The following is a 143,848-nucleotide window of genomic DNA, read 5'->3' on the forward strand; positions in this document are numbered from 1 at the left end:
ATGTAATTTTGCAGCAGTACACAATCGTAAGGTGCAGAAATAGTGCAATAGAGCTTCATATCGTCGGCATACTAGGAGAGCGAACAGTGCTTAATAGCGGGGTGTATGTCATTAACAAAAAAGTTAAAAAGGAGAGGGCCTTGTGTCGAGCCTTGGGGTACCCCTGAGGTCATCGGGAAGGGCCGAGAAGTAGCGCCTTCGTAACTAACACAATTGGACCGGCCTCTTAAGTAGCTGCCGAACTACTGGCAGAACTCAAGGGAAAGACCGTATGCGGACAATTTGCGAAGTAGTAGATCGTGATTAACAATGTCGAAGGCCGTGCTACAGTGAAAATATACTGTATCTACCTGTTGGCGAGACAGTACTGGAGGGCCGATGTCGTTTAGAAAACAGGCAAGATTTGAATCTACCGACCTTCCGGGCATGAAGCCGTGTTGGTTGAAATGAATTAGTGGATGCATAGCTGATAAAAGGTATATCGATGCAAGACCTTTTCGAAGACTTTGGAAAATGAAGACAGAAGAGAGATTGGCCTGTAGTTTGCTGGGATTGTGGCGCTTCCGGATTTGTGCAAAGGGAAGATGGAACCAATTTTCCAGTCAGTTGGAAAATGTTGCTCAACCAGTAACATACGTATGATGTGACAGAGCAAAGGGGCAAAAACAGTGCAACAACCCTTCACGATGAAGCAAGGGATGCTGTCACAACCTGCCGACTTTTTCGATGGGAGTTTGCGGATGGCGGACACAACATCGTTTTCGGTTACGTTGGGGATTGGCAATACAGGACCGTGAGAATCGAAATCCAGTTCGCTGTCGTGAGAGGTCGAGTATGTCGAAGAAAAATGACGTGCGAAAAGTTCACACACGCCTTCAGGGTCAGACACAATCTTGTCATATACATATGCCACATCTGGCTATAAAAAATCGCGGTCATGAGAAGCGGCGAAAATTATAAAGTTAGTTTTGCGTTTTATTGATTTGTTTATTCCCGTCACTCTAACGTAATCAATTTGCATAATAGGGCAAACCTTCAAAAACTTAAGCAGTGCAAGGTCGTCTCTAGCCTAAATTTTCTTTACTACAGAACCTAAAATTGTCGCGGGAAAACTACCTCCAAGGGCCTTTCAGACGTTCAGCGAGAAGACATCATAGTAAGGCTATTAGGCAGCCAATCAGCTGAATTACTCTTCGAAAGTTTTCTTTGTTTCCTCGTGCAATTTCCTACTGGAATAAGTTAACTGAACGAACAGTGAACTCGGTATCATTAGAAGTATTTTCCCCACGTATTGTAAATACGTTTTCTGGTTGAATCGTCGTATTTTAAATTGGAATACATTACACTCTTAGTCGCGTCCCCGATAGCGTCCTATTTATATGCGGTTGGCAGCCTCAATACCGTGATATAAGAGGCCCTGACAGACTTCTTTTCCGTGACAAAACCTCAAGTGGTTACAGCATGCTTATATGCTGCGCCAACGACCCGTGTCACGGCTATATACTAGCGGACAGCCTGACGCCAGGAAATAAATAAAAAGAGGGGGGCAATCGTGACGCTCCGAGCGATATGTGTGGCTTGCGGCGCATGCGCGTATTCCCCCTCACACAATGGCCCGCAACCTTCCTTTGTGGCGGCCGACGACACGCGCCCGACGACACGGCGACAGCCGAAAAACATTAAAAAAAAAACTTGCGCGCACATGCGCAGTAGGAGTGGAAAAAAGATCGTGCGTGGCGAGTTGTGGTCCGGTGATTTGTCTTTAGCGCGCGTGCGCAGTATGGAGTAATTTCAGCGCGGAGCAAGTTGGGGTCCCGCGCTTTGACTCATGCTCTGTATAGTTCATATTCAGTTCCAAACGTTCACACTTGACAACGTTCACTTCCGCTGACATCAAATGTGTGCATCGAAATCAGTGTAACAAGAGAAGCAACTGCGAATGCAGTTGCTTCCCCTGTTACACCAACCCTGTTACAACGGCCACCGGGAACGCAAGCCAAGCAGCGGCGCCATGTCAAGCCGGCTGGTGTGTGTATTACGGGCATAGCCCGGTTGAACACGAGCGGATAGGTAAGTCCCTGGATTTCTTTTTTTTTTCGAGGGGTGGGGGAGCGCAGACTGTAAGAATTTGTGTTTGCAGACAATATAGCAAGGACCACGAAATTATGCCTTTTGCGTCATCGTAAGAAGCCCGCGCCAAAACCGTTCTCCGATACCCGTGATCGTACGGTAAATTTGACGTTCTTATAGAGAGGATTCGGGTTCCCAGTGCGGCGGCCGTTTTGGGATCCAGGAGGAAAACGAAAACGCTTGCACATGTGGGGTACTTCCGTTGCCGTAATGAGTATACCGCGGTGCCATAAAGAATTTGCATTTTTACACACGTCCCATTTTCAAGGTCAAACCACATAAAATCCAGTTTGAATTTTGTATTTTTCAATATTCTATGGCCACTGCTTGCCATTTTCGGTAAGAGTAGCAAAAAGTTAGTTATAACGTTTTTTCTTAACCAGATTTTCGCGTCGTCGTTTCGGCTAGTAAATTTTCTTGCCCGTTGAGTAGTCTGGATCCTGTGGCGATTTGGAAACTTTCTTACGGTGCGTTTAAGTGGTAAAGTTTTCACATGAAGCAACATTCATGAGTAACACCAGCCTCCATCTTGTTGTGTTCGGCACAGCTGTCGTCTGTCTGGATTGTCAACTCGCGGTTTGCAGAAACATGATGCAATGGCAGCGCAAACGCGGCGCGGCGCCGGCGTGGAGGTTGCTCAAAGCGGTGGCTTCTAATGTTGTTACTCAGCCTTCTGTAAAGGCGTTTAACAAGAGGCCATGGTTACAGATGCGTTATCTGTTGGTCGGTGCGCGCAGTTTACCTATGCTTTAGCAAAAGATATTGCTAGCAGTTTTATTCGATCTTTCATAAAATGTTTTGCCCCATACTATTGGTGGAAATTGTTTCATAAAAAGAAACTAGGGCACATTACCCTCCGCGTGTAACAGCGAAAAGGGTTTTTTTACGACGTCCAATTGACGTGCCAGCGTCAAATAAAATTATGCCAAAGTTTTCTCGCACGCCTTCGCACTGAAAAAGCGCTCGGCCTTCCTATGTGTTGTGTCGTGGGCGACGGCGAGCGGGCTCGGCAGCGACGGAGCGAGGGACGGCCGCCGGGCCCACCCACAAGCCCAAGAAGAAAGAGTGCGGCCTGCTCGTACCAAGACCAGAACCCAAAGAGAGCGTTTATTGTTCAACAAGACGGCACCGAGACGCATACGCACGTGACCCGTCACGTGCGTCCACAGCAACGACATCTAGTTACAATTCATACAACCAAGCGCACACAGTGAGCGGGCGCTCCACTAGAGGGCGCCACTACACCACATCATCTCCCCGTGCAAAAAGAAGTTCGCACACTCTGCGAAATACATACAGCATCTAAATGCACTACACCACATCATCTCCCCGTGCAAAAAGAAGTTCGCACACTCTGCGAAATACATACAGCATCTTAAATGCACACTCCACATCATTCTCCCGTGCTTTGAAGAATGTCTGCATCTTCCTTTCACTTGACTCACACAACAGGCACTTTCAATGATGATATACGATTCAACACAGACATGACACGTCCAACACGACGCAAAGCATGAACCGTACGTATACCCCCTACCGCACATAGTCGCGAAGCCACTGAGGCTGCTTAGTCTTACGGCGTGGACGCGTAGACGATGAACTTGAATTATCTGACGACCCAGACGCCCCCTCATTTTCCCAAAGATGTTGTGTCGTGGGCGACGGCGAGCGGCCTCGGCAGCGACGGAGCGAGGGACGGCCGCCGGGCCCACCCACAAGCCCAAGAAGAAAGAGTGCGGCCTGCTCGTACCAAGACCCTGTGAGTTTCGAAGCGTTCCAGATCTTTCCATCACTGAGCTTAAAGGTGAAAGGTGCAACCTGAGCTTGCACTGTCAACGGCTTACTATACTTCCGAAATCCTTGCTTACGGAATTTTACTTTCACGACATCTCCCACCTTTATGCGGGTCTGCTGCGCACCTTTCCTTCTGTCAAAGTACTGTTTAGCTTTATGCTGCTTCGTGAAGACCTGATTCCGAACATGAGGCAGGAAATGGTCCGATTCTGCTGCCTTTTTACGTATCCTGAAGTTGCTAATATCCACTTTGGAACGAGGCTGACGTCCATGCAGCAAAAAAGCTGGAGAAAGACCTGTCACTGAATGTGGTGTGACCCTATACGACCCAAGAAATTGTGTAATGCTTTTCGAAGCATCCTTGCCTTCAAGTCTGGCTACCTGTAAATGTTCTTTGAGAACTCTGTTAAACCGTTCAATCTGGCCGTTAGCCTGAGGGTAATAATTCGACGAGAACACGTGGCGGATACCTTTCTCCTTTAGATACTCTTGCATTTGTTTGGAGACAAACTGGGGTCCATTATCCGTCACTAAAACCTCAGGGAGCCCTTCCCGACTGAAAGACCAGTCCAACAACTTAATGACATCCTCAGTTGAAATGGAATTTGTGCCCAGAACCTCAGGCCACTTAGAGTAGTAATCGACTAGTGTAACAAGAAATCGGGGGTACGACACATCTAACGGACCGACGATGTCCATTCCCAACTTTTGCCAAGGCCCTTCAGGCCATTCCACTGGCTGCAACGGAGCTACATGAGGCTTAGCAGACTTGTCTGCCAGCTGACAAACGTGACAATGCTTTACATGTTCTTCAACATTGCGATCCATTTGAGGCCACCAGTAACGTTCCCGGAGAAGATGTTTCGTACGTACTATTCCTTGATGATTTTCATGTGCTAACTGGAGGAAGGTAGGCACAAGTACACAAGGGATAACTACACGGTCATCACGCATGAGTAATCCGTCCACAACAGAAAGTTCATCCCTTACATGAAAGTAAGCAGTTAAATCACTGTGTACCTTTTTCTTATCGGGCCAACCCTTGGACACATACTCTGCTACCTTCTGCAACGTCACATCTGCCTTCGTTGCCAGCTGCACGGTTTCTTTATCGACTACTGATGTTACTAGTGACACTATCTCTTCCTCCTTAACAAGTTCTTGACCGGTCTGAATGGGTAATCTCGATAGAGCGTCAGCCACCAGATTTTCTGACCCTTTGCAGTACTCGATGTCAAAATTGTAATACAGCAAACGAGCTGACCACCGTGAAATCCTCAAAGGTCTCCGACCTGAGTCTCCTGCGGCTAACAAAGCCACTATAGCCTGATGGTCAGTTCTAAGTGTGAACCGTTTGCCCCAAAGAAAAATGTGCCACTTTTCACACGCGAACAAACAAGCCAGCGCTTCGCGCTCTCCCACAGAGTATTTTCTCTCAGTCTCGGACAAAGTTCTAGAAGCAAAGGCTACTGTTTCAAGCCTACAACCATACCGCTGCTGTAGTACCGCGCCAATTCCTACATCAGATGCGTCGGTAGTAACTACTACAGGCAAGTCAGGATTAAAGACCTTCACAACCGGAGAACATGTGAGGCACGCTTTCAACTGATCGAAACTGCGCTGAGCATCATCAGACCAACAAAACGTCTGACCCTTCCTGAGCATGAGGCGAAGTGGTTCAACTATCTCTGCATAGTTCTTTATGAACTTAGCATAGTATCCTGCAAGACCTAAAAATGATTGCGGTGACTTTATGTCCGTAGGAGCGGGAGCATGAACTATAGCTTTTACTTTGCTCTCCAAAGGTGAGATGCCCTCAGCCGAAATCTTGTGACCCAAAAAATCAAGTTCCTTGACCGAAAAAAGACATTCGTCGTTCAACTTCATGCCACTGTTTGCTATACATGTTAAGACTTCAACCAGGCTCGCGTCATGCTTAGCTTGAGTCTTTCCCCACACAAGAATATCATCAAGATAGCAAACAACATTTTTGCAATTTTTTAAGATCTGAGACATCATTTTTTGAAAAACCGCAGGCGCCGACGCCAGACCAAAACACACCCGCTTAAACCTGAATAAACCTTCATGAGTCACGAAAGTAGTTAAGTCCCTACTGCCCTCTTCCAGCAACAACTGATAAGCCGACGCCAAGTCAAGCTTAGAAAAACAAACAGCACCATGAAACATCTGCAACAGCTCTTCAACATGCGGTAAAGGATACCCATCAATGATAATTGCCTTATTCGGTTCCCGGAGGTCTACACACAGCCGAATGTCCCCGTTCTTTTTCCGGACGACGACGAGTGGCGAAACCCACTCCGAGGCGTCGACACGCTCAATGACATCATTGTCCTCGAGGCGTCGCAGCTCGCTGGACACTGGATCACGGAGAGCAAGAGGCAATCTTCGTAGCTTAGATGCAACTGGAGTCACACCTGGCCGCCGTTGGATCTTATGCGAGACGTCCTTGACAAGACCCAACTCGCCGTTGAAGAGATGTTCGAAACCCGGGGGCACGTTCACGGGACACTGCACTGCACACACCGATGCTAGTCGACACGTAAGAGACGCACCGTCGATCTGAATGCCCAGTTGCTGGATGGCGTCGAGCCCCAAAAGAGATGTCCCTTTGTCGGTGACGTAGAATGTGACGGAGCAAGACCGTTGCAAGGCTTGAACAGGAGCTTGGAATGAGCCGCGGATGCCGATACGTTGTTTGGAAAAATTCCACAAGTTGACGGAAGCCTTGGACAGCGCATGCTGTTTACTGAAGTGACGCTTGAAATCTTCGACAGTCATCAACGACACGGATGCTCCGGTATCGACTAAGAGTTGCATGGTCACTCCGCTGACTTCGGCTTGAACGACTAAGTCCTTTCTTGGAGGATTGTTGACGCTGACTTCCGCTTGGACGACTAAGTCCTTTCTAAAAGAAGTGCTGACTGTTAAGACGGAAGATCTCGAAGATGAGTTGATCTCCGTGGATGTTGGATGCTCTACAGGTTCCGGTGTCGAAGCGGATCCCGTAGCCGGAGCGAAGCCCGTAGCTTCCTCCGAAGAAACTCGATGCACTGGTGCCGGCTTGCGACACATCGACGCGAAATGTCCCCACTTGTTACAAGAGTTGCAGCGCCGATTTCGGGCTGGACAATTTTGAAATGCTGAATTATGCGATTTGTTCCGCATCGCTCGCATAACTGAAGCTTGCCTGCAAACTTCTTCTGCTGAACTGTACCGCGGAACTCTACAGCTGACTGCGGATGGAAACGTCCATCTTGGGGGCCACCATCTTGCCTTCCCGAACCCGGTGGAATGACGTCACGGCCTCCCCGGCTGGCCAGGCCATCTTGAATTCCTGTGCCGCCATTTTGAGCGCGCCGGCCTCCCCGGCGGCCCACGCCAACTTGATCCTCCACGCCGCCATCTTGATCGCGGCGGCTTCCCCGACCGCCATCTTCCGCGACGCCACCTTCTCCTCGTCGGCTTACCGCTTGTACTTGATGATGCGAACCGAAGGCTTGGTTCGCCAACGACAACGATTCAAAACTCCGATCAATCTCTTCAGCTTTCTCCAAAGACAACTTTTCGCCATGTGCGAGCAGCTTTTCTCTAACCTGGGGGTTAGACGTTCCATGTATGATTTGATCTCGGACGCGCTCCGCGTACGTCAGCCCGAACTTGCAACGTACGGCTTTCTCCTTTAGAGCGGTCACGTATTCTAAAAAACTTTCCCCCCGAAATTGACGACGGCTTGTGAACTCATGTCGTTCAACAAGCGTATTTGTGGACGCAGCGAAGAGCCGGTCCAGTTGCTCCAAAAGTTGGTCGAATTTCGAAATGGCCGGAGCCGAGGATGCGGTCACACTACAGTCGGTCGCGGAGTCGGTCACGATAGGGCTGGTTACATTAGCGTCGGTCACGTTACTGGCGGCGTCCCTCCTTGCTTCGTCCTGCTCCGCCTCAGCAAAATACCTTCGTTGCCCCTCCCTACCCAAAACGCTGACGAGCGCCGACGCGCGTCGTCCGTCATTCCAGTCGCTGCCGCCAGCCGCCTCGAGATGGGCCTGAAACAATTTTTTTTTTCAGTTATGCCACGGAATCGGAGGCGGCCCCGGCAATTCGAGGAAAACGGGCAGGTTATCGAAGAGGCCCATGCTGCCAAGCAGGAAGGAGAGAGATGCAGGAGCAGAAGCAGAAGAACGAAGTAGGGCGAGGCCTAAACGACGGTTCGACAAGCGTCAGCACAAAGAACGCTAGGCCTCGCGACGCCAGACGCGCCGGACAGTCAGACTCGAGCGAGGTCAAACGCACTCACGTTTTCATTCTGCCGGACCCGTCGACGATGTCGTCGCAGCAGAAGAAAATGATCCCATCCTCGTCGCCAAAAAGATGTTGTGTCGTGGGCGACGGCGAGCGGCCTCGGCAACGACGGAGCGAGGGACGGCCGCCGGGCCCACCCACAAGCCCAAGAAGAAAGAGTGCGGCCTGCTCGTACCAAGACCAGAACCCAAAGAGAGCGTTTATTGTTCAACAAGGCGGCACCGAGACGCATACGCATGTGACCCGTCACGTGCGTCCACAGCAACGACATCTAGTTACAATTCATACAACCAAGCGCACACAGTGAGCGGGCGCTCCACTAGAGGGCGCCACTACACCACACTATGTATATGAAGAAAACGTCCGTTCGGAGAGCTTTTGAATATAAAGCAGAAAGAAATAAATAATTGCCTAAACTACAGCGATGCACTTGCCTGATTTATGATATTTTCACATATCTGCTAAGGTGTTGGTGATACTTCTGCTGCGCTCCTTCAGGCTATACTGTTTTACCGCCGATAAATAACGCCACAATTTTGTACCTGGTCACTTTTTCAACTACCTTTTCTTTTCTTCACGCAGTGCCAACACAACAGAATGCTACCCGTAACTCGAGGTTTTTGAGATGTTTACAACGCTGTTTCCATTACAGTGCGACGAAATCCCCGAAGCAGAGCTCCCGGGCCAAAGATTGCTGGGGGGGATTCTACAAAGGCCTTCTACATCATCAGAAGTGGTGTATTTCTACCCCCTCCTCTTCCCTTTCTCTCCCTGCGATACATATGTGGTGCAGGCTGGGAACCTCTTTCCCTCTCACAGTCACCTCACCTCACCTGGACCATAATTGAAGCCCGGAGAAAGTACTTTTTCTTTGTTTGGTAATATATTACATTACGACATGAGGTATACCCGTCAGCTTTAGGCCAAACATTGGGCTTTATACAGTCAGCAGCCTGCAAAAAAGATGAGTTTCCTCCCTGTTCAGCAAGCTGCTGAAAATTCCATAAATGAAAGAATAATTTTATCTTGACAGGTCCTTATTTGCTCTTGCACAAAAAATATTTTCATTTGTGTGTTCCATAAGCGCAATCTGCTAATATTTGTATTTGTTATTTCAGTATAAGTATTTCGTGTTCGTATTTGTATTTTTGATATCAAATAAAAAGAAAACATCGTTCCTTCGACATGGTGTCATTCATGCCATTTTAATCTCACACTTGTGCATGCTCATGAATTCGAAAATGACAAAATACTTAAAATTTACATACCCACCTCAGCTCTCTGCTCATGTCCCAAGCTTGTATGAGTAGACTATCACTTCAAGATCCGGGTAGGTTTAATGTATACAGATATTTGCTTTACAGCTTTGCTTGTAACATGGCATTATAAATATAGGGAGTTTTTTTTTTAATTCGTGGTATGTGCATTGAGGCCTGATAGATCAGGTGGCAAAACACTGAGATTATAAAGGTAAAACCTCATTGCATGATAACTGAAGTCATGAAGGTGTTCCAGAAGTGCGCAAGTGACAAATGTGTTAGTGCAATTGCAGCCATTGTAACATTTATTGGTGGCAATGTTTTATACGGTCTAAACTTCAGATGCACAAGTGTGCATTCATTACCAAGTGCTATGGTTTTGGTGAACGACCTTGAAAATGTTGAAAATGCTCAACCGCGACCTTGCGCTTCCGCGTACAATAATATAACTCGTTAATAACTGGAGCGCGAGTTAAATGAGGCCACTTAAAAAAATTGCAAAAATTAAGAGAATTGTCTACTAATGTTCAGCATTCTTATGGCGCTTCTCTTGAGTGTGAGTCTTTTAGAGCCAAATTTTTTGAATTTTCTAAGTCCTGTCCGTCAAATTATCTCCATTTACACTATTATAACGATCGCAGGTGTTACTGGCGCCAAATCTGCATTTTTTGGAAATGAAGGGCGTTACATGGCTTACCATTTTTCGTATTTTTTATATTTTTCTTGGTTTTTCGTTTTTCAAAGTTATGTTCGGCCAATTCTCTCGATCTACGCTATGATAACAATTCCAAGTTTCCGCAAAATAATCATTATTGTGGAAATGCAGGGTGTTATACTGTTTACCAGTTTGTCATTTTTTTATATTTTTTTTATTTTTTGGTTTCTGAAAATTTGGTTCGACAAATGATCTTTACACTCTTAGTCGATTCCTGGTTATACGACCCGCATGCAGGCGGGTCGCCGCGTCAATTTAAAGCCGCTTATAAAGCGGTGGTACAGGCGGCCTCGACCGCAAGCGGCCCGCCAAACACGCGGCCCACCGAACACTCGGCCCGGCGTTTAAGCGACCCTCTTGAGGGCCGCCTAACCAGAGGGCCACCTAAAACATGGGCCATATGTTCGGCGGGCCGCTGGCCGTACTTTTTCTACGCGGCCCGTTATGCTAGTCTATTTCCGCTTACGAAGCGGCCGCCAAATCATACGGCCCCTGAAATAAGCGGCCTTCTTGGTTTTCACAAAAAAAAAAAAAGAAAAAGAAAACCACTCGGCCACAATCGACCTGATCCGTTTTTTTTTCACTCGCGTTGATAAGTCCAACGCCAGCAACCCGTGACCAATGCTCTAACCCACGTTACATCATGCGAGACACATAAGCACATAAACGTAACCCTACGGGGAATCGAACCTGGGTCTACTACAATACATCAAGAAGCGGATACCATAACCACTGCGCCACGACCCACGCGCCGCTGGGGAGTGCAAACATGAGCTTATCAGTATTCTGCATGCTGTTGCGCGTCAAGCAGGAGTCTTTAATAACACATTCGGCGGCGAGTGGCTTTCTTTAGACCACCGTTTTTTAATCGCTCTACCAAAGAGGCATAATACTAGGTTTGCGGGAATTTAGGTACACTGGTACGAGCGGAAACCTTTTGTCATGCTGTGTGCCCGTTCCAACAGTATGATGCGCCGTGCGGGGATTTATTCCATCTATGCAAACGGAATTGATAACAGTTATTCTGCCTGGTTACCAAAAGTATTCTTGACCATTGGCGGAACGTGCCCGTATGACAATGCTCGCAAATAACTAACACGTAAGGCACACTGTTGTACTGAAAATAAGAGCTGTCTCGTCACAAATCACAAGTATACCAAGCATGAAATGGTGTACTGATTTTTTTCTGCTCGTCGTAGCTTTTCTGATAATGCGGTTACATGCCTTGACCTTTCTTTTTGTAGTAGGGGGCGGTAGTAAAATACGCATCTGGTAATGTAATAAACCAATATTAAATCACTCACTCTACCTAACATTGTGTCGCGGCGCCTGCAGAATTGCTGCGTTGATGCCCAGGTAAAGAGCTGTCGGAAGGCAGATACTGCGCTTTATTTTATAGATCGCGAGCACACAAAGAATATCTTAGGGTTTTCTCACGCAGACCGGATAAGCGCTCGGCCGTATAACTTGTAACACCCTGCATTTCCAGAAAAATGCAGGTTTCGCGAAAGTCCAACCTTTAATCGTTATAACATCGTAAATGAATATCATTGGTAAAACGAAATTTCGAGAAACTAAAAATTAAGAAACATAAAAAAAATGACGGAAAATGGCGAACCGCATAACGCCCTGCATTTCCACAATAATGCAGATTAAGCGGAAATTCAACTTGTGATCGTTATAGCGTAGATGGAGATAATTGGTCGAACAAAGTTTTGAAAAACTAAACAAGGAAAGTATAAAAAATACAGAAAATGCTGAGCCTCAACTGTAACGCCCTTCATTTACAAAAAAAATGCAGATATGGCGCAAGTAACACCTGTGATCGTTATAATAGGGTAAATGGAGATAATTGGACGGACAGGACTTGGAAAAAACAAGAAAACTGGCTCTGAAAGACTCACACTCAAGAGAAGCGCCATAAGAATGCTGCGCAATAGTAGACAATTTTCTGAATTTCTGCAATTTTTGAAGTGGCCTCATTTCATTCACGCTTCCGTTATTAAACAGTTATATTATTGTACGCGGAAGCGCAAGGTCGCGGGTCAGCATTTTCAACTTTTTCAAGGCCGTTCACTAGAACCATAGTACTTGGGCATGAACGCACTCTTGTGCATCTGAAGTTTAGACCGTATAAAACAATGCCACCATAAACACGTTGCAATGGCTGCAATTGCCCTAAAACAGTTTTAATTTGTGCCCTTCTGGGACATCTTCATGACCTCAGTTTTCATGCAATGAAGTTTTAGCTTCATAATCTGAGTGTTTTGCCACCTGATGTATCAGGCCTCAATGCACATACCACGAAATAAAGAAAACTCCCTATATTCATAATGCCATGTTACAAGCATAGCTGCAAACCAAGTATGTGTATACTTTAAACCTATCCGGATGTTGAAGTGATAGTCTACTCATACAAGCTTGGGACAACAGAGAAGTGAGTAGGGTATGTAAATGTTAAGTATTTTGTCATTCTCGAATTCATAAGCATGCACAAGTGTGAGATGAAAATTACATAAATGACACCATGTCGAAGGAACGCTGTTTTCTTTTTATTTGATATCCAAAACACAAATGTGAACACCAAAGACATACTGAAATAACAAATAGAAGTATTAGCAGATTGCCCTTATGGAACACACAAATGAAAATCTTGTTTGTGGAAGAGCAAATAACGGCCTGTCAAGATAAAAGTATTGTTTTCATTTATGGAATTTTCAGCACCTTGCTGCTTACAAAACAGAGAGGAAACTCGTCTTTTTTGCAGGCTACTGTCTGTATAACGCCCAATGTTTGGCCTAAAGCGGACGGGTATCTCATGTGCTTAATGTAATATATTACCAAACAAAGAAAAAGTACAATCTCCGGGCTTCAATTAGGGTCCAGGTACACCACTTCCGATGATGTAGATGGCCTTTGTAGAATCGCCCCAAGCAATCTTTGGACCGGGAGCTGCTGCTTCTGGAGTTTTCGTCGCACTGTAATGGAAACAGCGTTGTAAACATTTCAAAAACGTTGAGTCACGGGTAGCAATCTGTTGTGTTGGCACTGCGTGAAGAAAAACGGCCGGTGAAAAAGTGACCAGTTAATAGTGGTGGCGTTATTTATCGGTGGTATAGCCGTATAGCCTGAAGGGGCGCAGCAGAAGTATCACCAACGTGTTAGAAGATATGTGAAAATATCATAAATCAGGCAAGTGAATCGCTGTAGTTTAGGCAATTATTTCTTTCTTACTGCTTGTAGATGCAAACGCTCTCCAAAAGGACGTTTTCTTCATATACATAGCAAGGCCGAGCGCTTTTTCAGTGCAAAGGCGTGCGAGAAGACGTTGCCATAATTTTATTTGACGGCGTAAATAAACTCGGTTCGCTGTAACATGCGGAGGGTAATGTGCCATAGTTTCTTTTTATGAAACAATTTCCACCAATTGTATGGCGCAAAACATTTTATAAAGATGGAACAAAATTGCTAGCAATATCTTTAGCTAAAGCATAGGTAAACTGCGCGCACCGAGCAACAGCCAGCGCATCTGTAACAACATTAGAAGCCACCGCTTCGAGCGACCTCCACGCCGGCGCCGCGCCGCGTTTGCGCTGCCAATGCTATCGTGTTTCTGCAAACCGCGAGTTGACACTCCAGACAGACGACAGCTGTTGCGAACACAACCAGATGGGGGCTGGTGTTACTCATGAATGCTGCTTTATGTGAAAACTTTACTACTTAAACCCACCGTAATGACGTTTACTAATCGCCACATAATCCAGGCTACTCGACGCGCCAGAAAATTCACTAGCCGAAACGACGATGCGAAAACCTAGTTACGAAAAAACGTTACATAACTTTTTGCTACGCCTACCGAAAATGACAAGCAGTGGCCATGGAATATTAAAAAATACAAAATTCAAAATTGGGTTTTATGTGCCTTGACCTGGAGAATGAAACGCGTGGAAAAATGCAATTTCTTTATGACACCACGGTACTCATTGCGGCAACGGAAGTACCACACATGTGCAAGCGTTTTCATTTTTCGCCCGGATCCCAAAACGGCCTCGGCACAGGGAAACCGAATCCCCTCTGTAAAACACGTCAAATTTACCGTACGGCCCCGGGTATCGGAGAACGGTTTTGGCGCGGGCTTCTTACGACGACGCAAAAGGCATAATTTCATGACCTTTACTAATTGTCTGCAAACACCTATTTTTTACAGTCTGCGCCCACCCTCCTCGAAAAAAAAAACAAGAAATCCAGGGACTTACCTATCCTTTCGTGTTCAACCGGGCTATGCCCGCAATAGACACACCAGCCGGCTTGACATGGCGCCGCTGCTTGGCTTGCGTGACGGGTGGCCCTAATAAACCCATCGCATTTGCAGTTGTTTCCACTGCTACACCGACCTCGAAGCACACATTTGACGTCAGTTGCACCGAACGTGCTCAAGAAAGTGTGAATGCTCGGAACTAAGTAGGAACTACACAGAGAAAGAGTCAAAGCGCGGGACCCCAACTTGCTCCGTGGTGAAATTCCTCGCACGTGCGTGACAGAGACAAGTCACCGTACCACAAGTCGCCGCGCGCGAAATTTTTTTCCACTCATACTGCGCATGTGCGCGCGCGATATTTTTTAACTTTTTTCGGCTTTCGCCGCGTCGTCGGGCGCGCGTCGTCGGCCACCGCAAAAGAAGCTCGCGGGTGATTGTGTGAGGAGAAATGCGCGCATGCGCCGCAAGCCACACATATCGCTCCGAGCTTCACGATTGCCCCCCTTTTTTTATTTTATTCCTGTCGTCAGGCTGTCTGCTAGTTTATAGCCGTGACACGGGCCGTTGGCGCAGAATATAAGCGTGATGTAACAAACTGAGGTTTTGTCACGGAAAAGAAGTCTGTCAGGGCCTCTTATACCACGGTATTTAGACTGCCCACCGCATATAAATAGGACGCCATCCGGGACGCGACTAAGAGTGTACGATATTATAACGATTAAAGGTGGAACTTCCGCGAAAACTGCATTTTTCTGGAAATGCAGGGGGTTACAAGTTACACGGCCGAGCGCCTATCCGGTCTGCGCGAGAAAACGCTAAGATATTCTTTGTGTGCTCGTGATCACCAATTCTTCAGGCGACGCGGCAATTCTGCAGGCGTCGCGACACAATGTTATATAGAATGAGTAATTTATTATTGGTTCTTTACATTACCAGAGACGTAATTTACTACCGCCCCCTCTTACAAAAATAAAGGTTGAGGCATGTAACAGCACCATCAGAAGAGCTACGACAAGCAGAAAAAATTCAGTACACCATTTCATGCTTGGTATACTTGCCACTCGTGACCAGACAGCTCTTATGTTCAGCACGACAGTGTGCCTTACGTGCTAGTTATTTGCATGCATTGTCATAGGAGGCACTTTCCGCGAATGGCCAAGAATACTTTTGGTTACAAGGCACAAGAACTGTTATCAATTCCGTTTGCATCGATGGAATAAATCACCGCATGGCGCATCATACTGTTGAAATGGGCACACAGCATGACAAAAGGTTTCTGCTCGTAACAATGTACTTAAAGCCCTCCCAACCGTAGTATTATGCCTCTTTGGTAGAGTGATTCGAAAACGGTGGTCTAAAGAAAGTCACTCGCAGCGGTATGTGTTATTTAAGACTCCTGCTTGACGCGCAACAGCATGCAGAATACTTATAAGCCCATGTTTGCACTCCCAGCAACCCGTGGGTCGTTGAGCAGTGGTTATGATACCCGCCTCTTCGTGTGTTGTAGTAGACCTGGGTTCGAGTCTCCGTAGGGTTGTGTGTATGTGCCTATGTGCACTTTGTGTGTCTCGCATGATGTAACATGTGTTAGAGCGTTCGTCACTGGATGCTGACGTTGACCTGGCAATGCGAGCAAAAAAAAAAAACCGGATAAACTCAATTCTGGTTGATTGGCTGATTTTTTCTTCTTTTTTTGGCCGCTTCGTAAGCGGGAATAGATTAGCATAACGGGCCGCGTAAAAAAATTACGGCCAGTGGCCTGCCGAACACACGGCCCGGTGTTTAAGGTGGCCCGCTGGTTTGGCGGCCCCGTGGGCGGCCCTCAATACGGCCGCTTAAACGCCGGGCCGCGTTTTCGGTGGGCCGCATGTTTGGCGGGCCGCTTGCGCGCGAGGCAGCCTGAACCGCCGCTTTATAAACGGCTTTAAGATGACGCGGCGGCCCGCCTGCATGCGGGTCGTATAACCAGGAATTGACTAAGAGTGTACGAATGCATATCCTTGTTCGGACCCCGTTGCGTCTATTACATATTTATGTATTTTACTTATTTGTGTGGGGCGTTTTAAAACTACGCCAACCAATACTGATGTGTTTTTATGTTCACTCCTGCATAAGCCCGACCAGGCCGTAAAGTATCGGTAAATAAATAAAAATATCTGCCCATTACTCACGTAGGAAAGGCATTAGTAGCCAATTCTCAGATTTCAGCACATGTTTTTGCTTTTTTTAGAGCCTCTCCTACGGACATCTTTGATATATAGATCTCTCGAACCCGAAGACAAAGCTACGCTCCAAACAATGAGCATAAGAGCGGCTGATAAATAAATTTCAGCCGCACGTACGAACACCAACTGCAGAAAAATCCAATGCGTGCGTTACTCAAGATATTGGGTATTTTTATAGTACACTTTCGCCGCTACAAATTTTGTGTCAAGAGGGCAGTATTGACCTAAGGCATTCGGAAACTTTTATCGGCTGGAAATATCAGTCGATTCCGGAAAATTTGGTGCATACAAGTTTTTAGTGCATGACCCGTTGCTTGTAAGCACATTTTGGGGAAGAGTTTCAAAGACGGTAACGCATATTTTCAGAAATTCAAATGGGTTGCAACGATGCGGGTTCAAACGAGAAGGGCGCTTTGGGAGCGGGTTGTAACGGGAAGGGCGTTTTGGGAACGGGCTGAAACAGGAAGCGCCCAAACGGGAAGGTGGTTTCGGGAACGGGCGCACACGGGACGGGTCAAGCGGGAAGGGCGTTTCGGGAATGGGTTCAAACGGGAAGGGGTCAAACGGGAATGGGTTCTTTCAGGCTACACCCCATAACTCTACCGGAACGTGCCGACACGACTCGTTCAGAGCCATGCTCAGCACGATTCTGTAATCGAGCGAGCAGCCGCTGAACGTCGGTTCTTAGGAGAGCCGCTCTGCCAAAGAACCGCCGGGAGCCGAGAATCGCCGCGGAATTGAGCGGTTTAGAGGATCCGGCTCGTTCCTGCCTCGGACAACAGCTGCACGCACAAATGTAACTGTGGTGAATCATATGGTCACAGGAGTTTATTTTCCTGTTACTTTGGAAATACAGACGCAGTTCGTTCACTGCTGGCATTGCAACCTCCCGATCTGTCATTCACCTCCGCCACCGCCGCGGTTCTCAAATGGCGCCTCAGAAGATCCGCTTCGCGAAAAGCGGTACTCGAAAAGAGCGGGAGCCGTTCTTCGGCTTTTCGGTTCAGTAACTGAGCGGAAGAGCCGGAAGAGCCGAAGAACGGGTCAAACCTGCATCCGGTTCTTCTGACTCAAATTGTGTGCTCCCACGACAGGGGGCGCGCTGGAGGAATTTGAAAAATTAGCCACAGCTGGCCCGGCAGTATCACGGCCGGGCTGGAGGAGCGGCGGGCGCGCAGTTTCATGAAAGTGCGCGCTCGCCGCTGCTCCAGTCCGGCCGTGGCAGTATACAGTTGCTTTCTCGCGCCGACAATAGATGGCGCAGAGAGACGGCTCATTTGACCCGGATCTTCGGTTCTTCGGCTCAATAACTGATCGGAAGAGCCGGAAGAGCCGAAGAACGGGTCAAAACTGCATTCGGTTCTCCTGACTCGAATTGTCTGCTCCCACGACAGAAGGCGTGCTAGAGGAATTTGAAAAATTAGCCCCAGCCGGCCCGGCAGAACAGTTGCTTTTCCGCGCCGACAATAGATGGCGCAGAGAGACGGCTCATTTGACCCGGATCTTCGGTTCTTCGGCTCCATGGAGGAAAGAATACTCAGGAGAGGCTCCTAGCACGCCAATGCATTGCGAAAAGTGTGGAGGAAGTCACGTGAATTTTCTTGAGCCCATAGACAATGTTGCTTACTTGTTTACAACTGCGGCGGCCAAATTTGGGCGAATAGAACGGACAAATTTTTAAGGCGCTTGGTATGTGGCTGCCTCGCTACGCTTGCAAACCAACGCAGTCGCTACAACAAACGTGTTTAAATTAGGCCAGTTTGATAACTCTGCCGTCGGAGGCGTCTGCGTTCGCCATCCCGCGAGCATGTTGCTATGACGACGACAAACGCTACTTTGCCGGGCTTAAGAGCTGAAAAATCGTCCTTCTATCTCAAAAACGAAGGCCGTTTTTCGATTGAAACTTTAGGCGAGGGTTAGAATGGGTAAATTGAAAGCGAAATCAACAGCTTAGAAGATGACATCGCACCGAGGAATTAGCGACGAAACTGTTTTCGTTTCGAAGCGGGAGGGCAGGGCGACGCCATGTTAGTCAAATCAAACGGGAGACAGCAAAGGATGATGGGATAGAGTGCTGAGCTCCGTGGGCTCAAGTCATGGCGGGACTCGGCTTCACAAATGTGACGTCAAGGCCTCTCCTAACCTTTTCTTTCCTCCATGTTCGGCTCAGTAACTGAGCGGAAGAGCCGGAACAGCCCAATAACGGGTCAAAACTCCATCCGGTTCTCCTGGCCCGAGTTGTCTGCTCCCACGACAGAGGGCGCTAGAGGAATTTGGAAAATCAGCCCCAGACATCCGTATAGGGGGAGAAATGGCTGGAAACGCTGATTGGTCAATGTGTGTGACGTCATTAAAATATGCATGACGTCATTATTTTTTTTGGCGCTAGATTTGTTTGTTTAGTTGTTGTTTCTCCCCAGAAATTTTTCCCTAGTCTTTGGTAAAGCGCTAGAATGCCTCCCTAGTCTGCCTAGTCCCCGCGCTTGGCCAAAATGGCGGAAAGCTCTTGCTTTTCAAGCGGGCTTCTTTGTGTTGAGATTGCAGAAGTTAGCTACTGAAAGGAAAATGTGTTAAAGACATGCATATACCTTAAAATTCGACCGATGCAATCGTCGCTTTCACGCAAGAAGAATCTGGTTATTCATCATGGTGTGGTGTGTTGAGTTTCAGCACACTGTAGATGCCACTGCCCGCAGTAAAAAAGGTGAGGCATCCATGTGCTCTGTTATTAGTGCTCGGTTATTTTTATTTTGGCCTTCTTGTTTACTTTAAACATTCCTTTTACGTGAACTTTTGGGTCCGGTTGTTTTTCTTTTGCAGAAGGTGCACGCTCCACGTGCGTCTCATTCCATGAACTCAGTGTGTTCAGGGGAAAAAAAAGGGAGATAAAACAAGTTTTGACGACAGATTTGTTCGTGGAGCGATCGCATTGTATTCCATATTTTTCCTGCGTGGCGTGTGCAGGTATTGTTGCGCCTGTGCACTGAAATGACGACCGTCCCTGTGGAAATGACGATCACCCCCTTTGTCCACCCTGTTCAGAGCCTCAACCTTAGCAGCAAGGCGTACTTTCTAATAACATTTCGAGACCGCTTCCAACATTCCACAAATAATAAGCTTAAGCGCTTGCCTATCGTGAAATTCCTGATAGCAGATTGACATGTTGTGTTGACATGGACAGTGCATGCTTTAACGGCGGCGTGAATCACGAAAAATGGGTTTAGATTGCGATGTGGTGTGGCTACGCAGCGCAAGTGTGAAGGCCCGTTCGCACTTGCGACTGGAGCGATAGAAGCGACGCGATTGCTGTCCGCGGCGACAAAAATTGGTCGAGACCAAACGAACAAGGAAAGCGGCAGAAATCTCGTCGCTTCTAGCGCTCCAGTCGCAAGTGCACTTGCGACTGGAAAGAAACATATGTAGGTCATGTAATTGTCCTGTATTTCCCATGAAATACTCTGTGTTTGATGCCTAATAAAATAAGCTGTATCCAAAAGCTGAACCTAATCGGGGGGGGGCTTACAGCGAATGTATGACACGCTTCTATTTTTGTGCGCCTTCGGAAAACCCTGTTGCAGTAGACGATTACTTGTGGCTTCGCCGGAATGTTTTTTGTTGTTTTATTCACAGAGCCTGCCTGACAGTACATCTGCCAGGTGGTAAGTGCGAGGCTTCTACAAAATAAGGCAAGAGCAACTCGCAAGCCTTGCCTAATTACCTGGCATAGCGCAAAATCTGATATGGCTGCGGCTATTCTCATTGCATCCGTGATAATCCCTTGTATAAATTTTTCGCGGCAGTTGTTTCTCGTTAGCCGACTGGGGTCCGCATGACAACCTGCCAGTAAATTTCTTTTGAACCCACTGTTCCGGCATCCGTGAAAATTCCTTTTTAAAATTTCAGTCGGCTCCCGTTTGCTCTACAGAAATGTTTTTTCCACCAGCAAGACAGATAGATCTGCGCTGCTTTATGCACAAGCGATAAAACTATATGTTTCAATGGAGCCAGGCATACATCGCATTTTGTGATAATGTGCTCAGGCAGCCCGGACATGGGCCGCTTTAAATAAAGTTTGATCTCTCTCTCTCAGGCAAGCCGAACAACAAAGTGCATAGTGAAACTAGTAAGGCTTGAGCCTGGAGATTAGCTATGTTATGGCTAGCAAGAAATGAGCAACCGCGGGTAAATGTAACAAAAACGTTTTCAAGGAGGGACTTGCAATAATTTATGTGCACGCCGCCATTATTGCTGCTCACGAACTTCATGCCCCCATGGATGCAGCACTAACGTATCTGGTAATACTTCAGGGTCTTGGGCATCTTGCTATCAATCTTTACATCACGCTTTTTCACTCCTGTGATAGTTCTAGTGTCTCTCTACCAAAGCTGCACGTGGTTTGCAGCGCGGTATGCAGACATTTTTGCCATGAGCTCATCAAATGTGGCAACCAATGGAAAGTACCTCGTGGCCAGTTTCCTTCATTCCTTGCGATGGAGCACGTTGGTTGTGGCATCAGTCCTTAATTGAGGTGTTGTGGTGGAGCACTGAACGAGTGCAGGTGGATGCGCAGCTACTGCAGAGAAGGCCTCCCCCTTTGGCGCGCTGCAGCCAGTCGATGTGGCCCAGGGCCTGCTGCTCTACCGCCATCCCGATTGTCCACACCCCCGCCTTGGCCAGCGTCTTGTGGCACTGTGAGCTCCAAAGCAGGCACGGGCGCCTTTGCGGCAGTCACCCTCCAACTGCCACCAATTTGGTTTCGGCAAGGTGACCAGCGGCAGCGCGCACATCAGCAGCCCTACAGCCAAAGGCTGTCTGTTGGGAGCAGCCACAGTCTTGGGCGGCCACCTTACTCACAGCCGAGGTGGCCATCCGGTCCTGGCACGGAGCTGCTTGGCGGCCTGGCAGAAGCCATCTTGGTGGTCCAGCATGAGCACCAGGTAGCGCACCCTGGTCTTCCACCCGAGCTGCTCGCTTTCGATTTGCAGGCATGTGACCCTGCAGCAGGCCTGGGTGTCCCAGTGAACAAGCATCGCCTCCATCTCGGTGCCCGACAGCTGCAGGCTGACATTGGCGAGCTTGGCCCGCACTGCATCCGGGGGTGCCTGCAGCTGCAGAACGACGCCTCGGCAGCCCGCCATGGGGCCTAGTGCCTACAGGGCCGCGGCCGCGGCGTACACAGACAGGTACACCCTGTGCGCCCTTCTACTGTGCAGGCCGTCTGATAGTGCCACTGTGACCATGTTGAAGAGTAAGGGGCTGACGACTGTGCCCTACAGGGTGCCCACATCCACTGGTTGAGGCACCGACAGGGCGTTGCCTACCTGCCTTTGTGCCATGAGGCCCGTCACGAACGCCTCGACGGAGCCCCGCAGCTTGTCCGCAATGCCGGCCTCCTTTATGGCCAGGGAGATGACAGGGTGCTGGAGGTTGTTGAAGGCACCCTTTATTCCCCCCCCCCCCCTGATAGAAAAAAAAAAGCGCGGAAGTTTGCAAGCGCCCTTAACCCTTTGAGGGTTGAATTTTTTCTAAAAGAACTTTCCCTGGTGGTCAAATTAGTTTATTGCGGATTTGGAATGTACAAAATGTCTAAAGTCATGATTAAATGGTAAAAAATTATCAGGAACAGTATTTTGGGGTCAGCATCACTTAGAACTGAAAAATGTTCAATAGTATTTCAGAGTGTGGTATTCCTTGAAACACGGGTCTATGCACAGTGCCTTATTGAAGTCTGCACACATACAGCGCATGTCCGAAAATGAGCTGTCTTCTTCCGAAAAAAGGCTGTCTTCCGATTCAGATTCGGTGAAAGGAGTAAACTCAGAGTCAGAAGAGTCATCGCGGTCGGTGTCATCAGAGCGGGCAGTTCGTTGGGCCATATCGCTGCTTTGCCGTGCATCTGAAGAACTCGAAGGCAACCCAGTAAACGAGGAGAGCGAGAAAACGCCGGTGATAAACAAGCTAATAGCAGCGCCACTATAGATAGAAATCAACTTCCGCCGCCCCCACAATGGAGTCTCCAATTAGGTTACTTCAGTTCCAAGCAAGGAGGGCAAGAATACCTAGTGAGCGTGGGTAATAAACCAGATAAGAGCAGCGCCAATATAGATCGAAATCAACTTCCGCCACCCCTGATAGCGAGCGTCGATCAAGTTTCGCGCGCCTCCGATGCGATCACGTGGCGAAACTGAAACCACGAAACGCGTTAACACGTACAGACGCCGTAACGCGCTGAAGCCAGAGAGTTCTGTTTTTCACCGGAAGAAGGTAGCACAATCAAATTTCAAACACTTCTTGTAAGTCCCAGGAGGTGGCAGCACCTCCCAGGGAGCATGCATCGTTAATATGGCGCGAAATTTCAAACGGATGCTCGAAATCGTACCCGTACGGCAAAGACCTTGCGGGACGGAAAACCACCGCAGTACACGTACGGCAAAAACCCTCAAAGGGTTAAAGGCTATGAAGATAAAATACATGTTTGGTTCATTAAAAAGACTGCCTTGTCTCGATAACAATGATATCAGTCTTACAGCAAACTTCGAAGGAATTATCGATATATTAAATTAAACATTTGAAGCAATGGCGAATCCCCGCCCACTTTCCGGTGGCGATTTCACTATGACAGCACAGGATCTTGTTGGATGGTTGGTGCCCAACGACCTAAGTCATCGCCAAGGAACATGATTGGGTGATTTTTGAGGGGCCTTCATTGATCTTATCATTTGATCTTATCACGCGCAAGAACAGCACTGTTAAGGGCGAAAATTACATGAACCTGGCAATATTAGTCCACACGCAAAGCGGAATAATTCAGCCATCGGCATTTGTTAAATCATGCCAGTTTAAATTTGCGCTTCTGTTTTGAGTCTCATCGGGGCGGAGAAGCTTGTGCTTTTGTAACATAATGAATCTGGTTGACATTTCTGCACAACCCAAATTAGAGTCTGCTGTAATGAGCTTGGTGTTCTCAAGTAGTTGCATTCCTAGCGGTCACGTTTTCAATGCTTCGTGCATAAATGCCCTATAATCTGCCTGAAGGCGTGTACTATCAAGCTATACCTTTTCTGGAGCAGCCACCCCCTTTAGTTACCACTCCCAGATGAGGTAGAGCAAGTCACTACAAAGTTCGCCATTCAATGCTGTATCGAACTTTATATTTAGCAAGAAAAAATAACGCAAATACGGCGATGTCTGACCATACTCTTGCGGGCAGGCATGTTCTGTGCAAGCTGAGCAAAATATTGCTACGTTTTGAATTTTGTCGTGAGATCTGATGAAAGAGTTATAATGCGGTCCTACCATTTTGGTTTCAAACTTTAATGAAAGGACATACTTTTTTAGCTGACGCGTGCGCTGCCATTTTTCAGCCGAGTACACACTGCCGGTTTTAAAGCTAAACGATAAAAAAAGTATTTGCAGTTCATGAGCAGGGGCGGTTCTGGAATGTATAGGGCGCACAGAAGTTTTGTAGTTTTCGTTGCAGACGCGGGAAATGGAAATTATGTTTGAAATCTTCTTTGTCCACCAGAAAACGGAGGATTGGGCAGCTGTGCAGAGCCAGCATGACCTTCGGGCATGGTGCGATGCCCGAAACAAGTCAGCATTTTGTTTCCCGGAGTGCACCAAGAAAACATGCGTATTGGCATGGCCCCGCATACAGAAAGACCAAAGACTACCATGCTTTAGCATGAAGCGGACAGTAATGACGCAGTTAAACTATTTCCTTGGTTGACAGCGACCGTGATGTTCAAACTAAAGCATGGTTTCAGGCTACGACAGAATAGATTGGCTAAAAATTGCAAAGTTGTTTACCGTGATAATTCCTTGGTTATTTCGGTTACTTAAGAAATGCTGACGATTGCTCAAAATGTGCTTCATGCAACATTTTAGAATGTATCAGTTGTGGATCCGGGAAGAATCACATTGGCGCGCACCCGTATATGTGTGTGTGTGTGTGTGCGCGCGCGTCGAGGGGGGGGGGGGGTGAGGGGGGGGGAGGAGGCTGGCGGAGGTGTGCTGGTGCTCTTGAGAGGGCCTGTTGTATGTGGCCGTTTATTTAATCAGGAAATTCTGTTGTCATGCACGACCGATTGAGCCTTGAAAGAACGATAGTCCTGCGCCCACAGAACTTCAAAGAAGGCCAGGAAGCATTAAAGGAAAATTCTACCAGAAAGGCACCCCCCCTACCCAGCGATGGGAGATCTTGATGTCCAGCCCCGACCTGCGACGCAGCAAGAGCTCGCGTCCAGGGGCCAGGAGCTATTGGACTCATGTGGGACTCGTGAATAGGGTTCCACCCCGTCTGACGCCTGCGAGCGTCACCTGAAATGGGCTCAGCGAAAGTTGTTTCTCTCTCTCTCTCTAGAGCTCTTCTTTGCCACCAGTACGAAAGTCCTTCACTTGCGCTGCGCACACTGCTATGGTTTTAAAATTGGGCGTAGCAGTGGATTGCAGCCAGAACAAATATATATTTCATTCTTCATGTACTGATGCTACGCTGTCCCGATACACTCTGAGTAATCCTCTCCAACTTCGTGCATAATAAAATATTTGGGCCTTTACAGGAGTTGAATTTACATTTTCCCTCATTAAAAGTCACCTATCCGCTCCACCGTGGGTGCATTCAATTACCAATTCAAACGCAAATACTGCATTCGGAATAAAACAAGATAGACATTTTTTAGCTCGGAGACACAAGGTACTGTGGCATCGTGTAAATATTACGAAGTGAATATCAAAGAATGCATAATTGATCTGCACCGCACAACTTAACGTACAATGCAACCTCCATCGTCAAAAGACATCAGTGATCATGTAAGGATTAGTGACTGGAAGAAAATGACTTACTATTCGATATCGCCGTTGTGACTCCGGCCCCTGAATATACACTGCTCTGGGTAGCCGAATATGGCCATCTGATCGTTGTTACTGTCGCGACGCCGTCTGCCTGTGGCAGGGCTGGTGACCGTCGTGCCTTCACATTTAGGATAAAGTCTGGAACTGGCTCGGGGAGCCGCAGCACGCCCTTTTTGTCGACCCGCTGTTTTGCAGTTTCCTAGGTTAGGGGAGAATACCGCCGAACAAATCTGCCTAATCGCGGGGGTGAAATTGACTGTCGCAACATCGCCGTCGGAAGGGGACAACACTCAGTGCGCGCAATCTGAGCCCACTCCAACAAAACCCTCCGGGCCTCGACAGAAACGTGAAAAAGGAAGAATGAAGGGCTGACGCGAGGAAGAGGGACGTACCTTGCGGTGTGTCTCAATCGCAAAGGCCCTCTGCCCGCGCACGGCATTCATTCAGCTGGTGAAATGGGTGAAACTGCACGTTTCACCCATTACGTAGCCCATCGCATTCTTCAGTTACCTTGCACGAGTCTTGAATGTGTGCCCATGGCCACTTGATCTCCCCCTTTCTAGGAGAGGGAGCGGCCGTGATCAGCCACTGCCGCTTGCACATTGTTCTGCTTAACATACAAAGATCGTCTGTTCCCGTTCGGGCCTGCATTGTACCAGTCTTCAACCATCAATGGCCGGCGGTCCGTCTTTTTTTCCGCCGCGAGTTAGTGCGGACCGTGGTGCAGACCACTCCATGCTTCCCCGGACGAGTCAATCTCCTCTGCTGAGAACAACTCAGCCAGCCAATTATTCTCGGTCTTGCCGCATGTCTCGCACAAAGGGATACAACACATTCCCTTATGCGTCCCGTGCGCTGAGCTTACCCGAAGGCACCGTCGCTTTTGGGGCTGCACCCCTCCAAAATCATCCCTCAGCGGTTCGCACCCCTCAGGCGCTTCGTTTTGGCACGGCCGGACTCGGCTCCCTTCCATGCGAAGGGTTGACATGCACTTTCGTGGCATTTTCAAAGAATTTCGTGGAAAGTGGCATTAGTGGCACTTTCAAAAATATGCCGCTTTGTTCACAGGCGACGTACCAGGCATACAGGCAGCATGGCGATGGCCGGAAAAATTTCGGGGGGGGGGTGGGGGGGGGGGGGGCCTGAAGCCCGGTCAGCCCCCCCTCCCCCCTGGCTACGGCACTGCATCAAGTAGCACGAGGGCTGCCACCTGCCTGGTAGTCTGGGTGTGCTCTAGCTCTGTCATTACGTTGGCAATGGAGTTCATCGCAGCCTGGTGCTGCCGGAAGCCTGTGAGCTGCTCTGAGATGTACATGTACTCCATTTCGTGTGCATGCTGCCAAAAACTTTTGCCCTTGCAACAGCACTACGATTGGACTCGGCTTATCCACATCAAGTTGGTTTTTATCATTCTGAGTGCTTACCGGAGTAACTTCTTGCACAAGAAGTTATTGCAGTAAATCCCACCTTGAAAGCTTTTTTATCGTATGGCTTTACGTGTGGTTGCTCATATTTTACTAGCTGTAGCATAGCCAACCGTAACATATCCAGAGGGGTGAGCTGGGCGAGTTGGTATGTGTCATCTTAACAACAGCACGAAAAAGACTGGGACGAACGAAGCAGACAAGTCGAGTGATGATTCACAACTAGTTTTTTGTGGAATGTGCACTAAACATAAACCTTGGCATCAACAGAACAAAAGAGATGGAACACATTCCACTCGAACGTACTTCCTTGCCCTTCTCCCCCCGCCCCCTCACATGACAAACACTGGTAGAGCCTTTTACTTGACACACATGATCCTTCAGCTATGGACCACTGCCGAGCTGATAACAGAGTTTCATAAAGGAGGAACATCAAGTTCAATGCTGCACTTGTGTTTGGCGGCATGTACTGGTTAAGAAGGCGAACTCTGTCACAAAGTACTGGCGATGTAACACAATCGCCTCCCAGTTTTCAAATGTTGCACGCTTCGATTATCTCTCGGCCTGTCTGCTTGGCACGTCTGGAAAGAAGTACACAAATGGGTCCCACCGTTGGTGTGCATCGTATACACGACTATTGAGCTCTTCTTACAGAAGGTGCTCTATGGGTCCACAATAGTACTGCATGAAACCTGCCCTGTTTCAGTGCCTTTTGTAGCAAAATGCCTTAGCAACCCATGCTGTTTCCTTGTCAATGAATGATAAGCTTGTCATTACAGAACACTTGTGGGTACCCTGTATTTTGTTTCCTTTCAACATTACAGGTTTGCAGCATGACGGGAAGGAGTGCAGAGACGCCTATGCTGCGATTGCTGGCGTTGTGCAAACAAGGGTACAATGAACTATTGCCTGCAAGACTGCAAGAGGATGGCACTGCCTAAAGTTATTCTTTGTTAGAGTATAAATAAATTTCAAGGTCTGAACCCAATACCCATGTACCCTCAATAATAAAGTGTACCTCAATAATAAAGTGTGTCCACATCTTTTGACAACTGTGTCTGTTTACTTTTCATGCAAACCTGCTACCTGCAACCACTGAATATGTAGCCATGCATGCAAGCAAAAAAGAAACTACACTGAAAATGACTGACTAAAAGACTCATCCCGTTCCCATCAAGTGCAATTTTCAGTGCACTACCACTTCTAAACGTGCTGACTCCTGTTAATCATTTCAGTTTGCACCATGCTATAAATGGCTGGTGATACATGTGTTTAAGCGAAGTCCTGGGAACAAATAGAATTCTTTTATTCAATTTACAATTTCCTGTTGGCCTGGGTGGAAAAAAAAATACAAACCAACTGATTGGTTAGCAAAAAACCTGCGGTGTCCTTGGACGTATCCAACTGAAGAATGGTGTGCCACAAATGCGAAACTTCAAACAGAATTTTTTGCTTTTGAACATTGAATAGCATTATTGACAAATGGATTAAGTGAAAGTAACCTCGGCAGCAAAAATACGAACCTATTTTAGGAAAGATCGGCAACACATGGTCAGAAGTAGAGTTCATCGAAGAGTACAATTTCCCAGCATCCACTATGGCATTCCCTGTAGCCATTTCTAGTTTCAGCGTGTAAAACTACCTTGGCTTTTTTATCCGAAGACGGCAATCACATTTTTGCACACAATGGAAGATCAGTGCAGTTCATACTTGCATATGAAATGAGTGAGTATATATACTGTTCTCTTCATGCCTGACCAGAAGAAAAGTGCAATTTGCTTCACTTCAAAGTAGGGGCTTTAGTCTGAAATATCCTGAATGAGTGGAAGCTGAATTGTCACACAATTATAGTTTTACTGCAGCGTCACAGAAGAGTAGGTTGTCGAGAAAAATTGGAAGCTCATCACTGCTGACTGAGGGCCATCTTTCAGGGAAACTTGCACAAATATTATGAGCTTCGTATCGTCTAAAGTCACACTAGTGTTTTCCTAGTTTCGCTATGCTGCTGCGTTCTTCAGAAATAACACTTCCCTGCAGAAACGTCTTACTGTCATTGAGAATACCCCCATGATGGTGGTTATGGCCATCCTAAGGGATTGTAAGAATTTTTAAAGGAAACTGCAGCGTACCATTTTCTTTGGGACTTTACAAGGCAAATTATAAATTATGCCTTCTATATCAAGCAAATGCGTACTCAGAATATGTACAGATGCTGTGAGTAGCCGTACTGGGAACTGTATGCAAATAAAATATAAGGCATATTTTATGACTGCAGTTTCATAGCACATTCACCATGACTGGCTTCATAGGTCATGATCTCAATGTATATTTTACATCTGTGCAAAAAGAACGTAGTGCACTGAACACACTTAAAATCAATTCTAACTCAGTTAAAGTAACTCACTTAAAATCAACTCTACAGTTTACTTATATGTTCAAGGCAGTAAACCCCTGAGTTTATGTTCGGTTGATTGATCGGTTGATGGACTAACTGAAAGAAACTGAAAGTAACTCAGCAAAAAAGTGCGAACCTATTTCAGCAAAAGCATAATGCATCATGGTCAACAGTACAGTTGTCATCCAATACTGCGATATCTCTAGCACTTTACTGTGGCATGCCTCATAGCCTGTACCTGGCTTCATCGCATAAAACTCCCTTAGTTTGATCCCAAGACTGCGGTCACATTTTCATACACGTTACCTGATAGTGCATGTCATCATACGTGAACATGTGTTCATGTATTACGTACCTCAAATAAATGGTGTCTAAATAAGTAAACCTCTAAATAAAAGCGAAATATTGCAATAACTGTAGCATTGTTTAAATGTAATCTGGTAGCTTTCGTGGCACAGAGCACCTGTATCAGTTCCCTGTGAAGAGGGAAGCAATTTATGTTATTACATGTCTTATTTTTGGTAACACAGGGGGTTTGGTGCCTCGGTTTGCCTCCCCCCTCCACACTTTTTTTACTCACATCCATAGGTGACAGTGATCGATTTGCTGTGGTGAGAGACCCAGGTGGTTCCCTCCATAGAGCAGCAGCATTTGCACATAGCTGCCCTTGTCTGTAAATTAGCACATTGAATCGTGGTGCTTTTAATCAAACTTATCTTACAAGGATTATAATATAGTCCTCCTTGCTATAAATTGTTTGCATAGTTTTTGGTAAGTATAGAGAATCGCATTTTGCGGACATCAGTGGGATAAACAGGATGAGGTAACAATCAATTACACATCCACAAAGCACACAGATTGTGCCTTAAACTGAATTAGCTTATAAAATAGCTAGCGAGAAGCATATATAGCACACTTTTTAAGTTGAAACTTCCTAATTAATCCACTCATGTTCAGTTACATAACGCCGAATGCAGGCTATGCAAGCTATGCAGGCTATGCAAGAGCTAAGCTAGCTCTTACCGTTTAGCATTTACACTTTATTTTTATCTGAGTAGAAGATTTTGGAGCTTTCTTTTTGCTGCAATTGTATTTGGTGCACTTGAGCCCCACGATGTGCATCATGGGACAAACTCTCGTATCATGATTTTAAGGAATATATACGCAACAATGCATGTACGTTGGTAACTGAGGTATGTTTTGAAATGGTGATGTTTTGCCATCTGGCCCTTTTATCACGTTTTAATAGCGGTCGGTAGTACGGCTCATCTTTCGCCCCAAAAATAGAAGAATTATGCAGAACTGGGGCTGATTTTGCTGAGGCAATCGAATAAAATACAAAGCAAACACGTGCGCGCTCCGTGCTTGTTGACGAAAAGTCGGAAATGCTGATGAAAAGTGTCGTGCCAGCTCATAGGAACCCCAAAACTTGGAAAGCGATGTGCAGAGCACGCTTGACGCTCCTTTGGGGTGGGATGTATGCAGAAACGGAAATGTTATTATTCATTTTTTTGCGTTAGGCTTAAAACACGTGTGTTTACTCAGCGCCCCCAGTACCAGAGGCGATAGTTTATTTTTTCACCTAATAGCTAGGAATGAAGGCGGTATTCTGTACACTGTTTATACCTCTCGAAATTACGATGCACGGCGACCACTGAAGGTCATCAGCTTCAAAATGAGTCAAGGAAGTTTAAACTGAACAAAGCAAACTCGATCATCCTGTCCAGACGCTTTTTGAATTTGTAAAAAGCTTGCATTGCACAGCGCTAAGACGAGGGAGGACGGGGGGAGGCTAGGTTTGTGAGTTACAGTGTCATTATTAATACATTATAAGCGTCGCGAGCGATGAGCGAGCGATAGCTTCCGATCGATGCATTCGTGCACGAAGCGAAGCCGACTTTCTGGAAATCGGTGGGAGCGGTGGTTGTTGTATGCTACCAACTGTCCCTGTTCTCGGTTCATTCGATGTCCAAACTATTTAGGAGTCACTGGCTCTCCTTTCATCTAAAAATGGCTCCGTCTGGGAGTCCAGGCACCAGGTCAAACAAGCATCTGAACGACGTGGGTCCAAATTGGAACTAGTTTTGTTTTAAATGGTCCCAGCAGATAGGTTTTGCTGGGGGATAACACCTGGCCCCTTAATTTTACAAATATTAGCTTTAGGAATTGTCATTCTCAGACAAAGCAGCCTAACTTTTTTACCAGCATTGTTAGCATATTTGCATTTTTTATTTCCCATATTCATTAGAAGTAATTCCAAACACTAGTTGATATTACGTTCCAGCCAGTTTGAGTTCAAACAGAAGGCACCGTTGCAGCGCTTACACAATAGGCAATTAAACAGCAGTTGCGCACCTTGATTGTACTGTTAAACTTGCTCCACTTTCGTCAGAGTTTTTTTTTTTTTTATTGTGAATGATGCGGTCCCACAGCTGCAACCACTTGTGAAGGACCATGTCTAGGGCCATAACAATTGTATGATGAACTAGGTAGTAAAGATAAGAAATTGTAATATACAAAGGATAAAAAAAGGCAGGAAGTTAAGAAACATCTTTAGTTGGTGTGAGGTATACTACTACTCATTAACTTGGGGATCATAATTGAAGAGCAGGATCATGATGCTACGCTCATTTGGTGAACAGTGGTGTTTAACAATGATTTATCGTGTGATGAGTGGGATTCCCTTCTCAGCATCAAATAGGAAGAATCTGAGCCAGTTAATTGTTACATGTTGAATTCTACGACAGTCAGCCTGAAGACTCAGACAAAAGGAGAAAAAACAGAGCCGTGCACGGTGTTGCATGGTGCATATCATCCCTTCATTTCCTTGCCTTTTGTTTGTTATTCGAGGCTGACCATTGAAGAGTTGAACTGCTCCTCATGATGGACTTTGCATTTTACCCAACTCCTTGCTAGTATGATCAAGGAAGGAATTGAGGAGCAGGATCTTGCTTTTTGTGGTAGACAATGGTGCTTCGTCTTGTTCCTCACTTATGTGAAGAGTGGAATTCTCTTGATATTGCTCATCGGTAGCGTGAAGAACAGAATGAGCAGAGAGATCATGACCCTTCTCTTATGAGGCACAGAAATCATTCGGTGTGGAGTGCAATACTCATGTAAAGAATGGGATGATGCCCCTTCTGATTTGGTACCAAGAGATACATGCGGATGCAGAGGCATAAATTTAACCTTTTGATAAGTATGATACCCAGAAATGCTTCAGCATCACAAGAGAAAAGAAAAAAACAGCCTAAAGTTGTGCATGCTGCATTGAGACTAGGCATTTCAGCCTCTTCGACTGTTTCAGCTGTCGATAGCTGTGTGAGAAGGCGTTGTTTTTTTAACCGGCAAACGATTTCACGGGGGAAGTTCCAGAATCAGCTGTATTGACTTGAAAGGATGTGAAAAACAGATGGGAAGATTCCTGTCTACGTGGCCAAAACTGGATTTCCTTTCACTTCTGTACTTGTTCATCCCTATACGGTGAAAGGGAGCCAAGCAAGAAAGCCATTCATTGATGGCTTAAGGGGTGCGTGACCCTTCTCGTAGACAGCAGTCATGGACAAAGTCTCCTCACAGTTCAAGATTCAGAAAGAAAAGAAATGCACGTAAAATGCATGTTCAATAACTTGAGGAAGAAAGCATCACATACTTGTGACATGAACAAAAATTAGAAGTCAATGTGCCTTCTCGTAATTCCTGTTCCCTCACTTTCACTCCTATAAAATATAGTTTTGATTTTATAATTGAACTCAAGATGCTCTAGTCAAAGAGCGTATATAGGTGTTTTACAACGCATATGTTGTATGTTTTATTGTCTGAGCACACCTAGAAGCAAACATCCAGCTTCAGTACTGCTTTCACCCTTGAAGGCACAGTTGACTCCCAATAATACGAGTCCACAGGGACCACAATTCAATCGAACAAAATGCACCTGAACAGCATTGTCATTAGTCCGCAACTCGTTCTCTTTTTCATTTCGTTCAGAATCTTGACTTTTGTTGTGAAGTCGAGCTTATATGTCATGGGTTGTCGTGATAGTGCAGACTTATCGCTAAAATCAAAGCCTCAAATGTTCACCTAACTGCTCACACAGTGCTGTGAGAAACAAAGAAGGTTGAGGGCCTCACAAGAGATGTGAACATTGGCGCGAGTCTGAACTAGCCTGCTGCTTTATCAACAGTGCACTACCTTAGTTGTGATGGCACCGACATCAGTAGAGAACAATTAGGGCGCTGTTTCGACACTTGAAAATGGTTTTATATCGAGAAATGACAGTCACCTTGATGTTTCTATTCAATATAACTTCCAATTAACTAATATAATGGGTTCTAGCTTCAAGTTATCAAGCAATTTCTTCCGTTGAATTGCATGTAAAATTGCCGGAACCAGCACATTACTTCCAATTAAGTGACTGCAAGTTAGTGAGAGCCTACTGTACTGTCAGTGACAAGATATGTCAGCCTGGGCGTTCTGTATCACCCAAAACTCCTTTTACTTGTTCAATAATTACAGCAGAACTGGAGCATTGTGTTTCAGTATGCATCAACATTATCTTTGTTAAAAGTACCATCCAACAGCAGGCAGTGCTCAACCGTGAATCTTCAAGAAAGCCAATTTGTGACACCGCAAAAAATTTCCATTGATTTGATTGATTGAAGGGTTTAATGCGCCGACGCAACACAGGCGATGAGGCATGCCGTAGTGAAGGGCTCCGGATTAATTTTGACCACCTGGGGATTTTGAACGTGCGCCGAAATATCGTGCACACAGGCATTTTTGCTTTTTGCCTCCATCAGAAAAGCGGCGGCGGCGGCCGGGAATCGAACCCATGACCTCGTGCTCAGCTGCGCAACGCCTTAGCCACTGCGGTGGGTAAATTTCCATTGATGCTTAGCATTCACTTCTTATCACATTTGGACAGTGGAGCCAGTAAATGTGCCAGGTTGGCCTTTTTGGAGTGTGCAAGATAACATTAATCTGCCCTTGTTGGGGCACGGTGCCTGGCAATGTGCCAGCAGGAATGAAAACACAACACATGAAGGAGGGTGTCTACTACTCAGTGTTAAAAACTAATGACAACAAAAAAAGAGGTGTGAGGTTATAGGGGCAGATGCAAGCATTTTGGCTAGAAATGCTCCTCTGCAGTTATTAGCATACTCAGTCATGCATCTTTGTATCTGATGGCAGGTCATTTAATGGCAAGCTTCCCAAAAAGACTCGTTATAACACGAAGCTTGCAAATTTCATGTCAAACAGTGCTATGAAACATTGCCAATTCTGCATTCATCAGATGGCTAAATGAACTCCAAGGATTTGTGTTTAAGTCGTCAATGCAACAACCACATGCTATGAGCTTGTGTGGCATGCGCTTTGCACGATCAGGTACGTGTTGCGACTGAAGTACCGCTAGGTTGTGTGCACCAAGATGTTTTAGGTTCGACATGTTCAATGACAACCTTTTATTAAACAAGAAAAGAATTTAAATAAGAGGGGGGGGGGCTTGCCAGCTACGTTTTTGTGCTCTGTTCGGGACACCACAGGGACTAGGTAAAGTTGCAAGCCACCAAGTGATTGCATTATTGCAGTGGGGCATCTGGTTTCATTTGATAGCTCTGCCATAATGCTAGCATGAAGTTCACACGATAACAGCATGCCTGCCTCCATCCTTCTGTGCCAGAATAAAGTGCAGCTGGTATTATTTTTCCCTGACATGTTTTTCCCATATAGAGCTGGCCGGGGGCTATGGGATAGAAACGTAAGCGCAATAGCTAGTTTGTTGACAAGATTAAATTAGGCAAAAAAAAAAAAGCATTGCAGCAGCTCATAAGTTCTTGCGGGAGTGAACTGCCTCTTTTGATGGTCATAATTATATGTGGAACATATAAACGCCCAGTGGGGCTCATCATACCACGAAGGAAAGACCACAGATAAGCACTTGACAGATTTATTGTTCTCAAGTACACCAAACAAGCAAACACAAAAATTCATTCCGACTCTTATTATGCTAATTCTCGTGATACGCAATTATTTTTACTTGACGGACAAAAACAAAGCAAATTTTTGTTCTGTGAACGCGTCAAAAGGAGGTGCAACTTTACGTAAATCACCGGCTTTTATCTGCCTGCTACCTAGCTTGAAATTGTTGCAGATTTTCTTCAGGTTCAAATTTTGCCACACTGGACGACGACACGGCAGAATTTTCTGTGGTCACGCCAAACAAAAGTGCCACTTTGCCTAAATCGCCAGTTTTCAGCCTGCTTTCCAGAATTTTGTTGCGCGTAATACCAGTTGCTGGGGTGATAGCCGTACTCCAGGTGGCACCTTGAAAGGGAAGGAAAGCAATAAAACAAAAACAATATTGTGTACACACAGGAGAGTTTCCAGCAGCGCGGGCTGCTGTGTGGCTTAACTTGGTTTTCGGATTTTTGCGGTCCTTTGCTGGGGCTGCTCGGGGAACGCCACGTGCTATACCTTGAAAAGAAGAATTATCACCGCCACCAGCTCCACGCAAAAAAAAAAAAAAAAAAAAAAACTTCGTTCACAATGCCATGGTCAGTTTGCAGCAGCATAGCGTGCCTTACCTTGGTTTTTAGATTTTTGCGGTCCCCTGAGGCCGCCGATGGAACGCCACGTGCTACACCTGGAAAAGAACAAAAGATCACCGCCACCAGGTCCACGCACAACGTCCATTTTTAAGCAGATCGTTGCTGCGCAGGCTTTACTTTACCTCCGTCCTAGGTTTTTGGATTCTTGCGGTCCCCTGCTGCCGCCGATGGAACGCCACGTGCTGCACCTTGAAAAGAACAAAAGATAACGGCCACCAGCTTCACGCGCAACGTCCATTTTTTAGCAGATCGCTGCTGCGCAGCTTTACTTTACCTCCGTCCTTGCGGCTCAGACTCAGCGCGCGAAAACCATCACGGCGTGCCATGGGGTGGCACGTTTTGCTGCAGCTGAAAAAAAAAAAAAAAAAAAAAAGGCAAAACACATGAAAGCAAAACCCTTTCGACGGGAATATGTACTGCTTACCTGGAGATTGTTGCGTTTCCGGCAGAACCATAATTTCGTTCCGATGGGCTTTCGCGCCAAAAAAGGGGCACTGGCGAGCAGCACGTCGTGCACCTGCTGCAGCTGGAAAAAAAAAATAAGAAAGGGGGCAAAACCCTTTTGCCGGGAATATGTACTGCTTACCTTGAGATTGTTGTGCGTTTCCTGCAGAACCACGATTTCGTTCCGACGGGCGATGACAAAGCAATTTTCGCGCCAAAAAAGTGGGCACCGGCGAGCAGCACGTCGTGCACCCGCCCGCCGCAAGCACCGGAGCCGAATGAATGAACCGGCAGGCTCGGCCGGTCGGCCGCGGCCGCAGCGCGGTGGCGCCGCCGTACGGCCAGGGACCTTTCTGGGGACCTTTTTTGGTTCCCTAGGCACCCTGGGTCGCCTAGGGAGACGGATCGCCTTCTTGAGCGTTGATTTCTGTTAACCAATCAGCGTTTCCAGCCGTTCCTCCCCTTATACGCTACTAGCCCCAGCTGGCCCGGCAGTGGAGTTGCTTTCTCGCGCCGGCAATAGCGGGCGCAGAGAGCTTTGACCCATCTTTTCGGCTCCGTTGGCTCTTTCCCCATGGTTTGCTGTGCTGTGGGGCTGTGGCTTGTCCCGGTCGACACGGATCACTGAGGGGCTAGAAGGGGCTCTCTCTCTCCAAAAGAACCGCCGCTCACTTTTACTTAGCCACGGCTCACTCGTTCATCAAAAAGAGCGGCTCAAAAGATTTGGATCACTCCTGAGCGACGCATCTCTACCAGCTGCAGCTAGTCAATTGGCAGTGAACGCGACCACGGACGGCGCTGCGAAGCGAGCCTCCGTAGAGTTCCTCTTTATAGCTCCGGGGAGCTATATAGAGGAACTCCGTAGAGTGCCTCGATGTGCAGCGGAGCGCGCGAGCATCAATGCACCCTACGCCCCCGTGACGTCAGCTTAGGGATTCTCGCATTTGATGTCTGCTTCATTCGGGCTCCCTCTCCCTGCTGTTTCTTTGTGTTTCGTTGACGTTTGATGCTTGTCCGCACAAGATTTTGTGTGTGTGAGTAACCTTTGTGGGGAGCGCCTTGGCACGACACCTTCTGGTCTAGAGGGTGTTGCCCAGAGCCCGAAGCCGCGAGCTCCCTTCCCTTGCCCTCCTCGCCTGCCGTGCGGCTACCGGGTGAGCCTCATTTCATACACGATTTCTATGACACCCCCTCCCGCTCCTGTCACGTGATCATAAAGGTCGTGACGTCAAGACCAAACGTCACGTGGCAAAGATCGTTTCGTCACTTTCTTGTTTAACCCAAAACAAATCGTGCCGTGCGCGTTTTCTCTACGTTGGCGTCGGCGTTTGTCGGTTCGGTGCTATCCGCGTTTGGTGTCAAGGGCGGTTATTTAAAACAAGTGCAGCGTCGATCTGCAAACGTTTCTGTCAGGTAAATAAGCGAGCGAGAGTGAGGGAGAGCTGTTTTCCCCTTGTTTCCGTCGTTTCGTGGTTTCGGGCGTCGCGTTCGTGCCTGGCGGTAGATCGTTCCGAGTGCGCCGCTGGCCTTGCGCGCCGGGAAGCTGACGCCCACATGTAGTAGTTATTAACCTTACCTTACCTGTTCTTGCTTCTAGCTCAGAGTACTGGAAGAACGAGAAATTTCGCAGCTACTTTGAAGCGGTGTGGCTAAGTGTGAAGGAGCTGTGGGTAATGTTTCACAGGCTTGAATTTGACGTTGTTCTAACGACAAATAACGGCATTGAAGCCCAAAACAGGGTGCTCAAGGCCCACTATGTCAAAAGTGCGAGTGGAAAGCGGTCACTGACGTCTCGGATCGCAGCCGTTGTTCGTGGCTACCTTTCGGACAACGAGAAAAGGTTCCATGAGTCGACGATGAGGCAGTCGTCACTGTACAGACAGTAGAGAGTTTTAGTACAGCGGAAAGCACCACTTTAGCGCGCCCATTGCGTTAGTAGGCACGTTAACTGTCGTGTAACGAGGCGTATCCGTTTGCGATTGCGCCGCGCAATCGTTAACGCCTGTAAGAATTTTTGCGGAGGCTTTGTGCAAAGCCCGTTCGTTTTAATTGCACAGAGGTGCAGTGTCCTGGTATCTGTACAACAAAGTGCGAGTGGTCTTGTGTTCTTTGATTTCCATATTACTCCACATTGGATTGTTTACTTGTGTATATATTAGTTTGCCTTTCAGTATGCTATTTGAATTTGAATGTTTGTACACCAACACGTACCTGAGGCCTGCTCTCAAATAAATTGGTGTCTGCTTAACTATCCTGTCTCACAGACCTGTAGCATTGCTGAGAGCAATTAAGTGGCTTATAAGCTACAACTTAGACAGACATAATGAATGCTTCACACTGTTAAGGCAGAATACACCCTTTAGAAAAGTCAGTCTGGCAACGTAACTTACTATCATCACCATCGATATTCACTTGGCGTCGGCCATTACTTGATCTCTACTATCAGCCGGCGTAATACCGGCGTGGTGCGCAAGCGAGCTAATCTGACCCGGCACTCTGTTAAAATGCCCAACGACCCGATTCAGTCGTCGAAGGATTTATCCTTGCTACCGGGTGGGTTTTCAGAGAGGCGATTAGGCCCCTACTTCGAAAGTTTGGGTGCTTCCAGTTCGTCCGGACGTACTTGCGAGCGCAGCCACAAGCTCGTCTCGGAGTCGTATGCCGACCCGTCGTCTGTGCGCGTTGCTTCATCATCAGCAAGGTACAGTACATTATTATATTTGATTTTGGTTAACTGCATGTGAACGGTCAGCATAGCTTCTCAGGAAAGGCTCTGCCGCGTTGTTTCCCGGCTACAAATGGGTGCGTGTAGGTCGTTCACGTCGCCGTTATGTCAGCTCCGTAATTTAGTCAGCGGCAGGTCTTGTAATTAGGCTCAATAAGAGGTACAAGCTCAAGGTGGTGCAGGGCTACGCGCCCACATCCAGCCATGACGACCAAGTAGTGGAACGCTTCTATGAAGATGTGGAATCGGCAATGGTTAAAGTAAAAACACAGTATACCGTAGTTATGGGGGACTTCAATGCTAAAGTAGGCAAGAATCAGGCTGGAGACAAGGCAGTTGGGAACTATGGTCTGGGCTGTAGAAATAGCAGGGGGGACCTCCTAGTTGAGTTTGCAGAACGGAATAACCTACGGATAATGAATACCTTCTTCTGTAAACGGGAGAGTCGGAAGTGGACCTGGAGGAGCCCGAATGGGGAGCACAAAAATGAAATAGACTTCATATTATGCGATTACCCTGGCGTTGTGCAGGATGTGGAAGTGCTCGGAAGGGTAAGGTGTAGTGACCACCGTATGGTAAGATCTCGAGTTAGGCTAGATTTGAGGAGGGACCGCAACAAGCTAGTACGAAAGAAGCCAATAAATGAGCTAACAGTAAGACATAAATTAGAAGAATTCAGGATCGCGCTGCAGAACCGATATTCCGCCCTTAACATGGAAGCCGAGCTTACGACACAGGAAGCCAGCGACAACCTTACACACATTATCACGGAATGTGCAGTAGAAGTCGGGGGCACTATGGCTAGACAGGATACTGGTAAACTTTCACAGGAGACGAAAGATCTAATCAGGAAACGGCAAACCATGAGAATCTCTACCGCAGCTGACAGAATAGAACTAGCCGAGCTCTCGAAGTTAATCAATAAGCGGAAGACAGCTGACATACGGTAGTATAATATGGAGAGGATCGAATACGTTGTAAAAAACGGAGGTAGCCTGAAAGCAGCGAAGAGACGTCTCGGCGTGGGGAAAAATCAGCTATATGCACTTAAGGATAAGCAAGGCAGTGTCATAACAAATAGGGATAAAATAGTCACAGTGGCCGAGGAGTTCTATAGAGATCTGTACAGTAGCCGGGACATACAGGATTATGCCGAACGAGACAGTAGTTCAGAGGAGATAGACATCCCACCAGTAACGACCGAAGAAGTAAAGAAGGCTTTGAAAGAAATGAAAGGGGGCAAAGCACCTGGTGAGGATCAGATAACAGCAGACCTCTTGAAGGATGGCGGAGAAATTGTACTTGAAAAACTGGCAAACCTGTATACGCAATGCCTAATGACCGCAATGGTACCGGAATCTTGGAAGAACGCGAACATCATCCTAATCCATAAGAAAGGCGACATGATGGACTTGAAAAATTACAGGCCGATCAGCTTACTGTCAGTCGTCTACAAGGTATTTACCAAGGTAATCGCTAACCGAATCTCTGCAACCTTAGATTTCAGTCAACCTAAAGAACAAGCAGGGTTCCGTAAAGGTTACTCAACAATGGACCATATTCACACGATCAATCAGGTGATAGAGAAGTGCGCTGAGTATAATGAACCCCTATATCTAGCCTTCATAGATTATGAGAAAGCATTTGACTCGGTCGAAACCCTAGCAGTCATTCAGGCATTACGGAACCAGGGGGTAGATGAGCAATACGGAAGAATACTAGAGGATATCTACAATGGGTCTACAGCTACCATCATCCTCCATAGGGAGAGCAGTAAAATACCTATAAGGAAGGGTGTCAGACAAGGAGACGCAATCTCTCCAATGTTATTCACAGCATGCTTACAAGAAATATTCAGAACGCTGGATTGGGAACAGGTGGGAGTAAGGGTTAATGGAGAATACCTCAGTAACCTCACATTTGCTGACGACGTTGCGTTGCTAAGTAACTCGGGGGACGAATTGCAAAGCATGCTTGCTGCACTAGGCGAACAGAGTAGAACCGTGGGCCTGAAAATTAATATGCAGAAAACTAAAGTAATGATCAATAACCTCGGGACAGCACAGCAGTTTGAGATAGGTGGCGAGGCAGTGGAAGTGGTAAGCGAATATATCTGCTTAGGCCAAGTTGTGACCCCAGATCCCAACCATGAGGCAGAGATAATTAGAAGAATCAGAATGGGGTGGGGTGCATATGGCAGACATTCCCAGATAATGAATAGCAGCCTACCATTGTCGCTGAAGAAGAAAGTGTATGACAGCTGCATCTTACCGGTACTCACCTACGGGGCAGAAACTTGGAGGCTGACCAAGAGGGTTCAACTTAAATTGAGAACGACTCAGCGGGCAATGGAGCGGAAAATGCTAGGTGTAACATTAAGGGACAAGAAGAGAGCGGAGTGGGTCAGGGAGCAAACTGGTGTTAAAGACATATTGGTAGAAATTAAGAAGATAAAATGGACGTGGGCAGGGCATGTAATGCGAAGGCAAGATAACCGCTGGTCGTTAAGGGTAACAGAGTGGATCCCTAGAGAAGGCAAGCGCTGCAGGGGGCGGCAGAAAATTAGATGGGCAGATGAGATCAAGAAGTTTGCGGGGATAAATTGGTCACGGTTGGCACAGGACCGAGGTAATTGGAGAAGACTGGGAGAGGCCTTTGCCCTGCAGTGGGCGTAGATGGGCTGGTGATGATGATGATGATGATGATGAAAGCTGACGAAAGGCTTCAGCCACGCACACAAAACACAAGTTAGCCTGAATGGGAGTTTCTTGGCTGGAATTCGTCATTTAAACTCCTCACGACAGGCGGCCTGCTCCCACGTGTGGTAGTATGATGGTGGAAAAACTGCCAGTTTACACCGGGGGCCACAAGCCGTCGTAAATAAGCGCATTTACCACGGTTGTACCTCTTCACAAAACGCAGTATCTGGCTGTGATTACTGCGTTTGTCCTAATGGGAGTATTAAAAACTTCCACGCCACCTTCATTTCCTTCTCCTCCTCCTTTACCCCTTCCTCCTCTACGCGTCCTTACAAAATGGCTGCCAGTTGGTGTCGTGTGTCGTGTGAGCTCCAGCGTCCCCGAAAATTCATTGCCAGTGTGAACTTGCGGCCGGACGAACGGATGTGAAGTGCTTCCCAACAACCGAAGCTCGTTGCGAACATTGTGGAACCAGCCTGGACTGACGTGCGACGGACTGCAACGTCGCCTCCGTGTCACCGACCTTCGAGCCGACGGAATACGCCAGCGAGCCGACGCGAGGCCTAAAAGCAGTGATCGCTGAGAGTGGCTGCTTAAAAATAACGCGGTTGTGCCTCTGCGAGGTGGTTGAAGGTAAGATTTTCACGTTTTTTATTGTACGCAACATTTTGGGAGACTTGTGCCCCTTCTAGCGTCAAATAAACTCAATGTGTTTCCCGCGCCACTGCACGGGCGATTCTCCGCCACGGGAGGTGAGCGTTGTGCGTGAAAGACGGCACCATGCCCGGAACGTCATTGGGGAGGCCGAACGGTGTGAAAGCAATGCGTATTTGCGCGGCTCTCGAGCAGAACACTCACTCATTCACACTCGCAAGCAGAATGAAAACTGTCCGAACTCTGGACGGCTGTTAGGTGTTTTTGTTAGGCTGTGCCTGTGGCTTACTGGCAAGCGAGGGCGAAGTTGGCCGGTCAAACGTCGCAGGGAGGCCGCTTTTCTTGAGAAGTAGGTGTGGTGCCAGCCGCGCCTGCTACGAGGAGGGTGACTGCCGCGTGCCGCCGGCGATTAATTGCTTTCACTGGAAAGGGAGAAGGTCGGGGCCCCGTGGGAGCTCTCCGTACGCTAGGCGCGTGTAACTATAACCAGCAAACGCCATTCGAGGGAGCATTCTGTAGAGTCGACAGACGACTGCTTATTTTATTTTTTTATTTTTTGAAGGGGGGCACGCGCAGGCGTCACACCGACCGAAATTTTTCCTTAACTTTCGGTGAGGGGAGAGAGGGGCAGTGCGGGGGGTAAAACCTGAAGCTCGTTCCCAGAACACTACACGCACGGAAAAGAGGGAAAGGAAGCATTTTGAGAAGTTGGTCGCCACAAGGATCGCGCACCTTTTTGAACAGCAGAACACTTCGTTTTGATGAACTAGTGAGCGCAGGTGTCTCGGACAGAAGTGCAATTTTGCGTAGCTTTAAACAAACATTCAGACATAACGGAAAGTTGGACACAAGAGTGACAAGTTCAGCGTCTTTACAGTGCCGTTTCTTTTTTTTTTTTTTTTTCAGGTCAGATGCCCAATATGCTTATGTATTTGTTACCGCAGATTTAAAGCGTTTTGCTATCCCTCTAATGAATGTGCTGCTGTGGCTTCCAGAAGAACGTGCCAGGAAGTGCGGCAACGTCAGCGTTTGGGAGGCAGGTGCAAGCAAACAGCGCACCGACGACATGCTGACCTCATTGTTTGCAAATGGCTTAAATTTTTTTCGTTGAGGAGTGTTGTAGTAGATAAAGTTCTTACCGTGATACCTTGTGTTCCGAATGTAGGGGTTTTGTTAATAAAGTGTTTTTATTGTCTTATTAACGTGTTCACACGTATATCGTATTCATGTAATGTTTATGCAATAAATTGACTGTGCAGAAAACAAACTTTTCACGTTTCGCCATTCAACGTTTGAAGCGGAAAAAGACTAGAAATTACGTGATCCCCAACGAAAAATAAAAATGCGGCCTGTGCCCTTATTAAGAACTCCCAAATGCAGTAATAAATTCCACTGCAGCGCATATATATGAAGCGCACAAAAACACACACGAAAAAAAAACCTCGAATGCAGGTCAACACTGCTCCCAATGCGCCCCCTGAAAACTCCCAGGTGGAGGAAACAATGGTACCCCTGGAAACCCCCATATGCTACTGAAAAAACTGCCGAAATAATGGGAGTAAGGCAAAACTCCCACTGGAAGGAGTTTTGAAAACTCCGAATTGGTACTGAGTTATGACACAAGCCATTTACTCCCATTCCCGCTTATTTGTGTTCTGTGTGCGGCCGCTCGATCTCCCTTCAGCGCTCGAGCGATCCTTCGCCCTACAAAAGCTGCATGGCAACAAAGCATGCGGCGAGGGATCTGTAACATAGTACACGTGGAAACTTGGGCGCAAATCGATTGAATGGCAGGTCGTTTAGTATGTAGGCATTTATTTCAAAGGGCAATCCTTTTCAAAAACGAGCAGTCACATTGGGAACTCGTCGAACATATGATTCTAGGTGTCGGCGATAGGCGCACGCAGCGTGGCGCAGAAGCAAAACAAACAAAATAATCGGTACATAGTTCTAGGCTCTACGTTCCGATCAGACGCTGCATAACCTGTGTACCCTTCGCGGCCTAGTGAAGCTTACAAAAACATGCGCTGGCATAGGCAGGAAAAGTAGATCGGTGGTTGTGAGAGGTGGCTTACGTTAAAACCGCTATAAATGCACGTGAGTTTTCCTATTGCGCATACATATTAGGTCGTAGGACATGGTGCAACCCCCCCCCCGGCCCCTCCCCCTGCAAACACCGAGTTTTAAACCATTTTTGAAGTCGGAAAAGAGGTAGTATGTGTGCACATCACCCTGTCAGGGAAAAAAAGCGTGTAAGAACCTATGTAGGCCCAAGGTCCCCAGAATTTTTGGCCAGGTTGTTGGTGTCTCACACATTAGCGAAACTATCATTATTATTGTCCTTGCCAACTGCTCCCTTTCTAGAGTTTCAAAGCGTCCATGTTTCGACATATTTGGGTGTTTGTCTTATTATTCACAGAAATAAAATTGTCGTATTATTCACAGAAATAAAATCTATGTCATGCATGTCATTTACTCAGTTTAATATTCTGATGCGGGTAAAAAATGGCAGTGTTTTTCACTAGTGCACATGTACGGAATGAGTGCATTAAACTTGTTCTGTATTCATTCCAGCCCTGGGGATGTGCATGTGAGATGCAAGTGCTTCAGGAGCCAAAAAAAGACTTCAAAGCCCTATGAAGTGGACGTGGTCCTGGGGCCTGGTGGCACCGTGACAAAAGCTACGTGCCAATGCCCCGCCGGTAGGAGTGGTGCCTGCAGTCACAGTAGGGCTGCCCTAAATCTGCTGGCATTACTAAAGCAGCAGGGATATACTGAACCGCCACCCGAGCTGTCCTGCACAGAGCTGCCGCAGCAATGGCGAAGGCCACGCAGCACCCCACTTCCTCCCATGCCACTGGAGTTTGTCGATTGGAGAATTGTGCGGCAAGAAGGATTAACGGAGCCAATCTACAGTAAATTCTATGATGCAAGGGTGACTGTGGAGTCATTCAATGAAGTGGCTACCAGTATAAGGACGCTCGGATCACAGCTTTCTTCCGTCTGTCCTTCACCATTCTCGAGGCAACTAGAAACAGGGGACCTCATTGAGAGCTCCTCAAAAATGGGGCCTACACCTGTGGACAGCCCACTAGAATATTTGAAGCCAGTGGTGCCTCACGGGTTCGAGACATTGATCTGTCCCGAGGTAGAGTGCACAGCCCCAACCACAACACCGACAAGGCCAGCCCTGTTCCAGTCATGCACAGTGTGGATTGATTGATTGATTGATTGAATGTTTATTAGCATTTGTCACACTTCAGCGGGCTGTCTTCCTCAGCAAGCTACAATCCTTGAGTTAAGTATGCAGTCTAAAGTGGCGTCATAACCAGTACTGGGCAGGGAACTTGCAACGGTGGTTGCCTGGGCAGGTTAGTGTAACGTGATCGATACTTAAATCATCACACCAAAAAAAGGCACTGAGGATAAAGTTATAAAAATAGTTATAAGAATAGCTGTTTTTGTCATCGTGGCGCAGTGGCTAAGGCTTTGTGCTGCTGAATCTTATATAACAATTTTTTTTCGTGGTCCACTAATCTCCATAATAGCACGGGTCTGCTCCACTTGAAACTTTAGGCCAAACAAGCAACAACCTCTTCCCAACATTTCTGTTCAGGGCTTGGAAATCACGCCTGCTGATGCTGCTGCCCTGGAGCAGAATACACGCCAGCAAGCCAACAGCGAAACGTGGAAGGAGGCTCGGTCGCAGCGTGTAACAGCGTCGTCCTTCGGGGTTGTCTTGAAACGCCCTACGTGGACGGATAAAGGACTGCAAAATTTTACGTCGCAGAAAGATCTGTCACGCGTGAGACCTATCCAGTAAGTACAAAAATGTTTGGGCTTCTTCCTAATAAAAAAAATGTGTAGTAAGGCCTTTCTTTTTTACAATGCAAAGGCAGGAAGTCTTATGTGATTTTCTGCGTTTTTTTCTTGTTATGTAATCTTGGTCAAGTTAAATTTGGCGATGTAGCTTTTGACAGTGGCACATACTTCCTTTTTCCACCAAAATGGAACATGGCATGACCCTACATTCAAGCGACTGTTTTTTTACGTTTGTGAAATTTCATTGTCACTTCACCATATGAATTAGCAGTTTTGAATGCGCTGCGAGACACGCACTGTGGCCAATGACTGCTACTGGCAACTTCATCTCGAAGCATTACAAGGAAGAGAAAATTCTCAACTATTGAAGATTGATGTATCATGCATTTTTTGTATTTTTGAGATGTGCACGTGTACAATGGGCAGAAACTGAGTGAACTAGTTGGTTCATGGCTGAGTGAACTTGGTTTCTGGGTCAGAGCCCACAAAAACTAATGCAACACGGCTACAAAAATGTGACGACACACAGCATTGTGTGTTGCCAAATTTTGGTTGCCCATGTAGCATTAGTTTTTGTAGGCTGACCAGTAAACCAAGTGGGATGTGCGCATGCATCGGCCAAGACCAACTGCATGCATTTTTATGCTCCATATGTGCAAAATTTAGTTAACATTTGGTCCAAGATGCACGTGTGCAAATGTATCTGTATGCTTGTTTTATTATTTTGTATCGTGAAAGGTTTATGGGCTACGTGTTCAGCATTTCGGGAAGCTGAATCCCCAAAAACCGTGTCGCCTGAACTCATGACACTGATCATATAGGCAGAGGTGAGCGTGCGCTCGCCTCTGATCACACCATGTAGCACGAGCATTAGGAGACAACATCTGTAGGGTCGTCATGTCATTTTAGCATTTTAGGCAAAGGTCCCACACAAAGCGAGGAATGGCACGAGTGTCAATGTATACCTGCAAATGTTTCATGCTTGCAACGTATGTGGCAGTTGCGTACTCTTTTTTTCTCCCCTGCCGTGGTTCAGTGGTGCCGCTGAGTACCACAATGCGTTATCCTTGCCACAGCAGCCATTTTTCTGATTGAGGCAAAAAACAAAAATGCCCGTTAATTGAGATTTCGGTCAACGCAAAAGATTTCCAGGCGGACGAAATTAATCCCAAGCCCTCTACAAGGCATGATAGCTCAGCTTTGGCGCATAAACACCCCCTCCTCCACCTTTTTTTGAAATTGTTTTGTACCACTGATGCAACTTTTTCTTACAGGTATGGCATCAGCAACGAGCAACCTGCAGTTCACCGATATGTGTTGGTGATGAAGACCAGAGGACACGATGTTGAAGCCTTTAGATGTGGGTTGGTGGTTGACCCTTCATGTCCGTGGCTGGGTGCGTCGCCAGACAGGCTGATATTTGATCCGTCAGAGACACCTATGCATGGCCTCCTTGAGGTTAAGTGCCCATACAGCCAAAAGGGCAAGTCAGTTTCACAAATAGAAGAGCCCTTTTACACGGTGAAAGACCATCGAGGCATCTTCAGGCTAGACCGTAGTCATGACTACTACTTTCAAGTGCTCGGCCAGATGGCGTTGGCAGGCCTGTCTTGGACAGATTTTGCCGTGTTTTCGGACCAGTTCATGATTGTTGAGCGCATAAGGTTTTGCGAGCAGGACTGGGCTGTAGCCAGGCCTAAACTTGACAACTTTTTCTTTTCTGTTTTGCTGCCTTATTTGGCCAAATAAATGTGATAAAAGGGGCAATGCAGAATTTGCTAGTCAGGAGAAGCACACTTTGTGCTGCAAGTTCACACTGCAAGCACAGAGGTGTCATAAAGATAAAATACAAATTTGCTTTATTCAAAATATTTAGTGTTTGTTTATTCAGAGCTTCTTCCTCTGTTCTCCAGCTCCTGTGCGGTGGATGAATCGTCCATGAATAAACACATTTTCATTCACTCACACTTGGTGTTGAGTCATTTGGGGTAGTGTCATTAGGTGTGTGGTCACTTGGTGCACGTATAATGGGAGACTGAAAGTTTGTCAGCAATACACACACCACCCACATCTCGTTGATGACAGGACCCAGGGAAAGCGGTATAGGTCTGTCGAAGATGTGGAAGTTCTTGATTCGCTGTATGCGTCGCTCCACGTGTATGCGCAGGGAGGCGATTTCCTCGGTTTCTTCCACCTCCTCCTCCGAGAATTGCTCTCTGGTAAGAAAGGGTGGTGTGTTCAGCTGAACCTTGATGTCATCTAGTAGGTCCTGGATTTTGAAGCTCTTGTCAGCCATTACGACGTCACCCTCCTCAAAAGAACGCTTCAAAAAACCACTTTGACGCACGCATTCCTTGTCGGAGATGGAGCCTGGAAAAAGGTTTGACACAAAAGTCACGGTGCCATCGGGTGAAATGCCGACTAAACCCTTAAACGTATTCGCAGACTTGTAGTGCGAATATGTTGCCGACTGAAGTGCGAGTGAGCTCGCTGCCTGGCATTTTATCTCAGTTGCATCCAGGATAACGCGTGTTGAGGAGTACTTGGGCTTGAAAGCTGGAGGCATCTCTTCAAGCACTTTTGCTTTAGAAAACCATAAATTCAGATGTGACAACTTGATAAAAGCGAAGCTTGTCCAAGTTATGCATATGCTTGAAACGGTGGCAATCGACACGCAAAATCTGTCTGCCAAGTCTTTTTCGAACAGTCTGAGGCGCATCCTCACAAGAAACAAAAAGAATTCATTTTCCACTGTGAGACTCCTTGGTCTGCCTGCTTTTGGGGGGTCTGAACGAGGTGTGGACCAGGTTCTCACATTCTCCCGTTGTAAGCCAGGGTTGAAGAACATAACAAGAAACTGGAACACCGTGTATGATGGTAGGCCAGTATAAAAACGCATATCTTCATCGCTGTGCTTGAACCGTTCAATGGAAAACTGTGTTCCGGCTTTTTTCCGCAGCTTATCTGCCACCTCCTTCATCAGTTCTAACTCCCTCGTAATTTGCAAAACCTTCAACTTAGCAGCCTTCAGCTCCTCTTCTAGCTCTTCAGCTTTTCGAAGTTCCATTTTAACACGTAACAGTTTGTTCTGCGTGGCTTTTAGATCATTCTGGGCTGCTTTCAGCAGCTGCTGATTCTGTGTCGCTGCAGTTTTGGCTTCATTGCAGAATGGGCAGCCTTGGCTGGAAACAGATGACTGTTGTTCCAAGCTGCTCATTTCAGTGTCCTCGTTGCTTGGTTCGTCCGAGGAAGGGAGATCTACATCTTGTGCACACACCCCATCAAAGTTGCCATTCCCAGTAAAAGCTCCTTGACGTTGGGTTGTCAACTGCTGCACATTTCTTGCACAGCGTTGCTTAGGGGGTGGCCGTTGTACTTTAGGACGTTGTGACGGGAAGTTGAACACACTTGGCACAGCATGCTCTTCAGGCGTCTTCTACAGGATGCGTAGTTTGAGAAGAAGTCACTATCAACAAAGTGCTTTGAGCAGACCTTTGTGTGTTTGGTTATTTGAAATTTCTTGCCTTGATCTCGGCGTATAGCCACAATCCACTTTTTTTTCAGGCCAGGATCATTTGGGAATCCTAAGAATGAAACCTAAGAAAGGGGTAAAAAATTGCATTAGCCCAGAGAAGCAAAAAAAAAAAAACATCGCGTAGTTGCTTTCTATACTATTCATGTTTTTATCCCTTTAAGAAAAGGTACAATTTAGTATAATGTTTCTAGGTTGGCTGATAATCATAAAAACTATGAACGGGCGTTGAGTAGTAACCACATGCGATTTTGGCGAGCTCACTAAAATCGCACCGTGAAAACTACATGCGAAGCAGAACTTTGACTGAAAACGTAGAAGTAGCGCGCTCACGAAATTAACTGAAAAGTCATTGAGACCAACAGGAAATATGACGCGAAAGTCATCGGGCGAATTCAACGCGCTTAAAACATGAAAATATCTACCTCCAATGACTTTATATCAGCCCACGCTAGAGAAGCTCTCAGTTAATCTTCACAAACTGCTCCTAACCGTAGTATTTAACGATAATAAAAAAAACTGAAGCAAGCGCGAGCAGTTCGCACGAAGTGCTCACGGCGAGCCCGAACACTCAGCGACCGCGACCAGGGAAAGTACGCACTCGTCCAGCAGCGCAGCACGCTTGCCAATGGTTTAAACAGATCACCTCCCCTTATTTTTGATGCAAGCGGTTTTTCAGTACGCATGGCCAGCATGTTTTCCGTTCATACATCAGATCTGCTACGGCACGTTCTAGCGTCACGTATGTACTGAGTGCGTACGTACCTTGTTTCCGAGCGCGTCTTTCGTGGCACGCTGGCTGCACAAAGGCACGCAACAGCATCCTGGCATCGCGGATGTGTTCAGACGATGACGACTAGCGTCTGCAGGGCGCAAGAGGCCGCAAAAAGTACAAAAGATAGTAAACTCGAGCCACTGAGCGCTGAGGCGTACCGTGTGTGCATGCCGCACGCTGGCAAGTAGATCAAGTAATGGCGGACGAGAGCAGTTGGTGCGTCCGTCACTAGGCGGCGCTGGCTTTCTTAAAGGGTGTATTACAGGTACAAACAAGAAGTCGGTCACATAAACAATAAACTACCTACCTGCAAGATATTGCTTTTATTGCACTTTTGTGCATAAAAATATTGTTTTTTCTTTTGTTTCAAGTGTACTTATTGAATTCTAATTTTACTTTCGCAGTTAATGGCCTTTTTGTACATTTGCTGATTTTATATTGTGGGCATCCTGGCGCCCGAGGTATTGCGCGGCTCTTTTCCCCCTTTCTCCTTCGTCTCCTTCGAGTTGCCGGCTCGTCTCGGCGCCGCTGTGTAGAGCCGAGCCGTCTTCTAAAACTCCTGCAACCGTTGCGGCGATAAAACACTGTCACGCAGCGGGGGCTCCGCCCTGGTGTTGGAGCTAACCTCACCTCATTGGCCCGTTTGAACGATGCCCGAACACCACCCTCGCCGGGACGCGAACGCGCGCGCTGCGCGGGGGTCCGTTCGGGAGAGACGCTCAGGAGGACAGCCGAAGGTGCGTAACTATTTCCTCACCGCCCGGTCGCAGCTCTTTTGCGCCGGCTCTAAGCCCGCTAGCCCTTCCGGCTGCCGGCCCGTGCCTTCGGTTGATCCTCAGTCCGTTCACTCACATATTAGCCGTACCTGACACTCGACGATCGTGCCGTGCGGTACGCGCCTGGGAACGAAAGGACAGTGTCTTTCTATTGCGAGCCCATCGGCCAGCACCCCAGATTTTGCCCTTATTGCTGAGCCCACCGGTTCAGAGCGCCGAGGACGCGCACACTTGCGCGTGGCGCCAGATCGCCCATCGCCCCTTTTCACCCACGGGGATGTTGAAATGTAACTGAAGGGGTTGGCGCGAATAAACGCCTTCTGATGTACTACACTGGGCTTATTCCTTCGTCGCCCCCTACTCCACCTGCCCAACAGAGGCGGTGTTGAGCTGGCGCGACGGCGTCTCAGTTCCGTGAGCGTTCTCAAATAGCTCGAACCCGCGGTGGCTCCTCGCAATGTGCATGAGTGCAGGCCTTATGCAAAGCTAGGGTGGTGCATATTGTGAGGTAGAGACCACAAACTGGCGCCCAACGTGGGGCCATTGGCTCATTAGCCTTTGGCCGCTAATTAAGCTGAGTACGCAACCGGAATCAGTCTTATTGCTTATCCGCTAGCGGTAGCTGCTACGTGAACGAGGCGACTGCCCCTCCGTACGCGAGTGTGCGTGCACCCCTCATTAACGCCGACCCACGGGGGAGTGCGGTGGCACGACCACGTCACATCTGGAGTGGCAGTACCCGTATTCCGGGAGAAAGGCTACAGTCGCCACCCGGAGCGGTGTACGCGAGATTTCTGCTTTTGCCGGCCCCTGTGGGTAGAGATAGCAAGATGCCCTTAGGCTCGTTTATTGCTCCTTACGGAGCTCACGCAGGGCAGCCTGAACCGGAGGCTTCTACTGTGAGGGATTTTTGCCCGTTGGTTGCGAACACGAACAGCCCCGCACAGTGGTCTGTCCCGGCTCCTTGCGGGCACCCCCGCTGTACAGCCACAAGTTTCGCTCCCCCGCCACCATCCGGAGCGGGGCTCCCGCCTAGTTGCGCGCAGTCAGAGCCCGTGCTGTCTACGCTCGCCGAATTCGGTGCAAGTGATGCAGGCGCTGCAGCCGCCCCCGCGGGTTTTGAACGACAGCAGACGAGCCTGAACGGTTGCCAGCTTCATTCCGGCAACGGCCTCTTTTCGGAGACTGCTCCTCTCATTGAGCTTGGGGCCACGACCCCATCGCTCGAACGAGCTGTCGAAGCACCATGGAATACATTGAGTGCGCAGCATTTGCTGCAAAACGCCGCCCAAATGGTCCAGTCCCTGTCTGGCGCGGTTGAGGCACTCCTCACTGCCCGCAAGCCCATTCGCCCGGCTATCAAGCTGACCGCACCAACATACCGCGGCCAGTGTTGTACGGAACGGCGTTACAAGGAACCGCGTTCCTAGAACTAGTTCCTTTTTGGAGGAACGGAGGAACGCCACCGTTCCATTAAGGGTCGGTGGAACTGTAACGGTAACTCGTTACGTTTTCGAAGGAACGGCAGTAACGGCGTTCCTGCCGTTACATCGCTAGGATTTGGCTGTTTTTGATGCCAAGGCTCGAGTACAAAAATCCACAAAGCGCTACTGCGTTTCTCTTCCTTTTTCCGCCCTTCAGCCGTACGTGCTTCCTCGAAGGTCAAAGGCAGAAGAATAACCACGCAGCGGGCCGCAGCTTGTGCTTGCTTTCATGGTGGTTGCTTACGCGGCGTTCGACGGGTGACTAGCTTAGCCGCAAGAATGCTTTTCACCCTTCGTTTGTCTGGGGAGGCCAGAATGCGCGTCTGGCCGATAGAATTGTTCCCTGGCGGGGAAAAAATAGAGAGTTTTAGCAGTCCGTCCGTTCTGTCGTATGCGTTGTTACTGGCTTGACCGGGACCCGGATGGGCACTTCGGCATTCGCCGCGGTAGGGGGATTAGTTCCGCGGGCCTGCCTTCACCATGTCCGTGCCTCCGCACCCTTTCTACTCGCCCTTCCGCGCGCTCAGGAGCAGACTGTTCCCGGTCAACCCGGTAACAACGTAGCCAACGAAACGGGCGGACTGCTAAACGGGATCCGGACATTTGGGTGTCGGACATTTCGGTCCAGGACGTTTTGGTGTGGACATTTCGGTGTCGACATTTCTGTGCACGGACATTTGGGTGCACGACCTCTTGGCCCAGAGATTTTCAGTGAGGGGATGTCTCAGGCATTCTTTGAACATTTTAGCTTTAATATTGTAATTTCGTGACTTGATATGATTTTACGTTCGAAACTTGTGCTTGCGCTGCCGTTCGTGGAAACGAACGCTAAACCGTGGCGGAGCATTGCCACGTGAAACCCAATTTCTGTAGCAGATGGTAAAACTTAACGTGGTTAATTTGGATCCGTTCAACCATTTTTTTTGTTATTTTAACATTCATGTGAACAACCCTAATACTTTAAGTGTCAAAGCGCCTTCCTTTCACTTCACCCAACGGTGCAAGACGCTGCTGCTTTTAGTCTATTCCTCTCCCCCCCCCCCACCCCCAGCAAAACTTCCGCGAAAAAACAACAGGAAAACGAGGTCGATTAGGCGCGTGTGCATTTCGTTTTAATTATTCTCTCAATCAATCTCGCCCTCGTTGCATTCGGTGTCAGTTCTACTTAAAACTAACAAACGAACGATCGCACTTACGGTGGCGTTACTTAGGGGAGGGGAAAGCTGAGCCCCGGCGGCAATCATCCCCCTAAGTGGAGAGAAAGAGGTGTAACTTGTGCTTCACCATTGCGTCGACTGGACTTCGAAAACTTGAAGGCGACTGTTGCCGCTCTCGTCACACTAGGCTATTCATTTTTTTCTCCTTATAATGGGAGGAAGCTATGTATATCCGGGGTGTCCATTATATGCGGGACTTGATGAGTTAATTCCCAAGAAGGCGACTGAAGGCGCAGAAAGAGCGATTCCTGTAGTGGGGGCGCCGTGAGATATGACCGCAACGCGCGGAAGGGCGTAGCCAGCAAACGATAGTGGCCATTGTGTTCTCAGCGGCTTTTTGGGTGGCTTTTTGTGTCACATTATAGAGGTTTCGTGCACCCATGGTGAAGGTAAAGCTTTTTCTCTGTTTTAAACGCGAAGTGTGCTATGCCATTGTTTTGAATGTATCACCCAATTCCTGCAAAAGCCTCCGCCAAGAGGCTAGCAGCATGTTCTAAATAAAAAGTAAAAAATCACTGCGGTGACACTTCGGCTTTCGGATACCTTGAACTCCACCACGCCAGTAGGATTTTCAGGGGAAACCGACAATAATATGGCTGAAAAAGAAATCTGGTCGAGATTCAAGCGTACAGGCGGGAGGTGGGAGGGGGGGGGGCGCTAGAACAAAGAATAAAAATGTGGTAAATGTAGGCTTGTAAACATTAAACGAAGGTTGGTTGTCCCGAACACAATGGGTGGAATTTGTATGCACAACCGGTACGCGCCTAATCAGCATTTAGGACATTAGAACCTGCGGCTGTTTTCCAAAAGGCCCGTTTTTCCTCCCCGGCAATATCCTAGACCAGTGTTCTCGAATTCATTTTAGAAAGACAGCCCAGCCTACGTAACACTCTTCATAAGGTTTTCTGCATTCTGGGGGGCTGAATAATGTTTTTACTTTTTGGGTATTGAGAGTGTGCATGTGATTTATGTAATTTGAGGGCGTGTAATTTAGAAAAAATACAAAAGAGGCGGTAGACCATCGTATAGCTAAAAAAGAGCGAATATAAATTAACAACCTGTCATAAATGAAAAAAAAAAGACGTGTGGTAAAGAATTCAATCGGCTGCATAACAGGTGTCCCCAGGAAGAGGTATTAAACAAAAATATATAAATGTAGATTTTCTAAAAATACCTGCCAAAGATCGAACATGGCATCAATCAAAAAAATAAATTCACTGCTCTAGATGGTTGTCCATAACCCAAGTTAAGCAGAAATAATAATATAACGGCTGTCGCAAACAGGCAAGCACCGGATAATTTGGTCGCCGAAATGTCCGTACACCGAAACGCCCGCACACCGATATGTCCCTACACTGATATGTCCGTGCACCAAAATTTCCGCACCCAAATATCCTGGACCGAAATGTCCTCGAGCCGTGTGGAGCTTGTCGGGTGCTCCCTGAAAAAACTCGCCTAGGAGTGTTTCTTTTGATTATCTTTATTTCCAGATAATCTCCTGCCGGTGGTGTTAATATTCGTATAATATACGTAGTTCGTATATTTCGTAGTTCGTATCGTATAATATACATAGTTCGTAACTATGTATAATATACATAGTTCGTATAATATACGTAATAATATAATATACGTAGTAAGTTTTAAATGTCTCACTTAATTTCGACCCAGGATTATCCTACACCATATTTTATTTTAAAACCTAATTGTAACGTTAATGTAACGAAACGTTCCAATTTTCGAAGTGGAACTGGAACGCGTTCCTTTCGCAATAAAGGAACTTGTAACGGGAACTCGTTTCAAAATTGGCATGGAACGAGTAACGAGCTTTCGTTCCTATTTTGGAGGAACGTGTACAACACTGACCGCGGCTATGGCGATCTGACCAGCGCCAGAGATTTCCTCGATTCGCTGGCGCACTACCAGCAGGCTATGGGGCTGGACGATGAGCAAATCCTCACACGCATTGTTCCAGTGACATTGACGGAAACGGCGGCTAGGTGGTACCGGCTCATTGGCCACCGTGCAGCGAATCTTGGGGAATTCCGCGCGGCATTCCTGCGTGAATTCCTACCAGCGGACTACGAGCGTAGGATGCGGCGAGAGCTGGAGCTCCGGACACAGGCTCTAGAGGAATCTTTGCAGGAGTTTGTACGAGCTATGGATGAGTTGTTTGCTATCGCTGAGCCCCATGCCTCGAACGAGGAGCGCGTTGAGCGCGTAATCCGGCAGGCACATCCAACCTTTTCGGCCTACCTGCGTGGCGGTCGTTTCCGCGATCTCGAGGAACTGGCTGTCGAGGAGAAGCGCATCCAAGGCGATATTCTAGCCGCGCGCGCCTACCGTCCGCCGCCTCCGGCGAGTGAGTCGCTCGAGCCAAGGTGCGCGTGGAACGGGCCGCTGCCGTTGCCCCGGAGGTACGAAATCGCAGACCCCTCAGCGGCGCGTTTGTCGAGCGGGTCAAATGAGGGATGCGGACTGAGCGAACGCCCCCTGGACCCCTACACCTACGCAAGGCGCGCAGCCTCCGCTGGGCCGGCCCAGCAGAGAGCAGGCAATTGCGGGCCTTTCGGACGTGGAAGGCGCAACAACGGGCCCACAGGCCTTGTCCCGCCCAGGAGCCCATCCAATGCTGCACCGTTCTCCCAGCCTGGTTTGCCCGGACGCAGTGTGCCCGAAGGTGTCGGAGCGGGGAGAAATGCGCGCAGTGAGCCACCCTCGGGCCTGGTTCCATGGCGTCCCAGGGAGGGAGGTGCTGCTCGCAACCAAGCGCGAGGAGGAGTGAGATGTTTCCGCTGCAGAGCGGTTGGGCACATGGTCAGAGAGTACCCTGTGGAGGCACCTCTGGCGGGAAACGCCGACGGCGGTCGTTTGTGATCGCACAGACGACCGAAACCCCGCTCGCTCCCTCTGCGTGCCGTGCAGGCCAACGTTACTAGAAGGTGCAGGCCTTTTAACCGGCGGAAACGCGCCGTTTATTCCGGTCAGAATCGCTGGCCGCGAGTTTGCGGCTCTCTTGGACACGGGTGCCAGCGCATCGTTGTTTAGTGAGGAGGTTTTGTCCCACCTGCGAGAGCATTCAGTGCATTTGAGGGACTGCCGAACGACGTTCAACCTGGCGAAAGGCGTGGCGCATTCGGCTGGCGCTGCGAGGTTGACGGTCAGATGGGGAGACCGGGTGAGACGCACTCGTTTCATTAACCTCCCAGGGCTCAGTGTGCCCGTGATTCTCGGTCGAGATTTTCTCCTGAAAACTGGAATTATCGTTGACATTATGAATGGCGGCTATCGCGAAGCAGCATTCTCGCCGCTGAAGCCATTCATTAGCCCGCCGTCGCCCGCGCCTGCTACTGAAGAGAAGGCGCCGGATGCGCGCGGCGTTGAGCGCTCTGAGGAAATTCCCCGCGCTGAAAGATCAGCATTTTCCTGTCCCCAGCGGGATCGGACGGCTACGCACGGAGCACCGCATCCACTCATAGCCAATGCGGTTGACTTGGATCACTCGCAGCAGGTCCGTCTAACGAGACCGCTAAATCGGTGCGACGAGATTTTTACCAAGAGACCTGGCTGCACCGACCTGGTGACTCACAGGATCGAAACTGGAGACGCGCTTCCTCTGAAGTGCAACCCAAGGCCCATCAGTCTGTCCAAAAGGCAGGTGACCGATAAGCTGCTGGACGAGATGTTAAAGGATGGCGTAATTCGCCGCTCTCGCAGCGCCTGGGCTTCTCCAATCGTGCTGGTGCTGAAGAAAGACGGCACCTACCAGCTCTGCGTCGATTACCGCCGCCTGAATGCACTGACTAAAAAGGATGCCTATCCGCTCCCTACGATCAGCTCCATAGTAGGAAACCTGGGAGGCGCGAGGTATTTTACCACGCTGGATGCTTCAAAGGGGTACCTACAGGTCCGGATGGATGAGAGTGATCAGAGCAAAACGGCTTTCACGTGCCACAGAGGACTCTTCGAGTTCACTCGCATGCCTTTTGGCCTTTGCAATGGTCCTGCGACGTTTCAGAGGCTAATGGACCGCGTCCTAGGGGAAGCCAAATGGTCACACGCCATGTGCTACCTGGACGACATCGTGATTTATTCACGAACCTTCGAGGAGCACCTTCGCCATGTCGCCGACGTGCTCGAGAGGGTGCGGGTTGCGGGTATGACGTTGAACCCCGCGAAGGCCCAGTTTGCGCAGACCCGAGTTTCACTGCTGGGGTTTACGCTCGGCGGCGGCTCCATAGAGCCTGATCGGGAGAAGCTCAGAGCAATCCTTGAATTCCCTACGCCGAAGGACGTGCGCGGCCTCCGCCGCTTCTTGGGAATGGCCAATTTCTACCGGTCGTTCATTCCGTCCTGTGCCCGCGTGCAGGCACCCCTGACAAAGTTGTTGTCGAAATCTGCCGCGTGGCGATGGGAGCCCGAACACGAACAAGCATTTCGTCACCTGTCTAACGCCATTGCAGAGACAGCGCAACTTAGGCTCCCCGACCTGACCAGAGAGTTCGTTGTGCAAACAGACGCCAGCGATCTAGGACTGGGGGCTGTCCTTCTACAGGAATACGATGGCGTGCTGAGGCCGCTGGCTTTCGCTAGCCGCTCCCTGCTTCCTGCTGAAAGGAACTATTCCGTGACGGAAAGAGAATGCCTCGCCATCGTGTTTGCACTTCGGAAGTTCGATGTCTATCTTGACGGGACGAAATTCGTCGTGCAGACGGATCACAGTGCGCTCAGCTGGCTAATGCGGCTCAGGGAGCCTGCCGGTAGGCTGGCGCGCTGGGCTCTCCTGATACAGCACTACGATTTCTCAGTGCAGTACCAAAGGGGAACACGAACGTGGTAGCTGACGCGCTATCTCGTGCCCCGTTGTCCACCGAGATTCACTGTCCAGGTGTGACTTCAGCCGGCGACGCCACAGCGAGCGCCCACGAAGGAGGCGAAACAGTCCTGCAGCCGTCGAGTGGAGAGAGAGAGCCCAGAGTTGAGAATACAGTCGAACACGGATATATCGAACACGGGTATATCGAATTATTGCCTATATCGAACTCATAAATTATCCCCTTGAAAATTCTGTGTAAAAGTATAGGAATTCGTACGTTTATATCGAACCGTATTTTTCCCGACATTGGGTATATCGAACGCCGCGCGAGCTGGAAGGTGCTCTTCGGCGGTCGCTGCACCCCCGATTGAGGTTGAGGAGGATGTGGAGGAATGCGCAGGCATGGCGAAGACTGGCTCGCGTAACTAATCCCCCCTACCGGAACGAATTTGCGCTTGCCCAGTCGGGCCCCGCTACCGGCCGCCGTAGCGTTAGCGGACGGAGCCCGGTATGCTAAATCTCTCTAGGCACACAAGCCCGAACGCTAGGAAAATGTTACAGTGTGAGGCAGGAATGCCCCGACTGCGCACGTCTTTTTTTTTTTTTTTCGGTTGCGTACGTTCCTCGGCTTGCCGAAAAAGAGTTTTTTTTTTCCTCTCTCTCTGGGTCTGTCTTCCCCCGATGTCGTCTCGGGAAAGGGAAGAGGGAACGAAGGCGCTGGCGGAATCCTCCTTCTTTTGCATTTTGCTGCTGTTGCTGCTGTTTGGCGAGTTGTCCCGCACCTTTCGGAGATCACTGTTTCTCTCGGAGATGACCATCGCGAGCGCTTTGTTGGAGTCCGTTCAGAGAGCCTTGGAATTGTTACCTTCAAAGTTATTGTGGTACGTTGCGCGTTGTTCTTCTTTTGCGTGCGTGTTGTGCATGGTGTGCGAAGGCGCAGCGTACTGCTGGAATTTTCTAGTTGTGCAGCCTCGAGAAGATCGAGACCAGCGTCTTTAATTTCATTTCCTGGGCGAAGGAGCAGGCCAAGATCAGCGATTTTTTTTTCACGGAAATAAAGCGTCCTGTTGCGTCGTGAGTGCGAAATTAGTTGTCATTCTTGAATGCGACGATCGGTAAATGCTCGTCCGCCATAGGTGAGGTCTCAGAGCCCATATTTTTTATAACGAATTTTTCATATATCGAACTAATTCGCGATCCCCTTGGAGTTCGATATATCCGTGTTCGACTGTACTCGTGCCGACTCGGGCACCCCGCAGGGCGGAGAGGGAGAGGCGCTTGTCGCAGACTCCGAGCCGCCGGAAAGCGGGTGGGCGATGGCTGTGGGAGCAAGGGGAAGCGATGCCGCGTGCACGGCAGTCGCATTCAGCCGCCAAGAGCTATTAGCCGCCAAGCAGAATGACCCGTTTTGTCGCCGGATTTGCGACGGTCTCAGGGAGACAGAGCGCCGAGAAGCAGCTTGTGGTGCTGCGGGCGCGCGCCGAGACGCAATTTGCCCTGTTGCGGGCGCGGAGGGGCTGAAGTCAGCGAGTGTCGCCGACGCCCCGGGGGACTCATATCTGCTGGATGACGAAGGACTCGTGCTGAAGTAGTACGTAGCCACCGATGATGAGGCAATTAACCCATTCAAGGTGGGAATCCCCAAAAGCCTGAGGTGCGCGCTGCTGCGTTACGCTCACGACGAACCAATGGCCGGTCATTTAAGTGGCTCCAAAGCTTTTGGGAAACTGAGTCGTTCCGTGACCTGGCCGGGCATGAAGCGGGACATTTTTCGCTATTGCCGATCCTGCCATGTCTGTCAAACGGTGAAGGCGCGCGGAGGAAAGCCGCCTGGAATGATGAAACCAATTGACAGTGTGTGTCCGTGGCAGGTAGCCACTTGCGACTTGATGGGACCTTTGCCAAGAAGCAAGCAGGGCTACACTTACCTGGTGGTAGTCGTCGACCATTTTTCGAAATGGGTCGAACTGTTCCCTCTTCGGAGGGTGACAGCGAGAGCGGTACTAGGGAAACTCCTAGAGGTCTTCAGTCGGTTCGGCTATCCCGATAGGCTGATCACGGACAACGCGTCCTATTTCACCGCTCGAATGTTTGGAGCAACGTGCCGCTCCCTGGGAATTGAGCACCGCACTACTTCACCCTACCACCCCCAGTCCAATTTGACTGAGAGATTCAAGAGAACGCTTAAGCCAATGATCGCGGCCTTCGCCGAGAGACAAAAGGATTGGGCAGACCACTTGAACGAGTTCGCGTTTGCTATCAGAACAGCAGAGAATCGTTCGACTGGTTTCTCTCCTGCCTTTCTGAATTTCGGAAGGGAGCTGGCATGCCCGTTGACGAACGTCGTTAGCAGCCAACTCGAAGGAGAGAGGACGCCTGCGGACATTTCCGCCTACGCGTCGAAGCTTCAGGAGCGACTAAGTCATGCTGTCAAGTCAGCGAGGAAAAGTTTTGCGACAGCCAGAGCCAAGCAAAAGGCTCAATATGATCACAAACACCGGCACCTGGAATTCCAGGTAGGCGATCTTGTCCTGAAGCGCAACCACGCTCTTAGCGACGCCAGTAAGGGCTTTTCGGCTGCCCTAGCGCCTAAGTGGCTTGGCCCGTACGTAGTCGAGAAAGTGTTATCTCGGCTCTCGTACGTGCTGAAACAGCCCCCTTCGGGGAAAACCAGCTGTGCCCATGTCGCCGATTTGAAAGCCTACGTTTCTCGGACTGACGGTTTGGTGCAAGAGCCCACCGGTTCTGCGCGGCGACGACGAGGCATCCCCGCTGATCCAGGCTGCTCTCGGCCGGCTCATCGGTACAATCTCAGGAAGAGGTCACCTCAGTGATCATAGCACACTAAACGGCAGGCGCTTTCGCCCCCGTGCTGACTTCACTTCTCTCAGTCTCAGTCAGCGCGGCCGCCCCGGCCGCCCCAGCCCAATCTGTGTGGTCAGTTGTCACTCCCCTCCAGCAAAGCTGTAAGCGCATGTTTTCTCTTTTTACTCGGTTTGTAAGAGTGTGCATGTTACGTGGCACTGTCTGTATTAGTGTGTCCCCATTTGGGCGTTGAAGACTGCACGTAATGTATCTTGTCCTAATTTGTTTTGTTATTGTTGAGAGCACTAGTTTAATTGCACAGGGTGAGGAAGCGTTCCGCTTAGTATTTTGAGCGTTGTACCGCGTGATGTAGCATGAACCTATTTTGTTTGCTTAGTTTCTGGGTTCGGTACGGTTCGTGTGTTAGCCTCGTTGAAGGCGTTAGGGTTGTTTTCTTTTTATGTGTGTGTGTTGTCGGTGCACGATGTAGTGTTTTCTTTTTCCATTGCTTTGACGTTATTTATTTGGTACAGGAACCCCTTAGTCTGCGCATGCGGGACGAATTGCTTTGTACGTTTCTTTTCTTTTTTGTCCCTTTTACAGTGAGCAGGGCTAGTTTTCTTCTCTTCTGTTTTTTTACTCAGGCGCAGTCTTGACGAAAGAGCGAATGCCGAAAACCGGCGGCTCGGTCGGTCGCGGGAGTGCCCTTCGAGGACTGTCTTTGGCTTTCGCGCGCAGCCAGGGTCGAGAGTTATAGGCTTGTTTTGATGGTGTCGGATTTCGGCCGTCCACGGCCCTGGTGTTCACGCGAGCAGCGCGCATTGGAGGCCGTTGCGTGAACTGTGCGAAGTTGGGAGAAAGGGCCAGACTTGGAGGGGACCATACTATTCAATGTCAACGGGAAAGTGGTTCTTCTTGGAAAACCCTGGCCTGGTGGACGCTGCGAGGGGAGCGCAGAGCGCGGTGGCGACGAAACTTGGCTCCAGTGCACGAACACTGTGACGAGTGCGTGTTGTGGGGGCGTTCGTTAGTGCGTTTGGCGTGTGCATCTTCCGGCTTCGGCCAGCCCACGGTGCATTTGGTGGAAAGTCCGCAGGCGCCCGATTTTTGAACTCTGCGATTCTTGAACTTCATCCGGCCCTGGACAGCTGCACTGACTCGGGGAGGTCAACGACAAGTACCCCCTGTGCACCGCCTGCGGCAGGCGAACGTAGCCGGGCGGCCCTGCGCCGACGAGAGCGGGACTGCACTGTAAACGCAAACTAGCCGGAAATGGAGTTTTAATCAAGTAATGTGCCCTGAAAAGTACTTATAGCAAAAAATGTACTCCCTAGGCATGATCTAAAGAAGTGGACGAACCTCCATGGTAGTACCGTTGCCCATCCGTGTAGCAAAAGGGAGGATTTAGAACCACTTAACACCTTTTGTGAGATGGCGTTTGGTTCCTTGTATAGTACCACGTCCAAAATAAACTCCCTATCTGGGATAATCATCTCAAGCGGGCGGTCGCCATGTTAGTCTTCTGTTGTTTCCGTGTATCAGCACTTCAACCATGGCCTAATGCTAATTAGAACGAGTAAGCAGGACGCGACGGTTGCATGCAGCTACAAACCCCATACCGTACGTATACCCGTATAGATGCTTCAGCCAGCGCGATCACAGGCAGACAGCGCGGCCGTGTTGTTTCATTCTGTTTATTTTGGCGATAGGTGTTGTCAAACTCTGCTGATAACAAAGAGACAGTTCTTACCGTTGCAAACAATTGCAATGCACATCTGCTTGGCTTGCTTGCGCATATATAGACGATTGAAATTCTCGTGCCAGCGCGCCAACGCACCCGACTGCAGCGACTCAACTTGCCCTGGCGGCACGACTTGCTGCCCGGATGTAAACAACCTCGGCCAGTGACTCGGTGCGGCCGGAGCTTCAAGCCTCGCCTTGGGCCATCGTTTTTTCTTATTTGAGAAGGACTAGTAGTGCCATTTGGTGGAAAGATTTTTATGTGCCCCTGTCACACGAGGAACGGCCGCTAACAGCATTTGGATACGGCGACAGCTGTGGACAGCTCGCTGGTAAGTGGTCTGTTATCAGTCGATCCGTTTGTCAAACGTTTGAATAGGGTTATCTGCGAAGTACCCGTGCCGCACACAGCACGTACACGCACGGGCAAAGAAAAAAGCGCACACTCGTTTTATTGTACTTGTTTGTGGCTTTTGGGGTATGCATTCGCATTCTTTTGTAGGCCGGTTTGTAACAGGGCATTCGAGATGAAATCGTTTGTCCCGCGCGGAGTCGTTTCAAAGCAACGTGACCGTTACTCAGGTAGCCGAATCGCCTCCGACAGCGGTGCATCGTCGGGCCCGGTCGGTGAATATTGTGGGACTCTGTCTCTCATATGCATCGAACTGCTCGTGTTCTTTTTAGTTAACTGCTCTACTTTGTAATATTTATTTGTTAACGCTCCTGATGGCTTGCCTGTCCAAATATAAGTCTTTGTGTTGTTTTCGTTCAAGGCTCTGACTCATTCTTAGCGCTCTGGTCGGCGAAAGCCGCAGATCAAACGGCCACCTCCTTCGAACACTCTGCCCTGTAGATTCGGTGGGGTTGTTTGCTCGCTTGAGTCGACTCTTCACATCTAACAGCGTACCCTATTAAGGAAACGGTGACATGCGTAAAATATGCTATGAGCCTATCGAACGATTAAATGCATATAGTGTGGACCACGACGGCGACGTGGTTCGAAACCGAAATGTTTTTATTCCCTTTCGGATGATAATGAGGGGTCTGTATACAATCGGGGCCCGTCAGTCGCCAGCTAAGGTCACGTAATTAAAAACACAAATTCATGCCCTTATGGAAGAGAACCGAGTTTGCCGTAGCATGACACAAGTGTGCCGGGCATAAAAAAGGACATAATTTTTTAGAAGAACAATGCACACACTCTTCTTTTGTTGGTAATAACTTTGTCATAATCAATAGTAAGACCATACACAAAAATTACTCGATTCATCTGACAGTCGATTTTGACACGGAGCTTGGAGCTCCAAAAAGTGCACTGTGGTTTTGCGTGACGGAAACTTCTACAATCACGGTAAATTAACTAAGGCAGGTGTGTGTGGCATGCAGCGTTGGTAAGTTTGCGAGAATAGCGTTTCCATTTCAGCTGTTTTTTTTTGGTTGCCATGCAATCACAAGTAATTTGGTGCCATGAACGAGGTTTACGTTAGCTAACAAAGCTGTAGTAACGGTTGCGGCTACAAATGACCTTATGCACCAATCATGCTTGTCAGCTCGGTGACACAGAATATTAAGTTGTCAGAATACTGACGACTGAGTCGCCTAGTTTATCACTACTGTAAAAAAAGAAAGTGTTTTCTGACCCAGTGAAGGACTTTCCTGTATGACTAGCTGTGTTATGACAGATGACCATACTTGATGAGACAAGCCGTAACAAATTAGCTTTGGATGTAACACCAGGAGGGAAATAGGTGGAGGTATCTGCAAGTATAACTGAAACAGTGGGTGCCTGTCCGGCATGAATTCATTATTTGCTGACACGATTTTCTTCTGCAGATCCCGATACATGATCGAGTTGAATGACTTCATAGATCTTAAGGCAGGATAGGCTGTGCTGTGCAAGGCAAGGCTGCATTCGGAAACTAAGTTGGCCCCTCTCCAGCAGAAGTGAGTATTGCCACGGCTTGCAACAGCTGTCCAGCTCGAAAAAGCTGCACTTTTTCTATGAAAGTGAGGCACCATGGTAGGGGAGAGGCAGTGTAAGGGTTTGCATCTTTAACAGTGTGCCCATTCACTTGAATAGATGCAAGCTGGCATCTTAAAGCAAGAGACAGCAGTTAACAAAATCATGCAATACCAAAGTGTTTTTCAGTCAAACACAAAAACTAATCTATCAACCTACAGAGACTTGCATTTTATCTTCACTGTCATTTAAAGTTGTGCTCGAGTATATTGTGCGGAAGTAATATCTTTTTTATTGCTGCCAAAGCCACGACGGTTACTGTACTGGCACTTGGTTTTATGAAGCCTTTGCATTCCTAATTTAGGTACTGGAATTCGCAGGGAACCTGGCCTTACAATTTTATTACTGTACCGAATTATTAAGTTCATTTACCGTAGTGTCTGTTTTGAATTTTACGTGTGGGGCATTTTTTTTATTTGCTTTTTCATGCAGATGTTCCTCTGACTCCCTGCCTGCATTCCGTGAACGGGGAAGTTAGCCTCCACATCGATGGCCAGCGTGTCTTGACTGCATCATCTTTACTGGGAGGACTGTGTAGTCTGTTTGCATCGTTCTGGGTTTTCAACATTCAATATCCCAAGAAGGTACACAGAACTCTAACGTTTGTGGAACATGCCTTTTTGGACCTTGCCAGCACCAAACCACGTGTGAAGGATTTAGAACTAATTAACTTTTATCGCATCAATATCGCTCACTAATATTTGTTTTCAATCCTGTAATCATTGGATAGTAGTCAAAAAGAATTCCTTATTATATTTCCGACTTTTTCTTTTTCTTTTTTTACTGAAAAGGGGTATTTGATGGGCCGTTCTGTATGCTGTTAATACAGCTATCTTTCAGGGAAGCAATAATATTAACAAACTAATTTAACTTGAAGCAATTATCTAAATAATATTGGCAACTGGTGCGAAATGAATCAACTAAAAATTATCCGAAAAACACGAATTTCATGGCTTTTTGTTCTCACTCTAAAGAAGCGTTCGCGATACCACCCATTCTGTTCTATATCATTGCAATTAACCCGTCAGACTCGGTCACTTTTCTTGGCGCATTTGTGTCTTTATCAAAACGCACTGGTATTTTCCGCAGCATATTTTTCGTTCTTTATATTGCTCATTTATCCATAGCCATCTCACTGCAGTCTGTCTCCTACATCATTTATCTCTTGTGCCTTTACCACCTACAAAATGCTTGTTACCTTTCAATATCAAATCGTTGCACAGCTCCCCTACTGAAAATATGGCAACGATATCCATACGACATGAATGATATCATAAACATTTCAACGACATGTCTTCGATATCGCAGAGATTTCAATACGATGTCGAAGAAGCTTTATGACATGTCATTGACATCGTAAGGATTTCAATGACTTATCGTTGTCCTCTGACATCGTAAAGGTCCGATGTCGCAATGACTTCAACGACATGTCTTTGACATCGGAAGGCCTTCTTCGATATGTCGATGTGCTACGATATCATAAAGGTCTGTTATCGCATAGAGCGGAACGACATGTCAAGAAAAGATCGACATCTTCATGATATGAAGATTTCAACGATGAGTCGTAGAATTTCTGCAGTATGTCTTCAAGGTAGTCTTACGACAACATATATTCTGCCTTGTCAGCACTGGAAAAAAGGACAAGATACAGTACAAAATAAAGTACAATACAAACGCTGACACTTTGCACTCTCAAGTTTACTTACACAAAATTCAAATTCTTTAACCTGTTGTTCTGTAATGTTTCTACGGGTGCATAATTCAAACTCGGTCATTCAGTTAATTCATAAATTGCACTTGTCCACACTAGAAAATATCTGCTTCTTCATTACCACCTGCTAAAAATATGTGTCCAAATATCACTAAACAGCTGAAAATTTAATTTAAGAATGTCAAGACCTCAAAAAAGAATGTTTTGCTACTAAACCAACATTCGAAATAAAGCAAAACGTTAGTGTAGAGCATTGTTGTTAGCCCTACTCAGTATTCAAAGACCGTATTAAGTTTGGTCATTTTCAAAACTGTCATTTTTGACGTGACCCAATTTGTTGAAAATGACCAATCTTGTTATATAGGCCCTGAAAGTTCTGGTCAGCAGTAGAAGACGACTTAACTAGTTGTGGACTTTTCACCTCTGTTTTCAGTTTGTTTTGTGTAGTTTAGCCTTCAAAATGCTAAAAAATGTCATTAAAATCCATGTCCAAACATAACGTGCACTTTTGTCTTTGCCAGAGTGATATTTATGATGATTTCTGCCCATTCAACAAACTTCCAATGTCCTGTCAAGTTTGCAACAATGAGAATTGACTATCTGCAAAGTAGGGTCATTGAATACAGCATTTTTTTGCTATAATAACAAAAATTAAAGATACTGAGCGACCACACTTTTTCATCTTCATGGATAACCTTGTTGGCTCTTCGCAATGCGGGCTTTGTAGTAAATTTCAGTGCTTAAGTTCCTATTGCCCTCTTGTTTTTTGTTCTTGGCCATGTGTTCATCTGTGCTTGTCAGCAACTGGTACAGCCTGCTTGTAAATGGCACGGTACAACCTCCCCCCCCCATTCTATTTTTTTCCTGTTGCATCTCTTAGTCAGTCATTTTCATAGTTTTGTTCGCACAGAGCGTTTGTCAACCCGGTGGTGTGCATGGCTAGACAGAAAGGTGGATGTGTTTCTTAGTCACGTTCTCTTTTGCGGTATTGCTGTACCCGTTGACAACTGCATACAGATTTCTGGTGAATGGCGCCGTAGAGTCCCCACACCTCTTTTTTTCTGTCGTATCTCTTGAAAGTAATTTCTGTGTACAATGTCTTTTATTTATTTATTTATTTACTTATTCACAGAATACTGCAGGCCCATTTAAGGGCCTCAGCAGGAGGGGCAAGAATATAATACTGCACACAGCTGTAAATCAGCAAGAACAAAAAAAAAGATACATCAGATGCAAAAGATACAAAAAGATACATCATGGGTCATGGTTCAATACGATCAAGTGTTGGATCAATATGATCATGGATCAATACGATTTTGAGAGTGTTGCTGTGCTTGCTGCCCACCGTGTTAGCCTTAATGCTTCAAAATTTCGGTGCTTTTGACATCTTTTTGTTTCTTAGTCAATATTGTGAGTGTGTTAGGTTTTAATTCATGCCCTCTCCCTCTGCTTCTTCAATCTGTTACCTATATCCCCCCTACATACACACCAGCAGACATTTTTATGTCTGCCCAAGGGTTGAACTGGTACTCGGACTATTTGGTCGACTGTGTTCAGCCAACCATTCAATAACCCTAAATTGGACTGGGCGATCTAAACACACAGCTCTTCAACCCTGTTGCAAAGTGAACTGACAGCATTATTAGGTGACATTTAAATATGAAACGTAAAAACACAGTGATTTCTACTAATAGCATCTTCGATAAACTGCACCAGTCACACCAGGGCGCACCGGTGCGCCTCTTCATCCTTGATCAACTGCGCTGGTGTGCACCACCTGTCCTCCATAAACCGGGCCACACCGTCGCGCCACACACTGAGGGAGTCGACGGGGCTCCGGGGTGCAATCACAAGATACATTGCGAACAACGCTGGAGAAGCGGCTTCCTCCACCGTCTGCTGCAGCGACGGTGGTGATGGCGCATCGGTGCACTTGTGTGAAGGTGGACAGAGCTGTATGTTGTTGCTGACAAGGATGACTTGCTTGCGAAATCATTAGGCAATGATGCGACGGGCTCCGCACGGAGGCAACAATGGCCAGAGATTGTAAATGAAGACATGAACTTCGTGTACTGCAAAGAAGGCTGCATGAATTGCCAGCCTGTTGGAGATTTGCATCCGCTTCGTTCGATTGAATTTTCATGAACAGTCACTGCGGTGCCTAGACCATCAAGCGGAAGGGTGGACAGAAACAGGCACTCGTATCATGGCTTTAACGAAGATGAGAATCAGCTTGTATGTAGCTGTTTAGTTGAAGCGGTGAAAGTGCATTGTTGCGCATGTGTGACGGATATGGGTTTAATGTACACATAATCATTGCCCTTCAATAAATATCACTTTCTAGTAGCGCTGTGTCACGTTATGCTGCTGTATTGCCACTTGTGAACATTTTTATGCGTTGCTTTCTTAGCTTAAGAGATGGTGCTTGGGTAGAATTGCTCAGTTTGTCCTCGATCAACGCTCCATGCCGGGTGCACATTGTCACCTGGCACTGTGCGTTGCACCGGCTTTGGCGGCAACCCCGGTGCGTGCTTATTGAGGACGTTATATGTTGACAACCGACCAAAACTAAAAAGCACCATTTATCATTTTCAGTTAAATTGACACCCCTTGTTCCTTCAGGGAATGTTTGTAAGGATCTTACTGGAAGATGCACAAGTTGAGCACAAACAAGGGTTCATCCAGAATTTTGCTTTTGGGGGGTTGTCCGAATTCTCCTCATGGGGTGTTGGGGGGATTTTGAGTGGGGAGGGGGCATTAAAGAAATCCCTGTTTAAACTTTACAATGCTCCAATAGGAATTAGAGTATTTGAAAACAGCTGCTGGTGGGACATGCTTAATCCATAAAAGCACATAACAAGCTAGGGCTTCAGCTTTTTTTTTTTTTTCAGTGAAACGTACCATGTACAGCCAAACTGTTCACTGTGAAGTATTTGTTTCTGTATAACAGCACGTTGCGCCGTATCCTCCAAAAGAGTGCATGACAGACGCTAGACGTACACATTTGTGCCCTAGCTGCCTGTCCACACTGTATTTTTCCTTTTTTAATAACAGTCAGAAGCCCTACCAAACAACGATGTCAAGACATGCTTTGGCTCACACCAAGGCAAGCACAGTTTATTGCTGCAGCCTTGGTTGCTTTTCTTTAGCGACAAACTCAATCGGCTGTGCAGATGTATTTTAGGGCGTGTAGGCAGGGATTCTATCTTCTATTTTCACACGGGCCGCTGGGAGCGGCCTGCAATATTCTTTTCGCTCGTCGCTACCGCACACTGTACCTGTTTGCTGTACCCATCGCGGTTTTCGCGTCGTTCGTCGCTTCGGTTGCTTTCTCATGTTGCGCCTTGAGCTATGCCCACGTACTCTAACTAATTCAGAGGTTTTCGCTGCTGTCAGCAGTCGTTTTACACAACAGGTTTGCTGTCATTAATTGTCGTATTAGCGTGATGTGGCTTGTCTGCAAGATCGGTGCGTGACAAACAAGCGTTACCAAACTAGCGGCGTATTTCACTTGATTCGTGGCTACCGTCGCTTGCATGGAAGAGATCGGGGATGATCTGAGATAGCTTTGTTGGGTCAAATAAGGGAGCTTTGGCTATATGGCTTGTAACACTAGCGTAGTTGGCCTTGTCAGCAAGATCGGTGCGAGAGAAGCAAGCGCTATAACTGCCGAAATGTCTAAACTACGGTCAAAACAAGACACAAGCAACAATATCTATTGACACTTTGGTAATTATACTACATTTTTAGCCCACCAAAGCCTCTTGCTAGGAGTGGTAGAATGCTCGTCTAGCGTTTTGATAGTCGCAAGTTCAAATCTCGGGAAAGATTTTTTTTTTTTTTGTCCGTGAGGAATTTAATAGGTTTTTTTTTTTACAAGAGTAAGCGCTTGTTTCCTGCTTCCAATCACGTCAACGTTGGCAATTTGTTCCGTCTATTTCTCTAAAAAAGGAAAAGAAACCGCTGAGAATTGACCAGAATAAAGGCCGTCAAAACCAGGGTGTCGAACCGGAACCGAACCGAACCGTAAACCGGAACTGAACCGATATTTTTGCCGGAACTGAACCCGAACCCGAACCGTTATTTTTTGAGTGCGCTGAACCCGAACCGGAACTGAACCGAAAAAAAAATAACGGTTACCGGTTCATGCCGAAATGGTTCGACCCTCTGTTGTTGATATTGCACAGTAAATGCAATTCAGGCCTTTTTTTCTTTCACGTACCATCAACTTCGTACTTGCTCGGGTACTTTCCCCTCCCGACAATTGAACACTATCACGCTCTATGTAACAACAGGGGAAATGAATTAGCACCATTGTAGCAATGGTCTGTTGCTGCTGGAGGCGCGAGCGTAGTGCAAGCTGACCAAACGAAATGTCATTCTCGGCAGCTTGCAGGGGATATAAAACGACTTTGCCCTTCCCTAGTTGCGACTTCATTGGAGCAATCAGGCTGCAGGAGTGCTCCACTGCGCAACAGCGAAAGCTCACACCCGATGTGTGCAAACTTTTTGCATTTCATAATTTGTTTAAAAGGTCCGACACCTGCAAATTATTAATACTTGACAAGTGTGACCGCAGGAGCTGCTCAGTGGCTAAGCCGTTTGCTAAGCCGTTTGCTAAGCCGTTTGCCCAACTCACTACATTGCTTCTACTGCGACTCGTTCCGGAGGGGAGTACTGCTGTGAACGAATTAAAGAGCGTCTACCCAAAAAGTCCCATCTCATGCTCCGCGTGACAAATTTCCCTTTCGTTTTGTAACCGCATTATCTGTTGTAAGATTCCGCAATGTAGCACACGGAACGATGGTAGGGGTTCAGGCGGTACGATGACATACTGATTGTAATGCACACTTTCGGTATCGCAAAAGGAATTGCAGTGGTCAGAGCAATAATGCAGTGACTGAGCATTAACTAAAGCTTACTTTTAACAAAAGTGTGGCTAACACATTCGATAAGGTGACAGCTAACAAATTATTCAGGGTGACCAAATATTCTAATTCATTGGTAGTATTTATATGCCTGTTGTAGGATTTTTCTGTTTTGTTACAAATATAAAAAAAATGTGCGCTATTGGTATTAAGCGCTGGTATTTGAACGCGCCAGTACGCAGGACTAAATTTCAAGCTTCAAGGTTAGCGTGATGGGTGATTGCATAGCGACGATTGCGATTTCAACAAAAAAGGAACGGACAGAAAATATATCCCACCGTCATATGTCTTGGCGGTGGCTTTATGAATAGTCGCTGGGACAACATAATGTGAGCGAGAAAGAAGGTGGTAAATCGTCGCCACTTCATTTGTTTTTCTAATATCTCGTGATTGTTTAAAGTTTGCTTTGCAATTGCGCCACTGCCCTTGGGGAACAGCAGAATTTTGAATTTTTGTTTGTGTTTTGACTTGACGGTCGTTTTAAACTAGTAAATGTTTTTTTCTAATTTCAGTGATAATTCAACTCGTCGAACCGGTTCGCGAACCGGTTCAAGCTCCCGAACCGGTTCGTGAACCGGTTCGGTACGTGATTTTGTCGAACCGGAACTGAACCGGAACGAAATTATTTCACCCGAACCCGAACCGTAACCGAACCGGTATTTTTTTCGGTTCGACACCCTGGTCAAAACTATCAAAACTACTTTAACATCAATGTAAATGTGTCAGAGTTTTTCATTACCATGTACTTCTGCGTATGAAAACCTCAATTTGAAGATATAAACTTGTTATAGCTTTCAGAAACGAAAAGATTATTGCCAATATTCTCGTACTAACACGACTTTCGTCAAAGAGGTGCTGCTATTGCAGCCTGGCAACTATGTCTCACATTGTGTGTGCGTTTGTGAGGATCCCGCGTTTGTGCTGTGCTGTTTGCATCAGTTTTATCTGCAGATTTCCAGCTGAAATCAAACTTATAGAAGTTTTATTGCGCGATGTCAGTCCTTCCAACCTACGCATGTGTTGAAAACATGGGCACTGGAAGAACGATCATCGCCGCCCGCCTCAAAAGACTGCGCGTCAAAAGTGGATGGCATTGCTTCCGAACAAAGTGTATTGGTGTTCGCAAAGTGAGGACGACAGTGAAGAAGGAAATTACGTAGGAAACATCGTTCCTGCTAGGGTAAGTAGGCATGTTTTATAAATCTGTACTTGTTTGGAACGGGTTCTGGTGTTTATGGGTCAGCGGTTCATCTCATTTTCCCCCATCTCATTTTCTCTTAAATCCTAGGGGACTTGCGTACTTTCTGGGCGACCTGGATTTACCTGTCCACGGTTTCCGCGGCAGTCAGCATCAAATTACGCGTAAGCTAGACCTTAACTACGACGCTCGCGCTGTAGTAGAGGGTTGCTAATTATTTGACATGATCACATCACGCGAGGTTGTTTAAAACCTATGCGTTTTTGCGTTATGTGTCTACCAAAATCTGCCTTCGCGACTGCAGATCCCGTCGAAATTTTGCTTGAGCGGCACAACGCTGTGATCAGTACACATTCGTGAATGCCTGCGGTATACGATGAAGTAACGTGGACAGGAGATGCCCTGGAAGTAGTGTACATGCGAAAAAGCGGGCACTTGTTTCCGTAGGAGCAGCTCGCGGGAACTGTGGGGCTCGATATCAGAGGCATCTGCATTGTTGTAAATTAGTGATGAAAGTTAAGCAAGGTGTCAACATCCTAATATCCCGAAATTGAAGACCATACAGAGACTAACAAGGAAACTGTGGGCCCGCACTCTCAACTCGATTTGTATTGGAGAATCGAACTTGCAAAGACAAGCTAGGCAATGCAATAGAGGATCCTCAACAAGCACACACTAGTCCCTATTGAAAGCTATGGACCCAGATAAGCTGCTAGCATGCGTTCAATGCAAATTAGCGTAGCGGTAAGCTTTGGATATATCATGAATACCCCAATCGCATTACTGGCGTGTCTAATAAACACATCCTTAATGTGACCTAAATTTCACTTTGGATGTTGCTGGAATGTTCTTATTATTGCCTTGATGGTGAATGTCCTTAAGCGATTACAAATCCACTTGATGTAAGCATTTGATCTTTGCGTGGCCTTCTCTTGTATTTCAACTACTGTCTGTGCACTCACAGATCGTGTACCTTCAGGTGCTGCTGCTGGCTGTCCTGGGTCGGCTGCCTGTCAGTCCAGTTCCCAAGGCTTTGCCAGGGCCTCCCCTGGCCAACCACCTGCTGGACCTAAGCTGCGGCCGGCCTTCCCTTGGTGCTCTGTATGCTTCGCCACCAGGAAAAGCCATTCCTTTGTCTGTCACCTGGCACCAAGTCACTCGGCACACCCCTTCAAACGCACGTCATTTCCTCGGCCCCAGGCACTGCTGCCATTCAGCGCACCCATTGATTATGTACTTGCAGGTTAGTTATTGCGCGTTGTGCAAACTTCCATTGTCATGATGTATACCTGTTAGCAGTGTTCTAGCCTCTGGTTATTGGAAACATTTTCGTGAAGCAGTGCTGTGCATTTTAAGCATGTTATTGGTTAGTGGGGATATTCAAGAGAATCTGGAGGCGCAGGAAGAGAAACCGAACTTTGTTTTAAAGGGTTCATTCGCATGGAATCAAGCCAGGCAATCCTTTTAAAATGTTTCTATACATATGCAGCGGGTGTGGAGAGGGCCTATCCGTAATCCACATACTCATTCAATGCAAGGCACTTGACATAACACAATTCAAACACTTCTAACAACTATACACACGACATATTCCACAACACCCGTCATACTTCGTAGGAGACAAGCCCATGTTTTCACTCAAACGTGTTTTCGAGTTTCTTACCGATGTAAAATTTTTACATCTCATTTCTTATCATGCATCTTGACAACCTGGCCCTTTACACCAGTCATCTTAATTATGTTGTGTCTTACTTTGTTTATTTTTACTGAAATGTTTTACTTTTACTTTCATGTCGCTCTCATAACACGACTTTTGTTTGGCGCTCTTTGCCCTTGGTTGGCCTTGCGCCATTTAAACCTAAACACCATCATCATCATAAAATATTTCTATAAGGCTTGAAGAACTAACCATACAAACTGACGTGGAACTACTTTCTATTTTAGGTAAGCTTAAAATTCCACCTACTTCAGATCCTACTGGTATTATTTACAGTGTACTGAAAAGTACAATCCACACTGTAGAATTCTGATGGCGCTATTTTCAGTCTCTCGACAGGCGCTATTCTCAGTGATGGGTGGATAGCCGAGGTAGTACAAACCTTTCCATCTGGGTACCGTGCTTCACCATTAAACTACAGGCCAATTTCCCTAACAAGCACCATATGCAAGGTTGTGGAACATTTCATTCTCTCTCAAGTCACTAAGTACTTATAAAATTACATCATCATATTTGAATATCAGCATGGGGTTAAGAGTAACTCACAAGGGTTACTCTCGTAAAACGCAACTTTCTGGGATTCTTCAGGGTCTACATTCATCCATTGACGCAGGTTTACACACTCCTGCAGTTTATCTCAATTTTTCTAACGCATTTGATCGCATTACACACCGCAGACTACTTCTCAGACTTCACCCTAATGTCCTCAATTGGATCACGGATTTTCTTCCTTGTTGAATTAAAGGGGCCCTAAACAGGGTTCCAAATGTAGCGATTTTACGTGTTGTTCGCTGAAGGAACAGCATCCCGCAAAAAATGGTTTAAAAGTGTTAAGTATTAGCTTAGTGATTGCATTTCCACCGCAGCTGGGAACGCAGCTGGGAACGCTGATTAACTGCAGATTTTAGGAAACCCGCCAAAAGCAACGCTGTAGTGTTCACCAGCTTTGCCATGAAGGTTGCGTCAGAGTCGCAAAGTTACGTCAGAGTGTGTGAGAATGGCGACAAGGATTGACAGGTAAACAAGGAAAGAAGCGAAGACCTTTCTTGCACTTTTGTGCAGCATTCGCTTTACGCAGAGGTATTATATTTGGTATACGTTGTCGTGAACATGTTGTCTAGCAATTTTGTATTTGAAACCACTACCTTCGGAAGCCTATTTAATGCCCCTTCAAGTTAACGTCTGCTAATACCTCTACTTATTTTGCCCCCATTAATTTGGTGTCGTCCAAGGCAGTGTGCTTGGTCCTCTACGTTTTAAATCTATTTTTATCATCTACCATGTTGCATATCTTCCCGTGCACATCTCGTCGCAGACGATGTTGCAGTTTATCACACAATCTTTTTCGACAACCACCATCAATGCTTTCAAACTGATTAAAGCACTTCTCTGGGCTAGTTGTTCATATCACGCTTGGGTTAGATTAATGCGCTGCTTAGGCTTACGATACAAGGATGTAGACAAAGAAACACACAACGCAAATGGGTAAGTGCAAACAAGCAACTATTTGTTCTTTGGAACGCCTCCAACAGCTTTACAGAAAAGGGAAGAAACAAACACTAAAAAAAGGGTGGGGGGGGGGAGGGGGAGATTTAAGGCGAGAAATGAAACAACAAAATACAGAAATTTTGACTCTGAACTATTCAAGTTGAATGCGCAGAAGCCTAATCATCAGAATTTTCTGCGCACACCCGTATGTACAGGGGCCAGGGTGCATCTTTTAAAAGGACAGTTTTGCAACAACCTTAAGACTATGACGCATGCTCACGTATTCTCCGAATGTGCCTGATCCCATGAAACAGGACTTCACAATTTTCCTTTTCTGCAGCTTGGGTGATCTGAACAAAACCTCGGTCTGCCCAAATAAAGCCTTCTATCCACACACTTTGCAGTGTGTGGCCAAGTTTCCAGGCCCGCTCATCCGCTCACCTGTGTAGCGGGTGCTCCCTGAGCCTGGTGTTTACGCATCTGCCTGGGTGTCCCATCCAGCTTCTTTTGCAGTTCAAGGGGATGCGGTAGACAGCGCCGACCGAGCATTCAACAAATTTTGTTTTCTGCTTTGTGTCAAACTGATATTTTCACGCCGTGTTTCCATCCTGATTAACCCTCTTACAAAGCCCTTTAATTTGATGGGGGCTGAGAAAACGACTCCAGCTGCTCGCTTCGCTTTTAGCTTCTTTATCTTGTGTATGTACAGGCTAACTTTCTTTCTCTGCTGTTCTATGGGCCCTTGCTTGGCTTTACCACCTTTAGCACTTCTAGGCAGTGGACACAAGAACTTGCGTGGGAAACCCACTAGACCTTAAGCGTGCCCACTGTTACAGTTACAGGACTTTTTTTAGGGCTTGGAGGAAACAGCCTGCAACAATGCTTCTCTTTACTAGCTTTTTGCCATACTTGAGCACTTTCACACTGCATTTGAGGGGTTACAGTTCAAACATGAGACACCTGACAGCGATAGGCTGCGGTATTTAGACATTCAAATCCATTTTGGAGCATCCAACACGTGCGGGTCTTATCGAAGCGGGGGGGGGGGGGGGGAAGGGGGGTACCTACGCTTCCCTTTAACTCTGGACATCCGAAGCTCGTACAGAGAAGCATTGCTGCAGGCTGTTTCCTCCAAGCCCTAAAAAAAGTCCTGTAACTGTAACAGTGGGCACGCTTAAGGTCTAGTGGGTTTCCCACACCAGTTCTTGTGTCCACTGCCTAGAAGTGCTAAAGGGGGGTAAAGCCAAGCAAGGGCCCAAAGAACAGCAGAGAAAGAAAGTTAGCCTGTACATACACAAGATAAAGAAGCTAAAAGCGAAGCGAGAAGCTGGAGTCGTTTTCTCAGCCCCCATCAAATTAAAGGGCTTTGTAAGAGGGTTAATCAGGATGGAAACACGGCGTGAAAATATCAGTGTGACACAAAGCAGAAAACAAAATTTGTTGAATGCTCGGTCGGCGCTGTCTACCGCATCCCCTTGAACTGCAAAAGAAGCTGGATGGGACACCCAGGCAGGTGCGTAAACACCAGGCTCAGGGAGCACCCGCTACACAGGTGAGCGGACGAGCGGGCCTGGAAACTTGGCCACACACTGCAAAGTGTGTGGATAGAAGGCTTTATTTGGGCAGACCGAGGTTTTGTTCAGATCACCCAAGCTGCAGAAAAGGAAAATTGTGAAGTCCTGTTTCATGGGATCAGGCACATTCGGAGAATACGTGAGCACACGTCATAGTCTTAAGGTTGTTGCAAAACTGTCCTTTTAAAAGATGCACCCTGGCCCCTGTAAATCCGGGTGTGCGCAGAAAATTCTGATGATTAGGCTTCTGCGCATTCAACTTGAATAGTTCAGAGTCAAAATTTCTGTATTTCGTTGTTTCATTTCTCGCCTTAAATCTCCCCCTCCCCCCCCCCACCCTTTTTTTAGTGTTTGTTTCTTCTCTTTTCTGTAAAGCTGTTGGAGGCGTTCCAAAGAATAAATAGTTGTTTGTTTGCACTTACCCATTTGCGTTGTGTGTTTCTTCGTGGTAAGAGCATTGCGTAATTGTTGCTCACAGAAGAGCTGCACATTTGAGGCTAGAGGTGATGAATGAAGCATAACCTCTAGCTCCTGATGAACAACTCTTTCCACAATTTGATAAGGAGCTCCTTTTGTTGCCTTCACCATTTTTGTAATTCTTCTATTTCCCGTCTCAAAGGGAAAGACGGAGAAAGCCGATAACGGTCCTCAATTTTCCACACAGTTTTCGAGATGCAACAACTGGCGCACGTTACAGGTCATAAAACATTCTCCATACAGTCCTTCGGCTCTTGCCACGAACACTTGAAGCAGGTGTCCTAGAACAACAATACATTTAGCTATCGATTGTAAGCTTTAACACGATCCAAATTTTCATGAGAAGGAGGGTCATATGCGATGCAATTCATTTATTTTTGAGAGCTGTGACGAATTCCCCGCAATAGATGCTTATTTTAAATGCAAAGTTATTTGATGTCTTCGAGACTGCAATGGTTTGTTTCAGCCACCATCTAGTGTCATCAAATACTCGTTCAACTTATTCCAGCGAGAAGTCGCTGCAGACATTAGGCTCATATATCGGGCCCTTGCCTCTGATTCATGTTGGTTTTGCCCCCCATTATTTCACTGTTGCTGTTTTCATGAATTGCGTTATGGCCAGAGGGGCAGAGCTGGCCCAATAATACTAAGGAGATGAGAGGTGGTTATCAAATGCTCCATCAGCGTTTCACTGTTTGTCACTCAAGCAGTGCAGGAAAGCCCAAGTGTAGAGACCTCGCTCGTAATTTTCGAATGGTTTTATTCGAACAAAATGGAAATTTGGGTGAGTTGGTACAAATTCATGATGAAATGTAATAGCGCAATAAACAACGAGGGACACAGAAGCGCCCGTCTTGTGAATTTTCTTCTGTGTCCCTCGCCGTTTATTGCGCTGTTACATTTCACCAGGTCTTATTCGGTTTGAGTTGAAATGAAATATTGCATTATTTGATTCAATTGTTATATTGTAGTTGCGAATTCTTGCACATTATTAAAGATCAGGGATAGGGGCAAAATAAACAATATTGCGAATGCACTGTTCTCACAACATAGCATCCACATAAACTCGTGAGGCAAGTGCCATGTCCAAGTGGTGGTCCGTGCTCAATATAAGATGTGCTGGTATAGGCTTGCGCCTCGGACCTTAGCGTCAGCCTGCAGCCATGCTGTGAGCTCAAGCTCATGAAGCTTAAGGGAAACATGGCTTTTCTTAGGTGCCCCTCCCCACACCTTTCTCCACTGCACTAGCACAATAATAAGGGACACATCTCCACATGTGACGAATCTTGCATTTAAGTGTGGGCCAACGATGTTTGGTGGTCATAGTCATAGCATTGTGAGCAAGCACAGCTTCTGCAGTTGTGAAGAGTAGCCTCATTTGACCATAGAAAGTCTTCACAGGTGGTACAACTAACTGAGCATGTATGTAATATCACTTGATTAATGGGTCAGACACACCCAAAAGGTTCACGTGCACCCTCTAAACACATGTTCTCTGCTCCCTCTCTTTTTCCATTTTGTGCAGGTACCCATGGTTACTTCATGAAACACCGGAACAGTGAAGCTACCACGGAGAAGCGGCTGAAAGCATTTAACGGATATGTGGCCAACCTGCTGCGGGACATGAAATAAAAGGGAAAAGGCAGCAGCTTCGAAGTATTCTTTTGCGTATTCTACTGTGCAAGGATCTAAGCACATTCACAGCACAATATCAACACTTGCGCATTAACGCTTGTATTACACGCACACATCGAATACATATTGTCGCTCACCCCAGCAAAATCTGTACGATAAACTCGAACGACATCGCTTGCAACGATCCGACTTGTATGATCCAACGATACGATGAGCTACTACGATGAGCTACTACGATGTGCTACTACGATATCTCAATGATGCCGTTGAAGCCTATGATATCATTCACCTTACGATCCCATAATCTCGTATACGAGTTATCGTTCATATATCGTTTGATTTTTTTCAGTAGGGTCTCGCTCATTTCACCACAAATTGAAAAATTGTTTTGTTGTAAACCAATGCAACCATTTTTTCTTCACTTTGTGTACTTAGTACTAATGCGTACTGATAAGTTCTGATAAATACTGACGCGTTCTCGATCCTCTAGTATTATATAATGATTTCACTTACCATGCGGTTGTGTTTGTGCCTATCTGTTTTTCAAGTATTTCCAGTTCTTGTATTATTATTGTTTCTACAATTTGTTCAACTAGCACACAGCTCTCGCTCATTTCACCACCTACTGAATTTTTTTGTTGTCGTTGTAAACCACTGCAACCATTTTTTTTCACTGTGTACTGAGCGCTGATGCGTACTGATAAGTTCTGATAAGTACTGACGCGTTCTCGATCCGATAGTATTCTATAATGATTTCACTTACCATGCGGTTGTGTTTGTGCCTATCTTTGTTTTTCGCGTATTTCCAGTTCTTGTAGTAATATTGTTTCTACGGTTTGTTCAACTAGCATCGTATTGCTGACTTCAATTCCTAACTGGCGTGTTATTTAGCAATGTACCATTTGTGATTTCTAATATGAGGTCGCCATAAGTATTTATTTCGGAACCTCCTTGTGTACACCATGTACCATGTAAACTTGTCTGCGATAGGTCGTTTGAAATAAACCTGAAATCGAGAAAAACCGTGTGAAATCAGTACTCCCGCAGGGAACTAGAAATTCTCCCGTGTGGCCTTGAAAACCTCCTTACGGAAGGCCTACAAAACCCCCCAAGCTTTCGTCAAACTCCATTCAAAAGAAGTAAATGCTTCCCTTGAACCTCCTAAAAACGCCCCTAAACTTACAAAAGTACTTCCAAAGGGAGCCATAATGGGCTCCTATTTAACCGCCTAAAAATTCCATAAACATCACTTAAAACGCCCTTCAGGATGTAAAGAATACTCCATTTTGACCTCCTTAAATTCTCCCGAACATTTTTAACACTCCCTAAATACCTCCTTTCTATAACCTAAAAACTCCCTGTTTTGAGGAGGTAAACAAAACCTCCCTGTTCCATGTAGTAAAAAAACTCCTACAAGGAGGACCACTAGAGGACAGGCGAAAAAGAACCTCTAGTGAGTATATGGGAGGAAAAAAAGTTTAGAGTGTGGTGGCCAGTTGTGAGCTGCGGAAGAAGGGCCCTCTCCAGATACGGACAATGTGGTGTTGTCTTTGGGGCCCCATCATCCGTCATCGCCGCCGCGGCTATCGTCAGGCTGCTGCGCCGCTCACGCGGGGTGGCAGCGACCACCAGCGCTGCTCGTCGCTCCTTGGCGGGGCACCCATCAAGTGCCACGCGAGGTTTTTACCTGAGCAGCGCCACCGTGGTCATCATATCTGCCGGCGTACTGGTCAGGCCGCGTCCGCTCCTGGCCCCAGAAGGTGGGAACGGTCACCTGCCCGTCCGGACGGGGGTTCACGCTCACCTGCTCACCCCTGTGTTTGCTAATGGGGGCTGCTGTCTCGGAGCAATGCTGAGCCCATTCCGAAGCTGGTACCTTTATCTCCCCTCCGTGATCACAACGGACGTTTCGCCGAAAAACTTTTGCGCGCCCAGCCGCCGAACATTGCGCAAGCCCCGCGAGACTGCGCCTCCCGCATTTTTGTACACACAGAACACAAATAAGCCGGAATGGGAGTAAATGGCTTGTGTCATAACTCAGTACCAATTCGGAGTTTTCAAAACTCCTTCCAATGGGAGTTTCGCCTTACTCCCATTATTTCGGCAGTTTTTTTAGTAGCATATGGGAGTTTCATTTTACTGCCACTACAATGGGAGTTTCCAGGGGTACCATTGGGAGTGTATTGTTTCCTCCAACTGGGAGTTTTCAGGGGGCGCATTGGGAGCAGTGTTGACCTGCATTCGAGGTTTTTTTTTGTGTTTTTGTGCGCTTCATATATATGCGCTGCAGTGGAATTTATTACTGCATTTGGGAGTTCTTAATAAGGGCACAGGCCGCATTTTTATTTTTCGTTGGGGATCACGTAATTTCTAGTCTTTTTCCACTTCAAACGTTGAATGGCGAAACGTGAAAAGTTTGTTTTCTGCACAGTCAATTTATTGCATAAAAAATACATGGATACGATACACGTGTGAACACGTTAATAAGACAATAAAAACACTGAATCAACAAAACACCTACATCGAGAACACAAGGTATCTTGGTAAGAACTTTATCTACTACAACACTCAACGAAAAAAATTTAAGCCATTTGCAAACAATGAGGTCAGCATGGTGTCGGTGCGCTGTTTGCTTGCACCTGCCTCCCAAACGCTGACGTTGCCGCACCCCCTGGCACGTTCTTCTGGAAGCCACAGCAGCACATTCATTAGAGGGATAGCAAAACGCTTTAAATCTGCGGTAACAAATACATAAGCATATTGGGCATCTGACCTGAAAAAAAAAAAAAAAAAAAAGAAACGGCACTGTAAAGACGCTGAACTTGTCACTCTTGTGTCCAACTTTCCGTAATGTCTGAATGTTTGTTTAAAGCTACGCAAAATTCCACTTCTGTCCGAGACACCTGCGCTCACTAGTTCGTCAAAACGAAGTGTTCTGCTGTTCAAAAAAGTGCGCGACCCTTCCTTGTGGCGGCCAACTTCTCAAAATGCTTCATTTCCCTCTTTTCCTTGCGTGTAGTGTTCTGGGAACGAGCTTCAGGTTTTACCCCCCGCACTGCCCCTCTCTCCCCTCACCGAAAGTTAAGGAAAAATTTCGGTCGGTGTGACGCCTGCGCGTGCCCCCCTTCAAAAAAAAAATAAATAAAATAAGCAGTCGTCTGTCGACTCTACAGAATGCTCCCTCGAATGGCGTTTGCTGCTTATTGGCGGTGAGATCTTTGAGTGGCGCCCCCTGGCTCTGACGTCGGCTTAGGGATTCGCGCCGCTGTCGTCTGCTACACTCCGCTTGTGTGGGGCAACAGTGCCTGGGCTAGAAATCGCCCGCTTCGTTGCTGTAGTGCGTTAAAAAGCGTATTTCTAGCGACTCAGTTATTTTGCCAGCTTCTGACGCATCTGAATAATTTGAAGCTGTATCCCCCACAAGTTTGCAACACACGAAGAGATAGAGAACAACTTTCTTCAGAGTATCGGTCAGAAGATCGTGTGTAACTTGTCCTTTCTTGCTTATTCGCGAGGATCAGCGATCAGAGCTTCTCGATAAGTATTCAAAATGCGTAGGCTTCCCTGCAGTATTTTTGAGATGCTCCTATGAAGACTCAACTGTCTAATGCCACGTACCAAGCAGCCGCCCCTACACGCGCATCGCACAGCAGGAAATAAAGCGGCTTTCTTCTGTTTCTTTCGGTGTTGCTGTCTTGTATCATATTAATGTTTCTTGCTTTTTTTCTGCCCAACGCATTAATTTTTCTGCGCCGTCACCAACTTCTTATTAGGAGGTTTCGGGATGTTTGGGAGCCTCACAAAGGTCGTGTGGATATTTCCTTCATTTTGTATGGCATACATTCCCTTCTCCACAAATTGGCTTTCATTACGGCTGCGTGCAAGAAGGTGCATATCCGCAGTGTGCTTTGTTTATTCACATGCAAATACAATGAGAAGGTTTGTGCTACGCCACCGCGATCGCGCCCTAAACAACGTGGTCCACAGTACTCGAAGGCGGCTGTTGTGCTCCGAATTTCTATCGTAATTATATCGTTATCATAACGAACTGTCTCTCAATTCGAACAATGATGACATGATTACGGTGTTGAAGGCATGATATACTCGCTAACTAACGTAATAAATAGTATACCTGCATATATTACAAGACTCGAAACCGAAGAATTCCAAGTAGCTCTTTATTGCTTTTCAAACCTTCCAGGCGCGAAGAACAAATCCTATTCTACTCGGGATGGCGTTCTATGATTTGAAGAAAATTACTTTTACTCTCTTGTCCTGGACTGAGGACCCGGCCCACTAACCAGATCGATTTAATTGTTAAACAAAGTTTTCCCCTCCTCCCCTTACTCCTCCTCCTCCTCTTGAGTGCAGTTTTCCTATAACGCATATCCGAATATCGGGAAGATATGGCTGTGCAAAATGTTCCGAAATATCCCTCCAGGTCTTAACAAACATATATGTGTTACTATAAATTTAACGAAGACGTGACTCGTTTTGCTCAATAAACCTCCATACTGATTAGATGCCTAGTATAGAATCATATACACACTGGGTTATTTGGAACTCAACCTACAGTTTTTGCAGTCTATAGTGCATGTCGGCAAACTTTCATGCCTTGACAACGTAAGGTGATGAGACAAAACGCGTTCGAGCGTTCGGCAAAGTTGCAAAAACTGTTTTACCTTACATATGATAACCGGGAATCGTGATGCCTTCTGCCAAAGCCGACAGCCCTGAAGGGCTAGAATTTGTTTTGGTCTTCCATTTTCGCTGTTGTCGGTTATCAGCAGCTGGCTGTTCCTTTTGTTCGAATGCTTACATGAGAAGCTGACGCCTAGCTCCGACTCTTCGCGCTCCGCACAGGACCGGCTTCGCAAGGAATAGGGTCGCGCCGGCAATGTTTCTCCCGTAGCGGTATCCAAAACTATACTTTAATTGACACCATGAGCTAGTATATGCGATTTTAAGCATATTATTATGATAAAAAGTTACCCACACGCCAATTCTGGTGCGGACAAGCATCAGACGTTGACCGAGCGCAAAGAAACAGCAGGGAGAGCGATCCTGAGTGAAGCAGACGACAAATGCGAGAATCCCTAAGCTGACGTCACGGAGGCGCGCTTCGCAGCGCCGCCTGTGTTCGCGCTCACCGCCAATAGTTACACGCGCCTAGCGTACGGAGAGCTCCCACGGAGCCCCGACCTTCTCCCTTTCCAGTGAAAGCAATTAATCGCCGGCGGCACGCGGCAGTCACCCTCCTCGTAGCAGGCGCGGCTGGCACCACACCTACTTCTCAAGAAAAGCGGCTGTCCTGCGACGTTTGACCGGCCAACTTCACCCTCGCTTGCCAGTAAGCCACAGACACAGCCTAACAAAAACACCTAACAGCTGTCCAGAGTTCGGACAGTTTTCATTCTGCTTGCGAGTGTGAACCAGTGAGTGTTCTGCTCGAGACCCGCGCAAATACGCATTGCTTTCACACCGTTCGGCCTCCCCAATGACGTTCCGGGCATGGTGCCGTCTTTCACGCACAACGCTCACCTCCAGTGGCGGAGAATCGCCCGTGCAGTGGCGCGGGAAACACGTTGAGTTTATTTGACACTAGAAGGGGCACAAGTCTGCCAAAATGTTGCGTACAATAAAAAAACGTGAAAATCTTACCTTCAACCACCTCGCAGAGGCACAACCGCGTTGTTTTTAACGAGCCACTCTCAGCGATCACTGCATTTAGGCCTCGCGTCGGCTCGCTGGCGTATTCCGTCGGGTCGAAGGTCGGTGACAAGGAGGCGACGTTGCAGTCCGTCGCACGTAAGACCAGGCTGGTTCCACAATGTTCGCAACGAGCTTCGGTTGTTGGGAAGCACTTCACATCCGTTCGTCCGGCCGCAAGTTCACACTGGCAATAAATTTTCGGGGGCGCTGGAGCTCACACGACACACGACACCAACTGGCAGCCATTTTGTAAGGACACGTAAAGGAGGAAGGGGTGAAGGAGGAGGAGAAGGAAATGGAGGTGGCGTGGGAGTTTTTAATACTCCCATTAGGACAAACGCAGTAATCACAGCCAGATACTGCATTTTGTGAAGAGGTACAACCGTGGTAAATGCGCTTATTTACGACGGCTTGTGGCCCCCGGTGTAAACTGGCAGTTTTTCTACCATCATACTACCACACGTGGAAGCAGGCCGCCTGTCGTGAGGAGTTTAAAAGACGTATTCCAGCCAAGAAACTCCCATTAAGGCTAACTTGTGTTTTGTGTGTAGATACCAGTATTTTCGTAGTAGCTTAGCGTATTTCGTAGCATCTTGTGTCTTCTGACTTGCCGTAATTCATTTCTAGAGGTAGCGCGTGTTCTTTTTTTATGTAATCATATGTAGCGTAGTGTGGTCCCGCATGCATATATTATTGCTATTATTATTATTATTATTATTATTATTATTATTATTATTATTATTATTATTATTATTATTATTGTTGTTGTTATTCTTATTATAGTGTCGCATTCATTGTAATCCTTGTATATTTTATTAGCTTTATTTTTCTGTGTGCATGCCTGGCCGATTACTGTGTCATGTATATTTCAGTGTCGGTTTCATTGAACATTGCTTTTATATTCACTGTATTCTGATGTTTTTATTTTTTGTTTCTGTATGTTTTACGAGCCATTATGTAATCGATATTTTCAGTGTGGCGCATAGTTTTTTTTTGTATTTATCATTCGTGCTGGAGGGGAATAGTTTAGTTAGTGTAGTCTGTAGAGTCTTTGATGGGCTGGGGGATGAGACTGCTCTGGGCATGCATGTATTTCTACTGTGCCGTCTTTTGCATGCCTGGGCGATGGCCGGTCAACTCTTCTCAGACCGGCGAGGGCATTTAAGGAGAGGGGAGTGTGGGGATCCTGGCGCCCGAGGCATTGCGCGGCTCTTTTCCCCCTTTCTCCTTCGTCTCCTTCGAGTTGCCGGCTCGTCTCGGCGCCGCTGTGTAGAGCCGAGCCGTCTTCTAAAACTCCTGCAACCATTGCGGCGATAAAACACTGTCACGCAGCGGGGGCTCCGCCCTGGTGTTGGAGCTAACCTCACCTCATTGGCCCGTTTGAACGATGCCCGAACACCACCCTCGCCGGGACGCGAACGCGCGCGCTGCGCGGGGGTCCGTTCGGGAGAGACGCTCAGGAGGACAGCCGAAGGTGCGTAACTATTTCCTCACCGCCCGGTCGCAGCTCTTTTGCGCCGGCTCTAAGCCCGCTAGCCCTTCCGGCTGCCGGCCCGTGCCTTCGGTTGATCCTCAGTCCGTTCACTCACATATTAGCCGTACCTGACACTCGACGATCGCGCCGTGCGGTACGCGGCTGAGAACGAAAGGACAGTGTCTTTCTATTGCGAGCCCATCGGCCAGCACCCCAGATTTTGCCCTTATTGCTAAGCCCACCGGTTCAGCGCGCCGAGGACGCGCACACTTGCGCGTGGCGCCAGATCTCCCATCGCCCCTTTTCACCCACGGGGATGTTGAAATGTAACTGAAGGGGTTGGCGCGAATAAACGCCTTCTGATGTACTACACTGGGCTTATTCCTTCGTCGCCCCCTACTCCACCTGCCCAACAGAGGCGGTGTTGAGCTGGCGCGACGGCGTCTCAGTTCCGTGAGCGTTCTCAAATAGCTCGAACCCGCGGTGGCTCCTCGCAATGTGCATGAGTGCAGGCCTTATGCAAAGCTAGGGTGGTGTATATTGTGAGGTAGAGACCACAATATTATATATTTTGTTTTACGTACCTGTGACATAGTATTATATATTTTGTTTTACGTACCTGTGACATATATTATTTATGCCAATGGGCATACTATCGCAATAAAAAAAATGTGGGGTACGCTTGCTGTCATTCTAACTCTGCCTGATTAATGTGAAGTTGTGATGTACAGCAGCGGCAACGAAACATCCCAACTGTATGCGCCATAATGCAAGCATAATGTTTGGTACAAAGTTTGTTTACAGCAAGGCATTTTCAGCTGCTGCTGACACACACAAAAAAATGTAAAGTTCCTTTCAGGCTTTGGTAACTGTTGTGACTAACAATAGTGCAGTAGAAGTGTGGCAGTTTCACAATTAATTTGTAAAATTGGTTGCGAACTCAGTATTCCAACACAGAAACATTACGTTAACTTTGTTTCAGTGGATTCAGCATGTAAAGGTCCAACGAGACGAAAGGTTCAATAGTGGATATTCCGTCTCGGTGGTCATTCAGGCTCGATTGGACTTTCCGTCTCAGAGGATCTTTCGTCACGCTAGACATTGAGGCTCTTACTATTAAATGAATGTCTGGAGCACTCTGAAGTTACCTTGAATGCCCTCTACCGCAATATAGTTGTGGGACCTTCTGCATTTTCACATGCAGTACCTTTTACACGATAATTTGAAGTGAAATGTATGCCTGGCACCTCTGATTTACGTCATAAAATTTGAGTGCGCCTGCAACGCTATTGACGAAAGCAAGCTTGGTCGCGAGTACGTTGCTGAGGGTGCCGAAATATGACTCCAGTTTTTTCATTCGGACCTGTTTTATCATTCGGGCAAACCATCAGGGTTTTTCTCGTCGTTTTTTGGAGTGCACTAGTATCAGTGAAAAAAATAATTTTCCCGACCTTCATGCCATGGCAGGCACACGCGCGTTAAGCAAACAGTCACATGTTCGTCCATCCAAGAAAAGGAGGGTGCTACGACAGTCGCCTGACACTCACCGTGTACGCGCGTGAGTGTCCGTCAACTGCTGGCAGCCCGTAAGAAGCGGTCGTTGCGGATGAGGGTTGTATATTCTCAGTTCGGTCTCGTCAAGGCGTCGGTTTGATGTGTCATATTTGTCATCCAGGATTTCACATATGAATCAGTTATTGAGATAAAACATCCTACATCAATATCTTCCCTTGTGCTATTTCGTCTAAATTTCGTGCCCACTTATAAAAACGACGTTATTGTGCTTCACGCTGTCACAAGAGCAAGCCCAAATACCAACTTTAAGCCTTGGAATTATCATAGTATTCACTTTTCAAAAACAGTCTTCTTTTCATCAATTCTCTTTCCTCATCTGTCCGCAGCAGTAGAAATTTGACGACGCCCTCAGCAGCATAGACTCAGCACCAGGACATGTGTTACATCGATAAATGGAACACTTCCTGAGCGTATGAAATGAAAATACGCTCAGGAAATGAAAATTTCCTGAGCCTATCGCTGCTCTGTTCGCGCTCAAACTTTACACGGAGGTCGCATTTTGTGGTCAATTTTGTTTGGCACTGGGAACAACAACAGTATGATGATGATGAAGTGGTTGTTGGGGGGGGGGGAGGGGGGACAGAGGCCGGTAACTGTCTGGTAGATAACTGTTTATTCTGCAAATACATAATATCGATCTTTGACTATGGCAAAATGGCGCCCATTATGGACGGGCAAGCTGATCTTGGATCGGTGGTGCCACCTGGGATATGCAAAATGAAATGAGCGATGACAATTCACGGTGGGAAGGAGCCGAATGAGGTAGCAGAGGATCAAAAAACCTCTTTTGTCGATAGCTTAGGATGGCCACAAATAATTACACAGCAGCTAGTACAAATCATAATACTGTACTCCTACGGTTCATTGTTGTCGATACTGGTTACCTGGTTTCAGATAAGCTGTCGTCTTCTGTGCCAGGTTACCCTACTTTCCGAAATAAGGCTTACAATTCTTTGTTCACGTTTGTTGCTTTGTTCTCGTTTTACTATTGCTATTCTGTGCGTAAGTGTCTGTGCTTGTGACAAGGTGCCACGAGATCATTCACAGCATACGAAAAGGCATATCCTGTTCACCTGCAGTGATCGATATGGCGTCATGTCACAAGTACAGAATGTTCGCCGTTCGGCTGGCTTGAGAGACAGGTAAGGTGTGCCGTACGTAATGTGCCTTGTGAGAAAAGCTTAAATCGGATGATGTCTGGTTCCTTCACTCCTGCCCGTTTGTGCTTGGTGCGGTGGATGAATTTGGTTAGCCGAGTCATTGTGCGTTGAAGTTGGAGCCTGATCCGTCCTGTGGGATGGTGAGCACGAGTAGGCTCAAAGGCCAATTCCACTCAAGATTTCAACCCCCTGAAAATGTTATTTCCGCATAGTCGACCTAAAAAGAGTCCATGCATGCATAGGCAAAAAAGGACTAAACGTTGGTCTTCTGGGGGATTACTTGACTTTGCCCCAATCATTACACCCTTTAGGAACTAAATGTGAGCGGAAAAACGGTTAATCTGCCACCGGGTTGTTCAGTTGCCATACTCCCCAGGGATGGACAACTATACTTCAAACAAAGGAATGAACAAGAGAGAGCGCCAAGAGATGCTGCTGGAATGCAATTATTTATTTTCATAGCGGGTCAGATGATTTTGTGTGCACGTTAATTCTAGTAAACCATGAGCACTTGACCCGTCGTCCTTCTTTACCGTCGCACGTGCTCTAGCTAAATCGAGAAGATAGCACATAGTTGCTAAAAGAATCAATTGAGCAGAAGTTCGTTTTTCTGGCCTAAGAGTAATTGGCGAAATTTTGTGATTTCCGGTCCAGTCTTCACACGCCATTAATCATATGATGGTACCCTGTGCCGCAAACAAACAGATTAGTCTTATAGATTTCCATAATCACAATCACACTTTCTTGTTTGTTTTGTGGTGGAACTATTTTTAGGAGGTTGACGAAAGCAATCTGGTACGGCACATTCATGTGCAACGCTTTATATTGACGCAAAGGTGAGGCCCGCACATGACTACCTGCACAGTCGCAACGCTCATTTTATTAACGTAGCGTAACATTTGGCACAACACGCTTGAACCTACCGCTATCGGCGTAATATTCACAACAAATGCATGTCTTGAATAAAACAGTGGGCCTTAGTATTGTTGGACCCTTCGTCTCGTTGGACATTCAGGCCAAAAGCGGTTTTTATATGTAGCTTGAAATAAAATTCAAGAGAACAAAGAGCAGAATGCACATTTGGTGGACACTTCAATGCCCACAGGAGGATATATATTAAAAGGCGGGGGTAAGTGCGAAAGGGTTTAAGCGGAGGGTGTTCAGAGAAGATGCCTGATTTACAGCATCCCTAAAATGGCACTTGTAAAGTGGCCTTTTATAGTCCAGTATAATTGCTGGCTTTTTGTAAATGTGAAATTCGAACCTGTTATTAGATGCAGAACCTACTTTTTGTCGTTCCTAAAGCTAAGTTACGACGTCCTAGTAAATTGGCAGAAGTCTAGCCTTCATGCTGGAATAGAATAAGTGCATGGACGAGGCATAATGGAAACAAGCGTCCTGCTGTCACCATGGTCTCCGTACCCTTTCTTTCACCACCGCCGCTGCCATCTTTCGTCCCCGCAACGCGCAGCATGTTACGCGGGTAGCAGCTCCGTTGGGCGAAACAACCTCGGGCGCTAACCGAACGCCAAAGCGATCGTAACTGACCAGCACAACCGCGCGATGCTTGCAGCGGCTGCCTGCAACAATCGCTGCCCATGCAAGCATCGCACTTCACCGCCGAGTGCGCCGACATGAAGAGCGACAGCACAAAGTAATCGGTACATAGGACACAACACACCCTCCACTCCTCCACATCTCATTTGCGCATTTACCGCAAAATCCAAATGTGGTAAGTACGTCGAGCTCTACGCTCCGATGCATACAATCGAACCTCACTGACGCCGGTTACCAACTGCTCAACGATCCTGCAGAAAACACTCGTCTCGGCTCGTCCGTACAACGTGATACAAACCCCGATCTCACCTTCTGCAAAACGGCCGGCAATGAGGCGGGGATACGATGGCAAAATACGGGCGAAACTCTCGGCAGTGACCACTGCATCTTGGAAATCACCATACCGCTACGATCTAAGGCGACAACACCTAAAACACAAGGCATAACAGACTGGAATGCCTATCGCAGGGCTCTGGAAGAGATCCCAGAGCACATAGAAGACATCGAGAAATGGACGCAAGCCCTTAACGAGGCAACCCAAGCAGCCACTACCGAAGTCGAGCTAGACGACTCCACTCCCCAAGCCGACAGCCGACTCGCACATCTCCTCGAAGCAAGGAAATCCATACAGAATAGATGGAAGAAACAAAGGCACAACCGGAAGCTCCGCAAGAAAGTGGCGTTCCTTAATCGAGAGATAGAGAAGCACTGCGCTGTCCTCGTCCGCCAACAATGGCATGCGGTATGCCAAGAAGCTGACGGACAGATGCATAAGAGTCGCACCTGGCAGCTCCTCCGCCACCTGCTAGACGAAACCAAAGCTAAGGGAACGCAACGCCACGCCCTTGCCCGCACCCTTCACAAAGCCCAGCAAGAACTTGGCGGGCTCGAAGTCCGTCGACGCCTGAACGAAAGATACCTGCCCTCCACCCCCCCTGAACCCCTCCCAAGCTATACAGGTGCGGTCAATACCCACCTCGATAGAGACATTGAGGAATGGGAGGTTAAGGCCGTGCTGCAGACGGTCAACTGTAGATCGGCGGCAGGACCCGACAGAACGACAAACAAAGCTCTTCGCAACTTGAATGACGCGGCCATCTCCTCCCTCACACGTTTCTACAACGAGTGCTGGCGCTGCGGTCGACTACCCAAACGATGGAAGGAGGCGAAAACGGTACTTATCCCTAAGCCGGGCAAGCCTCCCCATATCGACAATTTACGCCCGATCTCACTCACATCTTGCGTAGGCAAAATCCTTGAGCATGTACTGCTCAACCGGTGGCAATCATACCTGGAAAGCGAGGAGCTATATCCGAACACGATCCTTGGCTTCCGAGCAAAGCTAAGCACCCAAGACGCCATGCTGCTACTCAAACATGAAGTAATAGACCAGACAACTCACTCCCTTGACAATAGAGCGGTTCTGGGTCTAGATCTACAGAGTGCATTCGACCGAATCCATCACTCGGCCATTCTCAAGCAAGTATCCCGCCTCAATATGGGACAGAGAACCTTTACATACATCAAAGACTTCCTAACCGACCGATCGACAACGATCAATGTTGGGGACATACAACTCCCCACAAAATCACTGGGCAGCACTGGGACGCCACAGGGGTCGGTGATATCTCCCATGCTATTCAACTTGGTAATGTTCGATGTGGCCAACAAGCTCGCCAACCTTCCGGACGTCACGCACACCATCTACGCTGACGACATTACCCTGTGGATGACGGGAGGCAGCGACGGCCACATTGAGACCACGTTACAGCAAGCGATCGAGGTAATAGAGGACCAACTGCAGGGAACAGGACTAATCTGCTCTCCTACAAAGTCGGAGCTGCTCATCCTACCACCTCGTGGAAGACGCACAAGTACCTCTACCACCCCAAGCATCACCCTTCGGACGAAGGACAATCCCGCACGTCAAAACCCTGCGTGTCCTTGGCCTCCACCTAGACGCGCTCAGGCAAAATGGTCTCACCATCAGCAAGCTGGACGCTAAGGTGTCTGCAGCTACCCGACTCATCCGAAGAGTTTCCAACCGCCACGCGGGCATGAAAGAGACGAGCCTCCTCCGACTTGTACAATCTTTCGCGATAAGCCACATTGCCTACGTCGCGGCATTCCATAATTGGAAAGCAGCCGAACGACAGAAGATTGATGCCATCATCCGCAGGACATACAAGGCAGCACTTGGACTATACGTGCACACCAATACGGACAGGCTTTTCGAACTTGGCGTCCACAACACGCTGGACGAAATAGCTGAGGCCCAACGTACGGCGCAGCTTGAAAGATTGTCACAAAGAAGAACGGGATGCTACATCCTACGACGACTCGGCCTCCGAAGACAGGAGATGCAGGACAACAAGGTCCCAACATCGCTCCCACAAGATCTGCTGCACAGCCTCCACGTGCCTCCAGTTCCCCGGCACATGAACCCAGAACACAACCAGGAAAGGAGGCTCGCAAGAGCAGACACTCACAGCAACGCACGCCACGGATAAGGGCGCTTTCTACGTCGATGTAGCCCAATACCCGGACCGACCAAACGCGTACGTCGCAGTTGTAATAGCCGCCGTCTCTGGTGACGTATACACTGCGAGCAGCATGAAAGCCAGAAGCGCACACCACGCCGAAGAAATGGCCATTGCACTTGCAATCACCAATCCAAGATGCACCACTGTGCTTAGTGACTCGAAGACGGCGATCATGCATTACGCTACAAACTGTGTCTCCCCCAGTGTTGTGAGGGTGTGCGGGGCCCTACCCCTCAGAACGACACCAGTGACTTTAAGATGGTTTCCGGCACACGTGGGTCCACTGGACTCACGCGATGGACACCGCAACCGCAATGAGGAGGCGGACCGGGCAGCACACGCGCTCACCAGCCGCGGCGCTCCTGAGAGTCCAAGCCCCCGATTTGCGACGCAAGTGCCCGAAGAAACGGAGCCACTCACTGCATATAGAGACATTCTCGAGTGGTACCGCATCAATCGCCGAACTTTCCCACCACCACACCCTAACCTAACTAGACAAGAAGCAGTGATTTATAGACAATTACAGACTTGTTCATTAATGACTCCAGTGGTAGCCAAACACATCTGCCCAGAGGTGTATGTTAGTGATATGTGTACACTATGCAACAGAGAGAGAGCCACCATGGCCCATATCCTATGGGATTGTGAAAATCACCCGCAGGAAGCCAGAAACACTACAATTCCGCCAAGATTCATGGAAGCCATGAAGAATGGAAACTACGAAGACCAACTCCAGGCTGTCCAGCTGGCAATGGCTGGCCTCGAACGCCAACGGCCTGCAAGCGCCGCCTCCACGGAGGTTGTGTGAGCAGGCCTGGCAGGGGCTCAGCTATTGCGACGTACTAGCCGCGTCTTCACAGCAGGCTCTAATAAAGGTTGTTTCTCTCTCTCTCACTGTATTCGCCACATCACAGCACGGCGTTTGTTCGTGTGGTGATCTCTGGCACGTTGTTGCATGTCATTGCTGGTGGCAACGTGACTTGTAGGATAGGTACTGCAGAACTAGTGGTGGCAAACGTCGTCCTCGATTTTTCACGAGACGGATCGGTGTCATCATGGTCACCGTATCGTCGACGAGGGCTCAGCACGCCGGCTACACCCGTGAGCTCCCAGCACAGCACACAACGCGAAGTATAGCGTTTGCAGATCGACGCTGCACTTGGTTTAAATAACCGGCCTTGACAACGTAACACGCGGATAGCACTGACGTTTAGAGGAAGAAAATGGGGCGTCAAACAAACGCCGACGCCAACGTAGAGAAAACGCGCACGGCACGATTTGTTTTGGGCAAAGCAAGAACGTGACGAAACGATCTTTGTCACGTGACTTTTGGTCGTGACGTCACGACCTTTTTGATCACGTGACAGGAGCGCGAGGGGGTGTCATAGAGATCGTGTGTGAAATGAGGCTCACCCGCGGCTACCGGGCCGCAATACTTGGAGACGTCGGCGCCCGTCGACACGCCGCAGGGCTCGGTGATCTCGCCGCTGTTGTTCAACTTGGTCATGATCGGCGTGGCCCGTCGCTTGGACGAGCTGCCCGACGTAAAGTATACGATCTACGCCGACGACATCACGCTGTGGGTGTCGGGCGGCAGCGACGGCCACATCGAGTCGGCGCTGCAAGAGGCGGTGGATGGCATCGAGGAGAGTCTGCGCGGCACGGGTCTCCGGTGCGCCCCGCAAAAGTCGCAGCTGCTGATCGTGCCCCCGTCGGGCCGGTATCACAAGAAGGCGTCGGCCGAAGCGGAGCGCAGCATCGTGGTGCGAGCGAGCGACGGCACGGCCATACCCAAGGCGACGAGCATACGCGTTCTCGGCATGCACGTGGACGCGAGCCGCCGCTACAACACCACCGTGGAACGGCTGATCACAAAGATGGGCATCGCCACGCGCCTCGTCAAGCGACTGGCGACGCGAGCGCGCGGCATGAGAGAAGCGAGCCTGCTGCGGTTGCTGCAGGCGTTCGTCGTGAGCCAGGTGGCTTACGTGGGAGCGTTTAACGAATGGAGGACCCAGGAACGAGCCAAGATCGACGCGGCGATCCGCAAGTCATACCGGGCGGCCCTGGGCCTACTCAACGGCACGAGCAACGCGGCCCTCGCGTCTCTGGGAGTGCACAACACGCTCGCGGAGATCAGCGAGGCGCAGAGAGTAGCGCAGCTGGAACGCCTGGGGTCGACCCGGACGGGCCGGAGACTGCTGCAACGCGTAGGACTGGGCTGCCCCTTCGAGGAGGAGGACGAGCTGATCCCGCTACGAGACGACATAGCCAACAGCGTGGTGGTGCCCCCGCTCCCGAAGAACGTCGCGCCGGGACGGAACTCGGAACGGAGAATGGCGCGGGCGTGCGCGCTCGCCAAGGAGTACAACGAGAGAGGCGATGCGGTGTTCGTGGACGCCTCCAAACATCGGGACCGAAACGACGCCTACGCGGTGGTGGCGGTGCGAGCCGCCACGGGAGAACTACTGAGCGCCGGCAGCGTGCGCGCCAAGTCCGCCAGACAGGCGGAGGAGGCGGCGATCGCGCTGGCCCTGCTCCACCCGGGGACGAAGACGGTGTTCAGCGACTCCAAGTCCGCGATAGCCAACTTCGCCAGGGGCCCGGTGTGCAAGACGACGATGCGCGTCCTTTCCGGCATCGGAGAGGGAGCGCGCAGGAACACCAGCACGACCATCCGGTGGTTTCCGGCTCACATGGGCCGGGAGCTCCGCAACGGCCACCGAAACGTCAACGAGGTAGCCGACGCCGCGGCCCGTGATCTCGCCACGTGCCGAGCCGCGCCAGCGACGGACGCCGACGTCGACGAGGAATCGAGCGAAGAAGAAGACTACGACGCGGAACCCCTGACCACGTACGGCGCGACGCTGCGCTGGTACAGGGAAGAGAGGCGGGCCTACCCTCCGCCCCATCCGGGGCTCGCGAGGAGGGAGGCCGTGCTTCTGCGGCAACTACAGACTAGGACGGTGCTGACGCCGGCGCTCGCGCGCCACGTGTGCCCGGACCTGTATGAAGACTGTGTGTGCAGTGTTTGTGCGCGAGTGACCGCGGACCTGACCCACCTGATGTGGGGTTGTGAAAGACACGACGCGAGTGACGGGAGGCCGACCCTCCCTCCGGACGTTACGGACTCGAGCGGCTCTTCGGAGCGCGAACACCAGCTAAGGGCTATCCAGCGGCTCGAGGCTGCACTGGGCAAGCAACGGCGAAAGGAGAACCCGCACTCCTCTCGGCCTCCTCCTGCGGGAGCGAGGGCTAGGGGAGACAGCGGCGGCACTCCAAGTAGCCCGCGCCGACCAGACGCAGGCCTCGGGGTCGGCCCGGGCCGACGCCGCAGTGAGCGGCGAAGACTACGGGACGGTGAAGCCCTGCGAGCAGTAGTAGTGGTATTAACTCTATGCCTGCGAGGCCTGACCCGTCCCCGACTGCAGGAGATCCAATAAAGTCCTTTCTCTCTCTCTCGACGCCCGAGAGATGGCGCTGGCGGACACGGGGCAGCGGGCGGCGAGGTGAGGGAGCTGGCGGTGTGAAGAAGAACCGCGCGCGGGGACTGAAACTCGGGACGCGGAGTGTGGTGCTGGTGTGTGCGTGTGTATGCCTGGAGGGGCGACAGCGATGTGATGTAAGTAAAGAGTTCTTTCACGCAACCGCAGTGTGCCTCATTCCTTGGCATACCGTAGAGAGAAGGCCCACACCTTTTATGATAATAATAGACTTAAAATCGCATTTACCAGCCCAAGGCGTGAGGTTTAGTTTAGCTCAGGATACCGCTACGGAAGAAACATTGCCGGTGTCGCCCCATTCCTTGCGAAGCCGGTCCTGTGCGGAGCGCGAAGAGTCGGTGCTAGGCGTCAGCTTCTGTTTTAAGCAATCCTTTGAATAAAGGGAACAGCCCGCTGCTACTAACCGACAACAGCGAAAATATAAAGCCAAAACAAATCCCAGGACTTCGGGGCTGTCGGCTTTGACAGAAGGCATTACGACTCCCAGTAATCATATGTAAGGTAAAACAGTTTTTGCAACCTTGCCGAATGCTCGAAAGTATTGTATCACATCACTTTACATTGTCATCGCATGAAAATATGCCGACGTGAACTATGGGCTGCAAAAGCTGCAGGTTGAGTTCCAAATAACCCGCTTGTGTATAGGCGCGTGCATGGTTTTATACCAGGCTTCTAACCAGCTATGGAGGCTTACTGAGCAAAACGAGTCACGTGTACGGTAAAAATTTAGTAACACTACGTTTGTCAAGACCTGCAGAAATATTTCGGTACATTTCCCACAGTCATATCTTCTTAATATTCAGATATGCGTTATTGCAAAACTGCAGTCGAGAGGAGGAGGAGGAGGAGACGAGGGAGGAGACGAAGGAGGAGATAACTTTATTTACAGTAAGATCTAGCTGATAGTAGACCGGCTCTACATTCCAGGAAAAAAGAGTAAGATTATTTTCTTCAATTCATAGAACGACATCCCGAGTGGACCAGGATTTGTTCTTTATGCCTGTAAGGGTTGGAAAACAATAATGAGCTGCTTGGAAATATTTATCGGTTTCGATTGTTGTAATATATGCACGTACACTATTTATTGCGTTCGCATCCCCAGGATTGAGGGACACGCGCCGCGGAAACCTGACTGCGCCCCTCTCCCGGCGCTTCGCCCGTCCGGGGCGTAACTGAATGGGGCAGAAAAAAGAAACGGCCGCCGTTTAATAACAAAGACAGCTAGAAAAATCGACTCCGGGATATCCGTAGCATGGCTCTAGCGGCATGCCGTGGCAAAATATTGGGCTTGTATGACTAACGTACGAGGTTCCCGGGCCGTCTAAAATTTTTCTGCTGCGGCCTATGAGAACAGGCTGGATTTCAGGTCGTTCCGCACTAGTTAACACAAAATTGTGGCGCTCAGAAAACAGATAGAAAAAACGACTCCCGGGTTTGAGTACTTCAGGTTGTGGGCTACAAACCAGTTATTGTAGATTTTTTGCAACGTTGTTTGTGTAGGTTCCCTGCAACACTTTTCATGCCCGGGGTGAGGCGTATCGCCACAAACTTCGAAAAACTGACGCTACGTGGCGCCCCCGTCCCCCTCCTTTTTCCTGGAAGGAGTGGAGAGGAGGACCGTCTCCACCCGAACACTCGCCTCTCCTCAGCGCAACCAGGGAGGGTTCCCATCTGTTGTCCCTGAGAGTAACAAAGAGGCAGCCGGTAGTGTGCACGAGGACGAACAAGGCCTGCTCCCCTGGTTTATCCCAAGGAAGTGGGGGAGATAATTGCTGCCACTGGAAAGGTTTGGCTGACTTGACTGTCCCCCCTCCTCATTTTTAGATTGCGCAGAGCAAACAAAGCGTGCTCCCCTGGTTTTTTCGCGCGAAGGGGGGGGGGGGGGGGAAGGGGGTGAAGGGGGGGAAGACTTTCCAGCACAAGAACTGTGCCTGAAGGACCTACGACGTGTCCACACGCGCTACTGTGTACAGTTTTTGCTTCTTCGTTTTCTTTCTTTTTTCTGAGGTGGCAAGTAACGCTATGTTAGTACGGTGTCAAATGTGAAAATAGGTTATCCGCACGGTTTCCTGCAGTGATGCGTTAAATGGTGTAAAACGTATATGTTTGCGCGCAGGTATGCCATTTTGTCTTTTTTTACATACGGATTAGTATGAATGTATTTGTAATCTGTTTAGCGTTTTCTCTTCTTTTGCTGTATTGTGTTTTTCTTATGTATACAGGTAATCATGCCGTCCTTGTTACTGTATATATCTATTCCCACACACGCCTAAGGCCTGGCACTCAGGCTGGAAGTATGAAATAAATAGTAAATAAATAAAAATAAAGCACTATCTTCATGTTTCTGAGACTGAAATTATGGCGCAAGGGGGGTTGCCAAGAGCTGAACGAACGCCGCTTTTTTAACGCTGTTATATCGAAGTGGCGTCCGTTTTATCAAAAATCGTTTTCTCGAATGCCGGTTTATAGATTCACCAATGTTCGTTGGTTTTTTTCGTTTAAATTGTTATTTTATTCAATTTATGTACCATTCATCCCAATGCTATTTAAACGCTTTTTACGAGAGGGAATATATTAATTAGAGGTGTCTTCCAGTTTAATTAATTGTTTTTCATCCTTTTGAAAAATTCCCAGTATATTGCCGTAGTTTCGCAGTTTTTTTCCCGCAGCTTTTTGTTCAATATTTGTTGCCTTTAAGCTTTGCGAATTTTCTCATTCTTGTGTGCGCTCTAGAGAATTTGTTTGATATTTTGTTAATTGTAAATATTAAAATTGTGGCCGCGCTCCACTGCTTCCAAGGCGCTTCCATCAGAACATCACCAGTTAAAAACTGATATGCGTTAAAAACGGTTATAAAAAGTATAAACGACGCCGTAAGAAGCATGCATATACGTGAAAAAGTCAATGGCGCTTAACCGAAATGGAAGCAATTATACATTTACAGCACACTGTTACAGTTAAAGTGTCGTGAATTATACGAACGCAATGGTAGTGCTGCACCTGAAATTAACCCCAATGTTGAGAATTGATGTTTGGGATTCCAAGTTACTACTATTTAGACGCCTATGAACGGCCCATTTTAGACGGGCCTAGGACATTTCGATGTACTGGGACATTTCAATGCGGGATGTTACGGTGCAAGCATTCCGGTGCACCGACATTTTCGTACGCCAACTTTTCTGCGAACGGATTTGTGTGCCTATTTGTGTGAAACTTTCGGCAACTTATTATTTGCGTAGGTATTAGGTTATGGATGACTGTCTACGCACTGATTGCATCGTTTGTGTTTATGCTTTGAAAGTTTTCGGTCAGAATTTGAGATTTTTTAGAGCTTTATTTAATAACTCCTTTAGGCAATACCAATTATTATGTATCTTATTTTTTTCTAGGGGCGCGGGCGAGGGTTCAGAAAGTCACAAAAAGAGCAGCTTCTTGCCGCCTTGTGTGGCGCCTTGCATCTGCGCAAAAAGAGATATTAAACGATGTTACGGCACATATAATGTTACACTGACGTCGAAAGGGACAAATTATGCAGCCCTTAAAGCTTTATGCTGTCGTTCATGAAACTTTGTGTAAATGAGCTGAAGAAACGGTTCCGTTGCATCAAGTGGTTTTCATTAAGACTTGTAACAAACAAAACTTGCTCAAACGTAGGCACTTCCAAAAAAAGACGTCTATTGCTAAGCTTGCGCACCAAGCTTCTGAACTGTGCCTTTTCTGTGCACCCTTCGGTGCCACACACTATAATTGCAGCTCTCTTTCCTAGGTGTAAATTCCGAGGACACCTAAGCACTTTTTTATGATGCAGTGATTGAGAAAGCATTAGTGTCCAGTTGCCGAACGTGCACTCTCAATCGTCCTTTTTTCTTTTCTGTCTGTCTATCTGTCCGTCTGTCACTCGATTCAGCCGCTGGGCCAAACATGAAACAATGCTGGAACAAGGAGTATATATAGGCAAAACCGTCCCAAGCTACTGAACCTTGCGGAGTGCATATATTTCTACGTGTCAATAGTGTTCAGAAGAAAAACTTGGCCGAGTATCTGCTCGCTTTGCTGCAAATGTCGTCGAAAGGCGATAGTCTTCTGCAGCCCCTGCCGTCTCATACATTCTCCTCCCCCCTCTCTCACTCCTCGCGCGTCTGACGCGATGGAGGTTAGCTAAATTAAATCCACTTTTCCCGCGCTGCAGAGCTCGCACGCCATCTGTTGGAACCTTTGCTACTGTTCGGCTTAGGGTTGCGCTCGAGCTAGAGGCTCGGGCGCCAGCTTCTTTTCGTATTTTTTGGTCAAACCATTGTTTTAACGCCTCTTTTTTAAATTGCTATCGTGAAAACCAAGGCCATGTATATGCTTATTTAAAAGAACGCGCGTAATCCCGGTTATGTGCTTACATTTTGCCTCAAATGTACCTGGGGTTTCCTTCGCGCCATATTATTGAGACATGTATGACAAATATTGGCAGTTTTAGAAGTTTGGAACGGTTTTGCGTATATAAGCGTCTTGTTTAATAATATTTATAACTTTTGGACCGGTGGCTGAATCGGTGCCGTCCACCGGGCGGGCGCCCTAACATCTGCGCTTCATGCTCGCCAAATAAAGATATATCAATCAATCAATCGCGTTTAAGTAGCCCAAGAAAGACTATCGTCTTTAAAAAAGCATTAGGCATAATTGAGGCAAAACATTAGTGCATAACTGGCCGCAGCAGCGTTCTTTTATTCAAAAATAGACGTGCGATTGGTTTTAATAAAAATGCGGTAAAAGACGGTGTCAAAAACAGGCCAGATAAAAGTAAATACAGTTGAACACGGATATATCGAACACGGATATATCGAATTATTGTCTATATCAAACAGTGCAAACATCCCCTCGAAAATCCCATGCAAAAGTATAGGGCTGTTGTGCGCGTGTATCGAACTCCTGATCATGGGCAAATTCGATATATCGAATTCCGTGCCGAAGGCTCCCCTGAAAGTTTGCGTCCTGTGATGGGGTGGAGTTGATGATAATGTTAACTCATCGCAGGCGCTGCCTGGCTTGGTGAGACAGGGGCGGCGTCCGCGGCACTATATCGCTTCGATGGCCTTCAAAAGCTGTTTTCACGCTAGCACGAGGGGCAGCTCCATGATAGCTAGAACGCGGATAGTGGTTGGGGCGAAAGGACATAAAGGAGGAAAAGAAATTGACCGGAGGCACTCTTTTTCTGTGACTGAGCTGTTTGGTGGCTCGTGCAGGGGGACCGATGCGGCGTTGTATGTTTGTTTTGTACAAGGCATTTATTTCGGAGCAACGAAGGCGGGAATTCGTCGGGTGCAGGCTGCTGAAAAGATGTTGGTTGAAAAGGCGTTCGGAATTCCTCGCAGTAGTTTTGAGGGCGATGCACCCATCAACGTTCACGTAAAGGCGAAGGCAGCACAACCCGCCCCGGCTATTCCGGAGCGTGTCGGGTGCAAAGCGACTTCGTTGCATGCCTCCAGATGGGGGAGGTGTTCGGTTCGGATACTGAAGATAACGGCACGCAGTGCCTGACAGCGTTCCCAACCGCCTACTGCAGCCGAGGTTACGTCAGCGTTATTCGCCTCTGTTGTGGCACAGTGTACAGCGTTGATTTTCTCATTTGTGTGTGTTTGTAATCTTGAAGACAATTTGGCGAACTCTACGACGCAGAAAAAAAAACAAGCGAAGCTCAAAGACATTTCAATGATAATTAAAGTGCGGTGGTCATCATGCTGCGGTTAGAATTTTCCGTACTTTGACGGTGAAAGCGGTAAATTACCGTTTACCACGACTTCAGAAAACTCTCCGTGATGTGCGGAGTTGTCAGATAATCTTCATATAGGCCTATTTTATATATCAAATTATCGATATATCGAATTCTTTCACGATCCCCTTGGAGTTAGATATATCCGTGTTCGACTGTAATAAAAGAAAGATGTCTCCTCAAGAGTGAGAGAGAGAAACCTTTATTTGGGGCAAGGCTGGCCCTAGGCCTGTTGGGGGAATAGGATCAAAGGAGTGGGTAAGGAAGGGGAGCAGACCGGCCGTTCTATACAGCTCGTGCTAGACCGCTTGTGACTGCGAATACGGCAATTTTGTGAAGGATGGGAGTGCCCACGGAGTGAGGGTCTATGGCTATCGCGGGATCGTTGGTGGGGGCAGAGAAATTTCTATAGCGAGTTCATTTGGGGCAAAACCAAATGAGGTGGTGCAGATCAGCTTTGGTTAGGGAGTGGCACTTGTTCACGAATACCTCAGCAGCTCTTGGAAGCGTAGGTAGAGAAGCCAGGAACCCAGGCGGGGTGAGGTTTTTGAGGCGCTGTTCCAAGAACAATTGAAAGAAAAGGTCCCAACAGGTGGCGCGCGAACCAAAAAAACGAGGGAAAATTGAATCTAATTCATCAAACTTCAATTGCATTAATTATGGGGGAGGCAGGGGGAGAAGAACAGCGTGAGGGGGAGAAGGGAGGATGTTACGAGGCGGGGGCGGCCGAAGGCTATGGTATACATTTGCAGCGAAGCAACCAGATACGCAGCCAATTTCTTATCTTCTCTAGTGAGTCCCTCGCCATCGCTCACGCTGCCCTGACCCACTGCCACCAACCCTATCTGACCATAATAACCGACTCGCAGCAAGCGTGCCGCCTCTACCAAGCCGGCCTAGCCCCGCCAGCAGCCATTCACCTCCTTCAACGCCTCCCTGAAGACATTGACCTCTCCATTGTCTGGACCCCCGGCCACTCCGGCCTGGCAGGGAATGAGGCGGCCCACGCCGCAGCCCGCGCACTTATTACCCGGGCACTTCCCTCGCCTAGCCTCGACCAAATAACTCCCCCACCCCCAGACCCAGCAGCCCTGACACCTCTCGACCCCACGTACAACTCCATCCTCTCCCACCACACAAACTCCCGACGGCGATACCCGCCCCTCCACCCTTCCCTCACCGCCCAACAGGCCTACATCCTCCGCCGACTACAGACCGAAACATACTTTAACCACATCATTCTATCCCACATTTCCCCTTCTCTCTTTCAACCCGACTGCCCCCATTGTCACATCCCTCTCAACACCTACCACCTCGTCTTCTCCTGCCCCCAACACCCACATCCCCACCCCTCCCCTTCCCCTGAGCAGTGGGAGTCCGAGCTGACCAGCTCCGCACCGGAGCGCCAGGTCGCCCTGGTGCGGCGCGCACTGGAGGCAGCCCGGACAAGAGGCCTCCTGGACTTAGGAGGCTAACCACGCCCTTATACCCCTTCCCTTTAAGCTCAATAAACGTTTTGCCATCCATCCAACTCCTCGTGACTATGACTCGGCACATACCCGGGGAACGTACTGTAAATAAAAATACTACTTACAGTACTGTAGCATACCCCATTTCAGGTAGTATGACGGACAGGGCGTTTCACGTAAGAGCGCTAGTCCAAGAATATTGTTCACTGATCATGTCGCACACTAGCCGGTGGTTGGGGCGGGGAGTATTAAAATATTTTAGTGTACGTCTAAAAGAAAAGAAGAACCTACCCGCAATCAGTAGCACCTTTCTCTTCTTGAGCAAAGCAGCTGCCTCAGGGGCTAGCGCGTGCAAGTCGATCCAGCACGTGCTCTTTTCAGAAGCGTTCTCGTCGGGCCGGCGTGCGTCTTTTTTAGCTTTGGAGGCACCGGAAAGCCCGTTGAGCGGACGCGTCCCACGCAATAGAAAACATTCATAACGTGTTTTTCTTTTACTTGCCGAAGACTTGCATATGCTCATCTGCTTGTTTCGGCACTGTCGCGTTAATTGCGTATTTCTTTTTTTCCGTTACTCATAATGTTAGTATACTTGCACCTCAACCTTAACGCAAAGTAGGTAAGGGTTGAGGCATTTGATTTTTGGTTTTTTATGAACCCCGAAATAATAGATTATGATCTTGCTCTACCGCTTGTGCTTTGCAACAATAACGCAAAATGTTTTTGTGCTGCAAATTATTTGTCAATGCAGATATTAGCATAGGAAAAATAATTTTCCTGAATTCGGGTGTGAATGTTCGCGCGTAGAAATTAAAAGCGAACAGAAAAAGAAAAGCTCGTTTCGTTTAATTGCATGCGTCTTCAAAAGACGCCCACATATCAGACACCTGATTAATTCTAATGTACGAATCAATGTACCAACGCAATTTGTGCAAGTTGTTCAACAGCCAAAAAGAAAAACGTTCGGGATGTGCCAAGTGCGAACAAGTACCATGCAAGCGGAAGGAAATAAAAATGCCCTGTGACAAATTGAACAGATGACCCCTTAATGTCGAAAAGGTGACCCATGGGACCTGAAAGGCTTTCGGAACCGACGTCCCCCAACAACACTTTTCATTCCGTGAAATAGCCAGGACACCGGGCTGGTCGAGCGGCGCGGTGAGCAGACGATGCGTCCGTAGCAGACGACAAGACGACACTGGCAAAAGTTAACTCATTAGCGACGCTGCAGTTGACCCGGGCCTGCTCGATACGTACTAACGCACATTGTTTCACAAGTCGAAAGAAAATTTTACCTGGCTCTTTCCTTCGAGTGAGAAATGCGGCACCCAATAAGCCGATTGCACCCACTAACCTACGTCCCATATCCCTCACATCATGTCTCGGAAAGCTGCTGGAACATATGGTACACGCAAGACTCACTGCCCATCTGGAAAATAATGACCTCTTTCCGCACACCATGTTTGGCTTCCGTAACCACCTTTCCACACAAGACGTTCTTCTTCAGCTTAAAGAACAGGTCATAGACAACCTCAGCAAAATTCATCCCAGCGCAATCTTAGCTTTAGATGTACGTGGAGCCTTTGACAACGTCACCCATGAAGCCATCCTCAATGGGCTAAACACCACACGCTGCGGTCAACGCACCTTCGACTATGTACGGGCATTTTTATCCGACCGAACTGCCACAATCCGACTCGGATCATTGATCTCCCCAACGTTCTCCACACCCCCCAAGGGCACCCCACAAGGTTCTGTTATCTCCCCCTTATTGTTTAATATCGCCCTTCTAGACCTGCCTAAGCAGCTTTCCGGGATCCCTAACCTTCACCATGCTCTCTACGCGGATGATCTTACCATCTGGATCACCAAAGGATCACCCGGCACCCAGCAATCCGCTTTACAACAAGGGGTCGACACCGTCCTCAACTACCTAGCACCACGCGGCCTCACCTGTCACCACTCAAAATCAGCCCTTCTCGTCCTTCGTGCACGTACCCGTGGAAGACCCCCCGAACCGGCACCGGACCCTCAGGTCATGATTCACCAGGAATCTGTCCCGCAAGTGAAGACACTACGAATCCTGGGTGTAAGCTTCCACGCCGATGGATCTGGAAGAGCACTACTACCCCAACTACACTCCACAATATCGCAACTCGCCCACCTCATCCGTCGTATATGCATGCACAAACACGGTCTTAAAGAACAAGACACGTGTCAACTTGTGCAAGCATTACTGCTCAGCAGGCTTACATATGGCACTCCCTATGTCCAACTCCGACCCCAAGAACACTCCAAATTGGATGCTCTCATCCGTCGAGCCTACAAGATAGCCCTAGGACTTCCGGCTTTCACTTCCACCAACAAGCTCCTTCAACTTGGCATACATAATTCGCTCTCCGAACTTATAGAAGCCCAAAGAACCAGCCAACTCTCTCGCCTTACGCTCACCCCCACAGGCCGCAGTCCTCCAGAATTTAGGCCGTCCTACACCAGAACCCCACGAAGCACTACAGCCGATACCACCTCATATTCGGGCCACCATCAAAGTCACCCCCATTCCACGACATATGCATCCCGAGTACAACAAAGGACGTCGCAACGCTCGTGTTCACTACCTACATAAGAAGTACTCATCGGTCAACGACACCCGCTACACCGACATCACTCACTCAACTTCCCACTCAACCCTAGTGGTCACCGACACCAACGGCACCTTATACACTGCGGCCACATACCGCCACCTCTCCCCATCTGCAGCGGAAGCTACTGCAATAGCCCTAGCAATGCATACAGCAACGTGCGACTACCTCACAATTATCACAGACTCGCAGCAAGCCTGTCGAAGATACCTCCTTGGAAGAATTCCTCCACCTGCCCTCAAGCTTCTACAAGCCGTAATATCACCTCCTAACGTGACCATCGTTTGGACCCCAGGTCATGCCTCCCTCCCCGGGAACGAAGCAGCCCATGCTGCGGCCCGCGAACTTCACTTCCGGGCACTCCCGACGAGGCCGGGCGACTTGGACACCCTGACTGACACGCTACAGCCACTACCAGCCACCTACTCCGACATCTTAGCGCACTATCGCCACACCCGCCGAGAATACCCTCCCCCACACCCTGCACTCACCAACGAAGAATCCCGCATCTGGCGACGTCTCCAAACAAATACATTCTACAACGGCACCATCCTCTCCCATATCTCCCCCAGCCGTTTCACCTATAACTGCCGTGACTGCCACACCCCACACAACCCCCCACCTCGTATTCTTCTGCCCACACCACCCCTCCCCACTCCCCACACCTACTCTCGAGCAGTGGGAATGCGCGCTGACCAGCTCGGACCTGCAGGACCAGCAAAGCCTGATCCAGCGGGCCACCCGAGCAGCGACAGCACGCGGCTACCTGGACTAAGGCGGCCGCCCATCTGCTCTAAATATGTAAAATAAACGTTTGTTCCTCCTCCTCCTCCTCCTCCGAGCGGGGCGAGCCCTCCCCGTCCACACGGGTAGGGTGCCTCGATGCGCGCCCGCAGAGCGGGAGCGCATCGAGGCACCCTACACACGGGGGAACCGCAGCCCATGCGAGGTCGTTTTGTGAGGGCTCCCCTCTTGTTTTTTTTTTCCTTCCTGGTTCGGCGAATTTCAAAGGCGAAAAGCTGGCCTCTTTGGGAAACCGTCGCGAGCGGCTAGACCCTGTGTGAAGGCCCTGCTTCTCGCACCGCCGGGGAGAGAACAAGAGAGAAGGAATTGTGTCTTCAGGTCGCGACGCCACGTGGTGTGAGTTTTTCGAAACTCGACGCCGTGTCCCGAAATCCTGGCCATGGTTAGCGAGTATGTAAAGCCTTTAACTCCGTAAAAATGTTATAATTGTTCGGGTTGAGAGTCAGTTCGTTATGATAACGATGGTTACGATGATATTCGGGGCCCAACAGCCGCCGTCGAGTACTCTGAACAACGTTGTCAGGGGCGCGATCGCAGTGGCGTAGCATAAACCTTCTCAATGTATTTGCATGGCTGCGGATATCCACCTTCTTACACGCAGCCATAATGAAAGCCAGATTGTGAAGAAGGGAATGTATGTCATACAGCCTGAAGAAAATATCCACACGATCTTTGTGAGCCTCCCAAACATCCCAGAACCTACTAATAAGATGTTTTTGGCGGTGCAGAAAAATTAATGCGTTGGGCACAGAAAAATAAATTCATCTGATGCAAGTCAACAACGAAAGAAATAGAAGAGCAGCTTTATTTCCTGCTGTACTATGCGCGTGTAGGAGCCCGCTGCTTGGTACGTAATATTATACTGTTGAGTCTTCATAAGAGCATCTCAAAAATACTGGAGGGAAGCCTACGCATTTTGCAAACTTATCGAGGAGCTCTGAGCACTGAACCTCGCTAATAAGCTAGAAAGGGCAAGTTACACACGATCTTCTGACCGATGCTCTGAAGGAAGTTGTTCTCTCTCTCTTCGTGTGTTGCAAACTTGTGGGGGATACAGCTTCAAATTATTCGGATGTGTCAGAAGCTGGCAAAAATAACTGATTTAATAGAAATACGCTTTTTAATGCACCTACGCATCAAAGCGGGTGATTTGTACCACAGGCACTGCTGTTCGTCACAAGCGGAGTGTAGCATGACGACAGCGCGGAGCGAGTCCCTAGCCGACGTCAAGGCCAGGGGGCGCCACTCAAACATCTCACCGCCAATAGGGCCCGCCTGGCCGCTGCAGCCCAGGCCGCGGGGACGAAGATCTGAGACGATTTTAGTGTAGCTAGTCTCCACCTGAACGAAGTTCGCTAGTCCTTCTCCTCCTCAAGAACAGGAAGTCTTCCTACACGACGAAGATTACAAGGAAGATAAGGTTTTCACGTGCAAGCATAACAACTACCATCGCCTTCATCATCTTTATTGCCCGCTGCATGCAGCTGCGTTTCAATTTTCACCTAGCTCTCCATGGACTTTTCTTCCTCCATGTAGCTCTCGGACTTCCGCACAAACTTCTTTTGCCGTCGACGATGAGCACACAACCGATTACGGCTTGCCCTCTCACGACGGTCCTAATTTCATACCTCAAGCACAAGGAAAAAACTTTATTCAACTGAAGAGCTGGAAGGTAAGCGGGGTCGTTATAGTCCAGGACTCCGTTGGTTCTACCCACCGCCTTCGCCCTTTCGGTCAGCCACACCTGGAGGTGAGCCCTTGGACGTCTTCGTTTATTCTTATCGGGGCCTTCTATCACGGGAACGAAGGATTGATTTCTGCCAGGCGGTTGCCTTTCGTGCCCTTCGCTGTTTATCGTTTTATGCGTTAGATAAGTTAACCTACCTTTTCATTTATTTCCACAAATAAAATTTCAGAGAGTTATTACAGTGAAGGTGTTTATGGCTAGGTTCTGGCGGATCTCGTATGCGCGTATAAATGGCCCGTATGACTATTTTCAGGATGTGGAAAAAGTTCATAAGAAAAGACATCCCCCTCGCGAGGGGCACGATCAAATGCACAGCATTTCCGAGGGGGTGCGCCGGCAAGTCGTATCTCTTGATCGCGGGACCCGTGTCGCCATCTTTTGGAAGCGCGGGACAACTTGTGGCGCTTTCGAAACAAACGAGAAAGGAGTGAAGGATATAAGGCGCGTTCGGTGCATCGAAATCTGTGTCGGTTTCGTGGCTCGGTCGGTTGTGCGCCGGGCACCTTGCGTTCCGCCCGCGGCGTCATAGGTTCGAAACCGGGCGCCGGAAACTGTTATTTCTTCCTGGCTGCGGACTACGACAAGGCGCGCCTGCGGACTACGACAGGGCGCGCATGCGGACTACGACAAGACGCGCATGCGGACTACGACAGCGCACGCCAACGCCGCGTGACATTGTGAGTTACTAAAATGCTATGCATTTAAAAAGGTAAATGACCTAGGCCCTTCATATTTTGATATAAACCGGCTAACCTGCCCAGCAATCCCTTTTCGTTAAAAGGTGAAGCCGACCTTACGGGATCGATGTAAGCTGGCTTTCCCCCCATTGCGTGTTGCACAGTGAAGTATGGCCATCTATGGCGGGATTGTGATACGACTCTTTCCCCAGTCGTATATAGGTACTACTTCTCATCAACAGCAGCGCCTCTCTCCTCCGTGACATTGCGCAATGCTGCGCTTCCTTCGGCGGCCACCCGTGCGGTGCAGCAGAGCCTCAGCCGTGATTGGCGTAGCCGCGCTGTAACTTAAGACGTCATCCTCTCCGCCCCCCAATCATGTGTGACCTAAGTACGTCCCGTAGAGATCGCGCAACTTCCCTTATAATTCAACGAACCGGTTCCTCAGTATAGCTAATTCCCAACATAGCAAACCCCCCCAGAGCGACATCTTCTCTGGACTTGCCTCTTCACAGGGTGGTAGGGCTCTGATTTTTGACATTCGTTTTCTCACCTCCTGACACGCCCCGTGGTATTCTTAAACCAAAATCTCTCTCCTTACTTTCTCATTTTTCTCCCCTATTAATTCCATCTTGTAAACTGCATTTTCTGAGCGCGCCTGTCGAGTAAAACCCCCTTCGTGATTGGTGCATCCGGGTTCCAAGAGAAGCTAAACCATATCTTACTGCGAAGTCACCATATGAATTGCGTAATTTACAATCGCGGCAGTGCGAAAATGTCATGATTAGGGTCGCTGGACCATCACTTGTTCTAACAACAACGTGCGTCGCTTTTTTTATGCTGTTTGGGTCAGAAACGGATGGCTGTGCTACTTATTCACCCTCTCGATTGCCTAAAATTAGATGTGTAGCAGCCACATAATCATTATACGGAAACTACAGGTGAACTAATTAGGCGCGAAATCGGCACGAGCTCTGATTTTAAATCAACGCAAAGGGCTGGCCCCGTATCAACCGCTGTTTCGAATTGGCGCAATGCATCTTCATTCTGCTTCCACGCGGACGGCATGGACGCGAAAAATAACGAAAGCACAGGCTACCTTTACAGATGTAAACCTAAAACAATAAAAAGGACGGATCAAGAATACGTTTTGGAATTTGACCGCTTGTAACGGCCAGAAGACGACGAACGAGCTAGCGCTTCGCACGAGACCACGAGCGCATGGCCGTTGGCAGAGTTCGATTGGACCGCGTCTACTCCGGCTCCGCTTACGCCCTGTCCTCTTGCGCTCAGTGGAATTCTTCCGACGAGAGGAGTCTCCCGCAGCCTCGGCCTCGAGCACTATACCAACACGATGCTCGGCTTCCGTGCGGGCCTCAGCACGCAAGACGCCATGCTGCTTCTCAAGCACGAAATTATTGATAATAAGAGATCCGTCGACAACGCCGCCGTCCTGGGCCTGGACCTCAAAGGCGTCTTCGACAACGTTCGCCACGACGCCATACTACGGCTGGTGTCCCGCTTCAACATGGGAAGGAGGACGTTTGCCTACATCAGAGACTTCCTCACGGCACGCACAACGACCATCGTGGCCGGAGACTTAGAACTACCAACGAAAACGTTGGGCAGCGTGGGCACTCCGCAAGGAGCGGTGATCTCTCCGACGCTGTTCAACCTGGTGATGATCGGGGTTGCGGAACGCCTCGGCACCGCCCCCAACGTCAACCACACAATCTACGCCGACGACATCACCATCTGGGTGCCGGGCGGCAGCGACGGAGAGATCGAAGACTCGCTCCAGTGCGCGGTGAAGGCAGTCGAAGACCAGCTCGAGGGAACGGAGCTGCAATGCTTCCCCGCCAAGTCGGAACTACTAATCCTGAAGGCCCCGCGAAGCCCCACGAACGGAAAGGCGGCAAACATCCAAGTGCGCACGGGCGACGGCTCGGCAATACCCGAGGTAGAGACCATAAGAGTCCTCGGACTACACATCCACGAATACCGACGCAACGCTCACGCCGTCAAGCAACTGCAAATCAAAGCAAGCCGATCACTCGGCCTCGTCAAGAAGATTGCCAACAGGCACGCCGGCATCAAGGAACGCAGCACGCTCAGGCTGGTAAAGTCGTTCGTCATAAACCACCTGGCGTACATGGCCGCCTTTCACAACTGGACCACGGCCGAACGCAATAAGCTCGACGCTCTCATACCCCGGGCATACAAAGCTGCACTGGGCTTATACACCCACACAAACACACAGAACATGCTCGACTTAGGCTTGCACAACACGCTGAGCGAGATCATAGAGGCGCAAGCAACGGCGCAGATAGCCAGACTGGAAACCACGCGCACGGGCAGGGCCATCCTTGTCGCGGTAGGATACGAAACGAGGCTGCGGGATAGCAAGGGACGGCTGCGACAGCATCCGCGTCGCCCGCGATGGCCCGCGACAGCATCCGCGTCGCACCGATCCCACGGCACATGGATCCAACAGAGAAAAACTCCCTATTGCTCCTCACCCTATCCCAAGACAAAGCCCCTGATATAATCGCTGTTCAAGAAACTGGAATAGCAGTCAAACTGCCTGGTTATCAAAGCCTTCAAGACACTGGTCACCATGTTACAGCCATTCTAGTCCAACGCAACCTAGTAGTCAATCAGATATCCCTCACCGAGACATCAATCCCACATATTTTCATTGAAGTGCTCCCTCGCCGCAAGGGTGACAACATCATCTTCATTCTAAACATTTACAGCAGCCCCAGAGAGCACCAACACAGGTTCAATTCTCTCCTCACTGCAGCTTCCCCGAAAACATCCAAACTACCCCTCCCCTCCCCGTTGTCGGCGATTTCAACGCCCCTCACACGTCATGGGGCTATGCTTATATAACTAAAAAAGGTCGCCTATTGTGGGAACAATTTCAAAAGGGTAATTTCACTCCGTAATCAGATCCTTACACGGCCACCCGTCTGGGTACGAGCGAGCAGAGGAACACTGCCCCCGATTTAACCCTATCCAAGGATGTCGAACAGCTGCAATGGACCTGCACCGAATACACCTTGGGTAGTGACCACTACATTCTACAATCGGATGTCTCCATCGCCAAGCAGTACACCCCCCCATGCCGGCATACTCACATTACGGATTGGGACAAGTTCCGCCAAATCAGATCCCACCCTCAACTTGCAACACCTCCGGCTGCGGACAACTACACAACTTGGGTCAAGCAACTCTTACAAGACACCCAAGCAGCCAGCGCCCGCCTTGACCCGGATATCCCCTCTGACAGAGCCGACTCCCGTCTTCAGCACCTGTGGCAGGCTTACCGCAGCATACAGAAGCGTTGGCTGCGTAACAAGACAAACCGGGCCCTCCGCCGTAAACTTGCTGAACTCGATAACGCCATACAGGAATATACCAAACAGTTGGCCCAAGCACAGTGGCATCAAACTTGTGACCAGATGCGGGGAGCGCTCAGTATGCGCAAAACTTGCACCCTCCTACGGCACCTACTCAACCGTGGGAACACACGCACGGCCCAGTTTCAAAAACTACAGAAACTCATGCACAATACCCCTGGATCCCTCTCCGAAATCATTACCCAGCTTCGCTCCCTATACATACCGGAAGGACCAAAAACACAACTCCCAGCCTATCACGGAGAAGATAACGACCAACTCGACGCTGACATCACCGAAGCAGAAGTCAGGACGGCTCTTCAAACCATCAAACCTGGTTCAGCTCCCGGTCGCGACTCTGTTACCAACAAGATACTCCGCAACCTAGATGACGCCTCCATAACACAACTCACCGAATACTACAATCACTACTGGCGAAGTGGCACTCTCCCCCCAGACTGGCGTACAGCAGCAATTTCTTTCATCCCGAAACTCGGCAAACCTGTAGCCCTCGATCAGCTCCGCCCCATCTCGCTTACCTCCTGCGTTGGCAAAGTGCTGGAACACGTCATCCTAACCAGGCTTACCCACCACGTAATTCAAACTGAAGCCCTTCCGCAAGAAATGCTTGAATTCAGACCTAAACTCTCTGCTCAAGATCTACTACTACAAGTATCTAACGAAATTATCCAGTCTCCCAGCAAAGTGGACAATGCAGCTGTGCTGGCGCTTGATCTTAAGAAAGCTTTTGACATGGTCACTCACGAGGCAATCATGGCCGGCCTCTCAGCCATTTCCCCCCCTTTGAGGATGTATAACTATGTCAGAGCTTTCCTGAGTGACCGAACAGCTACCATACGCCTGGGCCCACACACTAGCGGCCCATACCATCTGGCCAGCTGAGGTACTCCCCAAGGGGCCGTCCTCTCCCCTATGCTTTTCAATCTCGCCCTCCTGCCTGTTGCCAAATCTCTCAAACAGATCCCGCACCTTCGTTTTGGCATATACGCGGATGACATCACACTCTGGGTACCAGGAGGTAATGAAGGACATATTGAAAGCACTCTCCAAGCAGGCGCCGATGCGGTCAGCCCTCAGGCAGCCCTGGCCGGACTCACCTACTCCCCTTCCAAATCCGAGCTGTTAATCCTCCCTCCTCGTACACGTGCTCCTAAAAATCCCCAAATTGCAATAACGGTACAAGGCCACACAGTCCCTAAAGTCTCCCTCCTCAGAATCCTCGGCCTTCTTATCCAGCAGAATCGATCCAATACCTTCTTCATACAACAACTCGGATCTCATGTCGACCAAATTATTGCACTTCTTCGGCGAGTAGCCAACCGACACCATGGACTAGATGAAAAGGACCGACTCCACCTAGTGCACTCCTTTTTTATCAGCCGCCTCCTCTATACTCTGCCATACATACAAGCGTCCAAGGTCGAGCTGAACAAGATCGATGGCCTCATCCGCAAGGTCTACCGCGCCGGCCTGCAGATACCCCCTAACGCATCCACGGATCGTCTGCTCCAGCTCGGAGTTTTTAACACCGCCACCGAATTAGTTGCAGCCCATTTATCATCCCAGAGAAATCGCGTAGAACTAACAGAAACGGGCAAGTGTGTTCTCGCTACTCAAGGCATTCCGCTGTCCGAACGAGCTAAAAGTGCCATGCATATTCCACTTGAAATTCGGGAAAACATATTCACAAGGCCCCTCCCCCGACACATGCAACACGTCTACAACTCAGCGCGCCGCCAAGCCCGTACACGCGCCTTGGACCGGGAACTGGCAAAATGGCCGGAAGCGGTGTACTGTGATGCGGCGGAATACCGCCATCACAACGCCTACGCTCTGGTGGTAACACGCAACTCCGCTTGCACCCCCCTCAGCACGCTTACCATCTTAACTACCTCCCCCACGACTGCGGAGGAAGTGACCATTGCGCTGGCCCTCACCAACCGTCCAACCCCTCCCAAGGTAGTCACGGACTCCAAGGTTGCTCTGCTGCATTTTGTACGGGGGACCATCTCTTCTAAAGCCCTCCGCATCATCCAGAGTAACCCGCCTCAAAAGATGGTGGAGTTGGTGTGGGCCCCGGCTCACACTGGCCTGCCGGGAAACGAACTTACCCATGCCATTGCCCGCGATCTCACATTCCCGGCTGGTGTGAGCATCGTCCCCCGACATGGCGCGCGCTCCTCCAAAGAACGCCTCATCACGTTCAACGACATCGTGGAGCACTACCGACTCTCTCGTCGTACTTTATCGCCCGCCCATTCCTCCCTCACACCTCACCAAACCCGCTATTGGCGACTTTTCCAGACAGACTCCTTCCCATGCAGAGCTCGTCTGCACCACATCCACCCCTCATCATTCCCGTCTCCCAACTGTCCCCAATGCGGCAAACGTGCCACTCTGGAACATTCCATGTGGGCTTGCCCTTACGACCCCTTCTCAAATCTCCAGCAGCGAGCTATGGAGAGGCGTTGGGTAGCTCTAGCCATGAGATTCAGGAGGCCCTGGTACGCAGAGCTACCAAAGTCGCGGCTGGCCTCCGCCCTACCGCCACCAACGTTGAGTAACCGTGGCTCAAATAAAAGTGTTCTCTCTCTCTCTCTCCAACAGAGAACCATGAGCGTCGCCTGGCCAGGGCTCGCACCCTGGCAGAGACGTACGACGACAACGCCGGCGCCATGTATGTCGACGTGGCCCGATACCCCAACAACCGCCGACGTGCCTACACGGCAGCGGTCGTGCAAGCAACCACCGGCAGAGTCGTCGCGGCGTGCAGCATGCAGCGTGCGCGTCGAGACGGTCACGGAGGCGGAGGAAACGGCCATAGCGCTGGCGGCAATCGCCAGAGGATGCACGACTGTGCTAAGTGACTCGAGGGAGGCAATCGGCAATTTCGCCAGGAACCAAGTGTGTGCGAACGCAGTGAGGGTGTGCGGAGCCCTGGACTCGCGGACGCCGATAACCTTACGATGGTTCCCGGCCCACATGGGCAGCGTGGGACCCGTTCGCAACCGCAACGAGGACGCGGACAGGGCGGCGAGGGCGCTAACCGGACGCCCCGTCGGCCCGCGCGCCGCGTCACCTCGTGCGACCAAGGAAAACAACGACGCCAGAGGCAACGACAATGACAACGAAGAAAACGAGGGGGTGGAAGAACAGGAGCCCGCCCCGATTACAACGTATGGAGGGGTCCTGGAGTGGCACAGGGAGCAAAGTAAATGCTACCCTGCGCCGCACCCGGACCTCTCCCGGCAGGAGGCGGCGCTCCTCCGACAACTCCAAGTGGGTGCGACGTGGACCCCGGTGTGGGCCGTGCATGTCACACATGCACAATTCATCACGGACCAGTGCGCGGTGTGCGGGGCCGCGAGGGCGACCATGACCCACATGATGTGGGAGTGCACCGACGCGGACGCGGAAGCGAACATACTACCGCCCCATCTCGCGCGTGCGGTGCGCGAGACGGACAAGGACGCACAGAAAGCCGCCGCGCAGTTTGCGCTGGCGGCGATCACACGCCAGCAGTCGCGGCCGGCACTCCCCTCCTAGCGAGGAGTGAGAGCCACCGTGACCTTTTAGCAGGCAAATAAAGATGTTCCCTCCCTCCCCCCCCTGCTGCCTCTGCTGCTCGCCGATTTCAGGTGCCTGCACTTTTCGACGGTACCTCTTCGCTGTCAATCAGATAGCACATCGCCGTGAGCCCGCAAGTGACGCAACAAGGAGGACTGGTACTTCGGGGCCTCGAATAACCAACGGCCGCTGGATTGGCAGGCCCCCACTTGCAACACCATGGACCATGGCCTCCAGGCTTTGTGGTTTGCGCCACCGCCAACCGCGGGCGGCCCACTCATGACTACGCCCGGTACTCCGCTGCTGGCTGCAGCAGCGGCGGGCGACACGTCAACGGTCGGCTTCCGAAGTGCGATCCCATACGAGCAGATGTACGAGCCCCCTGCCGCAGCGTCGTCGCCTATGGCAGACAGCTACGCGTCGGCCATTTTTCAGGTAGACTCCCTCAGGGCGCCTGACGTGCTGTGCCCCCGGCGGCCTTCCCAACCTGAGCCGACCTTCTCGTCCAGGATCTCGCCAGAAATTCTTCCGGCAGGCATCCAGCGCCTAGGCGAACTTGGCCAGAAGAGCTCGATTCTGGCATCCGGGTCCGCCCAACCAATCGCTATGCCGATCTCGATGCCCACCGTCTCGAATGACGGATCGCACCCGCTGAAGATTCAGCTCGGGCCCACGCTTCACACGGCGAGCACTAGCCAGCCTCGGTACTTCAAGCCACCTCCTGGGTTTCACTCCTATCCTTCGCCAAACCAACCCTCTCGGGAGCAAGACAGCCGCTTTCACCCACGGAGCAGCCACGGGTCGGGTGTGGCATCTTCCAGCACCGACGGGGGTTACGTTGATCACGGCTCTACGAAACTATGTGAGGCTATCTTGGTCGGCGCGGCCAGGCTAGCGCAAGCCTCACCCTAGACACCTGGATATGGCGTAGACATGGCCTGCATGGGGGCACAAGCACAGCACTTGGACACCGTTACCGCCATGGCCAGTGGGGGTCCCCCTCCGGCCCCGGGTGGGACAGGCTACTCGTGGAACCGGCAAGTTGCTGAGCTTTTCCAAAAACTAATGTGCGGGGCGACAAGAGCTGCTCCAACAACCACCCCGCAACACATGGCGTTTGAGCATGGTTTGCGTGTGGCACAGCCTCACGTACTGGCTCCGAATCGCTTGCAAGGACAGCGGCAAAATGGGCCCGGCCTGGGTGCACGGTGGCTGGCCTCACCTTTCCACACACGAGGCTGACTGCCTCGGGGCCCACAAAGACTCCAAGGGGCCCGGGTCGGTGCAAAGGCCGTGCCGTGTGCGCGGGAAAGTCTACACACCCCTCTAGATCGTGCGCCTCCTTGCCTGTGGCCACCAGTTACATGCCCGCTCTGTTGACACATGGCTGAAGGATAACTGGACAAACCCTACCTGCTGCTAAGATGCATCTGGCCTTAAACAGCTTTCAGTTACTGTGGTCGACGGCCAGCCAGTACATGGAAGCCACTGGAGTGCGAGCCACATCGACTGTCTTTAAACAATTCCAATTCGTTCGAAACATACTGTGCAAAAAACTTTCAAAATTTATTTTCTTTGCTATTATACAGTGCTTTAGAATAATAAATCAGTCTTCAAATTTTTTCATCACGAAAGTCGTTCTCTGTTTGCACTCGAACTTTATACGCAGTTCGCATTTTATTTTTTGTTTTACACCAAAAAGTGACGGCTACGTATCAAAAAAACACAGTGTCTAGAGTGCCGTTCGACGGCACTCTAGCTGATCGCTGCAGGCATGGCGAGTGTGCCGTCCGACGACATTCGAATATTTAAGACTAGGCTAGCACCGGCTAAATTGTGATTTGTAAGTTTGTCAATCATATCTTCTTTCAGTTGAAGTATAACATCTTTGGGTGAGAGATGTGAGCGGAATCGATACATCGTAACCGGGAAGTAACCGTTGTCCTCGATGTGGGGTGAAAGTCGGTTGTGGACCATGTGTTCTAGGAGTTTTCCAACACACTAGGTTAAGGAGATGGGTAGTAATTTTTTTTGCATTCAGAGGTTTTCCCGGTTTAAGTATGAGGGTTATATCCGCATGTTTTCATTGTGGTGGTAGGGAGCCAGATGTCAATTGGTTGATGTACTGTAGTAGGTTTTCAAGGGCTATTGGGTCGAGGTTGCGAAGGGGTTTGTTCGGAATTTTTTCTTTTCCTGGGGTGGTGTTTCTTGTGAGGTTACGCACTGCGGCTTCCATTTCGGCTATTGAGAAAGGTTCATCTAGCTCTGGATTGGGGGTACCGGTGCATGGTGGGATAACTTGCTTTTGGTTTGCCGACGTTGCTTTGAGGGGTTTCTCTAGTTCTTGTATGAGGTCTTGCTCAGTGCCTGAATGATTGTCTATCAGTCTTCGTAGTCGATGCGCCGTAGTCGATTTGAATTCTTTTGTCCCCATGAGGGAGCGGAGAAGATGCCAAATGCGACGGTTTCCCAGGGTTCCTTGAAGTTTATTTCAAAACTCATACCAGTTTTGTTAACCTAATGTACGAGCATAAGTTTCTGCTTCGACCGTGAGTTTGGCGATGCGAATCCACAGGTTATGGTTTGTTTTGCGTTTTCTCCATCGGTTAAGGAGTCCGTTTCGGGCTTCCCAGAGGTGGAGCAGGTGGGCATCAATGGCTGGGTTACCTTCAGTTAGGGCTAACTATGGTATATTTGGAGGCTTCTGTGAGGAGCTGTGCGGTCCATTTTTCTATATCGCCGATGGGATAGGTGGGGGCGTTTTCACGAAATTTTTTCCAGTCAGTTAGTCTGGCCGTGCCAATTCGCTGCTGATTGCTTTTGCGGTGTGGGATTTGAAGTTGGATGATGTTGGATGAAGTTGGAAGTCGGCTTCTCGAAGCCGAGTTCCTTTCCGGTTATTTCTCAGATAACCCCAAGCTGTGTACGGAGCATTGAAGTCTCCGAAGACAACGAGTTTGTGCCCTTTGGTGCGTTGGCGTACGTGTTTTAGTATTCGGTCAATTCCAGAGAGGGATGAGGTGGGTGAGCTGTATATATTTAGAATGTAAATGCTGGTATGGGACTTCCTGTGGGGTAGCAAGCAGTTCGATGAATGTGTAGTCTATTGTGGTGGGAAGGATATATGTGCCTGTGCCGTTCGGGAAGCTTGGACTAGTATGGCCGTTCTGGATTTGGGGTCTGTGGTGTATGCTGTGTATCCTCGTAATACAATGTGGTCGGTGTCAGTTTCTTGTAGGGCAATGATGTCAGGTGAATTTTGCGATGTAAGTGGAAGAAGTGAGGCTTGTTTGCTTCGATACGATCGACAGTTCCATTGCCATACAAGTAGCGAGAACGGAGGAGTTGAGTCGTGCATAGGTGGATTAGAAGGTATAGATGTCATCGTCGGATGGGAAAAATACTCGACCCGCCGCGGTGGCTCAGTGGCTAAGGCGTTGCGCTACTGAGCACGAGGTCGTGGTTTCGATTCCCGGCCGCGGCGGCCGCTTTTCTGATGGAGGCGAAAAGCAAAAACGCCCGTGTGCACGAGATTTCGGCGCACGTTAAAGATCCCCGGGTGGTCAAAATTAATGCGGAGCCCTCCACTACGGCGCGCCTCATCGCCTGCGTTGCGTCGGCGCGTTAAACACTACAATAAAAATTTTAAAAATCAAAAATACTCGCTGAGGTTGAGGTAACCGGTCCTAATTTCATCTTCCTTATACTATAAGTACATGAATGGAACTGAAAAGTTTTGGCACTAAAAAGCTTCAGTTCATTCGACATTTTTAAAATATTTTTATGCATCTAGCTCAAAATATTTAAACGCGAAACGAAATAGAAACGGCAGCACCCAATGTTCGAACGAATGCGAAACCGAAACCGATGCGCTCTCAGTGTTCTGGATTCGAACAGCCACGTGTTCCGGCCAGAGAACAGACAAAGCACTGTGCCGGCTTTTTCGTACTTCGACCCAGTGGTGTCACTAACGGGGGGCCGGCTGGGGCCCTGGGCCCCGGGTACCAGCCCCTCGGTAAAGGGGGGGAGGGGTGCCACTTGTGCCCCTACAATGTGTAATGCGGACGTCGAAAACTGGAAGACGACAGTAACGAGACCACAGCTTTGGCCTGTTCGATTTACGCCCCCACCAGTCTATTCAAATTTGTTTCCTGGTACAATGGAATAAAGTGAGTAGAATTTTAGCATCCAGGAATGTAGCGGTAGTCGCGGATGGGCGCATCTTGAGGAGTTAATGAAAAAACCGAAACAGCGCGAACGAAACAGGAGGAGTTGTACTGAATCAAGTATTCACTAAGGATGGGATGGGAAAAGGTACTACGACTATCCCTTGGCCGACTTTGGAATGCAGTCTCGATATGAGCGAGCCGATCAAGATTCAATGTGCTGCATTCCCAATTACTAGCCTCGTATCCAATAAATAATGTGCACGCAGACAGTGCACTTCGCAACCTCCAGCACGTAATACAATTGATGCTAGGGGGCCACCACTTTTGATTTGCAACTTCTTACGTCGTTTTACTCGCAAAAAAATGACAAGTTGCTCTACTGGATTAAAATCCTCCTTTGTAACACGAGGTCCACTTGCCCCTCTCCTCACGACCCCTCACTACGTTTCCTAGAAGGAAGGACGAGGCCTTTACAACAACCACATGAAAATCGATGTGTGCGATGCCAGCACAGAGCTGCACAAGCAAGATATGCAAACGGCTCACACAATCCCCGAAGTGGCTAAGTCAATTTATATTTGCTTCCATCGCCTCCTAGATGTGAAGTGACACTGAAAGGAATTTCTGAAGACCTACTTGTGGCTGCATTGCGCAGTTTAACGAGTATAAACCAATAACCGACTATTTGCCACGAATCCAGAGCCGTAGCTTGTCTGTGACAGGTGGCAAAATATTAACCCCCTGCGCCGTTTGTTGCTCTCATTTTTCAGTTAATATAGACTGTTTGCTCATGCACATTGGGTAACTGTATTGGCTATAATTGCCTAGTCAATTTGTCCTTGTGGCCGAGGCGAACAAAGCGCTGAAGAGAATGTTACAAAGAAAGCGGCAGTTTCAAATTAACTTTTCTCGATCAGAAGTGCATGTAATTTGGCCGAAGATACTTTAATATGGTACTCCCCAATTGGCGTCACTCAAGCCCCCGCACGGGGCACCTTGAGTATTCATGGTGACGGTGTTGGCGACACCGCGGACCCCGAGCCCCCAACATAAACTGTAACCTACCGTGGTGATGTGTTTAAAGGTGAAGGGTAGAAGCCTCAAACGGTGGCCGTCGGAGCCCAGGTCAAGCTCCGGCGGATGGGCTCCCTGTCTGTCTACCAGGCAGGGAGCTCCGGGACCTCTCAGGCTATCAGGGTAAGGTTTGAGAAGAAAGTACCCCCGTCCCCTGCTTCTATTACATGCCATATGGTAAATCGTAAACCCCCCCCCCCCCAAACATGATCGGACCTTGAAAAGGGTCCGCACCGAAGAATCTTTTCCACCTCTTCCTGCCATCAACTCACCGAAACCTGACAACTACCCACGTTTTTTGATAGTTGAATCGGTTGACAAATCCAAACCTCTTTCCTCACAATCTGTATTCCTTGTATCCAAGTTTCTTGAATCTATCCTAGGCAACACATACAATGCTAAAAAACTAAGAACTGGCGAGGTCCTAGTTGAGGTTAACTCACAGAAGCAAGCCACAACTCTCATGAGCCAAACCCGCATGGCAGATCTGGATATCAGAGTCACACCCCACCGCAGCCTCAACAGCTCCCAGGGTGTGATATCTGAGCCAGACCTCCTTACCGAGACAGAGATCGATCTGCTTGAAGGCCTAAAAGATCAAGGCGTGACAGCAGTAAGGCGCATCGTCATTAGGAGAGATAACAAAGAAACAGCCACCAAACATCTGATTCTGACCTTCGACCGTTGCACACTGCCCGAGCATATCAACGCAGGTTTCATCCGTTGTTCTGTCCAGCCATACATCCCGAACCCGCGGCGCTGTTTCAAGTGCCAGAGGTTCGGGCATGGTACCAACTCCAGTCGTGGCAGAACAACATGTGCCAAATGTGGCTAGCATGATCATCTATCCGACAACTGCACTGCAACCAACCTTACCTGCCCGAATTGCTAGGGTCCACATGCAGCATACTCTCGCGCCTGTGAAAAGTTTCAACTAGAGAAAAAATCATTAACATAAAGGTAACAGAAAACATCACCTTCCCCGAGGCGCGAAAGAGGTTCGCCTCTTTTCCCCTGGGGAGGTACGCCGACGCAGCTCGCCGGGGGGCGGAGCGGCGTCTGGTTTCGGCGGGGACCCAGTACCGCGAGTCGGACTTGGTCCCGCCCCCGCCCCCCCCCCCCCAGGGTTGCGTCTGGCAGCCCAACCCGCCTCCGCACCGCTCGCTGAGCCAGCAGCGGCTGTGGTGGCATCCACGTCCGGTGGGGATGCTGCTGCACCCACCCTTTCCCCCTCTCCACCGGCCCGAAGCACACGCGAGGGCCCGGACGAGATGGAGACGGAGGCAGTCGCAGCGACCCCCTCCTCCGCCTCACTGCCTGTGCCATCTGGCGTTCTCCCCACGCCGTCGGCACTGGCAGCGCAGGCAAGGAACACCCGAAAGGGTACCACGTCAAGGGGGCCCAGCCCGCTGGGCACCCCCTTGCCTTCAGATGACGACATGGACGTCGAGCCCTTCCGGCTTTCATCGCAGCGGAAGGAACGGGCTGCGACGTCCAGGTCAGTAGAGAAGGTCAGAAAACCCCTCCCAAGAGTGCAAGCCCCGAAAGACCCTACATAAATAGTCACACTCCAGTAGCTCTGAACACATAATAATAGGAAGAGAAAATATTGTTCAATGGAACTGCAGAGGCCTTCTGAATAATCTTGACGACGTGTATGAGATTCTGTATGCCAATCAGCCAAGTATAATGTGTGTCCAGGAAACACATCTGAATTCCAAACACACAAATTTCTTGAATAGTTACCTGGTATACAGGAAAGACAGGGATGGCTGCACACACTCTTCTGGCGGTGTTGCCATAATCGCCCGCAAATCCTTAGCATGCCACCCTGTTACCTTGAACACCGTCCTTGAGGCTGTAGCCGTTCGCTCAATAATATCCCAGTCGAAAAACACAACAGAAAAATACGACAGAATAATCCTGTGAGGGAATGGGACATCCTGTAGTCTGTAGTAAACCCTGTCCTGTAGTCTGTAGTAAATCCTGTCCTGTATTCTGTAGTAAATCCTGTTCTGTATTCTGTAGTAAATCCTGTCCTGTAGTCTGTAGTTAATCCTGTCCTGTAGTCTGTAGTTAATCCTGTCCTGTAGTCTGTAGTTAATCCTGTCCTGTAGTCTGTAGTAAATCCTGCCCTGTAGTCTGTAGTAAATCCTGTCATGTCTGTTTTCGTAGTAAATCCTGTCATGTCTCCAATTTCAACTAGTTTGGCATAAGAAATTTACTTCCCGTGATGTTTTTTCTATTAATTACCTGAAGTATGCAGGATATGCATAACAATTTCAATAAAAATATGACCAACAAACATAAGCATTTGGGGTCATTCTTGCTTTTCTGGTAAAAGCTTGAAATTGTTTTCAGTGAATAACTGATTTCAGAAAGCTGTACGAAAAGGCATTTAAGCAATGCAACTAGTGGTACATTCATGCATGCAATACAAAAGTTTGATGTTACGCAGACTGCACATGCCTGATCACAGTCCGAAAAAAAAAAGCAGTTTGCGGTGCTTATCCATTTTATTTTCCTCTTTTTACAACACTGTTCCTGGGCACTACCGGGGCTTCACTTTTTGTCATGGAGAGGCTTTTACTGCCCTCTTATGTTGCTGTTACACCAAACAAATAATTTTTATTTCATTGCCAAATATAAAAACAAAATTTGGCGCGTTATTTGTATGCTCCATGATCGTGCTGACTTGGAAACGGTCAGAACTATAATTTCTTTTAGTACAAAACAGCTTTCATCCGCCCGTCATGCGAAACTGCGCCTGCTGCAAATTCACGGGAACCTGGACGCTGGTACACGCCGGACACGGAAACTCGTGGATCCAGCAGCCGCTGGAACTTAACGCTGGAATACGCCCGAGACCACGCCGTCTCTAGCGAATAGCGTGGCCGATGCTCGCGCTCTGCGTTTTTTTTAATAGCCGTGTAATTGCAAACCCGCGTAGCTGTTAACAAGAAATACAGAAGTCATTCCTTCAGGGAAACCTCAGTAGCGCTACAAAATTTAGCCAGACTCATTTGGGCACTTTTCAGCTGATTTGGCCGTGCTTCGGAAGCAGGGCCAAATCGCGTCCCATCATCGCGTTCCGTCAATGACGCTCAACCTGTTCATAAAAGCAAATTTATTCTCCCCGATAGAAAAAAAATATTAAACGAGCATCGACAATAACCGTTCGATCCTTATTCGTTCCTTATATTAGTTAGGGCCATTAAAACACAAGTGAACAAATATTTCTTTTACACTGCAAAACGTGAGAGAACGTGAGAAAATTAAAATGGAAAGTCAATCTTTAGCTGGAATGCTTGCCTTTGTGAACCTTGTTCCGTTGCATTCGCACAGCAAGGCGTGGAAGGGTATCCTGTGGCGAAAAGCGCACGTCTCTGTGGTGCTGCACTATCTTGAAGAGTACGCACACACGATAACTGCCGAAGTCACGCAGGGATCGTTGCAAGTTCAGTCGATTGTCGAAGCACATCGCACGTATTCCAAATCACGCTGCCTGCGAGATTCGTCGCATTCACTCACATTAAAGTGCCAATTATCCCAAGCACCCCGGTTAGTCGTCGGTGGAGGAGTCCTCACATCGAGATGCTTGAAATCCGGACCACTGATCTTGCTTTTACCACAGCTTCCGAAGCTTCAAATGTTGCTGCTGACACTCCGCGGAGACATAAGATGCACGTTTTTACAAAAAAGTTAAGCCTAACTTCAACTAGGCAAAGCGCCGATGTGAAATGTGAACGAGCCACTGGGCCACGCAGCCACCGCAAATTTTGACGGGGAGACGAAAAGCAGGAAGGAACAAAGCAGGAGGGAACAAAGGAAGGGTAAGGAGGGAACCGGCCGATCACGAGAAGTTGTTTCGCGACCCCTCCTGACCCCTCTCGTTTCTTCGTATTGTGGTCTCCCCGTCCCGCGAGTTCTGTCGCGCCCCGACATGCCTTCAGTGGTGACGATGCTTCCCCGAACTTCTTCCAGAGGGCCGGGCTAGAGGGTAGGCGCGCGTTTTCTTTCTTTCTGCATTTATTTTTTTAACACATCTCGGCAATGCAGCGAGTTCACTGGCGCCGTTTCTTTTTTTTTTTTTTCACACAGGTAGCGGCAACTGGTTCGCTGTTTTTAAAATCTTATTTTAACTATTTCGCTTGATTGGACACATCTTTCGCGTTAAAATAAACAAATTGCTCGCTAAAAAAACAAAACAAAACAACAGCACGCAGATTGAAACAATGGGGCTCTCAAAGACACCCAGAAATACATGTCAGAATGTGCACTGCAATTATTACACCACGTCTTCAAAAAGCACATCTTGCTTGTTTTTTATGCGTCCGTTTTGCCGAGGGGCTACCCTTGTTGCCTGATTCTTTTATCAAACATTGTCCACAGTACAATATATGCAATTGCAATTCACTCGAAGAACCCGAGGAATTTCCGAAGTTCCCTATGTATCCATTTTTTTTATTATGGGGCTACGCTTAGATGCTCCAACATTAGTGTGATTTGTGCTAAGTTGCGTTGTTAATTGCACATTTGTAGCGAAGGTTTTTTCCAACACGGCCGGAATGCTAATGGCCGCAATGCAACAAACGTTCATTACAACGGACGCTTGCAATGCAATTGAACGAGATGACCGTCACTCGCACGCAGCATTGTTTCCGTGCAGCGCACGCTAAAAAAGTGGGATTTTGCTGCACCGCACGGGCAGCAAACACCAAGTTTCGGAGCATCTGCGTCGATCGCGGCGCTGGAATACAACCAGTCCACCCCTTAACCGGCGCGCGGCATTCCCGTGTCCAGCCAAGCAGCGGCACCATACCATCCCGTACTATAACGTTCGTGCTATCCGCTTCGCATTGGCTAAAGCCCTGTCCCCAAAGGCAATGTCCCCATGTTATTCGATGCTCTCCAGCAACCTCCCCGCGTTGCTGTCGTTCAGCGCGGCGTTTTCCTATGTATTCCGTTCTTTCCGGGCTATTCCATCGCGCTCCTAATGCTGGAAAACGCGGGGTTTTCCGACAGGGTAAGCAAGAAATTTTGTAGCAATACTGAACGGTCTGCCATGTGACACTTTCGCAATGGATCTAAACTTCTCTTTCACACTATAAAAATCTGCAGGGCTACAAAATGATCTGTCGCATGGCAGATAATAATGGTAATTACGGAAGGCTGAATGTAGTGGCTGAAGGACAGTCTGTGGGCCAACAGAAGTTTGTGTAGTGCCTACAGGGTGTTGCACAAAAACTGTAGTACAACAGAACTGTCTCATGCGACAGAAATTTTGTAGTTCTATTACAAAGGTTTTTGTAGTGGGGACTGCAGAATGTCGGTCGCATGATAGATATGTCTGTTGTACTACATAAATTTCTGTCGTACGACAGACATTCTGTCATCATTCTGCAGAGATTCCTGTCTCACAACAGACAATCCTGCATTCCCAACAGAAATTCCTGTTGTGCGACAGAAATGCCTGTCGTACGGCAGATTTTCTGTAGTTGTACTACAGAAATTTCTGTCGCACGACAGGCCAGCCTGTAGTCCCAACAGAAATTCCTGTCGTGCGACAGAAATGCCTGTCGTACGACAAAGTTTCTGTAGTTGTACTACAGAACTTCCTGTCGCACGACAGACCATCCTGTAGTCCCAACAGAAATCCCTGTCGTGCGACAGAAATTTCTGTCGTGCGACAGAAATTTCTATTGTGCGACAGAAATTCCTGTTGTGTTTTTCGACTGGGATATAATAGGTTGATAACGGTATGCTCCATATACATTCCTCCTGATGTTGCACTTACGAGCTCCGACTTCGAGGCGCTGGTTGACCAGCTGCCCGAACCATACATCCTTACAGGCGACCTTAATGCTCACAACTCTCTTTGGGGCTCTTCCAGAACGGATGCCCGAGGTCGCCTGATAGAGAAATTCCTGACATCTTCTGGAGCATGCCTTTTCAACAATAAACAGCCTACATACCATAACATAGGACACAACAAATACTCATGTCTTGACTTGGGTATTGGCTCCGCAGTTCTCTTTCCTCTTCTCGAGTGGGGTGTGGGAACTGACCCATATGGTAGTGACCACTGCCCCACCTCACTCACATACATAGGTAAAGGCCCAAGCAGTTCATCTTCCCATAATAGGTTCAATGAAGCACGAGCTAACTGGAACACATTTACAGAGACATTAAAACTACACCACACATCCATAGCACACCTACACGTAGATGAAGCCGCACAACTCCTCACGGCGCACATCCTCGACGCCGCCGAAAGGTCCATTCCCCACGCCTCTGGTGCCCCGCGCAACCAGCGGAGGCCGTGGTGGAATGAGGACTGTAGGCGGGCTCGAGAGGCCCAGAACAAGGCGTGGGGTATCCTCCGTCGGTACCCCACGTCGGGAAACCTTTTATTGTTCAAAAGGGCTAAGGCGATGGGAAAACGTGTGCGCCGTGAGGCAAAACGAGAGAGTTGGCGCTCATTCGTAACATCCATAAACTCTTACACTGACTCTCGCAGTCTGGACACGAATACGCAAACTAAAAAACGGACAACAGACACACAGCCTGCCCCTGGTTAGTACAACAGGGGACAAACTGGAAGACCAGGCTAACACTCGCACAGCACTTCCAACACGTGTCCAGTTCAGCACACTACACTAGCACTTTCATGAAACACAAACACTTGGCTGAAAAGAAGCCTTTACTTGATAATGATAAGTCAACCTCCTCTTATAACTCGGAGTTTTCACTTCATGAGCTGAGGACCGCTCTGAGCACTTGCAAACCCTCAGCTCCAGGCCCAGACAACATCACATATACAATGATACAGCACCTCCACTCAGACACTCTTCGAACACTCCTCCACCTATATAACAAGATTTGGCTTTCGGGGCGCATTCTTCGCTCTTGGGGGGAGGCCATAGTAGTGGCTTTCCTAAAAGAAGGGAAGGACTCTTCCTCTCCTTCCAGTTACCGGCCCATTGCTTTGACAAGCTGCCTGTGCAAGCGCCTCGAGAAGATGATAAACCGTAGGGTCGTGTACTTTCTTGAGTACAATGGTCTTCTCGAGAACTGCCAGGCAGGCTTCCGGGCAGGGCGATCCACAAACGATCAATTAGTTGCACTGGAATCTTACATTAAGGATGCCTTTATACACAGACAGTACTGCATGACCGTATTTTTTGATATCGAGAAAGCTTATGATACGGCATGGCGTTATGGCATTCTTGCAGACCTAAAATCCTATGGTGTGACAGGTAACATGCTGAATACTCTTTCAAGTTATCTTTCTGAACGAACATTTCGTGTCAGGGTCGGTTCGGCACTTTCAAATGTTCACGTGCAGGAGAATGGCGTGCCTCAAGGTGGCGTTTTGAGCTGCACCTTGTTTATAGTGAAGATGAACTCTCTCCGAAAGGCACTGCCGCCAACCATATCCTGCTTGATGTATGTTGATGACGTTCAAATATCTTTCAAATCATGTAACATATCCATTTGTGAACGTCAGGTCCAGCTTGGGGTAAATAAACTTTCTCGCTGGGCAGATGAAAATGGATTCAAACTTAATCCTTTTAAAAGTACCTGCGTTGTATTCTCAAAAAGGCGGGGCATCCTGCCCGATCCCGACGTAAAACTCTTTGGTGACTCGATTCCAGTAAAAAGAGAACACAAGTTTTTGGGTGTGGTGTTTGACGAGAAACTCTCATTCATACCCCACATAAAACGACTCAAACAAAAATGCCTAAAAACAATGAATATTCTAAAAGTCCTGTCTCACCAATCGTTCGGTGCAGACAAACAACTCCTGCTTCGACTTTATGCCGCGTTGGTAGGGTCACGGTTGGACTACGGAAGCGTTGTGTATGGGTCAGCCACAAAAACAGCACTTAAAATGCTCGACCCAGTGCTTCATTTGGGGCTTCGCCTGTCTTGTGGGGCGTTCCGTACCAGTCCTGTCCACAGTCTTTATGCAGAGTGCGACAAATGGTGCTTATCGTACCAGCGAACTTATGTTGACCTACTATATGCATCCAAAATCTCATCAATGAATAACCATCCCTTTAAACCGGTTTTTAATGATACGTCCACAACTAAACTCTTTTTAAACCGCCCATCCATTCCTGTTCCTTTCTCGCAGAGAGTGAGGGACGAGGTGACCATTCATGACGTCTCCCTCTTAGACACATTCAAATCATCTCACACTGATCTTGTAGCACCATGGCATCTCCGTCCTGTGGTATGTGACTTGTCTTTCGTACAATACAATAAGAACAGGACACCAAGAAGTGGGATTTTGCAGCATTTCATGCATCTGCAGAATAAATACAGGGCTGCAGAGTTTTTCAGCGATGCATCTAAAACGTTCACTGCAGTGTCTTGTGCTGCGCATGGTCCCAATTTCGAAGCATGTAGAACAATGAATGTTAATACAAGTATTTTTACGGCAGAAGCATATGGCATATTTCTGGTTGTAAGTCACATAGTTGAACATCATATTCCTACATCCGTCATTTATACAGATTCGTTGAGCGTCGTCCGTGCATTATCATCCGGAAAGTCATCAAAAAACCATGTCATTAATCTTGTCTTCAAAACGATTATGGTAGCTTATTCTTCAAACCTTGGGGTGACTGTGTGTTGGGTGCCAGGCCACTCTGGCATTGGCGGTAATGAAGTGGCGGATGAAATGGCCGCCAATGCTGCACTCCGAAACACAGTCGACATGGCAACACTACCTTACACAGACCTCAAGCCACACATTAGACAACTCCGTCAAACTTGGCAAGCAGACTGGAGCGAACAGACAGACAACGAACTACATGTAATAAAACCCCACCTGGGACAATACACTACTGACTCACACAACAGGCGCATTGAAGTTACCTTAGCTAGGTTACGGATAGGCCATACGCATGTAACGCACTCGCACCTGCTCACGGGATCTCCAAGACCCCTGTGTAGCAGGTGTGGGGAGGGCCTATCCGTAGTCCACATACTCATACAATGCAAGGCACTTGACACAACACGACACAAACACTCCAGAGAACTCTACAGACAACACATTCCCCTACACCCATCTCTGTTTCTAGGTGACGATGCCATGGTTTCTGTGAAACGCGTTTTTAAATATTTGTCAGATGTTAAGTTTTTAAACCTCATTTCCTATCATGCGTAATCACATATGGCCCTATACACCAGCCATCACCATTATCTTTATTGATCTTACTATGTCTAGTTTACACATTTTATACCTACCTTTTGTGGTAATCACTTGTTTTCATTAAATAACTTCTCTGGCGCTGTTTGCCCTCGTCGGCCTTGCGCCATTAAACACCAACCATCATCATGGCATCACTCAAGCAGCACAACTTTCTATCATTCTTCCAGATTTGGGCAAACATTTATATGTTCATGGTCATTCCTAGTCCTTGTACCTCCAGTCTGCTCGTTATGCCAACAAAATCAAACTATGCACTTGTTATTGTAAAATGGGGCCGAATGCTTGAAAGAAGGGGCGTCGTTTTGAAGCGACGCGGTAGCGCCATGCAAATGCGTATATTCTTTGGCTGGGGCGTCGCTTTGAGGGGTGGGTAGGGAGTGAAAATGGCACAGAGGAGCAATTTAGCAAGGACACAAAGCGATGTGCACTGCCCCCTGTGTCTTTGCTTGTCACTTTGTACCCTTGCTACGGAGCTCCTATGGGCCATTTTCACTCCCCACCGGCCTCTCTAAGCGGCGCCCCAGCCCAAGATTATATGCATTTGCATTGCACTGCTGCGTCGCTTCAAAGCTACGCCCCTTTTTTTGGAGAATTAGGCCCATGGTGGCACGAAGTGTTCGCAATACTGAGCCCTAGTAGGTTTTCCAGTCGTATCATTGTGGAGCAAGTTTGGGCCACTGTGTTAACTGGAATGTTTCCAGTGAGCAGGGAATTACTGCAATGTCACCACAGAGAAACTTTTTTCTACTATACTGTACAAAATACCTATCAATTGTAAGCACCAGTAAATCCTCACGTGCCGGTGTGAAAATGAATAGAAAACGGCCCCTAGTCAGTTACGCCTCTTGCTACATTGCTTTCACATGGCATACAAAAAAAGCCCATACACAGGCATCACACCAGCATAAAAGTGAGAGAGAGAGATAAAATTTTATTTTAACCTAGGGTTAGTGCAGCTTGGTGGCCGAAAACCGCAGTACTTCGGTGACTGTGGCTGCCCGACCCGTGAGCGACTACTGGTGATCCAGGTTTGAGCATCCCAGCGCTGCTTCCCATTGGTTGAGGAAGGCGATGAGAGGGAACGGGTCAGATTTGCAGGCCCGCATATGGTGATGTAATGTGGCCCATTCTCCGCAGTGCTGCCAGAGTGTTGTGGGATACAGTAGGGGTGAATGTGATGAAGTACAGCTAAACGCGGGAGGGATTCAGTTTGATGCTGACGCCAAAGGCGTTCTTCCTCCACTGATAGGGATGGGTGGGCGAGAAAGTATTTGCGGCGGGAGAGGCGGCAATATTCCGTGATTTCTCTGTACGTGAGTAAACTATCACAGGTTGATCTGGCTCTATGAGAAGCAAGATCGATTCTACGGGATCAGTGGGTCAGTAGGTGGTTTTTGATTGGGCCTGAGGCAAGATCTGGCCTCTGGCATAGTTAAGACGGCCTTTTTTTTAATCTGAGATTATGAATTGGGGTGTTGGCCTATGTGTGAGTGCAAGTGTTATCGCCGCCTCTTCCGCCACTTCAGAGTGACGGGTTCAGATGGTGAGGGTCGGGAGTTGGGGAGAATCTGGTGAGTCAATTACTGCCGAGGCAAACGTGTCCTCGTGACAATACTCCGCTGCATCAACATACAGTGTGCCTGGATCAATGGGATACTTTGCGTCCTTCTTTGGGAATGATATTGGGGGGTGCATGTTTCGAGGAAGGTGCCGAATAATGGTGTTCTCTCTAGTCACAGTTTCGATGAGTGATTTTGTCTTATATTTATATTTGTATGCCATTATATTTTGGGTCAGTCAATTATTTCCCAAGAAAATTAGAGATATTTAGTCATTTTTAAGGAACAATTATCTTGGGAAATAATTGACTGACCCAAAATATAATGGCATACTTGAAATCAGTGGGGGAAAAGCAGCAGGACTGGCAAGCTTCACAGTGTTTTTGCCATTATATTTTGGGTCAGTCAATTCTTTCCCAAGATAACTAGAGATATTTAGTCATTTTTAAGGTGCTAAAAACAAGGAGGAGAAGAAGAAGAAAAAGCAAAAGATGATGCTGTAGGGGATGCTTTCGAAGCTTTACCGAAAGCTGGGGCATCTTGAGTGTAAGTACACTTGCCGCTTGGCTAGTAATATGCACAACAGAATGCAGCAAAATTCAAGATTTTGTATTAAACAAATTACAGGTCATAAATTTACAGAAAATAAATTTGTTTTGTTAATTGAATGGGTAAGACAGTTAAGACAATATTCAGTGCACTTTTCAGGTGATTTTCTCATTCATGATTGAAGCATGCACACGTTTCTTGCGGAGCTTCCAACGATAACTTCATTGTGCAGTCACCAGGGAACATAATAAAAAAGTCATAAAGATAAAAACAAAGGAAAAAGACTAGAACGAAAAAAACATAATAGAAATTCTTAAATTGCTGCAAAAGTTTTCGCTGAAACAGCAAGAGCCACAAGGTATAAATAATCAAGTGTATCAAACAAAGCAAGGCTGCTAAACAGAAATGCACCCGGCAACTTCACAAGCATGCTCGATTGTTTTCAAGGGAGCCAAACATGTACTGTCCGATATAACCTGCCTGCAGTGTGGGGAGATTTTATTAGTGCAAAAGCAAACAGCATGTGTGCAGTTAATCAGCTTTTCAATATGTCCGTTAGCAGCTGCCCATATTTGCATGCAATCCCCGCTACTGTCAATGTACCTGCTTTGCCTGTTCTCTTCCAGGAGCAGCAATGCAATTTTGGGGGAAAGATGAGACAGCTGCGAGAGGTTCACTCACAAATTCGCCTTGTCAGCTTGGTAGTAAGTGCACCTACCATTTAGCTCTAAGCCGAAACTTTAGGCATTTTAATAGACCAAGGCAACACAGTTCAGTAGTGAAGCTTGTACGTCTAAGCTGCAGGGAGCAATTTCAGCTACAGAAAAGTATATTGCGTAAGGAGACGGCATCATAATACGCAATGTCTAATAATTATATAGTTTTAACAAAAGAAGAATACAAAACTTTTTTGTGTTATTTAGCCACATTCCTTGTTCTCTCCTGAGAAAAATAAAAGATAAAGAACACCTTTGTGGGCCACCGTCGTCACGCTAGCAAGTTGCGCGGTAGTTTGTGTTCTAATTGGGTAAATGACAACTGCTGCCGAGCCGGCGATCGGGATGCAGCTTAGCCGGGCGTCACTAGCGCATGGCGGGAAAGCCCGCCACTGCTAACAGGCAAAGTCGGTGCATGTTTGCAAAGGTCGATCGGAGGCGCTCAAAGTTCAAACTCGTTGCAAAGAATGTATTTTTCGTGAATTTCAGCACGCATAATTTTATAATTTCATGTATTCGAGTTCATTTATACAAATGTCTAATTGCATTTTTGAATCTTAAAATAATTTGAGATTTTTAAACAGCGTGTAATTCAATTCGAAGGCCAATCAAATACGTTATTAGCTCGAATATTGGAAAGCTTCAAATATTCGCACACCCCTAGACATCAATGCGAAAAATTTATTTCGTGCCTATTCATTCCTCCTGAACCAAGGACACAAAGCCATTTCACTGGAGCATTGGAGTGGGGTGTAGTCTTTGGACTGGGCATCTGCTGAAGATTAAAAGTGGTATTTCTTGTTTAGGTTTTTCACCAGCTGAAGTACCCAATCTTCCTTCGGGAGAAGAGCTCAGTGAAGTACTGCAAGAAGAGGTGCAGCAGTAGAGCTGGAATGGACATTGCAAAAGAGGTTAAATAAAGGATGCTAAAACAGATTCCCATAATCATTTCGTACGGCTGGCACAAATGCTGTAGGCAGTGCTATTTTACCTTGGGAAAAACTAGGGATGCACATTAAAAATAATTACCTGGCTACTGGAAATCTGCCTGTTGAAAGTGAATCGTTTCTCTCTTATGTATGCGAAAATATGGGTGTCACCGTCAGCAAGTCCACTGATATGGTAAATGAATTGTCTGCTTTGAACCTCTTAGGCGAAAAAAGCTAATCACAACTAACAATGTCATGCAGCTGTGATCAGAATTAGCTGGAGTGTGCGTGTGAGTGTATTTTCGCCTATGAAAAACTCCAGGCATAGTGCCAATGTCTCTGGCTTGCTAAAGAGTAGCATGTTGGACTTAGCTGTCCAACATCCTACACTGAGAGAGCCCTCCTAGACCGCCTGCGCATTGGCTACCTACAAGAGCCCGAGACAAAATCACTCATCGAAACTGTGACTAGAGAAAACACCATTATTGGGCACCTTCCTCGAAACATGCACCCCCAATATCATTCCCAAAGAAGGGCGCAAAGTATCCCATTGATCCAGGCACACTGTATGTTGATGCAGCGGAGTATTGTCACGAGACCCGCCGCGGTGGCTCAGTGGCTAAGGCGTTGCGCTGCTGAGCACGAGGTCGCGGGTTCGATTCCCGGCCGCGGCGGCCGCTTTTCTGATGGAGGCGAAAAGCAAAAACGCCCGTGTGCACGAGATTTCGGCGCACGATAAAGATCCCCAGGTGGTCAAAATTAATCCGGAGCCCTCCACTACGGCGCGCCTCATCGCCTGCGTTGCGTCGGCGCGTTAAACCCCACAATCAATCAATCAGTATTGTCACGAGGACACGTTTGCCTCGGCAGTAATTGACTCACCAGATTCTCCCCAACTCCCGACCCTCACCATCCGAACCCGTCACTCTGAAGTGGCGGAAGAGGCGGCGATAGCACTTGCACTCACACATAGGCCAACACCCCAATTCATATTCTCAGATTTAAAAAATGCCGTTCTTAAATATGCCAGAGGCCAGATCTTGCCTCAGGCCCAATCAAAAACCACCTACTGACCTACTGATCCTGTAGAATCGATCTTGCTTCTCATAGAGCCAGATCAACCTGTGATAGTTTGCTCACGTACAGAGAAATCACGGAATATTGCCGCCTCTCCCGCCGCAAATACTTTCTCGCCCACCCATCCCTATCAGTGGAGGAAGAACGCCTTTGGCGTCAGCATCAAACTGAATCCCTCCCGCGTTCAGCTGTACTTCATCACATTCACCCCTACTGTATCCCACAACACTCTGGCAGCACTGCGGAGAATGGGCCACATTACATCACCATATGCGGGCCTGCAAATCTGACCCGTTCCCTCTCATCGCCTTCTTCAACCAATGGGAAGCAGCGCTGGGATGCTCAAACCTGGATCACCAGTAGTCGCTCACGGGTCAAGCAGCCACAGTCACCGAAGTACTGCGGTTTTCGGCCACCAAGCTGCACTAACCCTAGGTTAAAATAAAAGTTTATCTCTCTCTCTCACTTTTATGGTGGTGTGATGCCTGTGTATGGGCATTTTTTGTATGCCATGTGAAAGCAATGTAGCAAGAGGTGTAACTGACAAGGGGCCGTTTTTTACTCATTTTCACACCGGCACGTCAGGATTTACTGGTGCTTACAATTGATAGGTATTTTGTACAGTATAGCAGAAAAAAGTTTCTCTGCGGTGACATTGCAGTAATTCCCTAATAATATCCTTCCCACCACAATAGACTACACATTCATCGAACTGCTTGCTGCCCCGCAGAAAGTCCCATACCAGCATTTACATTCTAAATATATACAGCTCATCCACCTCATCCCTCTCTGGAATTGACCGAATACTAAAACACGTACGCCAACGCACCAAAGGGCACAAACTCGTTGTCCTCGGAGACTTCAATGCTCCGTAAACAGCTTGGGGGTATCTGAGAAATAACCGGAAAGGAACTCGGCTTCGAGAAGCCGACTTCCAACTTCATCCAACATCATCCAACTTCAAATCCCACACCGAAAAAGCAATCAGCAGCGAATTGGCACGGCCAGACTAACTGACTGGAAAAAATTTCGTGAAAACTCCCCCACCTATCCCATCGGCGATATAGAAGAATGGACCGCACAGCTCCTCACAGAAGCCTCCAAATATACCATAGCCCACCTGCTCCACCTCTGGGAAGCCCGAAACAGACTCCTTAAACGATGGAGAAAACGCAAAACAAACCATAACCTGTGGATTCGCATCGCCAAACTCACGGTCGAAGCAGAAACTTATGCTCGTACATTAGGTTAACAAAACTGGTCTCAGTTTTGAAATACACTTCAAGGAACCCTGCGAAACCGTCGCAGTTGCAATCTTCTCCGCTCTCTCATGGGGACAAAAGAATTCAAATCGACTACGGCGCATCGACTACGAAGACTGATAGACAATCATTCAGGCACTGAGCAAGACCTCATACAAGAACTAGAGAAACCCCTCAAAGCAACGTCGGCAAACCAAAAGCAAGTTATCCCACCATGCACCGGTACCCCCAATCCAGAGCTAGATGAACCTTTCTCAATAGCCGAAATGGAAGCCGCAGTGCGTAACCTCACAAGAAACACCACCCCAGGAAAAGAAAAAATTCCGAACAAACCCCTTCGCAACCTCGACCCAATAGCCCTTGAAAACCTACTACAGTACATCAACCAATTGACATCTGGCTCCCTACCACCACAATAAAAACATGCGGATAAAACCCTCATACCTAAACCGGGAAAACCTCTGAATACAAAAAAAATTACTACCCATCTCCTTAACCTAGTGTGTTGGAAAACTCCTAGAACACATGGTCCACAACCGACTTTCACCCCACATCGAGGACAACGGTTACTTCCCGGTTACGATGTATCGATCTCTCGACATCTCTCACCCCAAGATGTTCTACTTCAACTGAAAGAAGATATGATTGACAAACTTACAAATCGCTATTTAGCCGGTGCTAGCCTAGTCTTAAATATTCGAATGTCGTCGGACGGCACACTCGCCATGCCTGCAGCGATCAGCTAGAGTGCCGTCCAACGGCACTCTAGACACTGTGTTTTTTTAATACGTAGCCGTCACTTTTGGTGTAAAACAAAAAATAAAATGCGAACTGCGTATAAAGTTCGAGTGCAAACAGAGAACGACGTTCGTGATGAAAAAATTTGAAGACTCATTTATTTTTCTAAAGCACTGTATAAAACCAAACAAAATTAATTTTGAGAGTTTTTTGCACAGTATATTTCGAACGAATTGGAATTGTTTAAAGACAGTCGATGTGGCTCGCACTCCAGTGGCTTTTATGTACTGGATGGCCGTCGACCACAGTAACTGACAGCTGTTTCAGACCAGATGCATCTTAGCAGCAGATAGGGTTTGTCCAGTTATCCTTCAGCCATGTGTCAACAGAGCGGGCATGGAACTGGTGGCCACAGGCAAAGAGGCGCACGATCTAGAGGGGTGTGTAGACTTTTCCGCGCACACGGCACGGCCTTTGGACTGACCCGCGCCCCTTGGAGTCTTTGTGGGCCCCGAGGCAGTCAGCCTCGTGTGTGGAAAGGTGAGGCCAGCCAGCGTGCACCCAGGCCGGGCCCATTTTGCCGCTATCCTTGCACGCGATTCGGAGCCAGTATTTGAGGCTGTGCCACAAGCAAGCCATGCTCAAACGCCCTGTGTTGCAGGGTGGTTGTTGGAGCAGCTCCTGTCGCCCCGCACATTAGGTTTTGGAAAAGCTCAGCAACTTGCCGGTTCCACGAGTAGCCTCTCCCACCCGGGGCCGCAGGGGGACCCCCACTGGCCATGGCGGTAACGGTGTCCAAGGGCTGTGCTTGTGCCCCCATGCAGGCCATGTCTACGCCATATCCAGGTGTCTAGGGTGAGGCTTGCGCTAGCCTGGCGGCGCCGACCAAGATGGTCTCACATAGTTCCGTAGTGCCGTGATCAGCGTACCCCCGTCGGTGCTGGAAGACGCCACACCTGACCCGTGGCTGCTCCGTGGGTGAAAGCGGCTGTCTTGCTCCCGAGATGGTTGGTTTGGCGAAGGATAGGAGTGAAACCCAGGAGGTGGCTTGAAGTACCGAGGCTGGCTAGTGCTCGCCGTGTGAAGCGTGGGCCCAAGCTGAAACTTCAGCGGGTGCGATCCGTCATTCGAGACGGTGGGCATCGAGATCGGCATAGCGATTGGTTGGGCGGACCCGGATGCCAGCCTCGAGCTCTTCTGGCCAAGTTCGCCAAGGCGCTGGATGCCTGCCGGAAGAATTTCTGGCGAGATCCTGGACGAGAAGGTCGGCTCAGGTTGGGAAGGCCGCCGGGGGCACAGCACGTCAGGCGCCCTGAGGGTGTCCACCTGAAAAATGGCCGACGCGTAGCCGTCTGCCATAGGCGACGACGCTGCGGCGGGGGGCTCGTACATCTGCTCGTATGGGATCGCACTTCGGAAGCCGACCGTTGACGTGTCGCCCGCCGCTGTTGCAGCCAGCAGCGGAGTACCGGGCGTAGTCATGAGTGGGCCGCCCGTGGTTGGCGGTGGCGCAAACCACAAAGCCTGGAGGCCATGGTCCATGGTGTTGCAAGTGGGGGCCTGCCAATCCAGCGGCCGTTGGTTATTCGAGGCCCCGAAGTACCAGTCCTCCTTGTTGCGTCACTTGCGGGCTCACGGCGATGTGTTATCTGATTGACAGCGAAGAGGTACCGATAAAAAGTGCAGGCACCTGAAATCGGCGAGCAGCAGAGGCAGCAGGGGGGGGAGGGGAACAACATCTTTATTTGCCTGCTAAAAGGTCACGGTGGCTCTCACTCCCTCGCTAGGAGGGGAGTGCCGGCCGCGACTGCTGGCGTGTGATCGCCGCCAGCGCAAACTGCGCGGCGGCTTTCTGTGCGTCCTTGTCCGTCTCGCGCACCGCACGCGCGAGATGGGGCGGTAGTATGTTCGCTTCCGCGTCCGCGTCGGTGCACTCCCACATCATGTGGGTCATGGTCGCCCTCGCGGCCCCGCACACCGCGCACTGGTCCGTGATGAATTGTGCATGTGTGACATGCACGGCCCACACCGGGGTCCACGTCGCACCCACTTGGAGTTGTCGGAGGAGCGCCGCCTCCTGCCGGGAGAGGTCCGGGTGCGGCGCAGGGTAGCGTTTACGTTGCTCCCTTGCCACTCCAGGACCCCTCCATACGTTGTAATCGGGGCGGGCTCCTGTTCTTCCACCCCCTCGTTTTCTTCGTTGTCGTTGTCCTTGCCTCTGGCGTCGTTGTTTTCCTAGGTCGCACGAGGTGACGCGGCGCGCCGGCCGACGGGGCGTCCGGTTAGCGCCCTCGCCGCCCTGTCCGCGTCCTCGTTGCGGTTGCGAACGGGTCCCACGCTGCCCATGTGGGCCGGGAACCATCGTAAGGTTATCGGCGTCCGCGAGTCCAGGGCTCCGCACACCCTCACTGCGTTCGTACACACTTGGTTCCTGGCGAAATTGGCGATTGCCTCCTTCGAGTCACTTAGCACCGTCGTGCATCCTCTGGCGGTTGCCGCCAGCGCTATGGCCGTTTCCTCCGCCTCCGTGGCCGTCTCGACGCGCACACTGCATGCTGCACGCCGCGACGACTCTGCCAGTGGTTGCTTGCACGACCGCTGCCGTGTAGGCACGTCGGCGGTTGTCGGGGTATCGGGCCATGTCGACATACATGGCGCCGGCGTCGTCGTCGTACGTCTCTGCCAGGGTGCGAGCCCTGGCCAGGCGACGCTCATGGTTCTCTGTTGGAGAGAGAGAGAGAGAGAGAGAGAAAAAAAACTTTTATTTGAGCCACGGTTACTCAAGGTTAGTGGCGGCAGGGCGGAGGCCAGCCGCGACTTCGGTAACTCTGCGTACCAGGGCCTCCTGAATCTCCTGGCTAGAGCTACCCAACGCCTCTCTCCATAGCTCGCTGCTGGAGATTTGAGGGAAGGGGTCGTAAGGGCAAGCCCACATGGAATGTTCCATAGTGGCACGTTGGCCGCATTGGGGACAGTTGGGAGACGGGAATGATGAGGGGTGGATGTGGTGCAGACGAGCTCTGCATGGGAAGGAGTCTGTCTGCAAGAGTCGCCAATAGCAGGTTTGGTGAGGTGTGAGGGAGGAATGGGCGGGCGATAAAGTACGACGAGAGAGTCGGTAGTGCTCCACGATGTCGTTGAACGTGATGAGGCGTTCTTTGGAGGAGCGCGCGCCATGTCGGGGGACGATGCTCACACCAGCCCGGAGTGTGAGATCGCGGGCAATGGCATGGGCAAGTTCGTTTCCCGGCAGGCCAGTGTGAGCCGGGGCCCACACCAACTCCACCATCTTTTGAGGCGGGTTACTCTGGATGATGCGGAGGGCTTCAGAAGAGATGGTCCCCCGTACAAAATGCAGCAGAGCAAGCTTGGTGTCATATGCCAAAACGCGTATATGCCAAAACGAAGGTGCGGGATCTGTTTGAGAGATTTGGCAACAGGCAGGAGGGCGAGATTGAAAAGCATAGGGGAGAGGACGGCCCCTTGGGGAGTACCTCGGCTGGCCAGATGGTATGGGCCGCTAGTGTGTGGGCCCAGGCGTATGGTAGCTGTTCGGTCACTCAGGAAAGCTCTGACATAGTTATACATCCTCAAACCGGGGGAAATGGCTGAGAGGCCGGCCATGATTGCCTCGTGAGTGAACATGTCAAAAGCTTTCTTAAGATCAAGCGCCAGCACAGCTGCATTGTCCACTTTGCTGGGAGACTGGATAATTTCGTTAGATACTTGTAGTAGTAGATCTTGAGCAGAGAGTTTAGGTCTGAATTCAAGCATTTCTTGCGGAAGGGCTTCAGTTTGAATTACGTGGTGGGTAAGCCTGGTTAGGATGACGTGTTCCAGCACTTTGCCAACGCAGGAGGTAAGCGAGATGGGGCGGAGCTGATCAGGGCTACAGGTTTGCCGAGTTTCGGGATGAAAGAAATTGCTGCTGTACGCCAGTCTGGGGGAGAGTGCCACTTCGCCAGTAGTGATTGTAGTATTCGGTGAGTTGTGTTATGGAGCCGTCATCTAGGTTGCGGAGCATCTTTTTGGTAACAGAGTCGGGACCGGGAGCTGAACCAGGTTTGATGGTTTGAAGAGCCATCCTGACTTCTGCTTCGGTGATGTCAGCGTCGAGTTGGTCGTTATCTTCTCCGCAATAGGCTTGGAGTTGTGTTTTTGGTCCTTCCGGTATGTATAGGGAGCGAAGCTGGGTCATTATTTCGGAGAGGGATCCAGGGGTATTGTGCATGAGTTTCTGTAGTTTTTGAAACTGGGCCGTGCGTGTGTTCCCACGGTTGAGTAGGTGCCGTAGGAGGGTCCAAGTTTTGCGCATACGGAGCGCTCCCCGCATCTGGTCACAAGTTTGATGCCACTGTGCTTGGGCCAACTGTTTGGTATATTCCTGTATGGCGTTATCGAGTTCAGCAAGTTTACGGCGGAGGGCCCGGTTTGTCTTGTTACGCAGCCAACACTTCTGTATGCTGCGGTAAGCCTGCCACAGGTGCTGAAGACGGGAGTCGGCTCTGTCAGAGGGGATATCTGGGTCAAGGCGGGCGCTGACTGCTTGGGTGTCTTGTAAGAGTTGCTTGACCCAAGTTGTGTAGTTGTCCGCAGCCGGAGGTGTTGCAAGTTGAGGGTGGGATCTGATTTGGCGGAGCTTGTCCCAACCCGTAATGTGAGTATGCCGGCATGGGGGGGGTGTACTGCTTGGCGATGGAGGCATCCGATTGTAGAATGTAGTGGTC

The 143,848-nt window shown here is 48.6% G+C and overlaps 4 protein-coding genes and 1 long non-coding RNA gene across 13 annotated transcripts; 3 read left to right on the forward strand and 2 right to left on the reverse strand.

The window, feature by feature from the left end:
- Positions 1-18,997: 18,997 nt before the first annotated feature.
- On the forward strand, positions 18,998-28,024 carry LOC144141634 (uncharacterized). 3 transcript variants are annotated; one of them, XM_077673183.1, is made up of 4 exons: positions 18,998-19,405; positions 21,310-21,392; positions 21,687-21,884; positions 27,803-28,024. In XM_077673183.1, the coding sequence occupies exons 1-3, from the start codon at positions 19,348-19,350 to the stop codon at positions 21,846-21,848; spliced, it is 303 nt and encodes a 100-aa protein (XP_077529309.1). In that variant the 5' UTR covers positions 18,998-19,347; the 3' UTR covers positions 21,849-21,884; positions 27,803-28,024. The 3 variants fall into 3 exon arrangements, with proteins under 3 accessions (XP_077529309.1, XP_077529301.1, XP_077529313.1); XM_077673175.1 differs by having other exon boundaries at positions 21,310-21,884; XM_077673187.1 differs by lacking the exon at positions 21,310-21,392.
- A 7,176-nt stretch (positions 28,025-35,200) lies between these two features.
- Positions 35,201-36,894, reverse strand: LOC144141656 (uncharacterized). Of its 5 annotated transcripts, none has more exons than XR_013316671.1 (5): positions 36,406-36,894; positions 36,256-36,329; positions 36,104-36,169; positions 35,958-36,016; positions 35,201-35,877 (listed from the first exon to the last, which is right to left on the reverse strand). It is a non-coding gene; the product is annotated as an uncharacterized LOC144141656 (long non-coding RNA). The 5 variants fall into 5 exon arrangements; XR_013316668.1 differs by having other exon boundaries at positions 35,202-35,877; positions 35,958-36,169; positions 36,406-36,507; positions 36,568-36,894; XR_013316670.1 differs by having other exon boundaries at positions 35,202-35,847.
- Positions 36,895-48,217: 11,323 nt separating this feature from the next.
- LOC144157308 (uncharacterized) lies at positions 48,218-49,044 on the reverse strand. The gene has a single exon (XM_077688416.1). The coding sequence runs from the start codon at positions 49,042-49,044 to the stop codon at positions 48,280-48,282; it is 765 nt and encodes a 254-aa protein (XP_077544542.1). The 3' UTR covers positions 48,218-48,279.
- Positions 49,045-52,238: 3,194 nt separating this feature from the next.
- On the forward strand, positions 52,239-56,891 carry LOC144157324 (uncharacterized). The gene is made up of 4 exons (XM_077688417.1): positions 52,239-52,248; positions 52,396-52,798; positions 55,954-56,660; positions 56,776-56,891. The coding sequence occupies exons 1-4, from the start codon at positions 52,239-52,241 to the stop codon at positions 56,889-56,891; spliced, it is 1,236 nt and encodes a 411-aa protein (XP_077544543.1).
- A 16,085-nt stretch (positions 56,892-72,976) lies between these two features.
- Positions 72,977-81,113, forward strand: LOC144141676 (uncharacterized). 3 transcript variants are annotated; one of them, XR_013316675.1, is made up of 4 exons: positions 72,977-73,306; positions 73,415-73,488; positions 74,304-74,567; positions 80,106-81,113. XR_013316675.1 is itself a non-coding variant. In XM_077673207.1 (3 exons), exons 1-3 carry the CDS (start codon positions 73,214-73,216, stop codon positions 80,124-80,126), a joined length of 393 nt encoding a protein of 130 aa, XP_077529333.1. In that variant the 5' UTR covers positions 72,978-73,213; the 3' UTR covers positions 80,127-81,112. The 3 variants fall into 3 exon arrangements, 1 of the variants encoding a protein (XP_077529333.1); XR_013316674.1 differs by having other exon boundaries at positions 74,289-74,567; positions 80,106-81,112; XM_077673207.1 differs by lacking the exon at positions 73,415-73,488 and having other exon boundaries at positions 72,978-73,306; positions 74,289-74,567; positions 80,106-81,112.
- Positions 81,114-143,848: the final 62,735 nt, after the last annotated feature.

This window comes from Haemaphysalis longicornis, unplaced genomic scaffold, assembly GCF_048455015.1.
Source record: "Haemaphysalis longicornis isolate Haplotype H1 unplaced genomic scaffold, Haemaphysalis longicornis Haplotype H1 scaffold_1, whole genome shotgun sequence".
In the NCBI taxonomy this organism is placed as follows: Eukaryota; Metazoa; Arthropoda; class Arachnida; order Ixodida; family Ixodidae; genus Haemaphysalis; species Haemaphysalis longicornis.

Coding starts and splice junctions, on each gene's coding strand:
- LOC144141634 (XM_077673175.1), top strand. CDS start 19,348: ATGGTGTGGTGTGTTGAGTTTCAGCACACTGTAGATGCCACTGCCCGC. Junction 19,406..21,309: donor CACTGCCCGCAGTAAAAAAG/GTGAGGCATCCA, acceptor GGCGCGCTGCAG/CCAGTCGATGTGGCCCAGGG.
- LOC144157308 (XM_077688416.1), bottom strand. CDS start 49,044: ATGCGCCTCAGACTGTTCGAAAAAGACTTGGCAGACAGATTTTGCGTG.
- LOC144157324 (XM_077688417.1), top strand. Junction 52,799..55,953: donor GCACCAACATACCGCGGCCA/GTGTTGTACGGA, acceptor CCTATTTTGGAG/GAACGTGTACAACACTGACC. Junction 56,661..56,775: donor GCCGGCCCAGCAGAGAGCAG/GCAATTGCGGGC, acceptor GCCCGGACGCAG/TGTGCCCGAAGGTGTCGGAG.
- LOC144141676 (XM_077673207.1), top strand. CDS start 73,214: ATGGCATTGCTTCCGAACAAAGTGTATTGGTGTTCGCAAAGTGAGGAC. Junction 73,307..74,288: donor GAAACATCGTTCCTGCTAGG/GTAAGTAGGCAT, acceptor GTGCACTCACAG/ATCGTGTACCTTCAGGTGCT. Junction 74,568..80,105: donor CATTGATTATGTACTTGCAG/GTTAGTTATTGC, acceptor CATTTTGTGCAG/GTACCCATGGTTACTTCATG.